We start from the raw sequence: 144,179 nt of genomic DNA, 5'->3' as shown, positions 1-144,179 counted from the left end.
CTCCTCTGTCCATGGAATTTCCTAGGCAAGAATACTGGAGTGGGTTGCCATTTTCTTCTCCAGAGGATTTTCTTGGCCCAGCAATCAACCCCACATCTCATGCATTGAAAGGTGGGTTCCTAACCACTGAGCAACCAGGGAAGCCCAGTGAAAATTAGAACCTCATATTAAAATATAAATGTAATACAACTTATCAAGTAAGTGTATTAAACTATATAAAGGTAAAGTTGTAACAATAATAATATTCAGCCAAAGCATACAAATTACCCTTCCAACATTTTGTGGGAAAATGGGAAGAAACCTAAAAGAAATAGTCTATTGAATAGACCTGATTTTGTTAATTATACTTGAGAACAGTTCTTAGTAGATTGAATATTGCACCATAACCATTAAATTTAAGACAATGATGAGGCCATTAAAACAACTGTCAAAAATATAGTAAATTATATCTCTCTATTTTGAGGAAGGTTATTAACAGTATTTCATTCTCTATCTTCCAAACTCCATTTAAAAATCACTGTAGAACATATATGTAAATGAGAATTAAAAATCACAAAAGCTCTGACATCTAAGGATAGAAATAGGAACCATAAGATATATAGATAAATAGAGATCGAAACAGAGATGTGTGCTGAATTAGAGAAGCCCAATTCTTGGATAGTGCTTTCAAAGTGTGCAGATGAACCCCTTTCAGGAGAAGATGGGGAGATAGGAGATTTTAACTGTTCCCTCTACATTGAGCCCTGGGTAGAGGAGGAAAGGCACTGAAATGGGAGTGCCTTTGCCTTCATTAACAACTGTTCCCTTGTTCGCTGTGATCTTGTAGGTTTCATGGACACAAACCTCAGTGAAGGTGGGAGGTGGGAGTTGGGGGTTCCTTCCCAGTTGTATGAGGCTGTACTAGAGGTGGCGTTTATGGCAAGAGTACCTGTTTTTCTTATGAATACCTGGCAATTATTCTTTCCTTTGATTCTTTTTCTTTGCTGTCATGGAGTTTCACTGTACACATGCAGATTGGTATTCAACCTAAGACCCCAAGAGATACTTCTGTAGATTTCCAAGGTTCTTTCTCTATGTAATTCCCTCTTTCTTCCTTTTCCATTTGCTATTGCTGGTTTTGAGGATTTCAGATATTCAATAAACGGCTTTTATTGTCAGTTTCTTGAGAGAGACCACTAGTATACAGTCATGAACCTGCCCTGGCTATGCAATTAGTGATGTAATCTTCCTGATCCAGGTATTCGAAGACGGCACCTATTTATTTAAATATTTTATCAAAGATATAAAGAGTAATAGGACTCAGTAGGAAAATTCAGTGGAGACTGAGTAGCTTGCCCAATAAAACTTCAAGACAAGCAGTAGCAATCTTAGAAGCCCAGGCATAATTAGTAAGCATGGTAGATGGAGACTCAACCAGAGTCGACATGGGGAGACCAGTATTTCGAGAAACTGATCCCAATTCTTTATTTTCCATGGTCTACTTTTATACACTGAGATGTTATGCTCATCAGCAGTCCTGACTTTTATTAAAGTCAGGTGCTTCATACAAATGTATACAGAGGTCTTAGTGTTACATCATGACAATTTACGAGTGACAGCGGTCAGTCAATCAGGGCTGATTATTCTCAAAACAGACGCCACCCAAATAAAGTTACATTCCTACAGGGTGAGGGTGTACTTAGCCTAAGGTCTAACGTGATTAATATCAAAGGTTAATACTTATTTCTTCTATATATTCATTAATGTGTGGAGACTTAGCAACAAACATTGGCTCAACAAATGAAGCCCACTATACTTATAGTTTTCTAACTTCTCTAAAGAACCTGTTTTTAGAGGGTTTAAAGCATCTCGTGCACGGTTGGGAGGCTGTGAGCAATCACATGCGAGCCTGTCAGGCAGGCTAGAGAACCTTCAGAGGAGTTTGAGGGTCAGTCACAGAGTTTTTATTGACTGGAGCTCTAGGTTAACTAAAGAGAGGTAAGAGCACAAAGTAGTAAAGTAGGCAGGCTCTCTCGAGGAGTTCCAGGTCCTGAGGCTCGATCCCGCCTTTGCGTATGTCGAGCCTCCTTCCTCATGACCTTTGTCACGGGCGGAGTACCTCACTCTGGCCCCCAACAGTAATCTCTCCATTAAGCAAGCTCTGCTATCCAAGCAGACAGTATTTAAGAGTCTAGTTATACTCATAAAGAGAAGGTAACATTGTAATCACAGTTAAATTTCTGAAGTATTCTTTTACCTAATTTTGAAAGTCCAAGTTTCATATGATACCTGTATTAGTCCAGGTTTTCCAGAAAAACAAAACCAATGAGATATGTTTAGAGAGAGATAGAGGTTAATTATGGAGAAGGCAATGGCACCCCACTCCAGTACTCTTGCCTGGAAAATCCCATGGACGGCGGAGCCTGGTAGGTTGCAGTCCATGGGGTTTCGAAGAGTCAGATACTACTGAGCGACTTCCCTTTCACTTTTCACTTTCACGCATTGGAGAAGGAAATGGCAACCCACTCCAGTGTTCTTGCCTGGAGAAGAACCCTAACCCAGGGATGAGGCAGCCTGGTGGGCTTCCATCTATGGGGTCGCACAGAGTCGGACACGACTGAAGCGACTTAGCAGCGGCAGCAGCAGCAGCAGCAACGGCAGCAGAGGTTAATTAGCTATAAGGAATTGGCTCACACAATTACAGAGGCTGGTGAGTCAAAATTCTGCAGTGTGGACCAGCAGGTTCAAGACACAGTTAAGCCAGCGGTGTAGGTGAAGTCCAAAGGTGGTCTGCTAAAGCTTCATTCAGGTCTTCAACTAATTTGAGGAGGCCCACTCAGGTTATCAAGGGCTATCTGATTCACCCAAAGTTTGCTAATTTAAATTCTAATTTCATCCAAAACCCTCCAAGTTGACACGTAAAAGCAGCCATCACAATAACATTTAATGTTAATCCCTTAGGCTTATTAAAATACTGAGAAATAGACAACTTACAGTAAAAAACGTTTGATAAGTTAACAAAGACATGCTCATTTTATAGAATGAAATGACAAGAGTTATTGTGAGGAAGAGAAGGTGTGGGTTAAAGAAAATAGAATTGGAAATATTCAAGAGGTTGAGATAAAGGGAAAAATGGCGTATTTGTCGTATTCTGTTGTTGAATCTCGATCGAGTACCTACTGTCTCAAAGCCTTACTTGCCAGTGGCACAGAAGGAGAACTGTGAAGCCTTGTGAGCACTAATGACCGCAGGTACTGAGTCACATGTGAAAACCCTACAGTTACTATGTGATAATTAATTAGCAGTTTAAGTCACACAAGGGCTAAGAGACTTTTTTAGCCTTAGCTTGTAGTGTAAACTTTGCTAAAGAGAAAGCCATATTATACACAGTGAGGATTAAATAATTAAACTTTGTTAAAGGAGTTCTTATTCTGCCTACTGCTTCCCTGCTGGCTTAGATGATAAAAAATCCTCCTGCCAATGCAGGAGACCCAGGTTTGATCCCTGGGTCGGAAACATCCCCTGGAGAAGGCGATGGCAGTCCACTCCAGTATTCGTGCCCAGGAAATCCCATGGACAGAGGATCCTGGTGGGCCACAGTCCGTGGAGTCGCAAAAGAGTTGGACACGGCACGGCGACTAAACAACAACAACAATTCTGCCTCCCAATCCATAGCAATCAGATTAATTTGGTTTTTTTCTTCTTTTTTTTTTTTTTTTAATTTCCCTTATCAGTCTTAAGGCAGGAGCCAAAAAACGAATGTGTTCCTGACTGATTTGTGAGGAAATTTCCCTGGCTACTTTATTTTCTTTTTTCTCCCAGGATACTTGAATATGTAAAATTCTTGTGCTACCTTGGTTCTTATCCTCCACCCTCAAAAACAAGTGCCCTATCTGGTGATTAGGAACATTTTAGTCCAACTCTTCGGAGAAGGCAATGGCACCCCACTCCAGTACTCTTGCTTGGAAAATCCCATGGACAGAGGAGCCTGGTGGGCTGCAGTCCATGGGGTCGATGGGAGTCAGACACGACTGAGCGACTTCACTTTCACTTTTCACTTTCATGCATTGGAGAAGGAAATGGCAACTCACTCCCGTGTTCTTGCCTGGAGAATCCCAGGGACGGGGGAGCCTGGTGGGCTGCTGTCTCTGGGGTCGCACAGATTCGGACACGACTGAAGCAACTTAGTAGCAGCAGCAGTCCAACTCTTCAGTCACACTGTCTGAAATGAGGGATAGAGAACAGGACCTTGTGCCTTTTGTGTCTGCCATACGCCGTACTCTCCAGGAGTCAAGGGTTACTGAGCCACCTCGGTAATCTCATTGTTCTAAACACTCATTCAGACATTTTCTTTAATCTCTGAACATATCATAAAATGGCTGATTCATTTGTCATTTTATTCCTTCATTTTTCAGAATAACATGCAGACTATTCTTACAGCTCTCCTACCACGGTTTTATTTCAATGTTTGGAAACAACACAAAGGCATATGTAAACATTAGAGTGAGTAGATGATGCTACAATAAATATCAACAAGATCTATTTTCATTAATCATCCATTCAAATGTGCACTTTCAGGCTTTCTAGATGAAGCTATCTCCCACAATATGAAAACATTTAGGTAAGTATTGGTGAACGTTATGTGCAGCCGTGTGATAACTCATGAACATTTATATGAATCTTTCATTGCCCATCCAAATAAATGCCACATTGAGCATTCAATATGTTTGAATGTGCAATCTCGCACAAAAGTATCCTCTTTCTTTAAACCATAATGTTACATATTGCCTTACCATCTGGCTTTTAATATCGTATTAGAATGTGATTCTGCACATATCATCTTTGGGATTTTGTGCTATGAGCCATGGGATGCTCCTATACACTGCTGTCTGGATCAGTGGACCTGCGTTCTGTTATCCCAATGCAAACAGAAGGAAGAACAGAGGTGCTTGTCACTTATATCAGGGTCTCTTACTTTGAGTCTTTTAGTTAGTGAATCTCAGTGTCATTAAGGGTGATCTGAAAATTAAACATTACAAAGCATTTCCAAAATCAACAATTGGCTGCTTCACACAGCAATATGAAGAAAATCCACTTCAAACTACAGGTGATTTTTTTTTTTTCCTTCCCTTCTTTTTATTTTCCTTTAAACCTCCAAGAATTAATTAAACAGCCCATTTTTCTAAAGCCTACTAGAGATACTGGGCTTGCTGAAGTTAGCCATTATAAGAAGTGTCAGACATAATCTGCCTTTTTTTACTATAAAATCCTGGGTTTCTTGAAAGGAATATATTGTCTTTCTCAGAAAAATGTAAAGTAACAAAACTCCAACATTCGTAAGTTAAAATAGCTGTCATGTGTGCCAACACTAAAGACAGTACAGAGTAAACCTGATGAAACTTGAATCAACTTCATAACCTCAGAAACTACAGTCAAAAACAGGGAAAAATAAAGGTCCTAAAATTCTTATGAATGCAAAATCAAGGAATGACCAAACAGTGCAATGCCATTTTCAATCACTTTCTATAGTAGATGATACAGTGTGCCGCCCAGACTCCCCCTGCAAGACTCTGCTGGAGAGGGTGTGGAGAAAAGAGCACCCTCTTACACTATTGGTGGGAATGCAAACTAGTACAGCCACTATGGAGAACAGTGTGGAGATTCCTTAAAAAACTGGAAATAGAACTGCCATACGACCCAGCAATCCCACTGCTGGGCATACACACCGAGGAAACCAGAATTGAAAGAGACACGTGTACCCCAGTGTTCATTGCAGCACTGTTTATAATAGCCAGGACATGGAAGCAACCTAGATGTCCATCAGCAGATGAATGGATAAAGAAAGCTGTGGTACATATACACAATGGAGTATCACTCAGCCATTAAAAAGAATACATTTGAATCAGTTCTAATGAGGTGGATGAAACTGGAGCCTATTATATAGAGTGAAGTAAGCCAGAAAGAAAAACACCAATACAGTATACTGGCACCCCACTCCAGTACTCTTGCCTGGAAAATCCCATGGACGGAGGAGCCTGGTAGGCTGCAGTCCATGGGGTCGCTAAGAGTTGGACACAACTGAGCAACTTCACTTTCACTTTTCACTTTCTTGCATTGGAGAAGGAAATGGCAACCCACTCCAGTGTTCTTGCCTGGAGAATCCCAGGGACGGTGGAGCCTGATCGGCTGCCATCTACGGGGTCGCACAGAGTTGGACATGACTGAAGCAACTTAGCAACGCATATATATGGAATTTAGAAAGATGGTAACAATAACCCTGTATGTGAGACAGCACAAGAGACACAGATGTATAGAACAGTATTTTGGACTCTGGGAGAGGGAGAGGGTGGGATGATTTGGGAGAATGGCACTGAAACATGTAAATTGTCATATGTGAAATGAATCGCCAGTCCATGTTCAATGCATGATACAGGATGCTTGGGGTTGGTGCACTGGGATGACCCAGAGGGATAGTATGGGGAGGGAGGTGGGATGCAGGTTCAGCATGGGGAACACATGTACACCCGTGGCAGATTCATGTTGATGTATGGCAAAACCAATAGAATATTGTAAAGTAAAAATACAAATAAATACTGAAAAAAAAAAAAAGACTTGAGACTCTCATTCCCATACCTTTGTGGAACACCAACAGCTGTGTCCCTCTCCAGAAATTTCCTTCAGCTCAAGTAAGCATCTAAACTCAGGTCGGCTCCCATCCCCAAATGGTCTCAAGGAAGGCCACTCTAAAGGACCACCCCAATTCCAGTGCTTCCTATGAAACTATGAGTTTATCTTGGTAACTCACTGAAGTTCAGGTTCTCTCTTTGCCCAGTTCTAGAGTGTTTATATCTAAATATTGGTATTGAGGGCACTGCCCAAGACACCTTGTTTTTTGCTGTTGTTGTTGTCTTTTTTGCCCCAAACACTTTCCACTTGAAAATCTCCCACTCATGGTCTGTTTTCCAGAGTTCTGACTTAAAACAATGTGTCAGCAGTGGTCCAGGTTAATAGTTCTTAATATGAGTTGTTGAAGCTGGATGCTCTGGCAGCAAGCTGGCAAGGAAGACTCCGTCAGTGGTGGTAGGCACAGTCCTACAGTTTTTGCAGTGAATTTATTAAATCCCTCACCTTTGGTGAATTGCTTTGGTATACACTCACAGGTACAGTATCTCCAGCTTTTGCGTGGCTGAGGAAAGTATTAGTTAGAAGGAAATCATGCCAGGTGTCTCTTATTGCATGACTTTGATGCATCCGAGAAAACCAATAAAAGGCTGTGGGGGATTAATCACCAATTGAAGGTGAAGTATAAAATTCAGAGGGCCTCCTTGGCAGCTTATAAAGGGACTCTTATCTCCTGCAGCTAGAGACAGGGAAAAAAACTGAGTATTCCGCCCAGGAATTAATTACAATAATAGCAGAGAGCCTTCCAGAGAAGATTGAATTGTCAGTCTTTCTGCAAAGGTTGTGCCAGTGATAGATCCCTGGTTGGAAAGACTGAGATCCTGAGGCTCGAGTTGGGGACATTTGGGTTGATGAACTCTTTATATTAACTCCAGATCCCTTAAATCATCTTGACTTGAAGAAGAGGCCTGCTCCTTCCTAATAAGGGCCTGCACTCCTCCACTGCTTGAAAATTACTGAGTGATCACTGCTTCACAAGGAAACATGAATACCCCTCAGCACCTGGCTGTTAGCTCCCCTTTAGATTCCAAGCTGGGGAAGTGCTGGGCAGGTGAAAGGAGGCAAGGAATTATGACCCCCAGGGCACCTCCCAGCAGACTCCTCGTGGGTCCGCAGGACTTAGTCATATACATGGAAAGGAGCTGGGAGGATCTTACTGAGACTGCATCCTGATGGTCCTGTATCAAAAATAGAACATAAGATTGGATAACAGTTCCTTGATTTATTAAGAAGGGGAGAACTGTCTTGCGATAAAGGGTTTGGCAGCTTGACAAGATCTCAAAGGACATGTCAAATCAATGTTAAGATAGATCTTGGAAGCTTGGAGATAGTGAAAGCCCATAATAAGTAGAGTAGAAAAGTCAAAACAGCCATGGCTGACGTGGGCAAAAGGGAATTTTAAAAATTAATAAAAATGGCCAAGCTACTGGATTATATACGGCCTGAAAACCCACCGGTTAATCATGTCCTGAGGGAGAGCCTGGGATACTCCTCAGTTCCAAAAGCAACAGTGAAACTCTGGTGCAGGAACATCATTGTCCTTGAGAAGCTCAAGGACAGCTATTGTCTGTTGGCAGGACTCAGGGCAATAAAATACTGTCATAGAGCCGTGTTCTCGGCAGATAAGAAGGACGATGGAATCTTGAAAATACAGAGGTCAAAGGTAGCACCTGACCATCAGAAGCAGCGTGGGTGCAGCTGCCGTGATGAGTAGTGACACAGGTATGGCTGCCACAGGCGTTGCCTCTCAAAGAGTTTCCCTTCAGACAGCGTGAAATAATGTTAATACTACTGGTATGAGCCTCCCCCAACACATGCTAAGACTGAGACTTGGGACTGGCTCCGTCACTACCCAGCAAGCAGAGGAAATGCAATCCTGAACAGAAGGTGGGACATTGACCTGAGACACGGCCCGACCCCTCATATTCACACAGGTAGTGATCTGTGAAAACAGCCTTGGGGAAGAGAACACCTTTGCAGATGTGATGGGGGCAGAGAGGTGTCAACATGGAATTCAAGTCACCCACTTGGATGCTCCTGTTGCAACTTTCCTCTGAAATAATTGTGAAGAGACACAAGCAGGAAACTTGTCCTGGGGAGATGATGATCACCAAGAGGTTAGAACCATCATGAATGGAGGTCCGAATGAAACCACTAGATAAGCCACCGAGACTTTCAAAGGTGCCTGCCTAGGGTGAAACGGGGAGGCAACAGTGAGTACAGGGTATGGCCCCATGACCAACAGCAATAACAGATGCTATTTGTTCAACCAACCACTGCCACAGTTCCCTTGCCACAGTCCTGCCAGGACCCCACTTCCTATGAGCTGATCCCAGCCAATGAATGATTATGACAGAAACATCAGTGCCTTCCAATGGGCTACTTTGCCTTCAGGATTCTCCATAGGCATGACTGAAACTCTCATAGACTTGTACTGAAGGCTGACATTTATTTTCCTACCCAGCCCCTCTTCCTCCCCTCTTTCTTCAAAGGGTAAGCCTTGCATAACAATCTGATGGAGCCCCCTGCCTCCTGATATTCCTCACAGTCCAGTCCTCCAGTACATCTTTTGCATGTCTAATCCTGTCTTAGCTTCTGCTTCTCAGAGGAAATGGGCTAACACATCTGTGATCCCTAAGAGAAGGGAAATGCTTGAGGTGAGCCTCATGTTCCCACTAGTTGCTGAGTGCATGCCACTTTCTGAATTAAAGTGTAAGGAATTAGAAGCCAAACAGAACACAGTTTGCTGTAACACAAAGTTGAAAAATCTCAAGACCAAGCTAGGAAAGAATATTACTGCATAAGTCCATCCCTAGGGAGCTCAAGCACAAGATAAACAAATGTATAGCAAGATAAATAACAAAGATTCACTGCATATGGTAGATGGAGATTGACTGGAAAGGGGAACAAAGGGCATTTCCAGGATGATGGAAATGTTCTATGCTCTGATCAGAGTGCCAGTTATTGCTTATAGACTTTACCAAATTCATCAAATTGTACCCTTCATAATAGTACATTTCACCAAATGTCAAGTATTTTGATATATTTATTAATTTATTGGTAATGAAATAAAAATGACCCTTGCCAAAGTGCACAATGGACCATGAGAGTGAATAGCCAACTCATTGTTACACTTTTATGAATACCTCAATTCTCATATCTAATTGCTCCTTTAAGTAAGTCTTTCTACCCTGATCAGACAATTATTTAGGGTTGTTGGTTTGATGTTCAAGAGTTTTGAAGTCTATCTTCAAAAGATATAAACATATTAATTTATTATATTTGAAGTGAAGTGAAAGTCTCTCAATTGTGTCTGACTGTTTAGGACCTGATGGAATTCTCCATGGAATTCTCCAGGCCAGAATACTGGAGTGGGTAGCCATTCCATTCTCCAGGGGATCTTCCCAACCCAGGGATTGAACCCAGGTCTCCTGCATTGCATGCAGATTCTTTACCAGCTGGGCCACAAGGGAAGCCCATTACTATATATACATGTTATTAATTTAATGAGGCAATATAGTTAGGGGAAAACTCTCCAAGTTTAAGATTCAGGAAGTGTATATTATGTGAATTTTCTAGAATTACAGGATAGCTACATAGTTGTGAATTCATAAATGTAACTTAAATGGGATAAGTCTGCTAAATAAGAAACATGCCAATCAGAAAGGGTCAAGATTAAACCAGAAATACTACATGCTGCTGCTGCTAAGTCGCTTCAGTCATGTCTGACTCTGTGCAACCCCATAGACGGCAGCCCACCAGGCTCCCCCATCCCTGGGATTCTCAAGGCAAGAACACTGGAATGGGTTGCCATTTCCTTCTCCAATCCATAAAAGTGAAGTCACTCAGTCATGTCTGACTCTTAGAAACTCTTGAAGATAAAAGTTTTATCAGCCAAGGAATAGACTTACGGAAAGAGAGTTTTGGCCATCAGCCTTCAAATACATTAGCCCACATCCCTATGCTGAAACAACAACAAAAAAAGCTTTGCTGTTTGACACATAGAGCTTTTGTGTAGTGATGACAAAATTAATATGTCAGAGTCACTAAATTTGGTGGCTAGACATTGGATCATGAATAATTTACTGTGGAAGAGTTGCCACTTTGTGAAGGATTTAAGGTATGGACTAACAAACCTTTCTTTTCTAACAGTATTATTCCCATTGCTTCACCTGTTTTTATTTTCTGTGATTTTTATAGAAAAAAATATTGCTAACATTTATTCTGTCTTTAAATCTTGTATCCCTTCAGACTCTACAGACTTTGTCAGCTTGGATCTTTATCCATGATAGATGCAACACTACCTGCCCAGTATGGATTTATCTCCTGAGTATTCATCTCTTAATGATTTATTATTAAATCTTATCTTTTGAGTAAGCTATTAGATCTACCAGTGGTAGGTCTTATTTTTCTGCTAAATTTTTACTTTCTTCCTAGTAAGGGATTTACCCATCCTCATTATGGACACATAGCATGCAAGTAGGTCCCTACAGTACTAACTCATTGATTTGGGTCTTGGCTACACTGCAAGCTGTAGCTAAAGTAATGTGAAAGAACAAAGCATACAGAAATATCTGAGGGGAAGCTTAGGAGACATCAAGAGTTCCTGCCAGCTGCCTTTCTGAATGTCCCAAATAAGGACAGCTCCCTGAGGCTGGAATCTAGAAGGAGAAAACTTGTGGATCAGAACCACAGAACTTGAGCCAGGCCAATGACATCTACCATGAGCAAGACCTAAATATATGTTGTTGTGAGCCACTGTGATTTGGGTGGGGTCGCTTGTTATTAACAAAGCTTACTAATAAAATTCATACGCTGAATTAGGAAATAATCAAAATGAACACTTGTGTCAGAAAATTTGAACCCATTTTAGCTGATATATCACATAAGAATGAAGAATAGGACTTCCCAGGTGCCTCCGTTGGTAAAGAATCCTCCTGCAATGTGGGAAACCTGGGTTCAACCCCTGTGTTGGGAAGATCCCCTGGAGAAGGTAATGGCAAACCACTCCAGTATTCTTGCCTGGAAAATTCCATGGACAGGGGAGCCTGGGGCCTGACAGGCTACAGTCCATGGGTTGCAAAGAGTTGGACACAACTGAGCAACTAACACACACACAAACAAAAATAATTAAGCAATTTAAAATTTACATTAATACAAATAAGAAAAATCTTAAATATGGCAGCAACTACAGTCCAAGATTGCTAAAAAATGATTTTTTTGTCTTTTGGTTATAATTATTTAAGATTAAGTAACTAGTGTTCTCATCGCTTAATGAACACCTGCATTTGAAGAGAGATCCCTTTTTCTCCAACAAGTCCTCACAAATGAAAGCTGTTCTTCCTTGACGTGTCGTATAAATCATGGACAGTAATAGAAGAAATATCCTTTTTGGTTCCCCATTACATATGCAAAACATCTCTTCATATCCTCTGATGCTTATGCCATCAGTAGTATCCTTCTCTACCACCTCTGAGGCTGTCATTTACAGAACACGGACTCAATGGACACGAGTCTGAGTAAACTCCAGGAATTGGTGATGGATAGGAAGGCCTGGTGTGCTGCAGTTCATGGGGTCGCAAAGAATCCAACACGACTGAGCTACTGAACTGACTGAACTGAACAGAACACCTACTCACTAACCATAATTAAAGGCCTGCTCAACTCACTCAGTCCGTACTGACTCCTCTTGTCCTCCTTGGTGACTTCAAATAATCATCTAAATGATCCATCTGAAACCCTAGTCTTTGCGTTTTGTCTCATCTCTAGCAAAATTTGGTTTCACCTCAATTTAGTCTTCCATTCCCATAGATATTCTGTATCTTACACTGCCATTAGCTTATTTTCCCCTGAAGTCCACACTGTTAGTATCTCACTCTTTGAGTACTGACTCTACCTTTTGAACTTTGTCCTGTAGCTCTTTAAAATTATTTCAGTTCAGTTCAGTCGCTCAGTCATGTCCGACTCTTTGTGACCCCATGAATCACAGCACGCCAGGCCTCCCTGTCCATCACCAACTCCTGGAGTTTACCCAAACTCATGTCCATTGAGTTGGTGATGCCATCCAACCATCTCATCTTCTGTTGTTCCCTTCTCTTCCTGCCCTCAATCTTTCCCAGGTTCAGGGTTTTTTCCAATGAGTCAGCTCTTTGCATCAGGTGGCTAAAGTATTGGAGTTTCAGCTTTAGCATCAGTCCTTACAATGAACACCCAGGACTGATCTCCTTTAGGATGGACTGGTTGGATCTCCTTGCCGTCCAAGGGACTCTCAAGAGTCTTCTCCAACACCACAGTTCAAAAGCATCCATTTTTTGGCACTCAGCTTTGTTTATAGTCCAACTCTCACATCCATACATGACCACTGGAAAAACCATAGCCTTGACTAGACAGACCACTATCTTAAAATTTCATCCTCTTGAGTTATAGACTTTACACATCTGTACCCCTTTTTAAAAAATGTTTGGAAGTATAGTTGATTGACAGTATTGTGTGGGACCATTCTGCTTTGATTCGCCTTTTTCCCATATTAGGTTTGGTGGCCCTTTCAACCCTTGTTAATCACTGTCAACTCTTTCCCTTCGCCATTCTTGTCTGGCAAAACCTCAACCGTGGTTGAACGCAAGTATATATATTCTGTGTTTGAAACCTGTATAACTGAGCTCAACTGGAAGTAGGAAGTAGTCATATAACCATACAGACATGTCTCTCCTTAAATTCATGAGCTAAAGCCTCAAATAGACAAGGATTGCCTAAAAATAATGCTACATGTCCTAAATAAGTTGGCTTTCACAGGCTTTGAGATATATATATATCTCAGAAATTTGTTTTCCTCAAATACCTTCTTATATGATATCTTCTATTTCACTTAATTTATTGTGCACTGTATAATGACTTCTGGCTGGCCTAACTTCCCTTGCCTTTAGGGGCTTCCCTGGTGGCTCAGATTATAAAGAATCTGCCAGCAATGCAGGAGACCCAGGTTTGATCCCTGGGTTGGGACGATCCCCTGGAGAAGAGAATGGCTACCCACTCCAGTATTCTTACCTGGAGGATTCCCTGGACGGAAGCGGACTACAGTCCATGGGGTCGCAAAGAGTCAGACATGATTGAGCAACTTAACACTTTCACTTCTTTTTCATATAATGGCTGCTGTTGTATTCGTTATTTATGTCATATCTGCCTAGCCATTTTCTGCTTCCTGGCCATTGTATTTGCTATTCTCTTAGCCTATAATTCTCGTAATGAGTTCTGTGGATTCCTATATCCCTCTCATTCAGCAAGTTCATTCCAACCATTACATCCTCAGAGAGCCCTTGCCTGACCGTCTTCTTCAAAGAAAAACACCTTTATTACCCTCCGTTCCATTGCCCTGTTGACTGCTTCACACACTAATCACAATATGAAATTATCCAATAAATATTTTGGCTAATGAATAAATGAATGAATGCCATCTGCAAATCACTTGATAATAGTTTAATTCATTTTATAGTCTGTAAAATGAAGATGTAATAGTACATGTAATAGTCATTTTTTAAACTTGTAAAGTGAGGGTGTATTAGTACACATGATAGTGTATGGTTTACAAGGTCTCCTGTAGGATTCTAGCCATTTCTTTAATTAATACCTTAACTGTAAGTTGTGAATAACTATCACAGGATTAAGTGGATAGTTGAATCCTAGTTGTACTGGCAGTTTGACATGTCTTTTTATGCTTGTTCTACCAGGTGTTGTCAGAGAGCTATCTAAGACTAGTTTTAAGGCTTCCTGTAGGTAACTTCATCTTCAAAGGGATCACAACATCCATGGACAAGAATCCACTGCCCAAATATCTCTGCTCACCTTAACAGACCTATGACAGATATCTCTAATACCAAGGACACATGTTCAAAACCTTCATAGGTTCTAGGTTAGTCTCTCCAGGAATTCTATACATCATAAATGTTGTAGTCATAGTCCACTCACATCAGAGAACTCCCTGTAAACACACTACTCTGTCAGAAAGATTGTGAGTGGATAAATCCAATCAGCGTTCTTCTTCCTATCTCTTTCTAAGAATGCAGTCAAAAGGTAAAGAGTTTCACATTTAGGTCACACAGGAGGGATAAAATTGCCAGATATTTTTGATCTTCCCAGTAGAATTCTAAAGCACATTTATTTATTTTTCTGAGGATAGGATCACAATTGTAACTAACAAGCTATCACAATTATATAAGGTGTATATTTGTGAGCATGTGGTTAACCACAATGCCACCATTACTGCTAGTCACTTCAGTTGTGTCCGACTCTGTGCGACCCCATAGACGGCAGCCCACCAGGCTCCCCCGTCCTTGGGATTCTCCAGGCAAAAACACTGGAGTGGGTTGCCATTTCCTTCTCCAGTGCATGAAAGTGAAAAGTGAAAGTGAAGTCTCTCAGTCGTGCCCGACTCTTAGCGACCCCATGGACTACAGCCCATCAGGCTCCTCCGTCCACGGGATTTTCCAGGCAAGAGTACTGGAGTGGGGTGCCATTGCCTTCTCTGATGCCACCATTATCCATAGCTATTTACACAAAGTTTTCTGGTGTAATGTAGGGATATACGATAGTGGTAATGCGGTGTGTGCATGCTCAGTCATGTCTGACTCCTTGTGACCCTATGGACAGTGGTAGCTGGCCAGGCTCCTGTGTCCATGGGATTTTTCAGACAAGAATACTTGGAGTGGGTTGCCATTTCCTCCTCCAGGGAATCGTTCCAACCCAGGGATCAAACTTGTGTCTCCTGTGTCTCCTGCATTGTCAGGCAGATTCTTTACCAATGAGCCACCTGGGAAGCCCCTAGGGGTAATGTAGAAGACAGATCAATTATTTATATTATGAGGCACAGGTCATATGTTAATTAGACTCATTGTTTTTCCTTTATTCCCACAGGTGCCCTCTAGGGAATATCTATTGATTCATTCCCCTAGAGCAACTTTCTCTTCTGACAGACATTTGGAGACTTGGCATTTGAAATTTTGGTTAATAAGAGCTTTATTTTGTTACTTTTAAAAAAGTTGGTATTGTCTAAAGTTCAATACATCAGACAGGTTAATCATGAAGTATATATCTTTTAAAGGAATCATTTACTTGAAGGACTGCAACTCAAATACCTGCAGGGACCAAGAAGTTAAAGTATAAATGAATTTTTAAATCCTGGAATAAACACAAACAAGAGAGAGATGAAACAGCTGCTGCTTAACTTCACCTAATTACTACCATCAGAGTAGATGAATCTGATATTAACAAGTCTTATGATATTTTTGAAAAGAAATTTGAAGTACTGACAACTAATTTTCTGTGTGTGTGTGTGTGTGTCGGTGTATCTTATTTCAGTCATTTCCCCATTTTGTGGGAAAACAAAATGCCTTTTACAGGCTATGTTGGTCACTAGTTTGCCAGTTAATAATTACCTCAATATTATTTTTCTTTAAAATCTTCAAATGACAAATTAAAAATAATTTGAAATGTCTGCTTCACAAAATTAAATTTACATAGAACTGTTCTGTGTTATAATGTGTACATCAAAACAATATTTTCCAGAGATACTCACTAAATACTATTTTAACTATAAAAGCAATTACTTGAATATAGATATCTGGAAAGAGATAGACTTACACAAATGATTTTTTAGCCTTGAACAATTTTTATTACTATTTCTCTTTTGCTTTTATTGTGATGAATGGAAAGTCATATAAAAAGAAGGTGGGTTCCATAAAAGAAGATATTAAGTGAGTGATTAGATTGGGCAATCTTATGAAATATAGATAATAGAAGAAAAGATAAATTGGATGAATCAGATACAAGACAGACTTTTAGAAGGTACAAAAAGATTAAAGAAATCACAATCCCAAACAGTAAATTCCCTAGGTGGTGACACACAAAATTGCCTTTCAAGTGACCACTATTCAATAGCTGAGCAGTTTGAAGTGATATTGAGCCTTATGGTTATTCTTGTCCTGGTAGATAGCTTCTCCCATCACCATTAAGCACAGAAAAACAGCAAACTGAGAACACAAAATGTATTGCTAGGTAATAAGGTAGGGCATCTGGAACTTGCCAAAACATGTACGGGGTGTGTGTCTGTTTATTTTAACATTCCAGAAGTGTGTGCAGTAGGAAATAAAACACCAGGAACTACGTCTAAAAGAACAGTTTATAAACAATTAAAATGTGAACTGTGAGCAAAAGAAGTGCTTATTTCCAATTGAGATATGTTTGACAAACAGAAGTTAAAAGATGTCAGAGAATATTTAAAATGGATATTACAACTTAAAGAATATTTGTCTAATAGTACATAAGAATTGTCTCTTCTAAGGACATTCATGTTTTGAGATTAAGTATTAAAAGCAAAGGATGATGTAAGTGACATGCATCACTTAAATAATGCGTTAAATGATGGGGAAAAATTGAGAATGGCAATGATGGAATTTTTCCTGTTGTTCCAGTTATACTAGATTCATGCTTGTATCTGGTACCTAAAGTCAAAACCACTCTTGTGCTGTAAGCCTAGTAAATTTGGTTACTATGAATGAAAATAGTAACAGACAGTGAATATACATATAAAAAATATGTGAAGATTTTATGAATTTTTACATGGGCAAAACGAATGAATATAGAATGAAATTTAAAGACTAGATATTTTGTCCAGAAACAAAGAGGTTGAGTTGCCTATTGGTGAACAGCTGAATTTTCTTATTAATATGCTTCTTGTTCTTATTGATAATTGATTCATGGGTAAAAGGACTTGTTTGAATAATTCTTACTGTATTGCTAGGTCATAAATAAGACCTTCAAGTAGCTCATCTGTGATGGTTAATTTTATAGTTGATTAGGCCACAACACCCAGATATTTGATCCCAGCACCGGTCTAGATGTTGCTGGGATGTGTCCTTTAGATGAGGTGGTGGTGGTGGTTGTTTAGATGTTTAGTTGTGTCTGACTCTTTGCAACCGCATGGGCTGTAGCCCACCAGGCTCCTCTGTCCGTGGAATTCTCCAGGCAAGAATACAGTGGGTTGCCATCTCCTTCTCCAGGGGATCTTCTGACCCAGGTAGCGAACCCTTGTCTCTTGTGTCTCCTGTTTGGCAGGCAGATTCTTTACCACTGAGCCACCTGGGAAGCCCATCTTTTAGATGAGAGTAACATTTAAATTGGGCATCCCAGGTGGCTCAGTGGTAAAGAATCCACCTGCCAATCCAAGAAGATGCAAGAGTCGGGAAGATCCCCTTGAGAAAGAAATGGTAACCCCCGCCAGTATTCTTGCCTGGTAACTTTCGTGGACAGAGGAACCTGGTGGCTGTGGCCCACCACTGGCACTGCAGTCCATGCGACTGCAAAGAGTCAGACACGCCTTAACCACTAAATAGCAACAACGTTTAAATCGATAAACTATGAGTAAAGCAAATTACCCTCCATAATGTGGACCTTAGCCTGGAAACTGAAGACTTTAAGGAGAAAACAGACCAGGTTCCGCCAGAGGGATACCTGCCCCCAGATGACCTGAGAGTTGAGCAGCAATATCAGTTCTTTCCTCTTTCCTAGTCTCCAACCTGGCAGCTTGTTCTGCAGCATTAGAAACTGCCAGCTTCCACAATCATGCAACGTATTCCTTAAAATAAATCTTTTTATTTCTGTACATACACACTTTCTATTGTTTCTTTTCCTCTGGAGATTCCTGACTACTACAGCAGCATCCTCACTATTAAAATGTCACAGGTACTGGCAAGGAACACTTGGAATTTGAAATGGAAAAAAGAAATATCTATACTAGCATTCAAAGAGATGAAACACTTAAGCATAAATTTAAATATGCACAAAATGTATATGAGGAAAACTACTAAATTCTGATGAAAGGACTCACGAAGGAACTAAATAAAGGAAGAAATGATCCATATTTATGGATAGGAAGACTCAGTATTGCCAAGATGTCAGTTCCTCTCTGCTTTCAACAGAATCAACACAATTCCAATCAAAATCCCAGCAAGGTATTTTGAGGATATTGACAAACCAGTTATAAGTTTACAGTGGAAAGAAAAAACCCAGAATAGCCAACACAATATCGAAGAAGAACAAAGTTGGAGAAGTGAAGCTACCAGACTTCAAGGCTCACTATGAAGCTTTAGTAATCAAGACAATGTGACACTGGAAGAAGAACAGACAAACAGCTCAATGGAGCAGATGAAGGACCCACCCAGTGTATTCAACTGATCTTTGATAAAGGAGTAAAGCAGCAACATTCAGAACAGATTGTCATTTCATAACAAATAATGCTGAAACACTAGACATCAACATGCAAGTACACCTTCTGTATGCTTGTCACAAAATTTAACTTAAAATAGACAGTAGACCTATGTGTAATTTGGGAAACTATAAAACATCTAGAAAGTGACACATGAGAAAATCAACATGAGCTTGGATGTGACAATGACTTTTTAGATACAGCATCAACGACATGATCAACGTAAGAAATAGTCGATAAGCTGGACTTAGTCAAAATTAAAAATTTCTACTCTATGAAAGTCAAGAGAATGTACTGGAAGAAAATATTGCAAAAGACATGTGATGAAGGACTGTTATCTAAAATATACAGGAACTCTTAAGCCCAGCAATTAGAAAATGAACAACCTAATTTTAAAGTGGACCAAAGATCGGAATAGATCTCATCACAGGAGATAAACAGGTGGCAAATAAACATACTGTGTGTTGCTGGAGAAATGAAACTTAAAACAACAGTGAGATACCACTACATACCTAATAAATGGCCAAAACCCAAAACGCCAAATGCTGGTAAGGATGTGGGCAACACAGTCGCATTCTTTGCTGATGAAATGGATAATAATACAGCCACTTGGAAGTCTTTCACTTCAGGTTTCTTACAAATCTAATTATGGTCTTGTTGTTATTCTTTAGTCACGAGGTCATGTCCAACTCTTTTGCAACCCCATGGACTATAGCCCACCAGGCTCCTCTGTCCATAGAATTTTCCAGGCAAGAATACTGGAGTGGGTTGCCATTTCCTTCTCCAGGGCATCTTCCTAACCTAGGGACTGAATCTACATCTCCTGCTTGGCAGGCAGATTCTTTAACCACTGAGCCACCATCAGTCTTACCAGCAACAGCACTCCTTGGTATTTACCCAAATGTTTAAAACATGCCTACACACACAGAAGCCTGTACATGTTTGTAGTAACTTTATGAGTGCCCAAACTTGGAAGCAACCAAATGCTCTTTGTAGGCATTTGGATAAATAAACTGTGGTACATGCAGATAATGGAATGTGTGTGTCTGCTAAGCTGCTTCAGTTGTGTCTGACTCTTTGTGACCTATGGACTGTAGCCCACCAGGCTCCTCTGTCCATGGGATTCTCCAGGCAAGAATACTGGAGTGGATTCCCATGCCCTCCTCCAGGGGATCTTTCCCAACCCAGGGATTGAACCCTCATCTCCTATATCTCCTGCATTAGCAAGTTGGTTTTTTACCACTAGCACGACCGGGGACGCCCAGATAATGAAATATTCAGTGTTAAAAATATGAGCTTTCAAGTCATGAAAAAATATGGCAGAATCTTTAAAGCATATTATTAAGTGAAAGAAGCAAAGGGCTGCATACTTTATCATTCTAACTATATGACTTCTGGGAAAGGCAAACCTATAGATACAATAAAAAGAACAGTTGTTGCCTGGGGAGGGGGCCATGAATAGCCAGAACACAGAGGATTTTTAGAGCAGTGAATCTACCTGTATGACATTACAATCGTAGATATTATCCCATCATTTTATTGGTGGATATCATTGTACATTTGTCAAAGCAATTAGACATATAGACCACAGAATGTACAATTCCAAGAGTCAACTACAGACCATGGGGTGACAATGATGGGAAGGTGTACTTTCATTGACTTTAACAAATGTACTGCTGTGCTGTGGGATGTTGATAGTGAGGCTGTGCATGTTTGGAGGTAAAGGTGTGTGTGGCTGACCCACCTGGACTCCATTGGTCAGCTCCATGTTAGGCCCACAGTCCAAGCCACCCCCGTTTCGTTATGACTGAACATCTGCCTACTCATAAGGAATGCACCTAAGCCCAATGAGTTCCCCATCAGCTTTTACCCTTGCCTTCACCAGATCTGAAAACTGGAAGAATGTCTTTTGCTAATGCAGACGGTTAACAGTCATGAGACCTCCAGGGGGAGGGAAAACCCCTGGTCCCAGTCCCTGTTTATGTGCGTCTCACTGGGTAGTCAGGTTCTGTTTTTTAGGGTTTGTCCCTTTGAATCCCTCAGTACCCCTTTTGTTGAATGGAATGCAGTGGCAAATGTCGCAGGATCCTCTGTATGTGAGTTACTCACAATAAACTGCACTTTCTGGAGTTGCCTGCTTTGTTTTTTGGTCTCCAAAGTTTCTTCTCAGTTTGGAGGATATTCAGTATCTCCACCTCTCAACCGCATATGTGGGCAGTCTATAACTTGCTACTCAATATCTCTGTAAACCTAAAACTGCTCTAAAAAATAGCCTATTAAAAATGTCATGAGCTTTTAAAAAACCCCACTATGACATTCCATGTGTCTATTCATTTCTTTCCAGCTGAAGTTGAGGGCACTGCCAGTAATTAAAACATGATTTACATTAAGTTAAAGGATAAAGTTGCATTTTGAAACCAACTGCCATTACTTGTATTATTTATTCATAGGGTACTGTGTAATTGCAGATTTGTGCTGAATAAAGACAAATGTGTTCTCTTTATTGAAGAACTTACAGTCCAAATATAGAATAGAAATTTAGGAGCAACTTTAATTTTTCAGGATCATCAAAACCAGTATTCTAATAGAGGGCGATAAGTTCAAAAGACACTTGTGTGGATAAGAATTTTTACCCAACATACATATTTACGGCTCTTGTCCCTAATAGCACATTGAAAAGAATCAGACTGTCCTCAATTTGGTCATACTGTTGGTCTCTACGTATTTCTAAACTTGGCAAATGATTGTGGATGCATATTTCATAAATCTAATAAGATGAAATAAATGACGTTAAATTATACTCTCAACACTTAATTGTTCAAATATGGAAAGAAGGACTCTCTTGAATTTCATTGAACCATTATCAATCATTCAGAAGTGTTCACCTCTAAGTAAAAGGTGCTCTGCTTAACAAATTCAGAAACAGCAGCATATACAATTGGAGAGTTCTTTTTTTTTCCTGGACATTTGAATTTGTCTTATGTGTTCCCATAACTAGTTCTTGGTTTGCTTTAGTTTTGCTGTTGATGGATTTGTTTTGTCTTGTTTGGCCATGTGAACATTTTCACCAAACTGGAAGCTTAATTCATGAAATAAACTTACTGTCCTCTTGAAGATTTTCATATTGTAACTTGCTTATTAGAGAAAAGTTTGACATTGTGGAGGTTTAGATTACTATGATCACACTGAGGACTATATCCCACTGTTTTCCTTTTACATTTCTTGTTCCAACAGTACTGATCTATTCCAAAGCTCCAGCAATGTATTCCTCCCTGTGTACACATATCTTTCCTGTGCTTGTTGAACCCTCTGCCTGACTTACCTCTTAGCTGTGCAAACTCCATTTATGTGTGCCCTTTCCTAGAAATCTTACCTTCCTTGCTGCTAAAAACTTAGGTGCTTTATGTGCTTCCATCCAGTAGCCTACCTACATATGAGATATATACTTCAAACCTTACTGTTAATTCATGGTGCCTAAATATAACTTGGGCTTCCCTGGTAGCTCAGCTGGTAAGGAATGTGCCTGCAATGCAGGAGACCCTGGTTTGATTCCTGGATCAGGATTATCCCCTGGAGAAGGGAAAGGCTACCCACTACAGTATTCTTGGGCTTCCCTGGTGGCTCAGCTGGTAAAGAATCTCCCTGTAGTGCGGGAGACCTTGGTTTAATCGCTGGGTTGGGAAGATCCCCTGGAGAAGGGAAACGTTACCCACTCCAGTATTCTGGTCTGGAGAATTCCACAGACCGTATAGTCCATGGAGTTGCAAAGAGTTGGATGCAACTTTCACTTTCACATTGCAACTTATTTTGATTTCTTTTTCTCAATCTGTCCCCTCTGAGTGAGTGGTCTTCCTATCTGCTTAGATGCTAAATTTTATTCACTACTGTATTTCCAGGTACCTACCCATTATAGGGGACTGGAATGCAAAAGTAGGAAGTCAAGAAACACATGGAGTAACAGGCAAATTTGGCCTTGGAATACAGAATGAAGCAGGGCAAAGACTACTAGAGTTTTGCCAAGAAAATGCACTGGTCATAGCAAACACCCTCTTCCAACAACATAAGAGAAGGCTCTACACATGGACATCACCAGATGGTCAATACCGAAATCAGATTGATTATATTCTTTGCAGCCCAAGATGGAGAAGCTCTATACAGTCAGCAAAAACAAGACTGGGAGCTGACTGTGGCTCAGATCATGAACTCCTTATTGCCAAATTCAGACTTAAGTTGAAGAAAGTAGGGAAAACCACTAGACCATTCAGGTATGACCTAAATCAAATCCCTTATGATTATACAGTGGAAGTGAGAAATAGATTTAAGGGCCTAGATCTGATAGATAGAGTGCCTGATGAACTATGGACAGAGGTTTGAGACATTGTACAGGAAACAGGGATCAAGACCATCCCCATGGAAAAGAAATGCAAAGAAGCAAAATAGCTGTCTGAGGAGGCCATACAAATACCTGTGAAAAGAAGAGAAGCAAAAAGCAAAGGAGAAAAGGAAAGATATAAATATCTGAATGCAGAGTTTGAAAGAATAGCAAGGAGAGATAAGAAAGTCTTCCTCAGTGATCAATGCAAGGAAATAGAGGAAAACAACAGAATGGAAAAGACTAGAGATCTCTTCAAGAAAATTAGAGATACCAAGGGAACTATTCATGCAAAGATGGGCTCGATAAAGGACAGAAATGGTATGGACCTATCAGAGGCAGAAGATATTAAGAAGAGGTGGCAAGAATACACAGAAGAACTGTACAAAAAAGATCTTCACAACCCAGATAATCACGATGGTATGATCACTCACCTAGAGCTAGACATCCTGGAATGTGAAGTCAAGTAGGCCTTAGAAAGCATCTCTATGAACAAAGCTAATGGAGGTGATGGAATTCCAGTTGAGCTATTTCAAATCCTGAAAGATGATGCCGTGAAAGTGCTGCACTCAATATGCCAGCATATTTGGAAAACTCAGCAGTGGCCACAGGACTGGAAAAGGTCAGTTTTCATTCCAATCCCAAAGAAAGGCAATGGCAAAGAATGCTCAAACTACCACACAATTGCACTCATCTCACACGCTAGTAAAGTAATGCTCAAAATTCTCCAAGCCAGGCTTCAGCAGTACGTGAACTGTGAACTTCCTGATGTTAAAGCTGGTTTTGGAAAAGGCAGAGGAACCAGAGATCAAATTGCCAATATCCGCTGGATCATCAAAAAAGCAAGAGAGTTCCAGAAAAACATCTATTTCTGCTTTATTGACTATGCAAAAGCCTTTGACTGTGTGGACCACAATAAACTGTGGAAAATTCTGAAAGAAATGGGAATACCAGACCACCTGACCTGCCTCTTGAGAAACCTATATGCAGGTCAAGAAGCAACAGTTAGAACTGGCCATGGAACAACAGACTGGTTCCAAATAGGAAAAGGAGTACGTCAAGGCTGTATATTGTCACCCTGCTTATTTAATTTATATGCAGAGTACATCATGGGAAATGCTGGGCTGGAAGAAGTACAAGCTGGAATCAAGATTGCCAGGAGAAATATCAATAACCTCAGATATGCAGATGACACCACTCTTATGGCAGAAAGTGAAGAGGATCTAAAAAGCCTCTTGATGAAAGTGAAAGAGGAGAGTGAAAAAGTTGGCTTAAAGCTCAACACTCAGAAAATGAAGATCATGGCATCTGGTCCCATCACTTCATGGGAAATAGATGGGGAAACAGTGGAAACAGTGTCAGACTTTATTTTTGGGGACTCCAAAATCACTGCAGATTGTGATTGCAGCCATGAAATTAAAAGATGCTTACTCCTTGGAAGGAAAGTTATGACCAACCTGGATAGCATATTTGAAAGCAGAGAGGTTACTTTACCAACAAAGGTCCGTCTAGTCAAGGCTATAGTTTTTCCAGTGGTCATGTATGGATGTGAGAGTTGGACTGTGAAGAAAGCTGAGCGCCAAAGAATGGATGCTTTTGAACTGTGGTGTTGAAGAAGAGTTTTGAGAGTCCCTTGGACTGCAAGGAGATCCAACCAGTCCATCCTAAAGGAGATCATTCCTGGGTGTTCATTGGAAGGACTGGTGCTGAAACTGAAACTCCAATACTTTGGCCACCTCATGCAAAGTGTTGACTAATTGGAAAAGTCCTTTATGATGGGAGGGATGGGGGTCAACAGGAGGAGGAGGGGACAACAGAGGATGAGATGGCTGGATACCATCACCAACTCAATGGACACGAGTTTGGGTAAACTCTGGGTGTTGGCGATATACAGGGAGGCCTGGTGTGCTGTGATTCATCCAGTCACAATGAGTCGGACACGATTGAGCTACTGAACTGAACTGAACTGAAGGCATTTTCTGGTCAATAGGAATTGCTTAAGAAGGATGAATTTAATTAAATTATACATATTACTCCATCAGCAGCAGCAAATAGTGTTTTATTTGAAATTCAGAATATGTTTGTTTACTGCTTAAACATCAAAAGTTAACTTAGCTAACATCCTAACCATGCATTGCCCACTTCCTCTGCATCCTGGTACCCTTCTCACTTAAATAAGAATCTGTTTATTCTTGCAGTTTCTGCTAGTTGAGCAGGAACTGTGATCAAGCTGCATTAATGCAAGCGGGATTTCCCGAGACATCAATAAACTCGAAAGGCTCCCGGTGGGCCACTTGTAGTGTCAATAAAGGTTCATAATTACTTGCTCCTTTGAGCTTTTTAGACCCAACTTCCTTTCACTCTGCTGTGAATAGGAGGCTGGAGACCTGAGTGGTTCTTAACTTTCTACATCTTAGCTGAAGAATGGCAAACATCGCCAGGGATCCCAAGTTTTTAAGCAAAGGTGTTGGCTGGTATCCTTGTTATTTTACGCTGTCAAGGGACTAGAAACTTTTTGCCAGTATTGCTCCCCTCCAGCAGAGGACTGGCGGTGAACCTCACCATTTCTAAGTTCAGGGAGGTGGAAGGCCTAGGGGCCAAGGGTGGATGACAGTTGGAGCCACTGCTCAATCTGAAGGAACAAGAAACAGAATTGAGAGAGGCTCTGGGGGAAGGACTAAAAGCAGAGAGTCTGGGTCCTGCTCAGATAGATGGGGGAAATTCTGGCTTCCAGACACTGTCTCACTTTAGGACTGACTCCCCCAGGCACCTCCACCACACCCACACCACACAAAAACCAAACCAAGGCAAACTAAGTGGCTGAGGCTAGGGGACCCAAGACTTGGAGAGGGACTATAACTGAAGACTAGAATCTAGGAAGGAAAAGTGCTCCCGCCACACAATAAGGTATAAGTCAAACAAACAAACAAAAAAACAGTAGAGGGAAAGAGAGGGTGAAAATTAGGCTAAATACACTTTACTAACTTTGAGAGAAAAGCTTGCTGTTTTTCCTTTTCCCCCTTCTTCCTCCCTCCCTCCCTTCATTTCTTCTCTCCTCCCTTCTTTCTTCTGGGTGTGTGCATATGTGTATGCGTGTATGGGTCTGTGTGTGTGTGTGTGCGCGCGTAAGTCCACTTGCGTTTTAAAAAGGAGATTCTGCTTTTCTCAGACTCTGATCTCTCCGCAGCAAAGTTAAAGTGGGATTGGAGTTTCCTTGACTTCTGCGTGAGGAGTTTTCAAATGGCAGCGATCGACCCTCCTAAATATCCATCAAGTCCCCGATGACACCTCTGCCATCATTGGTTCCTTGCCAGATTCTGAGCTGGGCTGGTCATCCACCACCCACCCGGAGTGGGAGATCTGCTCTTGCGCGCGTGTGTTTGTCCTTTCGGGATCGAGCGGCGCCCAGCATATCAAATGTCCTCCAACCCCCTCCTCCTCCCGCCCTCCATTCACTCCCCTCTGGAGGCTGTGCGTTTGGCTTGTGTGCGCGCGCGAGGGTGTATATTTAGCAAAGACGCCTGGAAGCGGCTACCCCTCTTGCTAGCCACCCCCAGCTCTCAGATCGCGTCTCCGATCTGTGTCCCCAGCCGCGGGGTCCTCTCCAAGCGGAAGCGGACAAGACTATCTAGGTGCGCCCTGCCTCCCAGATCGAGCTCAAGCTTTGCTGTCCCGAGAGGACGAGCTGACTTTTTCCTCGGGCGCTTCTCTCTTCCCACGGTGTGCGAGCACTGGTGCGTGCGTGTGAGAGAGAGAGAGAGAGAGAGTGTGTGTGTGTGTGTGTGTGTGTGAGCGCGATTGTGTCTGTACACGACTGAGCTCGCGAGCTTCCTCTCTACGCACCGCGCAGGCAATGCCGGCGACGTTACTCTGCAAGCAGCAGCCGGAGACCGAAGGCAACAGCAGCCTCCGCCCCCTCGGCGCCGTGATTGGCTGGCTTTGCTCATCATTTCCATGCTAGCAAAAAGGGAAGGGCCAGTGACGCCCCCGAACCCCGCTGCAGAAGCGGCCGCCACCTCCAATGCACAAGGTGTCTCTCCTGCAAAGGAACCGAAGCCCCAGGGAGGAGGCGCTGGACCGACCCGGGCAGAGCTGGAGGGAACCGCGAGAGAGAGAGCCCGGCGCAGCGCTCGGGTACCAGCCGGAGGTCGGCCGCAGAGGACCCTCGAGACCTGCTGGGGAGATCCCGGCTCCACGGTCTCCTCGGCTTTTACAGATCTTGCCCCCCCGCCCCGCGACTACCTCTCCCTCTAAAGGAATCTTTCTATGAAGAGGAGGTGAGGGAGCTGGGGCCACCAGGAGTTTCCCGGGCACCCAAGATGCGCTCCATCAGGAAGAGGTGGACGATCTGCACGATCAGTCTGCTCCTGATCTTTTATAAGACAAAAGAGATGGCACGGACCGAGGAGCACCAGGAGACGCAACTCATCGGGTAAATGCAAAGCTTCATTCTAGGATCTGACAAAAAGTCCAGCCGTGAATGAGATGTGAATTGAAGCGATCGAGTGAGGGTTGGGGTTGTGTTGGCGGTGGGGTCCGCCTGTGAGCGCTTAGTCTGGTGAAGTAAATAACAAAGGATGTTGTTGAGGTGTGTGATTTCTCCACGGCGGGTTCTCAGTAGGAGTTCAACTTGCCCTGCGCGGTGATAGTGACAGTTGCCTTGGTGCCGGGGCTCGCAAGCCAAAGAAGTCCCCGCAGAGTGTCAACAAAGAACGGGCACCCTTGCCCTTTTTAGTCCCAGGGCAGAACTCGGTCCAGATGTCTTTATTGCCCTTCCGTCTTTCTCTGTGCTAGCTCTAAAGGGAGGTACCAGCAGAAGCTGGCTTCCTGAAAGGCTGAAGTTAAAGCCTAGAAAGTAGGAAAAGCGTCTCCTCTTCTTTACAATTGTGTGTGTGTGTGTTTTGGCTTCTAGTTAGATCTGTGTATCATCATTTGAATTAGAAACTCCAGGTCAACCAGTGATACTTCCTTGTTTGCTGTCCATGGGTCAAATGCATGGGCGTCATGGTTACAGTTTTGGAAACTGGGTTCGACTTCACAGAGACTAGATTTCTGCTTTTTCTTTAGTTTGTCTAGATGAGTTCAGAATCTTCCTTCACCCTAGTCAGTTCTCTAAATATCACACTTCCTTCCTCCCTCCCCCCAGCCTCTGTGACTTTGAAGTTTACCCAGGAGGTGGTTGCAACTTTGTGTTGCTTACAGAGCTTGGAAGCGTTCTTTTTTTTTTTTTTCTTTTCTGAGAATGTGACCCCTGGTTGTCAACTCTGCTCGAAGTCCTGTTTCGGAAATCCTGCCTCATCCGGAGGTGTCTGCTGTCGCTATCGGAAACTCCACACTGGCAGAGATGCCAGCCTGGTTTTTCTTTTCCCTAAAGATGAGGACGAAGATAGAACCCTTGCACGTTGGGGTGGGGAGGCGGGGGCACAGGACGGCTAAAACGTGTGTACGCGCGCGCGCGCACACACACACACACTAAACTTAATGCGCTCCATTTCTTAATATTCCTGCTCTTCCCTAAGTAATGAGAATTTAAGTGAACAAAACGCCGGCTTATCTGTACAGAAGACGCTGTTCTTTGATAGAAAATTAACACAGAAGTAGTCGAAGGGGACTGAAGAGAATGAAAAAGCCAAAAAGGCATGTGCGGGATGGTTGTTATGCCTCAATAAATCTCCAAATGGGCTATTCGGGGAGGGGGTCCCCGAACTGTGTGAGGTCCTTCACACTGGGAGGGGTTGGCTTGAACCTTCAGCCTGGCTCGATTGTCAGAGAAGGACTCTGGGGGGGGGGGGGCGGGGGGTGAATGGGTGGGCATTCCCGGGTAGACCTGGGGCTTTGCAGACGGACAAAGGGGTCTTTTGGGAAGTGGTGAACCGGCGCCCAAGGGGGGAGAGGCTGAGGCTGGGCTTGGGGGTGGGGGGTCGAGGCTCTCGGTAATCTTCCGGGTTCGGTGGGCTCCGCAGACGCGCCTTGAGCCCAGACAAAGCGGCCGCGTCCTCGGCCAGGACTCCGAGGGTCGGGGCCTCGGCGGCGGGCCACCCTGCGGGGCGCGAGCGGGAGGAACGGGTTGGGGGTCTCCCCCGGGGGGCCCCCTCCCCAGGCCTCCTTAACCCGCCGGCGGGAAGGCGGGGCTCACCCCGAGTCCTGGGATGCTCCCCCTTTCCTGGGCGACATGCCTCCTGTGGCCTCTGCCAGCCGGTGTGCGCAGCCCAGGGCGCCCGGGAGGAGGAGGAAGGGGAGGGGAGTGAAGGCGGGGGGGCGAGCAGGCGTCGGCCTGGGCCAGAGGGTCGGGTCAGCCCCGCGGGGCTTCTCTCGCACCTTCTCCGGGCCGAGCCCGCCCCTCCGAGGATGCACGGGGCGGGCGCATCCAGCAGGAAGAGGGGTGCGCGCGGAACGGGGGTTCTCCGGGAACCCCTCCCCGAAAGAGCTGCCCGCCCGGGTGGAGGAACCAGCCTCTATTGCAAGAATCAGGCCCCCTTTACAAATAAAATAATAACTTTTACTGCTCCAGTCGGCCCCCGCGCGCCTCCTCCCTAATTAAAACCCGCAATCACAGCCACGCAGGGCGGCGCGCGCCGCGCCTCGCTGAAACCTGGGAGTTGGCGCTGCCTGGGGTTCGGGGTTGGGGGGGCGCACCGGGAGGACAGCTGGTCCCCCCGAGCCCACCCTCGCCCCAGCGCTTTACCCTCGGCTGAAACGTGCCCCTGAAAAGCTGGGGATAGCAGCTGATTATTTCAACTCCCCCGAGTAGTGCTTCTGGTGGCAGGGTTGACTCATCCCAAACAACGGTTCTTCTCATTGACTCTCTTTCTACCCAAGCCACGTGGAGGGGCTGGTTTCTTTGGAGATGAGTAACCCAGCGTGGCGGTTTGGCCGCCTGAACCCAAGCCAGTTCATCGCCCGAGAGGTAAACAGGAGTCTGACCTTTGGGGGCGCCGCTGCGTACCTTGTGAGCGGGCCGTAGATTCGGTGAAGGGCAATTCCGTAGTCCTTAGATCAAACATCCTTCTGGATTCGGATTTAGCGTCCCTGCTTCCATCTGGCAGCAGACAGGTAGTTTCTTTCTTTATTCCACCTGCCTGCCTTTTAACACTGGAGGTCCCACCTAGAGTCTGTGTGACCTGGTTCTTCTTATATCCAGGATAGAGCAGTCATTCCGCACAGAGGGAAAAGCAAGAAACAGCCGCTTAGCTTCCCACACCAAGCATCCACATTCACACATCTCCAGAGGAATTCCAGCATTATGTTTGTCATAAGCAATGATTGAAGAATGGGTCGAGTAATTATTGGATGTTCAGAATTGTTTCTTTCAAAGCTAGCCTATTAATTGCCTGATCTGTTGGCTAGTTAATAAAATTTAACTCAAAGCTCATTTAGGGATATAAAGGGGTCTGTTCTTAGCTGATATTTTTACTTAATGATGGAAAATGGCATTTGCCTCTCAGTTGGCATATTCTTTTACTGACTGTATTCTTTGGATATAATTAGAAATATGCTAATTTAAAGATCCTACAGATAAAATCATGTGGGTGTACTCATTTAATGAAATAATGCATTTGGGAAAGTAACAAACTTTAATACCAAATAGACATTTGCTTTGTTACTCCTTAAAACTTACCACATACTTTTTTAATGGTGGACTTTAAATGGCACTTTAACTTACTTTTCTTATTATCTAGAGATCTCTTTTTTCACTTGACTGTGCACTTTAGGTTGTCTCACTAGGTTATCTCCAGTATTAGTTCTGAAACAGGATTGACAGTGGAGATAAGCATTCATACTTAAGAGTATTTTAGCATTGTCAGCAGTGTTCATTCCAGTTTGTTCTAGAGTAGAACACGCGCTGGTAACTCAGGAAACCAGAATCTGCATGTTACTTCATATGTTATATTTGGAATTCTACTAAAAGCCATATGCTGTAAGTTAAGGTAGCACATCTCATTGTTTTTTAGTTGTTTTACACTTAGGTAATGAAAACACAAAACTGCCTGCTATTTCTGTTGAGGCTTAGTTTGATGCAAGTTCTTTTTGCATAAATAATGTACATTTTCATTTTAAATAGGAAGTTTAACCTAAGAGAGCACATTCCAAAACCAAATCAAGAAGAGTATACAATGAGGTGGAATACAGGGCTTTTGGGTACCTAATTTCATGAAACTGAATTAATCCTCCGTATTAGGCACTGCAGAATTAATAGAATAAATTATAGTGATGCCTGGCAACTCATATTTCAAAGAGAAAAATATTTGTAAAGTCTAGTAGTAACATTACTACTGACTAGCTTCTATCCCTGGTATTACATGGATGGCTATCTAAGTGGGTTTTTTTAGCTGCGTATAAGCAGGAATACTTTATATGTTGCTTTATTTCTTTTATATGGTGTGTAATTATCCCTTTAGAAGTACATGTTGAACCTTCCTGTATATAGCCCATGCAAGAAATGTTTTCAGTGCAGCTGTTTGGATCTGGGATGAGAAGCTAGGAGGGGGTGGCAACATCCTTCATGCCTTGCATTCACAGGAAGGAAAAGGCTTGTCCAAGACCAAGTACTACCAAGGTCACAAGTGAAGAACCCCCTGGGACTCATTTAACTTTATACAAAGAAGTTTGCTCCAGAGCCTCAGATTGCTGGAAGCCTGGCCTTCTCACACATGAGTTCCACTGACTTCCAGGAGAAGTGTGACTAGTTGTAGATACTTTCATTCAAAATACTTTCCAGTAATAAAAGTCTGAAGTTTGGCTGATCACCAGTTTAGTGAAAACAAAACAATTCAAAGGGCAGAGTAATGTGGCAGCATTTCGTTAATATATTAATAAAACTGATTTAAACTTTTAAAGCACTTCTTTAAATCTTTGCAGTTCTGAAAAGGCTGCATACCATATCATAGCAATCATTCTGCTCTTCTATAAAAGTTTATTGGTGGCAAAAATAGTTATTTTAATTGTAATGTTAGGTAGTTAGAATAGGGAAAAGGAGTCCAAAATGGCGGTGGCTAAAAGACAAGGAAGGGAAAAGCCCGCAAAAATAGAACAGAGGAAGGTTAAAGGAAGATCCGAGGACCGGAGTAAGGACTTAGGTAGAACAGCATTCCTGACTAAGCAAATTTGCCTAGGGCAGCCCCAGGGGGAAGGGAAAAAAACACATAAAAAGAGGAGCCAAAGGGCTGTCTCTCTCTCTTTCCTGCCCCTGCACGTGTTGGGGCCCTCTTCTCTTCGCGTCTTTGGATCTAAGTGCCCTCAAGCCTCGAAGATGGATTTTCCTGCTATCTTCTAAATAAAACAGAGCTGTAACACTGAACTGTAACACTGATTTGTCTAAGAGCTATAACATGGTCCGTTCACGACCTGAGAGCTATAACGGTCTGTCCAAGACCCCAGAGCTGTGACACGCCGAGAAGGCTTTAATGTCCGTCACTCCAAATCTTTGTTGTGACAAGACAAAAACTGAGGAGCATACAGTCACCTAACAGTAGCAATCTGTGTTTAGAAAAAGATGAATTGACAGGCCAATTATTGACAAGATGAAGATTGGGAAGATACTAACCCCTAGAAATGTTTGTGTCCATACCCTTGAAAGTACATCTCCAAAAGTATGAAGGTTAACTCTGTACATCCACATTTTCATTCATATATAGTCATCATGATTAGACATGTAATATAAAAATTGACTCTGGGCCACTGAGTAGTAATTGCACCCTGTTTCCTTACATCCTAAATGACCTCTATAAAATGACTATTATTAGCCATGCCTAGGCATGCGAGTGTATCGTTTTCATCAGTAGAACAGTTTAAAATATTAATTTTTATAGACTTCTAAATTTTACAGGGAGTAGTTGCATTTGATGCTTTGAGTTGCTTCAAATTGGAACTACATGTTTCAAAAAGAATGCAAACCAAAATACCAAACTATAAGCCTCCAATTACAGAATTCATCTAGCAGCTGTTGCACAGGCAGTGTTTCCATTGATAGTAGGGGAGGATTGCCTACATAATAAACACAGATTTAGACTTTGTGACTGAGCAAATAGCCATGCTGCTTTTTAACTATGTTCTTGAGATTCTAAAAAAAAAAAAAATTAAGAAGTGACATGTAAAGAAATACAGATTTGAAAGGGCTAGGCCATAGACAGGAGGCTTTTTTAAAATTCTCTGAGTCTGGATTTACATCAATAAAATGCCAAGAAATAGTCTACTGAACATTGAACAGTTTCAACTATAAAGGCCCTAAGGGCCTAAATGCCGTCATAGGTATCTGTCACTTACAGTCAGTACCCCTGCTGTTAGTATGCCTCATGATATACTTGCCCTATGCTGCTGATTGGTGGGGGTAGCACAGTTGATTTTTTGGTATAACTGAAAATACCAGTAATAATGGCTACTGAATGAGTATTCCCCCAATTGCAATCTCTTATCTCCCCACCCCAAACAACTATCAGAAAAGCACCTCATTGTTGAGATTTTTTTTGAGACCAATGTAATTTCAGAATTAGCACTTCAGTTGTTTTATAAATTACTTTCACGTGCAGAGTCCCATTTAATACTCACAAAGTCAAAGCATATTAGTTAATATTTTTGCAATTTTCAAGGTAAGGCTCAAGCCACCTCATCACAGAGGATGAGATGGCTGGATGGCATCACCGACTGGATGGACATGAGTTTGAGTGAACTCCGGGAGTTGGTGATGGACAGGGAGGCCTGGCGTGCTGCGATTCATGGGGTCGCAAAGAGTCGGACACCACTGAGCGACTGAACAACTGAACTGAACTGAAAGCCACGGTGGCTTGGAAAGAAAGGATTTAGGCGCTAGGGAGCAAGAGAGTCACAAACATGCCTAGATCACTTGATAGCCAGCGTCTTACTCCAAAACAAAAGCTCTTTCCGTTATGTCTCATGTCTCCTGTGAAAATAAAATTACTATCTTAGGAGTCATAGTTACGCAGATGGAGGAGAACTGGCCAAACATCCTGTCTCTATTGTTACACACAGCAGGGAGGGAGGGATTAAAGGGGAGCAGAACTTTGATGAGAATTTTTTCCTTTAAGTACCACAAAGGTCTTTTCTTTACACGAAACAAGTCTTTTCTTTACACGAAACCAGTTTTATTTAAAAAGAGTATTTTGCCTATGTTCTCCTCTAGGAGTTTTATAGTTTCTGGTCTTACGTTTAGATCTTTAATCCATTTTGAGTTTATTTTTGTGTATGGTGTTAGAAAGTGTTCTAGTTTCATTCTTTTACAAGTGGTTGACCAGATTTCCCAGCACCACTTGTTAAAGAGATTGTCTTTAATCCATTGTATATTCTTGCCTCCTTTGTCAAAGATAAGGTGTCCATATGTGCGTGGATGGCAAAACTAATACAATTTGTAAAGTTTAAAAATAAAATAAAATTTAAAAAAATAATAAAAAGTGAAATAATAAGTGTAAATGATTGCCTGATAAAGACATATTCACCTAATCTTTGTAATAATACCTTTCATCATGCTTATACTTCTTCTTCTAACATATAGAAAATGTTGTATCTGTAAGCTGTCAACCAGTAATCTAAATCGGGTATTATGATATTATACAAAGTGTTTCTTATTTTTACAAAGCTTTTATTGTGTTCTGTTCCAGAGATGGTGAGCTGTGTTTGAGTCGATCCCTTGTCAATAGTTCAGATAAAATCATTCGGAAGGCTGGTTCTTCAATCTTCCAGCATTCTGTAGAAGGTTGGAAAATCAATTCCTCTTTGGTCCTAGAAATAAGGTGAGTTTCTTTAATAAGGCATAATGAATTTCACATCATGTTCGAGAATACACTGGATTTGGCAAATGTACATTGAATGCTTGATTTATAGTTTAAGTGTGAATACTTCAGTAAGAGTGGACCAGTGTTTAATGTTGCTCACTGAAAGATGTGAAGTCATAAGACTGAAATCACTATACAGTCAGAAGTATAAGGATGAATATATGAGTTTTTAACATACTGTCTTTATGCTAATGAAATAAAACATTCAGCAGAACCCTAATATTTAACATACTTTTGTCTGGATGGACATATATTTTGAGAATTATCTTTAACTTCTCTAAAGTCTTTAATAATCTTGTGTTTTCTCATACTGGATACAAGTAGAGCCTATTCAACTGCTATTTTTGCCAACAGTTATAAATAAATTTTACTTATTCTATGAGTACTTATTCAATAATTATATCCTAAACAGGTAAAAATTAGCAAATAAGGTTTCTAGAATAGAGGTTTATTCTTTGTAAGATTCTGTTATTTTCACTTAGATAAGCTCTTGAAATCAAATACAGCGCCTATCTATATTCATTATATCTTGTTTTCTTCAGTTATAACTCTGTAACTAAGAAGAAAGTTAGGGCCTTCCTAATTATAGAGGAAAGAAGATCATTTTCACTATAGTTACTTTGCTGTGTTGGTTGGTATGTTTAAATAAGAGCATTTCAGTAAATCAGAACTCTTTAAAAGTTCAAGAGAACAACCATCCTTTACATAATAAAACATTGCATTTTTCTAGCATTGGTAAAATGCTAATTACTCAATGACTGAATATTAACATATAGACTTTGTAAGAGTGGTTTAGTGGTTAAGAGAGTAAGCTGGCTGATCTCTTTGGGCTTCTACCTCCTCACTTCTTGCCTCACATCTATATGTAATGTAGAATAAGCCACTTGAAGGAAGGGTCCACTACCCTCATCTGCAGTGTATGCATAGCAATTCATAGAATGCATCCCATCAAAGGCACTCACTACATGTTAAAATATAATTGAAAGAGTGGCTGGAAATTAAAAAAGAGATGGGTGCCATGGAAAAGCAGGAATTGGTAGACCTCTTTGTTTTAAAACTTTCAGTCTGACTGGAGTGGAAACAGGAATCAAGCCATGCAATGTCAAGTGGTGTCTGTTTGGTTGTTTTTAGCTGAGGGTGAACTTTGTATATTTGAAGGCAGAGTACAAGAACAAGGAGATGAGTAGCATCTGACTGATGTAGTACAACTCTGACAGTTTATAAATCGATGTCTTCTGGGTAGAATGTGTGCAGCAATCAATATTTATTTCCAGTGGATAAAAAGAAACTTCAAACAGTTCTAATAAATTAGCAAATTCCTTATAAAAGTACAGATTTTCATATTCTCTTGAGAGATTGAAAAATGTGTGACTCTGGGCCTGTACTCCTCCTAAGACTTCCTTGGCTGAAACCAACACTAATCATGATATCTCCAGTTGGACAGTTTTACACCTTGGCTCCGATTTCTCATGATACCTACCTAGTGTCATCCTTACTATCTCATACTCCTATGCCCACATTGGCATTTAGAAACCCTGTAAGAGATGAGATAATTATGAAGGAAAAGCCACAGCATGTGGAACTAGAAGGGGCCATGAGTCCAGTGTGTTTGAGTTTAGAATAGAGTAAGGATTTAATATTTCTTAGAAGTAGATCAGAGAGAGAGAGAGATGGGTTATTAAAAAGAAAATATATGATCTACAAGAATGGCTAGAAAGAAAACTTTTAAGTGTGGATGATTTGACGAGAAAGGTGTCAGTTAGGTAAGGTTCTATAGATCAAGTAAAGTACTGAAAGAAAGTAAAATCAGAAATTGAAATACTTAATATAATTATTATATCTAATAATTAATGTAATGAACATATATAGCCATGCTGAATAATAAATCAGGTAAAGTCTAATAAATAAAAATACATAATTAACAATAGTTTAATCAATAAATCTGGCCATGCCTTCTTAGTATCTGTGAAAAAATGAATACTACATAGGGGCATGAGGCTCCATCTATTGCTGTTTTTAAAATATTCAAGCTAAAAGCATTTAACATAGTTGACCCAAGCAATTTATTATTACAACTTTACAAATTAATGAGAGTTGCATTCATATCTTTAAGGGTGATTTATCTTCAATTATAATAGCTCATAATGTGAATGAAATGTAAACACTCTTTTCATATGGTTCTCCTTAGTAGGTAAAGAAGTAAACAATTAAACAGTGAGCAAATATTGAATAAGACATACAAAGTTGTCACTTCAAGGAAATAATAATTTATAAAACCATTACTGCTTAATATACAGTTTATAAAAATTATATAATTGCCGATCACAGTAGTGACTAGTAAGTATCAATTTGACACCTAATATTAAAAAGTGTAGAATATAAAAAATTAGTTAGTGGCTTAACTTTCTTTTTAACTCCAACCTAAAACTAATCTTAAAGTATTTTGGTTATTTTCCTTTGTTTTTCCCCACACCTATAGCATTTACGAAGAACCATATTAAATTTGTGTCAGTGAGTGGGTGTGGGCCTATTTTACAAGTGTTTTCAAAATTCGACTTTGAAGTTTTTGATTAAGACATTAAAACTAGTCAATTTTGATCTTACATGATTGAACAGTGCTTACAAATCTTTCTCATTTTTGAAATCTCATTAAACTTATAATGCTCTTGTGACATTCCTAATAAATTATTTATCTGTTTGCATTAAAATGTGAAACAGTCACTGAAGATAAATTGTTTTCCTGTACTTTTGTAGACATGCTTTTCTTTCTTATTACTAATTCTTCCATCCCTATATACATTCTGCTGCTTGCATATGCACATCAAGAAAGGATTCATATATATTCATCAAACAACTGTACCTCTGAGGAGTTATCTGAGAGAGATGATTTCATATATTAGTTCATTGTACTTTGAAAACTCATCGAGATTTAGGGAGGTTTATGCATCCCACAGCTAACTTCACAATTAAACTAATTAGCTTGGTTAAAGGCTTGATTTTATTGTTAGTAGCTTGTTCTTTATACTGTAAGCTAAGAAATGACACGTTTAAGATGCATCAGATGTCAGTATATCCGTGAACTATGTACTGAGAAATTGTACTAGTCATGTCCAACATTTGTGACTTGACTTTTTTTTTCATCTTTGGGTTGTTTCTTTTTGTTCCCTCATTTTTCATGTGTTGAATAGATAAAGAATTACAATACCAGATATAAATGTACAGAAATGTATGAGCTCAGCTGCTGCTGCTGCTGCTGCTGCTGCTGCTAAGTCGCTTCAGTCATGTCTGACTCTGTGCGACCCCGTAGACGGCAGCCCACCAGGCTCCCCCATCCCTGGGATTCTCCAGGCAAGAACACTGGAGTGGGTTGCTCATCAGAACCAGAATAAGCACATCATGATTAGTCAGCAAATAGATCTTCAACTCTTAGTGTCATTATATAACAAAGTTCTTTACTGGATAAAGTTGGTAGGTTGACTAACCATAACAGCAAATTTGTATGTGCTCCGGCTGTCAACAATAATTTGCTGTTGCATGCGCTGATTTACTTTAGAAGAAGGTCCACATACAGTTCCACTCGTTCAGTAAGTGACCATCGTGGCTCTCACAGCGTGTTAGTTCCCCGGTCACTCTTCAAAGCCAGGCCTCTCTGACTGTGCAACCAGAGCCTCTTATTATGAGATAAATATTTTGGAAGGCTCACGTTTAATACTAAAAGTGCATACTATTAAAACACATCTTTATGTAAAGTTCACAAGGTGGAGTTTTTTGCTCTAACATAATAAAATATAACAGTATTCATCCAGTATTGCCAAATGCTGAACCACATATCAAATGGCTGCCTGACGTGTAAATTAAACTAAAACAGGCTTTTCCTCAAGCTTTTTTGAGACAGTTTTGCCTTTTCATTTGGTTGTGTTCAGAATTTCTTTATTTTAACACTAACTAGAATATCTTTCCTATAACAGCTAGAACCCTAAGCTCAGAAGCTCTAATAAGCTATAGGTTATGTTTCTGTTTTTTTTTTTTTTTTTTCAGAACTTTAAGGCACGTTACCTTGCAGAATTAATCTTTTGAGACAAAAAATTGTCTGCTTTTTCTAGGTTTAATGAAACACTTGGCATTTCTTAAACTTTTTTTTTTTTTCAGTGAAAACAATTGAGTTGATTCAGTAATTTTTGTCTAGAGTCAAAAGTTTGCAAAAACTGATTCCTAATACATGTGTATCACTACCTAATTCGTTTCTCAACGTATGATGCCTTCCAGCTGTAAGATTCGCCTCACAATACTTACTGATGAAGTCAACAATGTCATTTAGATTAAATTTTAGCTGCCACAGCACGTGTGCTTGCTGTTGACAGGAAACCTACAGAGAAGAAAGAGTGGCACCTGGTGATAGGTTAGCTATATTTAACATTTCACAAGTGAAAACAATGTTTAGTAAATTAATTCCCCAGGACTCTGCAGCTGCTATTTCAAGTGGTGGGTGACGTTGAAAGGGAAGTTGTCATTGAAAATTCAGTTGAAAAGTTTCTGTATAGCATCTATTCCTGTCAGTTTCACAGTCTAAACCAGTCTTTCGGTTTAAGCCAAAGTTGCCTAACAAAACATTATCTTTATGACTAACTTTTTAGTCTTACCAAAAGTGAAAAATATTTTCTGATTCTGTCAGTTTATCTTTACCGTTAAGACAGTTGCTGAATTTAGGTGTTTGCTTTTCGAATAGGGTTTCAGAAGTCACATTATGCTTACAAAATAACAGTTAGAGACCTGTAAGGAATCCTTCAGGGCTTCCCTGGTGGCTCAGATGAAATCCTGCCATTGTGTTGCTCTTTGAAGCCACACACAGAAAACACAATTCTTTGCTTTAAAAAGCTGGTAATAACTTGACCACATATTAGGAAAGCTTACACTGGTACAGCCTGCATATTCAATATCAGCTTCTGTTGATTCATGCTTCCAAGTCCAGAAATTGGAGTTTTCTATCTCTTTCCAAAGTATCTTTTTTTTTTTTTTTTTTAAATGAGCTGTTTTCATTCATGTCAGTTTTATCTTGTGAGCAAAGCATGTATGTTCCCCTTGGTAATACTTAACATGTTTCAGTTCAACGTAAGTACACAAGCTTTTCAGGCTTCCAATGACGTTCAGTTAATTATATTTAAGCACTAGTTTTCTTCTTTCTGGGGCTTCCCCAGTGGCTCAGCAGTAAACAGTCTCCCTGAAATGCAGGAGACCTGGGTGCCATCCCTGGGTTGGGAAGATCCCCTGGAAGAGGAAATGGCAACCAGCTCCAGTATTCTTACCTGGAAAATCCCACGGACAGAGGAGGTTCATGGGCTACAGTCCTTGGGGTCACAAAGACTTGGACACGACTAAGCACCCACTCACTTTCTTTTTTTGTTTTTTTCTTCAATAGATTTATAGTCTGAACAACAATTAGACTTAGCAAATCCATATAATTTTTATATTACATTAAATCTATAATCTAAAAAATACAGCCTACTGGGGAGGAAAAAAAAAAAACAACTAAATTTTCTTTACTGTTTCCAAACAAATATCAAGCATTTTCATCAATATTTTCACTCATTGTAATTATTTTCAGTCTTTATTGTACCCTAGACTAAGAATTTTAGTTCAGATAATATTCAAAGCATAGGTTTAAGCCCAAAGAAATGAAAAGTTTGGTTGAATGTAGGAAAAAGAATAAGCTGGAGGCATTCAAGGTCCACCTCCCCTGTTCAGCTTAAGAAAGCAAATTCTATGGCAACAATTGTTCTGAGTTTTATCTAAGAAGCTTACATTTTTATATTTCAATTAGTCTGTGTGAATTGCTGTTTTGTATTCTGTTTTGTAAAGTACTTTATTTTTACTGCTTCCATTAAAAAAAAAAAAAAAAAAAAACTGTTGAGCCTGTAAGACAGCATTGGAATAATACATACAATAATATCATCTGTACTTAATACTTATTTATCACATTAAGCATTATTTTTTCCTGAACTCTTAGAGTCCACTTTTTAAATATCAATTTTCCCTAAGAATGAATGAATTGAAGTGTTCTCTTACCTAAACTCAGAGATTTAGAAACCTGTGTTGGAAAATATTTTTACTGCTAACTTTTTATGACACAGCAAAGCTACTGAGATTGGAAAGTCCCTCTTGCCATCAGTTGACAAGCATTTAAGTGTTAACGTTATGAGTAAGGGGATTTTCCCTTTTGGTTTTCCAAGCTAAAGAGTCCTTTTTCAAAGCCGGACCTGTAATCTGTTCACCTTAGGCTTGCAAACATACCACAACTCCTGAGTTACATCTTCAAATACCTACAGTAACTCCTTTAAATTTTGTTCAAAGGAAAATGATAAACATCTTCTAGTTTGTCAATTCGACCACATCCGTGCAGTCTTTAAAGTCAAGCTTGTCATTGTCACAGGAAATGAAAAAACAATTGTTAAAATACAGGTATCAGGCATTACTTAATTTTTTCACCAAAGAAGTAAGTGGGAGTTAATATGTACAAAAGTTGATTGCTGCTCTTGGTGCTAGTTAACTTTTATGAAGAATCACATGTGCTTAACATAATGAAAGGCTTCTGAATCTTCTGCAATTCATATGCTCCATAGTTGCTGATTTCAACAGTGATTCTCTTCTGATGTAGTCTGTACTTTGTTAAGATGACTATTATGATGCCTTATAAGGTTTGTTAATTTTAAATGTTCATTTGTAGGACATTTATATACATTTTCCTGTATAAATTTTACCCCTTATGAACCTGATAATCCAAATATTTGATAAAAATTTAAAAAATGTCCTTTTTTTTCCAGAGCTAATGGGCATATTCCTTGTGCATCAAATCTGGACAAATAAAATATTCAGTGATCTGGTTTCCTAATTAGATCACACATTAAAGTGGGTGTGTTTAAGGCAAACCAAAGTAAAACCAAAGGATTATGGTTTTCTTAGGGTGTATGCCCAGTAGTGGGACTGCTGAGTCATATTATAATTTTATTTTAGTTTTTTAAGGAACCTCCAGAGTGGTTGCATCAATTTACATTCTCACCAATAGTGCAAGGGGGTTTCCTTTTCTCCACACCCTCTCCAGCATTTATTGTTTTTGATGGTTTTTTGATGATTACCATTCTGACCAGCATGAGGGCCATTTGTAGTGATATGGATGATACAGATTGAAGTAAGCCAGAAAGAGAAAAAACAAGTACCACATATTAACACATGCGTATGGACTCTAGAAGAACGGTACTGATGCACCTATTTGCAGGGCAGGAATCAAGAGGCAGACGTGGAGGACATTCTTGTAGAGACGGTGGGGGAAGGAGAGAGTGGGACGAATTGAGAGGGTAGCACTGACATTTGTAATGTCAGTTACACCTTGACTACCATGTGTAAAAGAGATAGCTGGTGGGAAGCTGCTCTGTTGTACAAGGAGGTCAGCTTGTCGCTCTGTGATGATCTAGGCAGGTGGGATGGGGGAGGTTGGAGGATGGCTCAAGAGGGAAGGAATATATGTATACATGTAACTGATTCGTCTTGTAGAGCAGACACTAAAAAATTTGCAAAGCAATTATATTCCAATTAAGAAATAAATAAAAAGTAAAGGAAAGATTCTTGTTGTTCAGTAGCTGTTATGTCCGATTCTTTGTGACCCCATGCAACTGTAGCATACTAGTCTCCTCTGTCCTCCACTAACTCTCAGAGTTTGCTCAAATTCATAACCATTGAGTCAGGGATACCATCTAACCATCCTCTGCTGCCCTCTTCTCCTTCTGCCTTCAATCTTTCTGAGCTTGAGGGTATTTTCAAATGAGCCAGCTCTTCGCATCAGGTGGCCAGAGTGTTGGAGCTTCAGCTTCACGAACAGTCCTTCCAATGTATATTCAGGGTTGGTTTCTTTTAGGATTGACAGCTTTGATCTCCTTGCTGACTCGGGACTCTCAGGAGTCTTCTTTAGCACTGCAGTTCGAAAGTGTCAAATTCTTCAGCACTCAGCCTTCTTTTTGGTCCAACTCTAACATCTGTACATGATTACTGGAAAAGGCGTAGTTTCCACTCTCTAGATTTGTCATAGCTTTCCTTCCAAGGAGCAAGTGTCTTTTAATGTCATGGCTGCAGTCACCATCCTCAGTGATTTTGGAGCCCAAGAAAATAAAATCTGTCACTGTTTCCACTTTTCCCCTTTCTATTTGCCAAGAAGTGAAGAGACTAGATGCTATGATCTTAGTGTTTTGAATGTTCACTTTTAAGCCAGCCTTTTCACTCTCCTCTTTCACCTTCATCAAGAGGCTCTTTAGTTCCTCTTTACTTTCTGTCTTTAGAATGGTGTTAAGCAAAGATACGAGTTGTTTTTACATCCCTCATTGCTAGTCATGCTTCTGCCTCATCGGGGAATTTCCCTCTTGTTGGAGTGTTAGGAAGAGATCATATTTTTTGCTCATTAATAAAATTTACAAATAGTGATGAAGCTTAAACAGTAATATCATTAGAGGAAAATGTATCTATAATATCATGAATATTATAATAATGACTTTGTTTTGTGCTTTCTGAAAATTCTTGGAGTTAAAGCACTTCAGTAAATAATATCCAACGTCCAACTCAGAAGACTGCTTTCTCAGATTGCTTCTAGTGGGTCTCTGTTTGGTAACTTGAGAATCAAGCAGTCTTAGACTTTTGTAAGCTAGGTTAATAGATATTTCTTTGTTAATATATAGTGAAAGTCACTCAGTCGTGTCTGACTCTTTGTGACCTCATGAACTGGGGCCTGCCAGGCTCCTCTGTCCATGAGTTACTGGAGACATTTGGGAGGTCCCAAATACTGAACTTTCAACACAGTTTAAATTGTAAGCCATTGCTAGAGTTACTTCCTTCTATCTCAGCTTGCAACTTGGCTGTTTCATGTCTGGCTTAACCTCTTTTGGTGCCTTGCTGAAAGGGGTAACCAACATAGCTATCCAAGAGCAACAAGCTATTATATGTAGAATATGACTCTCAGGTTATTACAGACCACAGTTTTAGCAGGTGCTATCCTGTATCATGCCAGGAGTCACCAGCTTTCCAGGCAGCTGTATCTATTTTCTCATTTTCCATCATCTAACTTAGCATAAATGCATATATTTTTATGTAGCTTCACACATCTGTTAACCAATTTCTTTAGTAATTAGGGGATAGGCTAAGCTTCCTCAGAAAGGAGACTTTAAAATACAGTGGGTCACAGGGAGCTCGGCTTGGTGCTGTGATGACCTAGCGGTGTGGAACGGGTGGGCGGGTGTAAGGGAGGTTCAAGAGGGAGGAGATACGTGTGTACTTAGAGCTGATTCACATTGTTGCATAGCAGAAGCTACCGCAACATTGTAAAGCAAGAATCCTCCGATTAAAACTTTAAAAAAATTCAGTGGGCCAGTCAAACAAGTTGGAAGTTTCTTTCTTTCTCCTATAGGAATATACTTGATCCACTCATATCCTGTTTAAGAAAACTAACTCAGATGACCAAATCCAGCTATACTTGGGTTTGGAAACTTGGACATGTTCTAGCTGAGCATCCATGTCCCCAAGTAAAACTTAGAAGATTTGATTAGAAAAAGAGAGAAGGGAAGAAAGAACACAGAAACAGTGAGTTGTCTTTGCCATACAAGGTCCAGTATTCTATCTGTCCATGTTTTCTTCTAATATAGCCATCCAATTTCCAGGATTCTTGAGCTTGGAGGAAAACTTTCATAAGTACATACATATTGCTATAGTTTTAACATTACTTTAATTACAATATACACATGGTTTGGTAAATGTCAATAATTTTATTGGAACAATCAGTCCTTTAATAGAATTAACTAAAGTATAATTCCAAACAATTTCAAGTTTCTTCTACACACCGTAACTAGACAATATTGAACAAAATAGATGATTATGGATAATTAATAAAGGTTTGCAGAATACTATCAGGCTCAGGTAAGTCAAGTCATGGCAATAATATTTCATTTAATAAACTAATTTTCTGTTTCATAGATAGGGGGCCTTTTTCACTCCACATATAGGTGTGTATAGTGTATATCTATTTACAGAATCATTGAAAAACTATGTGAAAATGACTTTTTAAAAATATATTTTATTTCCTATAGTATCAACTTAATTGGTGGGTTTAATTACCAAATGCGTTTCTTTATAAATGATATTACCTCATTATTGACCAGAGACGCGTTAATTAATTTTTTGTTACCTGAACATTATTGACCAGAGATGTTTCAGTTTCACTTACATAACAAATTGCTTGCCACCGGCATTAATTTCTACAAAAATCCCCCAGTCAATAACGTGTCACCAGTCCTTGGATGCGTTGTCATTAATGGGGAACTTTGCTTGTATCTCAAATGCAGGAAGAACATTCTTCGTTTCCTAGATGCCGAGCGAGATGTCTCCGTGGTCAAGAGCAGTTTTAAGCCTGGTGACGTCATACACTATGTGCTGGATAGACGTCGGACACTAAACATTTCTCAGGATCTGCACAGCCTCCTACCTGAAGTTTCACCAATGAAAAACCGTAGATTTAAGACCTGTGCCGTTGTTGGGAACTCTGGCATTCTCCTAGATAGTGAGTGTGGAAAAGAGATCGACAGTCACAATTTTGTAATAAGGTGAGTTTTCTTCTGTTGCTAAAATGTGTAACTTCTTCAAAGACCTTTTACTTAGGACTAGAATGCTGGCAGAAATATGTAAATCTAATATTAATAAAGAATTACTGAAAGCTAAATCTAGCGTTTATCGACAATATCTTTATGTGTGTAGTATCCAAATTTACTCACCTTGAAATGTCAAATTAAAATTATTATATCCTTGAAAGAAAAGTTGATCTTGTAGCAATAATTCACACCAGCTTGTTTTTTTATTTTTTTTTGCCAAATGATAATTTTATTACATATAATACATAGAAAAACTATTTGCTAATAGATGTAATTACTTATTATAATTTAATTTATTTAATTGTTTATTTCTATTACTGAATAGTTCTTCTGTGTATAATTTATAATATATTTATAATTATTCTTTTCTATTAGTGAATGAATTAATTCACTTAATTGCATTTATAAGCCATTTATATTCAATAAATTATTTTACTTATTCACAAAATTATGAACATTACTCTGCAATGATATAACAGATGTAACTTAATTTTACTGTTTTAATAATGATTATTTAGCATATTCTAGGAATATACTGTAGCAAATTTATATTTGATACCTTGGGCCAAATTGATTTCATCACTCTTTATATGTGGTATTTGTGAATGTTAGTATATTTTGATTTTTCAGTTTTCTCATGGAATTAAACATAGCTGTTTGTTTTTCATTGATGTTCAACAGATATTTGATGAATCATGTGTTTGGTTAGCTTTTGATTAACTGAAAGAAAGACAACCATAGACTTAGGATTGTAATGATGACATAGATATTATCATTTTTTAATTCTCAGTTATTATTTTTAAATAGATTTGTTGGTTTTTTATTTCTTCAGAAATACTTGCTAAATAAATGAAACATGTATATTGAAATATGAAATACTACAATATAAAGATAAATAGGAAAATATGCTGATTTGCCATGTTGACAAATAGCTTGAAGTCTTGAAGCTATGTGGGAATCCTGCTTGTGGTAGTATCTTGAAAAAAAATTTTTTTGAACTATGGTATTAAATATAATAAATATTAATCATAAATAGGCCACAGTTGTTTTTTTTTTTTTATAAAGCAATAATAGCCATGAAAAATCATAAGAGAACACTCAGGGAATATAATGCATAACAATGAATATTGCTATGAACATTTTGTATAACTATCTTACTTTGCTCAGTCACATGCAGGGTTAGTGATTGATTTGACATCAGTTGACCCTTTAAAACCCTGAGGTTTTAAATCGATTGAACTGAGAGAAAAACCCTGTGAAAATGTAGGTATACAAACAAAATTGTGTCCAAGGAGGAAACAGATTGTTTGATGAAGTAATGATGGTGGAAATGGAAACAATGAGCTTAAGACATTGACGTCTGTATGAAGTATGGTTGGAAAGAAAAAGTAAGGCTTCTAGAATTTCTGAAGAGATTAAAATCAGAGCTCAGATAAGATGAGGAAGAAAAGATTTTAGAGTATAGTAGAAATTTCAGAAAGTAGATAATTTGTAAAGATGATTAATACTGGAGGGATACAGGATTCAAATGTATCCTGTATCCCTATTAATAAGGACTGACTCCTTATTCCTACATCTCTTCAGACCTCAGCATTGAGATCTACATAATGCACTGGGTTCAACCTCACCTCTAACTCTGAAATTAAGATTGTAATGTCAGCTAACACCTCAACCAGAGCACATAATTATCTCTTCTTTTTTGTGGTGAGAATAATTACGATCTTGTATTTTTGCAACTTTGAAGTGGGTAATGCAGTATTGTGACTATAGTCACTAGGTTGAATTAGATCTCTTGAACTTACGTGTTTGTTGCAGGTCACTCACTAATGTTTCAGGGCTCCCCAGGGGGCACTGATGGTAAAGAACCCGCCTGCCAATGCAGGAGACATGAGACGTGGGCTCAATCCCTGGGTCGGAAAGATCCCCCAGGGGTAAAAATGGCAACCCACTCCATTCTTCTTGCCTGGAGAGTCCCATGGACAGAGAAGCCTGGTGGGCTACAGTCCATGGGGTCGCAAAGAGTTGGACGTGACTGAGCGACTTAACACATGCTGATGTTTGAGCATTTACAAATGTAAAGTCTTTTTAGGAACTGAACTTCAGAAGTTCTTTATACTTTCCTCAGCTATGATTATTTTAAAAGCTTATTAACAAGAACACCATAGTGGTCAATCCTTAGTGTCCTAAGTGTGTTATGGTCTTACCAAGAAGTATAAAACACTGAGGATAAGCATTTCAATGAAGGCATAAGATTATTGCCATAATTACTTTTTTTTTCTTTTGCTCCTATTTTTACTAGTTTCTGAAACTAGAAGCTGGAATGTTCTACGTTAAAATATGTACTAGGAAAGTGTAGCCTACGGATGGGTTTCTGATTTTCCAAGAAAAATTTCAGCAAGAATACATTTAACGGTAGAAACAGGTAATCCCTGCAGCGAAACCTGTTTTTTTGGTCATAATATCTAGTCTGGAAACCCATTCCTTTGAGTCTCTTGGACACAAGAGACTTCAGTGACACATCATTATGCCAGACCTCCACCCTTCCTAGAACTCGAATCTTCCCCTGGCGTGTGGCACATCATCCGTGTGCATCTGTTCTTCCCCGGGTGTATGTGGCCTTTTGTTAGTGTCTGTTCTACTCTGCTGCTGCTGCTAAGTCACTTCAGTCATGTCCGACTCTGTGCGACCCCAGAGCCGGCAGCCCACCAAGCTCCCCCGTCCCTGGGATTCTCCATGCAAGAACACTGGAGTGGGTTGCATTTCCTTCTCCAGTGCATGAAAGTGAAAAGTGAAAGTGACTTCGCTCAGTCATGTCCGACTCCTAGCGACCCCATGGACTGCAGCCTACCAGGCTCCTCGGTCCATGGGATTTTCCAGGCAAGAGTACTGGAGCGGGGTGCCATTGCCTTCTCCAGTTCTACTCTACACCAGCAGAAAGAATTTTTGCTTTAAAACTCCATTCCTTGAAACAGTAATAATTTCCCATCCAGGTCAAAGTGGTTAAAGTCACAAATTGTAGTAACGATTTTTAAAAATCTTTCAAACTTCCCGTCTTCTCAGAGCTGTATGGTGTGCACGTGCATTTGCTTAGGTACCTAGTTTTAACTGGTTGTTTGCCTGTATCACCTATTGCTCCCAGGTTGTTTGTTTCGCTTTTCTTCTTGTTAGATAATAAGTTTGTTATGGGAGAGAGAACTTATGTCTGATCTCTTGCCGAGGACACTGTTGGTTCAGTGACCCCTCAAGGATCAGATGCACCCAGGTATTATGTTCAATTTGACCTCTGACATGAAGCAAAGCATTCTTTTTAGATAAAATATTCATTCAACATTAGATTTCAAACTTTGTATTTTTTCTGAAGGTGCTTTAGAGGAATGCGAGGCTGTCTTCTTTGTTTAATGATGCACAGAATGTACTATCACGTGCAAACAGCAATCTCTTGCTCCAAACAGTTGTCCTATTGAAAAGGAGAGCAAGGTGCATGGAATAATTGTCCTGTGAAATGTATCGGTATTTTGGGAGAATGTTATTTTTAATGTCCCACAATATTTTTAAATAAGCTGCTTAAAACTGCTCACGTTATGTGTCTGCACACGTAGTGATAGCTATACACAAGAATTGACACACACACACACACATCATCATGCATTTCTTCTCTTAGAAGAGATACTCCCTCAGGGGCTCTTTGTATTAGAAGTTAATCAATTAAATTAAATGCTGGGTTTGCAGGGATATTACACAAAATGGGAGTTCGATCAATATCAGGATGCTTAAAGGGGAAAAAAGGAGGGTCAGAAAAATCAAAACCTTACTCTGATTCTCTAATTACTAAATATTGAACTGATTTGTAAAATCTAGGTTTCACATGTACCTAAAAAACAGAAAAATGGGCATAAAAGAAATATTTTTATTTCTTAATAAAAATGCCTGAAGTCATAATTCAAATATTAGCATTATGTTCACATGTGCTACACTTAAGACCTCTAATCTGTAATTCTTCAATCGGTGAGTACCACGCTGCAAGGAGGAGGCCAGGACAGAGTACAGGTGGTCAGTCACTCACTCAAATTGAAAATATCTCGCTTTTCTGGACCTGAAATCCTGTCTGAGAAAGTTCATTAAGGATGATAAAGTTCTTGTGCTGTTAAAGATCTTGTCATATAGCTCCAGATAAGCAAAAATTCAATTTAATCTGGCACCAGTGTGTCAGATATAAACCTTCTCTCACCTCGTAAGCATTAGAAACATTGTCCCATCGGTGTTAAATTCTATATTTTATATCTGGATGGCCTGACATGCTAAATATTGGAAAGAGAGAGAGAGAGAGAGAAAATCAATGAAGCAAAGGAAGACTATTGTCCAACATAGAGTCCAGGATTTCAAGCAGAATTCATTGTCTGTGATAGTGGATGAAGTTGTATACCTTTCTATACTTTCGTTTTCTAATTTAGAAACTGATATTATTGTGTGAACTATTTCTCTATTCCTGGAGTGTTACAATTTACCTGCTCACAGAACCTAGAGCGGTACAATTGTCTCTGGACAATGTCAGTGTTAAATTTACCCTGTATACTCATCTAAAGGTATGCTGTAAAATTTCAAGAATTTAGAGTTTGGAAGACATTTATGCATCATTTATGTATCAGTATAAGTAAAAGAAAACAGAGTTAGAAAGCTCCCTTCATGCAATCTGTTTAAAAGTATCTTTAAATCCTTTCTTGGGTCTTTTTTTTTTTTTTCCTTTGCTTTGTGTTAGGTATAGGTATAAAGTTATTTCAACAGTTCACATCTTAGACTAAAGAATATATCTCTTTAGTGGTCAAAGTTGGATTTTGCAAAATGATATTTAAGGTGCTTTTCAATTGTCCTGCAGTTTTGGGATGCTTTCTCATTTTTTGGATGCTTTAGTCTCATGTGTATTTACAAAAAAAGTACATTATAATATTTGTATTGTCTATACTCAAGAATTTCATAGAATTAACAAAAGCGGTTTTCTTCGTTGTTTTTTTTTTTTCCTGCCACTTTATTCTTTTAACTGAAGGATAATTGCTTTACAGAATTGTGTGGTTTTCTGTCATACATCAGCAAGAATCAGCCACAGGTAGACCCATATCCCCTCCCTCCTGAACCTTCCTCCCATCTCTCTCCCCATCCCACCAACAAGAGTGGTTTTTCTAATGAGAACCAGAAAAGTAAGGTATTTCCTAAAACTAAGGCTGAAAGGTGCTGAAAGACCATCTTCCCTGGTTCTTCTCTTCCCCCCCATCGTGGTGTGGAAGCGACCATGCATTCTTTCCATTTTCTGGGCTTGTGTGGATGGTAGGAAATGTCAAGCATCTGCCAGTGCTGGTTTTTCATAGAAGGAGGACAGCGTCCAGCCTCATCGAAAGTAAACTGAGCCCTGCAGTATACTGTCTTTGATGCCATATGGGGGACACTGAAGTGAAGTCAAGTGAGAGTTTCTCAGTCGTGTCTGACTTTTGCGACCCCATGGACTATACAGTCCATGGAATTCTCCAGGCCAGGATACTGGAGTGGGTAGCCTTCCAGGGGATCTTCCCAACCCAGGGATCGAACCCAGGTCTCCCGCATTGTGGGCGGATTCTTTACCCACTGAGCCACGAGGGAAGCCCGGAGGACACTGAGGGAGGAGTTAATAACAGTTATAGTTCACAGCTGACACATTCTGACCATCAGCTGCCACTCCTCTGTCTCCATGCTGTGCTTAAACAGAGATGCTAGAAGCAATGAGTAAGACTTAAGTGATTCAGACACGGTTAACCAAGAGCTGCAAAACACTTTGTGTTGTTCTGGCTGCTTGAGATTTCAGTTAATTTTGTTTATTGATTGCTCTCTTTCCACCTTTCATTTATCCATTCTGTCTTGTCCCTGTCTTCCTCTTGGATAGACGACTTTGCTCATTTTTCCTTTGTTAATCATTATTCTCAACTCCTGCCATGTTTGATTAAATCCTTTCTAATTTCCTTTTCATTAGTGTTTTTTCCCTAAAAACACAGGAACAGCAAGGATAGATCACTTAAAATATCCCTTTAAATGTATACATATTTATATAAATAAATCTTTGTCATTTAGATTGAGATTCTGAACTAGCAGCATTGACATCACTTGGAAGCTTGTTGGAAATACAGAATGTCAAAACTTGCAAAAGACCTGCTAAGTCAGAATGTGCATGTGATCACGGTGCCTTGGTGCTTCTTTTGTGCATTAAGGTTTGCCATGCACTAGAATTCCCAATATGGCTAAACAGCATGCTCTAGAGAAGCTGGGACTACCCAGTATGTCTGCTTTATGTAGCCTGTATCTTCAAGAATCTAGCACCAAATTTGATACATTGAGACATGTGCTGTTTATTGAATGAAAGAATTAATGTAGGATTTGAGAAATTTTTGGTTTGTATTCATGTTTTATTGTATTAAATTTATACACTACTGAATTTCAAAATTAATATGTAAGAAGAGTCATGTATAAGGTTATTTATGGTCATTTAAACCTTTACAGCAGAAGGCAATGGCACCCCACTCCAGTAACTCTTGCCTGGAAAATCCCATGGACAGAGGAGCCTGGTGGGCTGCAGTCCATGGGGTTACGAAGAGTCGGACATGACTGAGCGACTTCACTTTCCCTTTTCACTTTCATGCATTGGAGAAGGAAATGGCAACCCACTCCAGTGTTCTTGCCTGGAGAATCCTAGGGACAGGGAAAGCCTGGTGGGCTGCCGTCTATGGGGTCGCACAGAGTCGGACACGACTGAAGCGACTTAGCAGCAGCAGCAGCAGCAGCAAACCTTTACAATTAAAAAAAAATATAGAAATATGAGTAGTATAATGAAATGTACTAGATGTTGGGAATCAGAAAATCTGGGCTTCTGACAATTACTAGATTCATTATGTTGTACACCTGAAACTAATATAATATTATATATCAACTATAATTTAATAAAAATAAAATGGAAAAAATAAAGCCATAAAATGTAATAGTGCACAAATATCTTAATTTCTAAACATTATTATTTCCAGTGTCCAGTGATGATGATAATAATAGATGTATAATTTCAAAGTGATTTTCCAAGTATCATATGGGAAATATAATAAAGAAATGTATAAACTGTAAATCTAAACTAATGGTGAATGATATTAAAGCATACCTTGCTTGAGTTAAATGTCATAGTTGAAAGTTAAATTTGTTACTGCATTTTCTAATAGCCATGGCCATTGGCTGGAAATGCAAATTCTCTCTGTCATACATAAACAAGAAGTCAGACCTTCCCCAAATTTGTCAACTTTATCAAACATGTCTATAGTTGATACTGAATAACATATTAGATAATATGAAGACACAAGAACACTACTCAAGAGTGTCTATAAAACCTGAGTGTATACAATTAGAAATAATTGTAGTGAAGAGATATATTTCTTCAGGAAACCAAAGTATAAGATAAAAATGTTTTACTTTATGATGATCTAGCTTCCTAAGAGAAGGGATGAGATGTTTCACAAAATGAAAAGATGGAAGAACTGACTTACATTGACTGATCCCAGTGTATTTTTATAACTCAATCAGTGTTTCATTCTCCACTGGTAGATAATTTATGGGAAACTTTAAATCATTCTCTTTGACCTTCTATAAATGCTAACTCTTTTATAGCAAAATAGAATCTTTTCTGGGAGAAAAAATTATGCTTGCTTTTCCGTGTGTTCACAAAAATGGCCTTATTTTTTTTCCCTTCCACTCTCACTGAGGATGTTCGTCATTAACTCAAGTGTTTTAACTGCAAACAACTAATTTCTGGTAGTGAATCTGGTACAGGCATTAGAAAGATTTTTTCTTAATTCTTATTGATTAAGATAACCACATTATATTTTAGAAATAGCAACATTGATTATTCAGTATGTTATTCATATTTTTGATCTATGAAATTTTATAGTTTTTAAGAAACTATCATTGTTATTTCTATTGATTTAACCATAAAATTCATATTCTAGGTAGAAATCAGAATTTCTATTTATTTCTAATTAGTTATGGTTTTTAAAATTAACTTAGAACTAAATATGGAATTTTTGTTGATTGTGATGTGAGTTGGGCTTCACTGGTGGCTCAGTTGGTAAAGAATCCGTCTGCAATGCAGGAAATCTGGATTCGATCCCTGGGTTGGGAAGATCCCCTGGAGGAGGGCATTGCAACCCACTCCAGTATTCTTGCCTGGAGAGTCCCCAAGGACAGAGGAACCTGGTGGGCTATAGTCCATGGGATCGCAAAGAGTCAGACATGACTAAGTGATTAATAAGCACATGTGATGTGAGATAAGACTCTAACTTTTTTCCTTATAATCATGTGACTGCTTGGATGAAAAGATTTAATCCAGAAGAATAAAAAAATTTAAATGGAAGTAACAATGAACTGACAAGCTATTTTAAGTTTTAAAATGCTTATCTCATTTTCTAAAAATGCAGTATTAAATACAGTTTCTTGTCTATCAATCCAACAAGGATATTTAAAATCTGTAATATTCAGCATAAAGTTATGTTGATATTGGCACTCGTATTGAATGCTTTTAAAAATGAAAACTGATACAACTTTTCCAAAACTCAGGTTGACAGTGTCCTCCAAGCCTTAAAAATAGTAGATTGCTTTATTTACCATTTCCAATTCTAGGAATCTACCCAAATGTGAACACCTATTTAAGTATAAATGCATTTTATAACACAGAGCAAGAAAAGGATGAGTAAATCATTGTACACGTGAATGATACGTCATTCAGCACATGAAAAAGAGGAATCTCAGGCAGAGATGAGTAAGCACAAAGACAACTGCTTTCAAAGGTCTTCAGAGAAGGCAGTGTTTGGGGCTCCTCTGCTATTAGGTTCTTAATGAGACAGGCTGTGGAAGGGGAAATGGCAAGGTACGCTGGCCTTAAATCATGAAGGATTGTTTCACATGACGGTTTCACATGATATCCTATAGTCCAAAAGACAGCCTTGCAGTTTGTTGGTTTATTTATTTGTTCTTGTTGGGGTTTTGTTCTTCCTATTGTAAGCAGGAGAGGAATATAAAGGTAAAGAAGCATGAGCATATTTGCAAATGAAAAGACCATGATAATGAATAAATCAAAGACAAGAAAGACAGAGCACTCAATAAGATACTAGAGGAGGCAGATGTGATGAATTACAAATCACAGGACAGAGTAAGATGATAGACTTTGATGGGAGGAGTCATACTAATGTAAAATATGGTGGAGATCATCCTTCCCTGACACCAGAGAAGCATTAGCAAATGGGCAGTTCACCATTTCATAGATTTTCAAAATATAGCTTCAGTTTGGGGGTTAAAGCATTTGCTACCTGCCTACCAATGTTCCAAAAACTGAGATCATGGCATGCGGTCCCATCACTTCATGGCAAATAGAGGGAGGAAAAAGTAGAAGCAGTGACAGATTTTATTTCTTGGACTCCAAAATCACTGCAGATGGTGACTGCAGCCATGAAATTAAAAGATGTTTGCCCCTTGGAAGAAAAACTATGTTCAACCTGACAGCATATTAAAAAGCAAAGACATCACTTTGCCAACAAACGTCCACATAGTCCAAGCTATAGTTTTTCCACTAGTCATGTACAGATGTGAGAGTTGAACCATAAAGAAGGGCTAAGCGCCAAAGAACTGTGGTGTGTGTGCTTTGAACTGTGGTGTTGGAGAAGACTGAGAGTCCCTTGAACTGCAAGGAGATCAAACCAGTTAATCCTAAAGGAAATCAACCCTGAATATTCATTGGAAGGACTGATGTTTAGCTGAAGCTCTAAACTTTGGCCACCTGATGCGAAGAACTGACTCATTCGAAAAGACCCTGATGCTGGGAAAGATTGAGGGCAGGAGAAGATGGCAACAGAGGATGAGAAAATACTGAAAATAGTCTAAATATGGAGATAATGAGGGGCAAAGTAGGACAGTGACAGTGGGGATACATGGTGGAAGGCAGTTTAAGAAAATCAAAGAAAATATGACTTGTATAATTTATGGCTCAATGGACATGAATTTGAGCAAAGTCCAGGAGACAGTCAAGGACAGAGGAGCCTGGCCTGTTGCAGTCCATGGGGTCACAAAGAGTCCAATATGACTTAGAGAATCAATAACAACAAATAATTCATGGAAAGGGCAAGTAATAGTGAGCATGAATATGCCATGTTTTAAAACATAACATATTTTTGGATGGCAGAAAATGGATCTTGAATAATCCAAATTGGTTTCCATTGGTTCCTCTGAGAAAGTTAGGCTTAGATTCAGTTCAGTTCTCTCACTCAGTCGTGTCCGACTTTTTACGGCCCCATGGACCACAGCACACCAGGCTTCCCTGTCCATCACCAACTCCCGGAGCTTGCTCAAACTCATGTCCATGGAGTTGGTGATGCCATCCAACCATCTCATCCTCTGTCGTCCCCTTCTCCTTCTGCCCTCAGTCCTTCCCATCAGGGTCTTTTCTAATGAGACTTAGGTTAACATACCACATTTTGTCATAGATCAGAGAGTCTAAATGACTTTCCTGAGTGTACACAGTAAGTTGAAGAAGGAAACAGTAGAACTGTTTCCTCTCTTACTCAGAGTCTAATACTTTGTTTTTAAATGAAGATTGGAAATGCTTGTCTTTTTAAATATTTGTTTATTGCTGGCTACACAAGCCTTAGTTGTGGCATGGGGGTCTTCAGTCTTCGATGCAGCCTGCAGGTCTTTAAATTACAGCATGCAGACCCTTAGCTGTGGCATGTGGGACCCAGTTTGCCGACTAAGGTTTGACCCCAGACCCCCCTGCACTGGGAGCACAGTCTTAGCCACTGGACCACCTGTAAGTCCCTGCAAACATTTATCTTTTTATAGAAATAATAGTATTGCACTAGAGTGTGAAGTTTTTTGGTTGCATGTTTATTCTGAAATGTGGAGACCGTGAGAAATTATCTTAATTAGGATATATTTAAAATTTTGATGACAACATGAAAAGCAGAAGAGGGAAGGCCATTTGTAATGTCTGACATTTCCACGAGGTACCAGCAATTCTTCAAAGGCTGGGTTAACAAAGCAAATTGAACAGCAAATAAAATCACACACACAAAAGCTGTGTGGATGGTAACTATATATGGCAATCCTTTTGAAATATGTACAAGTATAAAATAACCCTGTGTACCTTAAACATATACAATTTTGTATGTCAATTATGTCTCACTAATGCTACAAAAAAAAAAAAAAAGCTTAAATAAACACCAAACCAACCTTATAATGTTTAGCATTTTCTCCAGTTGTGGTCTGTGGATCATCCAACGAGAATTCTTTTCTTTTACTAAGCACTTGCTGTGTGCCAAAAATATGTCAAAATATTCTAGAGACAGATAATAGAGCAGGAGACTCATGACCTTTTCTCTCAGATAATCAAATGTAATAAACCCTTAAATAAGATAAATCTGGTTTCAAGTTCCATCTTTTCCATCCAATTTATTTTTGGTCTTAAATGATTTATTTACTTCTCTAAACCCCAGTTTCTTTATATGTAATATAAAGAAACTTTATATGATGAAAATAATCTTTCTTCCCTTTTTCTGTGGGTATAGATAATATGTGTGAAATTGACTGGAATAAATCCAAAGACACATCAGCTATTCAGTAAATGTAGATCTTCCTTCTTTTTGATGGTATTAGCATTAGCACATTGGTGGTATACTCATGGTGGTAAAATTATATCTGTGACCCAGGTACACAGAAGATGTAAATATTTGTGCTTAAATGGTCGTTGTTGCTCAGTAGTACGTATTCTCTCATGAAGTGCAGTTAAAATAATACTTGTCAGAGAGTTCAGAAACTTGGATCCCCTGGCTGGCATTGCCTCTAAATATAGCTGTGTGGCTTTGAACAAATACTGTAAACCATTTGGGGCTTCAGTTTCCTAATATGCCAAATCTAGCCGTTGAGCTAGATGGACTCATAAATTCCTTTCTGGCTCTAAAAGTCTATGACTATCTTCTTATGATTCAATAGACAACTTTGGAATAGAGCCTGTCAACTTGCATTGTGGTTTGAATTTTTTCCCTTCTGGTTGTCATGTTCTATGAATAAATTTCCTTCTCATCAATCAACTTGTATAAATAGCATTCTCTGCTTAATACTGTGTATCCTCTAATCTGGTTTTCTGTTTCCTCTGGTCCAGGAGTATTTCCTTGTCTCCTGATGTATGCAAGCCAATGTTAAGACCTAAAATCATGGGAAGGGTTTTACTTCTCAGCCAAAGAAAAACAAGACTAAATTTTTGTTTGTTTCTTTTTAATTTTGATTGAAATATAGTTGATTTACAGTGCTGTGTTAATTTCAGGTGTATAGCGAAGTGGTTCAACTTTACATACATAAACCGTTCCCCTTTGAGAACTACGTGCTGTGCTTCGTCGTAGTCGTGTCTGACTCTTTGCTATTCCATGGACTGTAGCCCTACATAAGTTTGTTATTTATAGATCAAGACTAAGTTTTAGTGATTTATACAGATTATTCTAAGTGTGATGAGGTCAGGGCCTTGGGAAGTCACCATATGTACAAAATACATGAGGAACTGGTGAATAAAAGTACTATCAAAAGAGAGAGAAATTGTTTCACAGCAGTATCATTTAGGATAGTTTTGGGAAAGGACCCTGACATTTTTCTGGGAAATAAGACCTCCCATAGCTTTGATTAGATGGACCTTTGTTGGCAAAGTAATGTCTCTTCTTTTTAATATGCTGCCCAGGTTGGTCATAACTTTTCTTCCAAGGATCAAGCGTCTTTTAATTTCATGTCTGCAATCACCATCTGCAGTGATTTTGGAGCCCAGAAAAATAAAGTCAGCCACTATTTCCACTGTTTCCCCATCTATTTGCCATGAAGGGATGGGACCAGATGCCATGATCTTAGTTTTCTGAATGTTGAGTTTTAAGCCATTTTTTTCACTTTCCTCTTTCACTTTCATCAAGAGGCTCTTTAGTTCTTCACTTTCTGTCATAAGGGTGGTATCATCTGCATATCTGAGATTATTGATATTTCTCCCAGCAATCTTGATTCCAGCTTGTGCTTCCTCCAGCCCAGCGTTTCTCATGATGTACTCTGCATATGAGTTAAATAAGCAGGGTGACAATATACAGCCTTGACGTCCTCCTTTTCCTATTTGGAACCAGTCTGTTGTTCCATGTCCAGTTCTATGTGTTGTTTCTTGACCTGCATGCAGATTTCTCAGGAGGCAGGTCAGGTGGTGTGGTATTCCCATCTCATTCAGAATTTCCCATCTATTTCACTGGCATCCACCAAGATTCTTGGAACTACAGCTTGATTTATGCCATTAATGGAATCTTTTTCCAGAATATTAGAATTCAATTTGGTACCAAATGTTTGTAGTGATTGTCTTTTGGGGGAGACTTGCAAGTGCCCTATATTTGAAAAGTAATTAGGCTCCTGTTCTTGTTAGTGTTGTGTGTTTGCATGTTTTTCCATGTAGTGAATACCAACACTGTTCTTAAATTGGAAATGAGAACAATTTTAACTTTGAAAATTATCTTAAAGGCCTGAGGTATAGATAAGACGAATGATAAACAGGGACTTAGGAAATTTAGGGTCATGTTACAGCTCTATCACTACCTGAGTAATCTGGAAATATTTTTTTAAACAAACACATAAAACTGCAACTTACAGATTTTGTAGTCTGTTGCTTTTAATATTCTGTCTTTAGTGCCAAGTGTAGTGTGTGGGGGCGGGGAGAAAATGAATATGTGTTTTAGACAATGAAAATCATTTGGATGCAGTATTGTGCAGTAAATTTTGGATTCATAATGTTTTAGATACAAAGTTGGATTTAAATCCCAACTCTGAAGGTTCGTAAACTGAAACTTTTTTCTTCATTTGTAGGATATGATTACTTACTTATACTTAATTATTTGGATGTGCTGTAAGTTTGAATAACAGATATGTATAGTATCTGGCATAAGGTAGTATATGATAGGTCTTATTATGTTTAGTGAATTATATAAATGATCAGACTAAACAATGTCAAGAGCATGGTGATCCTATAAAGAATTGAGAGGGACTTTTCTATTGTGATTAATAATTGTTTAGAAAAGAAGTCCAGAGTTAGGGTCCACAATTACTTTGTAAGTACGGAAATCACATTTGGCACAAATATATGTCTCCTAAATAACAGATAAGAAGCATTTACTTGAAGTTTTAAATGGAAGCAGTGACTCCATTAATCTGTAGTCAAATCAGCAAGTATTTCTTCATTCAACTAATAATTATCAAGCAGCCACTAGATGACAAGATCTGAGGGATTTCAGTCGGTATTCGGGATATAGGGATAAATTACATGGTGTATTCTGTTTGAAGTTCACAGTCTGATGGAGGAGACAGTCTGATGGAGAGAGGAATAACAAAACAGGACAGTAACAGTAATAATAACAGTAAAAATGGAACTAAGAACATAGCATTGCTGCCAGGTAGACACAAGAAATTAATTATAAAAGTGAGTGAAACTGAGTTTTAAAGCTGTTCAACTTGGGACAGGAAAATAGCCCCCTTTCCAGGAATGTTGTGTTTGTATGGATATGCTTGCCCCTGCTCTTGGCATACACCATCTTATCGAAGGATTGCAGGGATATGCTTTTCATGCTTTTTAACATCAGTGATTGAGATCGTTAATAATAATCCTACTTACCTTTTAAACATACATACACATGCCTTGTCCCTCAGTTTATGTTTTCAACTTTTCTAGGCATGATCTTCTGTATGTAACTTAAGAAAGCTATTAACATTTGGAATGTATTGTTTGATTCCTTTAATACAAAGATGTTTCTGATCCATTCTTTAATTATCTGCTGAGATTTCAGAGTCTTGGGTAATTTTAATGTATAATAGACTTTTAGACATATCTCAACATTTTATGTGATGTTTAACAAAGAAACAGAACGCTGTCTTGGTCCACGGACTGAAACTGTGAGACTTTAATAAAAAGGAGAAGGGGACCCCACCGGTCGGTGAATGCTAAGCAGCATAGTTTCTTTTCTCCACCTGTCACCCCTGTATGTTCTCTTATGGGTACATTTTGACTTGTGAGTGTTTTTAAAAATCAGACTGAAAAATTATTATCGGCCCTTAGAACTCCTCTAGGCTTTCCTTGCTTGTTTTGAATGATGATGGCTTTGCACACAGAAAACACAGGTCACCTAGAATAGGCGCGTCAATGAAACAGATCGCATTTCTTACTGTAACGTAAGTAATTCCAACTAAAAAGGACGGTTGTGTTTCCATTTTTGTGTATTTCAGTTAGCACACCTTCTGAGGGTTAAACATTTTATCAGCTTCAGAGTTTTCAGCTTAACACCTGTTTATTAGTATGTTTGGTGATCCTTAATTCACTTCCCCAAACACACGCTGTATCAGCTTTCTAATGAAACGCCTTTAATGTATTTAACAGAACAAACACGTTAAAAGTGAAAATTGAAGTGGTTGTACAGAGAATCAGAAGATTTAGTGCAGAGCTCACGAACTGACGCCCTTGGGGCACAAACCAAGTGGTAGTTTTGTTTTCTTTGGCATTTATCATCATTAGCCCACGAGAGCCTGTCCCCTTTAAATGGGGAAATAGCCCAGCAAAATTGCCCATTTTTCAGAGTTATGTTAACCTGTGACCCAGAGGCCTGTGAATTTTCAGGACTTGGTTAAGAGCTTCAGCAGCACTCCTAGAAGACTAAGAGATCAAGTAACCCCTGTAAATTAAACAGATTCTCAATTCACGTACACAGAATAACCAATGTTATTATTATAGTTAGCTTAACTAATTGCATGAAAGAGATAGCAACCCTATACAAGCAACTAAAAGTAATGGAGTTCCATATGTGATAGAATAAAGATAAGGTAAATATTTTAGATCAGTGCTACAGAAGCAGTCGATTCTGCCAAAGAAAACATATAAAGCATTGCAAAGGATATTAACCTTTGAGTTTTAGGAAAAGATAGGACATTTTGAGGTTGGAGGCTAGAGTGTCTTAGAGAGGGAGTAATTTCACTCAGAGATGTTCATCATAAATAAAGAGACACAGGCAGAGAACTACATGGAGTAGTCTGATGCCATTGGGATGCAAGACAGGCAAACATGTAGAGAGAAAATTCTGGAAAGAAAGGGTATGGGCAAGTTATGAAAACCCTTGGACTGGTGTCACTGAAGGTTTTGGTTGGGATAGTATTGTGATCAAATATGCTTATTAATTGGAGAAGGCGATGGCACCCCACTGCAGTACTCTTGCCTAGAAAATCCCATGGATGGAGGAGCCTGGTGGGCTGCAGTCCATGGGGTCGTGAAGAGTCGGACGCGACTGAGCGACTTCAGTTTCACTTTTCACTTTCATGCATTGGAGAAGGAAATGGCAACCCACTCCAGTGTTCTTGCCTGGAGAATCCCAGGGATGGGTAATCCTGGTGGGCTGCTGTCTATGGGGTCACATAGAGCCGGACACGACTGAAGTGACTTAGCAGCAGCAGCAGCAGCAACATGCTTATTAATAAGATGATACCATCCTTGAAACAGACAGATCAAGTTGGAGTCCGGGTTTTATAGAACTGGTTAGAGCAGTGTTTTTCAGTACTGCTTAGTAAACATTACAGCAAGAAATACAACTTATATCATGATATCCTCCTCCTGTTGCTTCTCCAGCTATGGTCATTAATGCTACACACATGTAAACCTGAAATAAATTTCCATAACGTGATGTGCATGGAACACTGTCATGTTCTGTTATAATCCATTTTATTCTCCTTCATTATTTAAAAATTGCAGATCAATTCATGATTCATCAGTTGTTATAGCTAAGTAGTAATCAATTCGGAAATTATTCCAGTGATAGTTCAAACGCACATGGCAGTGCCTAAGCTTTGAAAACACCGATAAGAATGAAGAAGAGAGAACATACTCAGGAGAGATTTTCTGAGATGGATTTTTAGGGCTTTGTGATGAACCAGATACGGAAGATAAAAGAATTGTGGAGATCAAGTCCTTCTGGTCAGTCAGAATGTGACTTTCTGCAAAATGGAGATAGAGAAAGACCCACTTAGAATAAATATGATGTAATTAATGTGAGATGGCCTCGGCCTGCCTTGTGATATTAGGAAATGAAACATTCATTTTTATCCACACGTGGTATGATACTTTTATACTTTTCTGAATGCTTGGTGAGCATCAGAATACCTGACTCTTCTGAACATTATATCAACTGTCTTTCCAGGAGCATGTGTCAAATAGATTATATATACTAAGTAAGAAATCATCTTTTAATCTTGGATTGTACTTTCAAAAGAAATGAAAAGTGCATTTGTAGTTTAGAATGACAAGTTTTTGTCTTCTTAGACAAGAAAGTTGTGTCAGCGTGATATTACTGTGACGAGTTTGCTGGTATCATCACTAAATGTTAGAAAATTCGGGTGTGTTTCCCACCACCACCATAACGGTCACATGGTACTTAGTTTATTAACACTATGAATTGCAAAGAGAAAATGTTATAGTTTTTCTGCCTTGGTTTTCTGGCGTGGGTGATTAAAGTATCAGCTATAATATTTCACGAATGCTGTTTCTTTCCTTTTAATGTACAACATAATTTTTAAGGACATAAATTCCATACTAAATCAGTTTTTCCCTCTGTAGAAAAAATAGTAACTGCTCAGCAACCACTGATAAATGGAGTAGTTCAGTTCCCTGACTAGGACAAGAGGGCTGAAAAATACATCCTAAGAATCTTGCTTGGTTTTCCTTGTCTTAAATATTTCCAGTAATGAATTTTTACCAGAAAAAAGGAATTCCTCAACAGGAATTTTTTGCCAGAATTTTTTCTTTATACCTCTTTCAGAAAAGTTAAAATGATCCTTCATTTTAATTACAAAGGAAGTATTTATAGTATATGCTTAATATTCATTTCATATGCATTTTCAAGAAACTTACATGTATAATTCAAATAAATATTAGTCTTGCAACTATATATATTCACTTTGTGAAAAAGAAAACAATCACATGCATGGAAATTCATTTGATTTAAGCATAGTATGTTCATTCTTTGGCATTCCTTTCCTTCTCCCCCCTAGAAAAAAACTTAAGTTTTATTGAATAATATCTGTGCAGTTGTAGCAAATTTGCCAAATGGGTGATGCTATTTTGATTTTGACTGAAGTATGGGAATGACATAATCTAAGATATTTCTCCGTTACATGGATCATTGTCTTCTAGAATGAGTTTGATTTTTTTTTTTGATTCTGTGATTTCCCTAGAAATAATATGACACTGTTTTCCCACCCCTGCCAGTAATATAACAAATCTGGGCTTGTGAAAAGAAACCTCTTTTCTACTTAGTCACTTAGTCATTTTCATGATATGTGTCATTTGCATTTATTTCTGTCAACTTGAGGAGTTTATTCATTGTTATCAGCAAGCATAACGCATAATGTGTGTTTCTGTGTTTTTGTGTTCATCTACCATACTGAAAATTCAAATCTTCAACATGATGCTTCATTTCCAACTCTTACACTTTGTCTACTATGTAATATTATACCACATATAAGTCATCTGTTAACCCTAGGCTTCCTATTTCAAAAAGTGACATCAGCTAGCTATTTAATCATTTTACTAGCATTTTTAAAAATCCTTTCTTTCAAGAGACCTGAAGTGTAACTATTGTTTTGCTGTGTTAGATATTTAAAACCCCTTTGTTCAATAATTGCTCAATGTTTGGGGAATGTTGTGACTGACTGGCCTTGTAGACTATGCTTAAGACCAAATGATAAGGCATTCTGTTCCTTACAGGAGGGTTGGGTGAAAGATGAACATATAGAGATTTTCACTGATTCTGAAAGAAATCAGTGTGTAAATAGTGTCAATTAAAACACCTGTCCTGGAGTAATTTTTAAATAGTTATCTTTTATTTTCTATACACTATGTCCTTAAACTTGTTTCTTAACCTCACCCCTAAGTGAAGATAATACCACTCCTGACCTCAAAGTATTGCAAAAAGTATTGGCTTCAGTTCTACTGCCTTCACCTCAGGAAAAGCCAGAGAGGCTGAGAGGTTGCGTGTTTCGGCTTCCCCTAGCAGAGTTGAGAGGGTAACCACAAAGCCTAGAATAAAACCAGGTATTAGAGAGGCAATGTTCTCTTGACTCTTCAAGCTCAAAAACAGGATGGGAGCAGCTAGGAACCATGTGCTTCCTCTCAGGGCAGAAAAGAAAAGAGGTCATCTCCCATTTCATTGTCAGTTGACAAATGTGGTTCCCAGCTTATGATGGGATTTCAGTGTTAGTACAGCAAACAGTGAGACTGGCTAACAGAAAAAAGGGTGTGTTTGTAAAATTATGTGATTGGAACTTGTCTGAACATTAATGTGAGAAAGAATGAAGATAAGGCTGTAATCCACTTAGTTGTTATTGACATCCTCCTGTATCACAGTGCATGCTGTTTCACCTCAGTGTCTCCAATGACTAGTTCTGTAGGTAGCACAAAGGTATGTAACACACACTGTGGGATATGTAAACATGTGGCTACTTGAGCATTTTCTTATTGCTATTACTAGTAATAAATGTCAGGATCATACTTTGGCCAGATTACATCATTGCCAACTAGCACAAAGAGTAAGATAGCCAGAAAAAAAAAAAATTCTGAGCAATGTATTGTATTTGCACAATGAACTCTTAAGGCATATCTGTTGAACTTTTGAAAGAGGGAACTCCTAGTTGCTTAGACTGTTCAGCCATAACTTAAGGGAAATGCAGAGAATATTGCCAAGTCTAAAAGATATGTCTTGCTGGAGAATGAGGTGGTCTTGAGCGATTATTGTGAAATAAGCACAGCTTTCCTAAAAAATTAAATTAAAATACATTAAAGAATATTTTATATGGCCATGAGATAAATGAAAGTGCCTTCAATTCTACATAAAAGGACTGTTGAAAAGGCATCACATCTAGCTTGAGATCACAGAAGAAATTTCAGAGGTCTAGGGTGGAAATGGAGCTGGCTGCATTCCCAAAGGTTTTAATCAATCTTGAAAAATAAACACAAACAAATAGAAAATTGGGCAGCTTTGAATAAGCAGTGAGTTTGTCCACCATACCTAATTCTTAGATATGGTTTCATGTTTTTGATATGTCAAAATAGTTGGTCAGTATAAAATTTTGGGGCTTCCCTGGTAGCTCAGATGATAGAGAATTTGCCTGCAATGCATGAGATCAGGGTTCCATCCCTCGGTTGGAAAGATCCTCTGGAAAAGTGAATGGCAACCCACTCCAGTACTCTTGCCTGGGAAGTCCCATGGACAGAGGAGCCTGGTGGGCTACAGTCTATGGGGTCGAAAAAGAGTTGGACACAACTGAGCAACTAACACACACACACAAATTTAATTTGGCTAAAGAAGTGGAACTTGAGTGCATTAAATATTCTTGTATACTCAGTAGTTTTGACTCACAGAAATCCACCATTTAAAAATCGAGCCCTCTTCAATTTTACAAGATTAAGAATAATGTGAAATAATGCTTCATAAATGCTTGCTACCCATTCTGGCTACTTTTGATTATTGTAATCCCTGAGAAGAGTTATTAAAAAGGAAGATAAAGAATGTGTGATTGCAAACCTATTTATAATCTTGCTCAATCAGCACCATTGCTACTAGTAATGCTGTGAAGTTCACAACGAGTCTACTGAATTGCTGGAGTACAACACAGCTGGTTGGTTATTTTGGCCTCCTTAATGCTTGCCCTGATTATATGATTCAGCTAATTATATGACTACATATCTAATCCAACCGCAGCAAAGTTAATTTTCTGGCCACATGTGGACGTGATATTAATCTTTCCTTCCAGTAAAAACTTAGGCATAGGCACTCCAAACAAAAAGAACAAGCAGGCATGCCGAGCCAGCATAGTCGACATGTTACGGTATGTCCTCTGTCGCCCTATTTTCAGTACTCCCATTTCCATCCTTTGCAAAGCCTGATGGGGCTGTGCTTGGGTCATAGAAACTTTACAGTGAAGCTCAGGTGAACTGATGAATCTTTGATCGCCTGATGCCCTTTCGGTTTGCATCACAGCCACTTAGCGTTTTTTACCTCCTCAGATACGTTAGTTCCCTCTTGATCACCCCTGTTCTCCAGAAATCGTGTTATTCTGTTAATTTCCTTTTGTTTCCAAGGTGGAAAGTCCCTGTCTTTCAGCACCCAGCTTTATTGATGACTGCCTTATTAACTCTTCAATAACACCTGGCCAGACAGTCCTGTTTCAGAAACTGAGCTGAGGCTAAAAGAGTGGGTGTTTGCAAACATGAGATGTGGAGGGGCTTTTAAACATGTGATAAAAAGGAATGAAAAGCATAAACTAAGTCATTTTTTTTTTTCCTGAAAAGATAATTCATTGGGATGTTATCTTGGCTGTCTTTAACAGGGATGGCTCTGATTACTTATACAATTATAGAGAAAATGACATTTATAGATATTGTTTTTCCTCTGGTAGAACCCTCTGAAAAGGATGGCTGAGGTATCATTACAGCAGAACGATCTGTCTGAAGCTATCTCCCCAGACAGGACACGTTAACTGCCGTGTTAGCAAGTGCTGTCTATTTTTTTACCTAAGGAAGGGGAAGTTCTGCACCCATGTTGTTCAGAATGAATTTCCACACTTTCCAAATCCATCTTATAATCAGCTTGGTTAGAATTTTAGACTATTTTTGAAGCTGATGTGGAGTGAATTTTCAGACTTTAAAAATAACCATATCCTTAGTCTTCTGTGAGTTACACTGTAAGATGCTCAGTTTGTTCTGTTCGCATGTAGCTGTTCTTTCCCAGGGCAGTCCCATCGCTAGTATCCTTACTGTGAGAGGAATGAGGAATAACTAATCTTCAACAGGGCATGGATCATGGATGGAGACAGATAAGTACTCTATCACATAATCTAGTGGGTATACTTAAAGTTACATGACTTGAGATTATTTCTAAATAATATGATGTGTTAACTTTGTTTTCTCTCGGTAGCTCAGCCTAGATAACAGAGACTCTGCTTAATTGTGTGAGATGAAAGATATTTGTTGTGTTAGATAAGTGTTGTCAGAGATCTAGGAAGTAGTCAGATATATTAATTAAGAGAGATAAGGAGCGATATATAAGCCAATAATTTTAATAGAAGAACACACACTTTACTTTCTAATTCAATTTAACTGGTTTGAGATTTAATTAATGTGGAGAAATGCAGCAGGTAGAGAAATGTGAGAAACTTTCATAATGCAGTCAAACCTGCAAAAATGCAGCAAGAGGAAATTAGTTTATCTTCCCTTCACTTGAAAGGTTGATGTAAACAACCAAAAAGAAAAGAAAACAAAAAAAATCTGTGAGTGTGTTTTCATGAATGTATAGATTCAAATTATTTTTTTTTCCAAATAGCAAACTCTTGTTTGTTAAAAATCTAATTTTTCACTGATCAGCTAATTAAAATGTGCCCTTTTTTTTCAGCAAGTTAAACTATTGTAAAATTTAAAAGCTGTTTTTCAAGTTTAATCAAATCCAGACCTCTTTGTGACAGAATCAAAGTATCACAAGTGGAAGACAAATTCCAGGTGCTTTCCAAAGCTTTCTTAAAATGCAAAAATCAGGTTACAAGAATAGAATCAGAATCAGGTACTTTGTGAGGCTCAGGAGCTCGGGTGTTGAGAACAGGGGTCCTCCTCCACAAAGGGCTCATGTCTGATTAGTAGGGAAGGCAGGCATTTTGAGGATGTCCTCAAAAGGGACAGAAAGATATCTGATCCCTTGGTAGAGGATTTTTCTCTGGTAACATCACAAAGAGGTATATTAAATGCAGTAACTCCATTTTCTTACTTTTCCTCCCCGTTTAGGCCTAGGGAAAGCAATTACAAATAGGTTTGTGGAAAATGTTGCAAGGAGTTATATTTTTCCCTTAACCTCAGGGTACAGAAAAGCCATCTCTACTTACATATGTTTAGAAACTTGTTGAAATGACTTAAGCTTGACAAGTGGTGCAGGTTAGACTATCAGGTCAAGTGTGTTTTACTTCTAGAACAGCATGTGGCTTAGACTGCCTACTTCATGGCAGAGCTCTTATGAATTTACCATCATAAATTCCCCTATTAGAAATTCATATCATGTGGTTTTATGAAGATAATAGCAATAAGTATTCTTCAACAACAGGTTGTATTAGTATAAATGACAATTTGAGCCCCATTATAACCCTTATTGAAGACAGTACTGTATTCCTGAAAGTGTGATGACTTGCTGAGAATGTAATTTTACCAGGCAGATTATGTTTTTTTTCCCTACCTAGTTAAAAAAACTGAAAAACGAAAAACATGCTCACTCCGCTTTTTCTTTTCATGAATGCCGTTTTATAAGTGAATGCTTCGTACTTACTTTTCATTTGTCCATTAATTTTTTCCCTCTTCAGGTGTAATCTAGCCCCTGTGGTGGAGTTTGCTGCAGATGTGGGAACTAAATCAGATTTTATTACCATGAATCCATCAGTTGTACAAAGAGCGTTTGGAGGCTTTCGGAATGAGAGTGACAGAGAAAAATTTGTTCATAGACTTTCCATGCTGAATGACAGTGTCCTTTGGATCCCTGCTTTCATGGTCAAAGGAGGAGAGAAGCACGTGGAGTGGGTTAATGCGTTAATCCTTAAGAATAAACTCAAAGTGCGGACTGCATATCCATCACTGAGACTTATTCATGCTGTCAGAGGGTAAGTGTCTGCAAAGGACCAGTCTGTCCTTGGCACAGTGGTGCATATACCTACACAGTTTCCCTAGACCAGAAGGAACTTCAGTAATTTTTATATATATATATATAGTTTGTATTGTTTTCTAATGGCTACTCTGCTTACCAACTTGAATTTTGTTTACCTACTATTTTATTTTAGCGCTTCTCTTCTTTGAAAAGGCAAACATATGATCTTGGCGCTTACTTTTATCTGCTTATAAACAAACTACTGATTTTTATATGTTGCTGCATTAAAGAATAATAAGAATTCATAGTATAATTTGATGAATTTGGGGTAAAAACTATGAACAGAAGTGCTAGATAGCTAGTGGGCAATGTTGTGGAAGCCTAAATGTTAAATGTCTGTAAGAAGCAATTAAGTCCCATCTGTAGTTAAGAGGCCAAGCAGTGATAAAGCTGGCTGAGATAATATGCCTTAATGCTTCCCCACTAAAGTCACAGATGCCACTTTTATGGGTTATGCCAATATTTTCCTGTTATTAATACAAGCTCAACAGAAAGACCTCAGGAGTAGACTCTTGTCTCAAAGTGGCAAACAACCAAAAGGCTAACTTCAGTCGTGCATACATATGTGTGTAACATGCATAACACAAAGATAAGCAATACTGTATATTTATTAAATATCAACTGAATGTCAGATACTGTAGATTCAAAATTGAAGAGCTGATCACTGCTTTAGAGGAATGCATAGGCTTTCTGGTAGAAATAGAGGCCTGTACAGTGAGCTAAGGCATAAACAATGATAAGGGGGAATATTGTCTGAAGTGTAGAATCTGTTCCTCATGTCAACAAAGAAGTCCTAAAAATCTAACATCTGAACTGGACTTTGAATGCAAGAAGTAATTTTTAAGAACTTTAAAGTGATTGTCAGGGGAAAAAAGAAGAAACCAGAAGGAAATGTTATTGCATCATTAGAGCAAACTGAGGCAGGAAAATAATTTAATGCGTTGTAAATTTGTGTAATGGAGTCCATTTTGGTGCAATAGGATACAAGATAACTTTTGTGATCTGGTTCGGAAGATAATCAATTTTATCCTTCGTGAAGCATCATTAGATATGTGAATTTAGGAGATTAAATCTTGTAACTGCAGACTGTATTGACAAGGAGAAGTGCTAGAGATACAAAGACCATATAGGCTTTTGTTCAATTTACTCATAAAATGATAAAAATGTGGAGCAAAGTCAGTGGACATGAAAACGATGGGCAAGTTCAGGGTAATTAAATACAACGGACAGAAGTCCCAAAAGAAAAATCTTTCCAAACTCAGAGTTAAAAATAGCTTACTTTATACACTGTCATTTGGACAGGGCTAAGGTGTTTTCTGTTTTGTTTTGTTATTGAGATAATTTCCTTCAGGAATTTGTCATTTCTTTGTTTAATTCTTGAGACAGTTTTTTTTTTTTTAATCGTTATTCTGCACACAATTAAATTGCATTCTTGCAATTAGATCCTGGTTATTCAACTTTCATTCTCTTGACATTTGGCATAAAGTTTTAACAAAGATAAAATACATGCATTCAGAAGATAAGTAATTTTTTTTAAGTTACTGATTCCTGTAATTACAGATTGAGTCTGAAAAAAAAAAAAAAAGATGTGTTCTTAATAGAGAGAAACTTCGTAATGTGTTGTGCTAGGAACATATCTTTTTAATTTCTTTATTAATCATGTGTATTGCAAATATTTTTTCCAGTCTGTGGTTTGCTTTTCACTCTCTAAATGTTACCCTTTGATGTACGGGAATTTAATTTTAACAAAATCTAATTTGGGCTTCCCTGGTGGCTTGGAGGTTAAAGCGTCTGCCTCCAATGTGGGAGACCCGGGTTTGATCCCTGGGTCGGGAAGATCCCCTGGAGAAGGAAATGGCAACCCACTCCAGTATTCTTGCCTGGAGAATCCCATGGACGGAGAAGCCTGGTAGGCTACAGTTCACAGGGTCGCAAAGAGTCGGACATGACTGAGTGACTTCACTCACTTCACTTAATTTAGTCTATATTTTTTCCTTCATTTAAAAATTGTGATAAAGCACACATTCCAGAAAATCTACCATCTCGACCATTTTAAGTGTACAGTTTAGTGGAATGAAGTGCATTCGTTTTGTTGTACAACCATCACTACTATCTGCATGCAGAACTCTCTTCCTCTTGCAAACTGAAACTCTTTATCTTACAACACTTGCTCCCCATTCCCTTCTCCCCCCACTCGCTGGCAGTCACCATGCTACTATCTGTTTTTATGATTTGGACAACTTTAACTACTTTATTGGAGAAGGCAATGGCACCCCACTCCAGTACTCTTGCCTGGAAAATCCCATGGACGGAGGAGCCTGGTAGGCTGCAGTCCATGAGGTCGCTAAGAGTCAGACATGACTGAGCGACTTCACTTTCACTTTTCACTTTCATGCATTGGAGAAGGAAATGGCAACCCACTCCAGTGTTCTTGCCTGGAGAATCCCAGGGATGGGGGAGCCTAGTGGGCTGCCGTCTATGGGGTCACACAGGGTCGGACATGACCGAAGCGACTTAGCAGCAGTAGCAGCAGCAACTACCTTATATGAGTGGAATAATACAGTATTTGTCTTTTTATGACTGGCTTATTTCACTTTGTGTAATGTCCTTCATTGTTTCTTATAATTTTCTTAAGTTAAAATTTGTTTTGTCTGACATTGGTATAGTCACTCCTGTTCTTGTATTACTGTCTTTTGTTTTTTAGTATTTTGTGTGTCTATGTGTGTAGTGAAACATTTGAATTTCTTTCTCATTTCTTTTGTGTGTATTCTGGAGCTATTTTCTTTGTGGTTACCATGGGGATTTCATTTGAAATCTTAAAGTTATAACACTTTTATTTGAATTTATACCAGCTGAACTTCAGTGACACGCAAAAAGTTTTGTCCCCACTACTTCCCATTGTTGGTGTCACAAAATTATATTTTTATACATGGTGTGTCCCAAAACATAAACTAATATTTTTAATGCGTTAGTATCCTAAATTATGTAGAAAACAAGATTTAGATATAAACCAAAATTACAGTAATCCTAGATTTCACACTAACAATTTTTAATGTATTAATCTCTTAAGCATGTAGAAACAGATGACAGTAGTTACAAACCATTGTTAGAATAATACTAACTTTTATAATTGCCCATGAATTTACCTTTAGTGAAATCTTTATTTCTCCACACATCTTCTTTTTTGATGTGTTAAAGTTGAGTATCACTGATTCATAGAAAAGCAAAGAAGTCACTCTGTCCTGTCTTACACACACACACACACACACACACACACACACATATACTCTAACACATTCATATACATATATGCTTGCATGTACACATCCATATACATGTATGCATACATATACATATACACACTCGGGTTTCCCAGGTGGCCGTAGTGGTAGAGAACCTGGCTGCCTGCCAGGAGACATAACAAACGCGGATTCGATCCTTGGGTCGGGTTGGGAAGATCCCCTGGAGGAGGGCATGGCAACCCACTCCAGTATTCTTGCCTGGAGAATCCCATGGACAGAGGAGCCTGGTGGGCTATAGTCCAAAGGGTCTCAAAGAGTTGCACATGACTGAAGTGACTTAGCATGCACACATACACATACACCAGTGATATCTTAGGATTAAATACAAATATTTTTAAGTACTCCTTGATTATAGGAAACTAATAAGAAAATTCAAGGTTACTGTGAATGAGTACTTTCCCAATAGACTATTTTTCATGCCGTTTTATGTTCACAGAAAAATTGAGAAGATGGTGCAGAAATGTTCCATATACTCCCTGCCCCCACACATGCATGGTCTCTGTGGTCAAAATCTTCTACCAGAGACCTACATTTGTTACAATTAGTGGACCTGAATTTATAGATCATCACCCGAAGTCCATACTTTATACCAGAGTTTACCCTTAATTGTACATTCCATGGTTTTTGACAGATGTTATATGACATGTATCCACCATTATAGTATGATATAATGTTTCCTTGTCCTAAAAATCATATGTGCTCAGACCGTCATCCCGTTCTCCCATGAACCCATAGCAAGCATTGATGTGTTTACTTTCTCCATAGTTTTTTGCCTTTTCCCAAATGTCGTATTGTTAGAACCATACAGTATGTCACCTTTTCATATTGGTGTCTTTCACTTAGTAGTATGCATTTAAGTTTCTTTTCATATCTTTTTACCGCTTGATATCTCATTCCTTTTTTAGGGCTAAATAATGCTTCATTGTTTTGATGTACCAGTTTATTCTTTCATCTATTTCTTCTAAGTTTTAGCAATTATGAATGAAGTAATAAAAACATCTGAGTGCAGGTTTTGGAGTGGACATAGTTTTCAACTCATTTGATTGCTGAGTCTTATGCCTGGAATCCCATGGATGGAGGAGCCTGGTGGGCTACAGTCCATGGGGTCGTGAAGAGTTGGACAACTGAGTGACTTTACTTTCACTTTTCACTTTCATGCATTGGAGAAGGAAATGGCAACCCACTCCAGTATTCTTGACTGGAGAATACCAGGGGCAGAGGAGCCTGGTGGGCTGCCGTCTATGGGGTCGCACAGAGTCGGACACTACTGATGCGACAGCAGCAGCAGCATGATAAGAGTATGTTTGGTGTTGTAAGAAATTGATAAATTGTCTTCCAAAGTGACTGTATCATTTTACACTCAAACTAATAATGATCGAGAATTGCTGTTGTTCCACATCCTTCTCTGCATTTGGTGTTTTCAGTTTATATTTGGGTGATTTTGGTCATCCTAATAGGTATATAGTGATACCTTCCCTGTTAGCTCAGCTGGTAAAGAATCCACCTGCAATTCAGGAGACCCTGGTTCGATTCCTGGGTCAGGAAGATCTGCTGGAGAAGGGATAAGCTACCCACTCCAGTATTCTTGAGCTTCCCTTGTGGTTCAGCTAGTAAAGAATCCACCTGCAATGCCGGAGACCTGGGTTCGATCCCTGAGTTGGGAAGATCCCCTGGAGAAGGGAAAGGCTACTCACTCCAATATTCTGGCCTGGATAATTCCATGGACTGTACATGGGGTCTCAAAGAGTCACACGTGACTGAGTGACTTTAACTTTCACTTGTTGTTTTAATTTACATTTCTTTTATAACATATGATGTGAAGTGTCTTAGAATATGCTTATTTTCCACCTACATCTCTTCTTTAATGAGATATCTGTTGAAGTCTTTGGCCCATTTTTTTAATTGGAGAGTTTCTTTGTGTATTTTGGATAACTATCCTTTATCAGATATGTCTTTTGAAAATATTTTCTCCAAGACAGTGACTTGTCTTTTCATTCTGTTCCCATTGTCTTAATGAAGTCCAGTTTATCAATTATTTTTTCATTGATTGTGCTTTATGTGTTGTATCTAAGAAGTCATCACCAGTCCAAAGTTATCTAGATTGTCTTATGAGTCATCATCTAAGAGCTTTATAGTTTTTCATTCTACATTTAGATCTATCATCCACTTTTAGTTAATTTTTGTGAAGGGTCTCGAGTTCTTTATCAGGAGTCATTTTTTAATGAGGATGGCCAATAGTTCCAGCACCATTTCTTAAAAAGACTGTCTTTGCCTTTTTGTATTACTTTTGCTTCTTTTTCAAACATTACTTGACTAAATTCAGGGGGGGGGTCTATTTCTGGGCTCTTTAACCGTTTCATTTGATCTATTTCATCTGTTCTTGCCAACATCATATTGTCCTGAATACTGAAGCTTTATGGTAAGTTTGTTTTTTTTTTTCCGCTCAGTTTTATTTATTTTACTTTACAATATTGTATTGCCTTGCAGTCAGGTAGTGTCAATCCTCTGACCTTATTCCTCCATCAATATTGTGTTGACTATTCTGGGTGTTTGCATCTCTGCATGAACTTTGGATTTGTTACTTTATTCCCTAGGTTCTGGTTTTTCTTTCTCCATTTACTGACAACAGCAAAACACTTAATCAGAGGAATGATTGAAATAGGGCATTTTCAATAAGTTAGAATCTAGATAGAATTACATATCTTTAACAACAGTAAATTCACATAGCCCCTTTGCATGTATTTTAAACATAGAAAGTGCAAAACTTTTTACTAATTAGTTCATCAGTCCTCTCCTTTTATGTTTGTCTTATTCACTTTTCTTCCATAAACTTTATACATATAAAATATCTCACCATTTTCTAAACATTTTATTCCAAAGAACAACAAAGTCAAGCTTCTGACTACTAGTGAAGTCCGTGATATGCTTTCTTTTAATTACTGTACTTTAGGTATTTTTGACAAGACTTATTTTGTATTCTCCAGAAAGAACTTAACTTGCTACTTTCATGCTTACACAGCAGCGTCTTTCCCCTCAAGGTCAAGTTCTCAACTGTGGCCTAAGGTATAAAAGGTAGCCCTAAATGTACCTTTCACCTTTCAAGTCACATTGGAAATTTGTACACATGATGTTTGTGAAAGGTTGTTTCATTTATGGAACTAATGGAATTAACACATTGATTCATGCAAATGTAGCATTTCAGCATAATATTTGTACTCTACAAATTTACTGAGACTCAAAGAAAATAAGGAAGTGGGGATAGTGATGAAACAGAGAAGATTCACATGATATGAAACCATGAGCAAACTCCCCAAAGATATATTCTTTACGTATTTTTTCACATGTCTCTGAAACCCTGTGGTTAATACAATTCAGGAAAATAGTTTAGAGAATTTTGTGTCCGCTATGGATTATTAGCGTTGTGTCTCATGAGAGGTCTTTCTTGCAGTCCATGGATTTTATGATGCACGTCATCACAGTATTAAAATGGAAAGCCTCTTCCAGGTACTACAGTTACAAATAGAAATTTTAAATGATTTGGAAACCAAAAAAGTCCTTGAACACCCAAGAGAATCATTTAGTTTCCATATTGTCAAGCTTCATGATTTAAATTTTTTCCTTTCTGAAAATTATGATGGCTTACCAACTTTAAGCATCAAATTAATTGTACATGTTTTAAAGCTCTGAAAATATAACCATCAATCACAAATTTGATATGGTTTTTAATGTATAGCCATTCTTCCCAAGCCATGTTAAGTGAAACAGGAGGGGAAAATATCTCTATTTTCTAATTTTGAAACAGTCTTACAAAATAATGAAAGAGTAGTCTAATGGGGAAAATTGTAAAAATAAACTATAATTACAAATTAAAGTGAATACATCAATGTTACACTGGTTTGGGATTGCAAGCTGTTCATTTGTATTTATTCTGAGGCTTCACATGTCTAATACTCTTATTACTATGTTGTAATTTCCCTTGTGAAGAATGAACAATTTTCCTAAGACTTTAGGAGTGAAGAGGGAATTTTTAAACTTTAAAATGACTTGTTGAAATTTTAAAAATGTGATTACAAAATATAAAAATCAAGGTTTCTTCTTTATATATTGAAAGCAAAATTATCAATGTATAACCTGAAATCTGAAAAGAATTTAACCCAATAATATGATTTAATATGCAATTCAATTATTCTGTAAGATATATTAAATATATTTTTGCAAAATATATATTAGGCAAAAAATTCTATTTTTATAATTACCAACATGATTTTTAAGGAAATGATAAATTCAATTCATACATATTCTTTACTATTTTATGTGAATCCTCTTTATGACTTTCTTCCTTAACTTTTAGCTGAGAATATGTTATCTACCCTTGTATTTGAGAAATATTCCAAATGATTTTTTTCTTTGAAGGATAATTTTGCAACTACAAAAGAAATGTGCATATGTGAGATAAGTTGACTATATGACTGCTTTAAATTTGCTTGGAATTAAGAATTTCTATTTGAAATGCTTGGGATAACCCTCATGACCTACAGCAATATCATTCAAATTGGAGTTCACAGATGTATTTCTCAGGTTCTGAGAAAAAGTACTTATTCTCTTTAAAACATGTTTTTATATTGATCCAAATTGAGAGCACTGGCTTACAGAATTTTTAAAAATTACTTAGGAGTTTGACCTCCAAAGACAGTCAAAACAAACCCTTCTTATTCTGACCATAGACAAGACTGTTTACAATCTGGAGACTCAGATTTATATTCTATAAAATGTGGATATTGACATAAATAATCATCGAGATCCTTTGGGCTTTGAGTTTCACTGGTTCTGTTCTTTAGTTTTCTTACTCACATGAATATTAAAAATGCCACAAACATTTGTACTGAATTTTCATAAATATCCTCAGGAATATCCTCTCTATAACCTTAAGGGAGGCATCATTTAACTTTTGATTTTCACAATAACTGAGGTAGCTTTCTAAAATACTCCTGCTTTAAAGTCATTTGTCTAGGAATTTAAATATTCTTCAGGTTTTTCAAGACCAGAATTAATTAAGAGCCTCATCGGAATGTTACACACGCACAAACACATTCATATACACACATAAATATGTATGTGCCTATATGAAGATATAAAAGAGATAATTATATATATTTGTTATGGGGCCATTTATCTATTGAATTATTCTTTCTTTGATTTCTGCAGTTATTGTTAAAAAGCATAGATCTTTCTATAAATGCAAATTATGGAAAATTATTTCTGGAGAAGTGTTTATTTCTTGCATACTTGAAAAATAAAAGTAGTGTTCATATATGCTGTATATACACACTCACAAAATACATTCTTATATAATACAATATATAATACATTAAAATATATTAATATATTATTAATACCTTACATATATTTACTGACTAAATAATGTGTAATACACTGTTTTATATATACGTATATAAAGTACAGTATACTAATAATACATATGTAACAACTTATTCCATGCAGGTTGCTTTGCTAGACCTTGTGTGTGTCAAACAATACTCAAAAATACATTGTCTTACATTGCTTAATATACAGCAGACTCCCATTCTGTATTTATATTGTTGGCATTTATTTTGCCATCTTGAATTATTATTTCTAGTAATTTCTTCTTGTGTTGGAGGACTAAGTTTCCTTCTATATTGTTCTGAGTTCAGTTCAGCTCAGTTCATCAGTTGTGTCTGACTCTTTGCGACCCCATGGACTGTAGCACACCAGGTCTCCCTGTCCATCACCAACTCCCGGAGGTTACTCAAACTCATGTCCATTGAGTCGGTGATGCCATCCAACCATCTCATCCTCTGTCATCCCCTTCTCCTCCCGCCTTCAATCTTTCCCAGCATCAGGGTCTTTTCCAGTGAGTCAGTTCTTCATATCAGGTGGCCATAGTACTGGAGCTTCAGCATCAATCCTTCCAATGAATATTCAGAACTGATTTCCTTTAGAATGGACTGGTTAGATCTCCTTGCAGTCCAAGGGACTCTCAAGGATTTTCTCCAATACCACAGTTCAAAAGCGTTAATTCTTCGGCACTCAGCTTTCTTTATAGTCCAACTCTCACATCCATACATGACTACTGGAAAAACCATAACCTTGACTAGATGGACCTTTGTTAGCAAAGTAATGTGTCTGCTTTTTAATATGTTGTCTAGGTTGGTCATAACTTTTCTTCCAAGGAGCAAGCATCTTTTAATTTCATGGCTGCAGTCACAATCTTCAGTGTTTTTGGAGCCCAAAAAAATAGTCTGTCAGTTTCCACTGTTTCCCCATCTATTTGCCATGAAGTGATGGGACCAGATGCCATGATCTTAGTTTTCTGAATGTTGAGCTTTAAGCCAACTTTTTCACTCTCCTTTTTCATGTTCATCAAGAGGTTCTTCAGTTCTTCTTTGCTTTCTGACATAAGGGTGGTGTCATCTGCATATCTGAGGTGATTGATATTTCTCCCAGCAATCTTGATACCAGCTTGTGCTTCCTCCAGCCCAGCGTTTCTCATGATGTACTCTGCATAGAAGTTAAATAAGCAGGGTGACAATATGGAGCCTTGACATACTCCTTTCCCTATTTGGAGCCAGTCTTTCATTCCATGTCCAGTTCTAATTGTTGCTTTCTGACCTGCATACAAATTTCTCAAGAGGCAGGTCAGGTGGTCTGGTATTCCCATATCTTTAAGAGTTTTCCACAGTTTGTTGTGATCCACACAAAGGCTTTGACATAGTCAATAAAGCAGAAATAGATGTTCTTCTGCAGCTCTCTTACTTTTTTGACAATCCAATGGATGATGGTAATTTGATCTCTGGTTCCTCTGCCTTTTCTAAATCCAGCTTGAACATCTGGAAGTTCACGGTTCTTGTACTGTTGAAGCCTGTCTTGGAGAATTTTGAGCATTAATTTGCTAGCATGTGAGATGAATGCAATTCTGCAGTAATTTGAGCATTCTTTGGCATTACCTTTCTTTGGGATTGGAATGAAAACTGACCTTTTCCAGGCCTGTGGCCACTGCTGTGTTTTCCAAATTTATTGGTATATTGAGTGCAGCACTTTCACAGCATCATCTTTCAGGATTTGAAATAGCTCAACTGGAATTCCATCACTTCCACTAGCTTTGTTTGTTGTGATGCTTCCTATGGCCCACTTGACTTCGCATTCCAGGATATCTGGTTGCAGGTGAGTAATCATACCACTGTGGTTATCTGGGTTGTGAAGATCTTTTTTGTACAATTTTTCTGTGTATTCTTGCCACTTCATCTTAATATCTTCTGCATCTGTTAGGTCCATACCATTTCTGTCCTTTATCAAGCCCATCTTTGCATGAAATGTTCCCTTGGTATTTCTAATTTTCTTGAAGAGATCTCTAGTCTTTCTCATTCTATTGTTTTCCTCTATTTCTTTGCATTATTTCCATTATATTATTACTGAAATGTTTAAATAACTTGAATTTTTCTTCTTATTCAGAATATAAGATATATTCTAGTTTATCTATATATTTCATGATCAGTAAACTTATTTCTTGATTTTTTATTAAATAATATTATGTTGAACAATGGGATATCACTTAATATAACCTCCCAAATTTCTCAGAGTTTTGCTGAATCATTAATGTTTTCTTTTAGCATGCAGCCTGTAAACTATTATAGCTGAGTATTTAATTCCCAATGCAGTAAGCAAAGTCGTAATTCCTAGTTTGTGGATTTCAATGTAGGAAGGAACAACACGCCTTACAGAAATGATATCAAATGACATCTCTAGCTTACCCCTTATCTGTGTAGCTCTCTCTCTGTTATAAACTATTTCATTGGTTAAGTATACTTTTCTATTAAAAGAAGCATGTATTAGTTCCTTTGTTACAATGTATGACTTTCAATATGGTTCTTACAGATAAACACGTTGTATTTTCATACATGTTTCAGCATCAATGTCTATTCCAGTAAGACTAACACAAAAATACAGTATCAAAGACTTTATTTTCTGAACTTATCTTTTAGGTGTTAAAACCTGTCACTTTTAAATGAGTGTAAAGATAAAAGGCTATATAAAATTAGATTGATCCTCTGCAGGCTGAATTCATGTGAATGACATGTACTTGCAGAAGAAGTTGAATCAGACCAGGAATTCCAATAGAATCATCGGTAAAAATATACACTGACATAGACCAATACTAGACTTCAGGAAACTTGAGTTTACCTCTGTTATACAAGTGGATTATTTTAGAGTATTGAATCAACTCAAAATTGTATAAGGAAAAGCAATTTTAAAAGACAGCTTTGAAAATGGAGACATTCACTCGGAACGCTTTCTGAAAATGGCTTACTTGTTTTAAATTTAGTTTTATGCCAAAAACACTTCCATATGGTTTCCATTTTGACTAATGAGCAACACAGCTGTAATACTTCTTTGTAAAACATGTATCCTTCTTTAATGCTTTTGAGCAGCTAGAAACTGCTTAATCGGTATTTTAAACGTCATGATATTTCCATGATGGAATATTTCTTCCCTTCCTGGCAACTCTGATATCCACCCTTCCACATTGCAGGGTTTCTTGATATCTTAATCTAGTTGGCCTTGAGCTGTGGTACTGTTTTCTGGCAGCTTCCATTATTCATATTTTATTGTGGAATGTGACAGTATAAATAGCTTATATCTGAGAGGTCATTCATAGGTGTATGGCTCCACAGGACCCTGTGGGATTGCCAGCATGCCCTCAGCCAGCCTGTTTTCCAGTTCTTGATTCTTCTCATTGAGACTAAAAGCTTTTGCAGGGTATCTAGAGGACTTTTAGGGGAGTAGAGAATCCTTCATGGCACTCACTGATATTGACGTATTCTGGAGCTTCTCCTTGATAGGCATTTTTTTTTTCTTTTCTCTACCTAGATCATTCTGCTTCTTCACTTTAAAGGTAAGAGCCAGTTGGACACAATTCCTCACTCTTGTCCCTTTCTCTCAAATTAACCTGGATGTCTTTTCTCTTCAGAAGGGATGTATATTTCAAATAGAACAACCATCAGAATGTATGATTATTTTTTATATTGTTCTCTGTCTTTTTATATTGTATATTTCATGAGAGAAAAGGTTGATTTATTCATCCCTTTGTATACCTAAGAAAATGTATGAAATCCCTGTGTTCATTATATTGGGGCCTGGGGCCTGGGGCCTGGGGCCTGGGTGCAAGGGGAAGGAGAATGGAGTCACTAAAAAGAGCCAAGTTGTGCTGAAAAAAGACTTTGAAGTTTTGTTTAAGGGTTCATTATTTAGAGCAAAGAAGCAAAGCAGCAAGCAGAAGGAGGAAATGACTTTTTATAATATGAATCTGGATACCACTGGGAATCACATTAACTATTCAGCTTATTTTGAAATAGAAGGAAATCATGGAAATAAGGAAGGCTTGAAACTCAAATAATGAGGTTAAAACTAGAATAACTTGTCTTTCCCACAATTTATTAATTAATCAACTGGTACACATCAAGAACCATCCTGTGCTCAGTATTCATAAAATTGTGAAAGCAATGCTTACTAAACTTTACCGGCCTAAGTTGTTGTTAGAATGAAAATATAAGAATAAGTTCTAACTAAAAAGTAAATAGATCATAATAACGAAGTGTGACACTGGAACATTCAGACTGCAAATTCATCCTGGCCACCTGAGGAATATTGTCTTTGTTCCATAATTTAGCAATTTAATGTTTTCTCTTGATTATTGTTTTTCAAAATCTCTCTCTCTCTGTATATATATATCTTTATATATATATATATATATATATATATCTGTATATATATATGTATCTATTATTGTTTGATTATGATGCTTTCTAAAAGAAAATTGTTATTTAAAACATGTTAATGAAGGAAATAAATTTATTTTCATCATTTTAAAAAATTCCTATACTGACAGTATTCAGAACAAAGGTTTTCTCTGCTATTTTAAGAGCTACACAAAATATTCATGAATTTATTTCATGGATTGTATTCATTACTTGCTTTTGGTTCTTTTATTTCCTTTCTACTCTGAAGACCCGATCTTGTAATGAGTGGTAGAAAATACAAAAATAACATTAGAAATTCCCTTGTTTCTCTGACCTTTAAAGAAAAAAGAACACGGATCACTATGCAAAATATGTCTTGAATTAATCTGCATAAAGCTATTCTAATTTAAGTTCAAGTGATCTAGCAGTGACTACATTCAGAGACTTCTTATATACATTAAAAAATTAGTTGTGAATTTTAAATAATAGGCAAATATATAATAAATTTTTAAGTAGTATGACTATATATTGTCTAAGTTTGCTGAGGAATGTAACTGAATCAAAGGTCCCATAAATCTTTTAAAAAATGTACTGTTTCTTGAAAGTGGTTAAGTGTTAGCTGCTCACTTGTGTCTCACTTTTTGCGACCCCATGGATTGTAGCCAACCAGGCTCCTCTGTCCATGGAATTCTCAGGCCAAGAATACTGGAGTGGGTCGCCATTTCCTTCTCCAGGGGATTTTCCCAAACCAAGGATCGAACTGGGTCTCCTGCATTGCAGGCATATTCTTTACCATCTGAGCAGTCATTTCCTCCAATTAGTATTGTACTGGGACTCTCACTTCATGGGCCTAAGTGAAGGTAAAATCCTAAGGTATTTTCTCCATTCTTACAAACAGATAATTTTTATCATATCCTAAGAATTTTAGCCTTCTAATATGCTATTATTATCCTCATCCATAAATTAAAATTCTGTCTGTTTGGTAGAATTTTTATATATGCCATGAGGATTCCTCATCCCTCAAAAGATTTTACTTCTGTGCAATTTGAACAGATTTTTGTCTCAAGGAAAAATAACTACCTAAATTTAAGATATTCAGGAGAGAGCAGCTTAGATAAGCAGTAAGGTATACATAACTGATAAGTAATTTTTACTTAATGGCAAATTATTTGTTAGAATTAAAGGAACCAGTGAAATTGCTCAGTCGTGTCCAACTCTGTGACCCCATGCCTACCAGGCTCCTCCATCCATGGAATTCTCCAGGCAAAAATACTGGGGTGGGTTGCCATTCCCTTCTCCAGGGGATCTTCCCGACCCAGAGTCAAACCCAGGTCTCCCGCATAACAGGCAGACGCTTTGCTGTCTGAGCCACCAGGGAGGCCCTAGGAGTAAAGGAAAGTAAACATAAAGGCCCAGTGAATATACATTGGGAGCAGCAGTACTGATATTTCTGTGCTACTGTTGCTCATACCCTGTCTGTGTGTCCTTATCCAACTGGATCATGAAGTTAGATCTCAGGTAAGGTTACTACAAAAAACTGTTGGTGAAAAGTCACTGCTCTGTATTGGATATATACCTGCTGCATTCTTGCTTTTATGTGAGTTTTCAGCTCAGGACCTTGTTACCACAGCAATGGTATTATTTAGCTATATTCCCTGATTAAATGTTCCTGGAGAGATATCAGTCAAATACTAGTGTATTAAGAACTCACAGTCATTCAGTTCCGCCGTGCTTTAACTTTTAACCTCCAAACCATCATCCAACGACCATGTTGGTGGTCAAATGAAACGTGTTACAGAGATTAGGCTGGCAGTTGCTATCTTATCATTAATTCCTTACTAAACATGTAACAGGTTTTATTTCAGGCAGTATACATTTCCACTGTCAACATCAAATTGTTTCACCATAATGGAAGTATGTCCATTGTTTAATTGCTTGCTTGTCCTATTCTTTAATTACTCATTTAAAGCAGGCTTTTTGAAGAAATATCACCCTTTGATGTCCTTCTAAAGACAGTAAAGTCAGTGGGAGAATTCACTTCTCCTTCTTTAAAAGATAAGTAAAATGGTAAAGCTGAAGCTCCAGTACTTTGGCCACCTCATGTGAAGAGTTGACTCATTGGAAAAGACTCTGATGCTGGGAGGGATTAGGGGCAGGAGGAGAAGGGGACGACAGAGGATGAGATGGCTGGATGGCATCAGGCATCAGTGACTCGATGGACGTGAGTCTGAGTGAACTCCGGGAGTTGCTGATGGACAGGGAGGCCTGGCGTGCTGCGATTCATGGGGTCGCAAAGAGACATGACTGAGCGACTGAACTGAATTGAACTGACTGAATCAGGGAATAGTGCAATAAAGTAACTAGGAATTCTTGGATACTTAGCTTGTATAGGTTCCATTGAATGACTTACATGTACTGACTTTCCTGGCCTTTGTCATAAAATCAGAGAAATTGGCCAAAATTAATAAAGCTGTAGCACCGGCAACTGAGTTCAGATTTAGAGTTTCTTTATTTCAGGTACCCCATGATATCTTTTCAGTTCACAATTGGATGAAATTAAATAGCTACAATAATCATGTGACATTTGGATATTCTTCCATAACTTAAAATGCAAGGGATTCTATATTAATATGTTTTAATGATTTAGTCTAATAGAATCTAACTTTAGTTTTTCCTTTGCTTCAGTGAATCTTACTTAAAGCAAAATTATTACAGCTAAAGTCATGATTTTGCATTTTATTGCATTAAATCATCTTACTCATCTCAACAGAATTTTGTAAACTTTGTAACAGAAATTACTTTATAGCTATATATAAAATTTTCACAATATGACAGCCTGATCTTATATTAAAGTATCTATTTTTCAGTAGAGTTTGGGAAAATTGTACAGTCATTATAAATACTTGGCAGTGTATATTTTAAAATAATAAAAAATTAAAGAAACAGTTGGAGTGGAAAATTGGAAGTTTCCCAAAACTCTCATCTTTGTTTTTGCTTCATGGTAGTCACCATTTAAAAAAACAACAACAAAAAAGAAATTGACACTGTAGAATTCATAGAGTTGTAGTCATATAACCCATGAGCAGGTCTCTGTTATTAAAAGTCACTAATAGGCAAAGTCAGCACATTTTGTAGTTTATTTAGCTGGAAAATATTTTCTTCTTTTTTCCCTAGAACAGATGCCTACAACAGTATTAACTGTCAGTTTCAAAATTAGTAAGCTGATTATTTTATGGAAAATAACACAAAATATGTTTCAGACAAATATTTTAGTAGTGTAAAAAGCATGGCATTCCTATCAGACTGGAAAAGAAATGAAATACAAAATTTTTCATTAAAAAGTTTAGATTAAAGTGGCAAAATACTTTAAATCACATAATTCCACATTTGGAAGATATGAACAAATGTTTTGGTGTGTTTACCCATTCACCGATTATAGATGCAACCTATGCCAGGAGCTGGGCGGGGTCTGAAACTGAAAAGAAAGCAAAAGAAGTGTGGGTTTCCTCTAGTGATGGATTCCCCTCCTGCTTTATCCAGAGATTCATATAAGGAAGAGACATGGTAAGTTGCAAACTCCAGCCCAAGGAATTTGGCAAATGCCTGGAACCCCCAGTGGGATATATGAGCTGAATGGACTCACTGAGCAGAGATGCACAAAACAGTTTCCAAGCATGATCAAAGGTTAACTAGAAGAGAATAGACCAAGAATTCACAGGAGTGCCTATTTGCAAATTGTCTAATAGCTAAATATTGCATAATAGTCCTCTTTTGAGAGAAATAAATAGAAAGATTTCAATAAGTTATGGCTTGACTATTAATGAAAGACTATTCATTAGAATCCCAGTTTTCACAAAGCTACGAGATCCAAACAGTGATTTCACACACTAAATATTTTTCTAGAAAGGGATGGAAGGTGATAAAAGGAAACACGTATGCAACCTGGTAGCTCAGAAGGTAAAGAATCTGCCTGTAATGCAGGATATGAACAGAAAACACATCTGTTCATATCTTCCAAATGTGGAATTATGTGATTTAAAGTATTTTGCCACTTTAATGTAAACTTTGTAATGAAAAATTTTGTGTTTCATTTTTTGTCCAGTCTGATAGGAATGTCATGCTTTCTGCATTACTAAATGCAAAATCAAACCCAGACCCAGGGTTTGATTCCTGGGTCAGGAAGATCCCCTGGAGAAGTGAACGGCTACCCACTCCAGTATTCTTGCCTGGAGAATCCCATGGAGAGAGGAGCCTGGTGGGCTACAGTCCTTGGGGTCGCAAAGACTCGGACACCACTGAGCGACTAAGCATGCATACAGCTACTAAAAAGAATAACTTGTTTAGAATTAATTCAAGGTGACAGAACAAAATTATATTCAAATAGATTTATGCATCTCTCTTCTGTCTCTGCCATGATATATGGTGAGCTTGACGTGTCCCTTGCTCTCGTTTTCTCATTTCACTTGGTGTGCACAGGACCTAATCCCTTGGACTTTTCACAGCATGCCAGGCACTAAATATGATGAGGAGGCATACTGGGACTGCAAACATATTACATGGAGGGCAGAGATTTACTGGGAAACAGAAGAGGAAGAAACAATTACAAAAAAAAAATGTGACACACTGCTATTTTCATTCACTTTATTCTTTTGGATCTAAATAATAGGAAATCTTTGTAGATTGGTTTTCTTGTATCGTGAAGAAACTTGGTGATAGGGAACTCACAAAAACAAACATAGCCTGTCTGGGAAGGAGACTGAAAGCAGACTGAACTATTCAAAAGCGATGCTGTCCCAGCGGGCCAGGAGATGATGGAGCCCTGCGGTTTCCTCGCCAGCAGTTAGTGTACTAGGAAATGACTCTGCATTGCCCAAGCCTGTGACTCACGATGAAGTGAACTGTTTGGGGAATTTGGCATCCTCACTCAGGGTTCTGGACCTTTTAACACTTAGGTTTGACTGGGGACTTTCTCAACAAACTGATGGTGGATGATTTTAGGGAACACTGTCATAACTTGTTCTTTATTATGTTAGAGTAATATATTGAAAACTAGTTTTGTAGTTTCTTTGAAAATCCCCCATATTTTACCCTAAGTTCAGTTCAGTCACTCAGTCGTGTCCGACTCTTTGTGAGCCTATGAACTGCAGCACGCCAGGCTTCCTTGTCCATCACCAACTCCCAGAGTTTACTCAAACTCATGTGCATTGAGTCAGTGATGCAACCCAACCATCTCATCCTCTGCCATCCCCTTCTCCTCCCACCTTCAATCTTTCCCAGCATCAGGGTCTTTTCCAATGAGTCAGCTCTTCGCATCAGGTGGCCAAAGTATTGGAGTTTCAGCTTCAGCATCAGTCCTTCCAATGAATATTCAGGACTGATCTCCTTTAGGATGGACTGGTTGGATCTCCTTGCAATCCAAGGGATTCTTAAGAGTATAAAGGAATCTCTGAAATTGCCATGTATTTATACACATACATTAAAGCAACTATATCCTCTGATTTGGATTTCTTTAAAAATGTCACTATAATCTTCCTTAAAATAAGTAGAAAATGTTTTAAAATATTAAAGAAGGTGTGAGGAAATGCATAACTGCTGAGAAAACTTTAACTTACTTGAAAAGCATTTCAGATTGTCATTGCATGCATCAGAAAATTTTGTTGAGTCTCATTGATAAAACCACACATAATAATAATAAAAGTTCAGGGTCAGAAGTAGTTTAAAAAGATTTGAGGTGTGGTAAAAATATTTGAAGGATATAATTTTAAATATAGAGATACTTTCAGTTCATTTCAGTTCAGTCACTCAGTCGTGTCTGACTCTTTGCAACCCCATGAATCACAGCACCCCAGGCATCCCTGTCCATCACCAGCTCCCGGAGTTCACTCAGACTCACGTCCATCGAGTCAGTGATGCCATCCAGCCATCTCATCCTCTGTTGTCCCTTTCTCCTCCTGCCACCAGTCCCTCCCAGCATCAGAGTCTTTTCCAATGAGTCAACTCTTCACATGAGGTGGCCAAAGTATTGGAGTTTCAGCTTTAACATCATTCCTTCCAAAGAAATCCCAGGGCTGATATCCTTCAGAATGAACTGGTTGGATCTCCTTGCAGTCCAAGGGACTCTCAAGAGTCTTCTCCAACACCACAGTTCAAAAGCATCAATTCTTTGGTGCTCAGCTTTCTTCACAGTCCAACTCTCACATCCATACATGACCACAGGAAAAACCATAGCCTTGACTAGACGAACCTTTGTTGGCAAAGTAATATTTCTGCTTTTGAATATGCTATCTAGGTTGGTCATAACTTTCCTTCCAAGGAGTAAGTGTCTTTTAATTTCCTGGCTGCAGTCACCATCTGTAGTGATTTTGGAGCCCAAAAAAATAAAGTCTGACACCGTTTCCATGGTTTCGCCATCTATCTGCCATGAAGTAATGGGACCGGATGCCATGATCTTAGTTTTCTGAATGTTGAGCTTTAAGCCAACTTTTTCACTCTCCTCTTTCACTTTCATCAAGAGACTTTTTAGTTCTTTTTCACTTTCTGCCATAATACACAGGTAATTAGTATATATCGAAGAGGCTGATCCTTAGACACAATTGAGTTATAAACCCCTCATTTTACAGAGCAGACTATTGAGACCCAGTCTGATCCAAGACTACTTGTAGATATTCAATTAGTGGCAGAGCCCGTATTGCTGATTTCAGCAGCTCACTTTCTAGCAATATCTCTATAGAAGAATGTAGCTTTATATTAGCATGACAATATTTGTGCCATTTTATCATTCCTTTTGAATGTATGATTTTTGACTATAATAAAACAATTTATGTAGCTTTGTACTCTTTGCCAAAATGATATTCAAAAAGTGAATGCATTCCTATTTATATCTTATCACAGATCTTGAACTGTTTCTGACTTGTGTTTCCTGGCCAGAGATAAAAGAATGTTATTTTTCATAGACAAAAAGAGGAAGCAACTGCGGAAACTCTGTTTAGCTAGGGACTTATACCACAAACTTCAGACACAAGTTCCTAAGTAATCCTAAAATTGAATTCCATTTTGTTTCCAACTCTTAAGGAAATAACACAGATCCTATAGCTGGGTTCTGAAGCATTTCATTAAATTGAACTTCATGTATCTACCCAGGCTTTCAGCTGACTTCTGCAGAGCAAAACCAAGATCTCTTCTAGAAAACTGAATGATTTTGTGCATATTATTTGTAAACCTCAAACCATCTATATTTGAAATATTTTAACCAAAATTTGAAACCCGTTAAGGACCTTTAGGAGAAGGAAATGGCAACCCACTCTAGTTTTCTTGCCTGGAGAATCCCATAGACAAAGAAGCCTGGTAGGCTGCAGTCCATGGGGTCGCACGGAGCCGGACATGACTGAAGCGACTTGGCGAGGACCTTTAAAATTATTTGCCCGGAGAATCAGTGAAATTTGCATCATAACTGAACAACAAATCTTTTTTTTTAAACTTAAATTTATTTTAATTAAGGCTAATTACTTTACAATATTGTATTGAAGTAAACCAGAAAGAAAAACACCAATACAGTATCAGTTCACTTCAGTCGCTCAGTCGTGTCCGACTTTGTGACCCCATGAATCACAGCACACCAGGCCTCCCTGTCCATCACCAACTCCAGGAGTTCACTCAGACTCACGTCCAGCGAGTCGGTGATGCCATCCAGCCATCTCATCCTCTGTCGTCCCCTTCTCCTCCTGCCCCCAATCCCTCCCAGCATCAGGGTCTTTTCCAATGAGTCAACTCTTCGCATGAGGTGGCCAAAGTACTGGAGTTTCAGCTTTAGCATCATTCCTTCCAAAGAAATCCCAGGGCTGATCTCCTTCAGAATGCACTGGTTGGATCTCCTTGCAGTCCAAGGGACTCTCAAGGGTCTTCTCCATATTTGGCAAAACTAATACAATTTGTAAAGTTTAAAAATAAAACAAAATTTAAAACAAAAAAACTAAAAAAAAAAAATAGTCTTCTCCAACACCACAGTTCAAAAGCATCAATTCTTCGGCGCTCAGCCTTCTTCACAGTCCAACTCTCACATCCATACATGACCACAGAAAAAACCATAGCCTTGACTAGACGAACCTTTGTTGGCAAAGTAATGTCTCTGCTTTTGAATATGCTATCTAGGTTGGTAATGCATATATATGGAATTTAGAAAGATAGTAACGATAACCCTGTATGTGAGACAGCAAAAGAGACACAGATGTATGAATAACAAATCTTACATATTCTAAGTTGCTGAAAGGCTAGGAACAAAAAATAATCTGTTTTTTTTTTTTTTAACTAGCTTTGTTCACGTGGTTTAAACAATTTCCTGGGAAGCTTATTGTGCATGACATTGTTTGACAACTGACTGAAAATACCTAGTGAGAACTGTTTCCTATTCTATACATTTATTATTCCATGCAAAACAATCATTCATGAAGATATACCTGGGACAACTGTCAGAGAATAGATTCTAAGTAGCTGCAATGTTGATGACTTAGACCTGAGTCTCTGGACTCAAGTTTGTATTTATTTGAAATTCAGATTAAACTAACTGCATTCTTATAGATAAATAAGCAAATGGCTAGTTACACTGAGACTTCTACTTTAGTGTATAATTTGGCAGGTTTTTTCTCTAGTGCTCCCAACATAATTTGTTGTTAATGTTTGGACTGGAATGAGAAAAATATAGTTTATATATTATTTCTGGTCAAAACAGATTTTTTTATGTATTGTTACGGTGTGTATTTGGCACTCCTGGTGTCTATTTGGTACTCATCTCTTTGCTAGTAGTATAAGTAATATAATGTTGGGCTTCCCTGGTGGTGCGGATGCTAAAGAATCCGCTTGCAATGTGGGAGACCTGGGTTTGACACCTGGGTTGGGAATCCCCTGGAGAAGGGAAGGGATAACTCCAGTATTCTGACCTGGAGAATTCCGGGGACAGAAGAGCCTGGTAAGCTACAGTCCATGGGGTCGCAAAGAGATGGACACGGCTGAGGGACTTTCATACTTCATACTTCACTAAAATACCTGCTTTCTTTCATTTTTCTTATACAAACACCCTATCACTGTTTCTGTTCCTCTTCTTGATTACGGAGTAGGGACATCAAACTGATAACTAACAATTCATTTCCAGCCTACTGATCTGTTTAACAACACAGATATTTTCAAATGAAATTTGTTGCCAATATTTAAGATCCTTGAACTATCAAATAAAAATTTTAATCTTTGTTGATTCTTTAGAAGATCTGGCAGTGATTGGTCCTTCATTTCTTCAAAATGCCTGTGAGCCAGAACTGAACTGTTGTCTCCTGTGTCTAGCTGTTGTTATCCTGTTCTTCATCATTCACACAGCCCTTTATCTCTTCCATCCTGACAGTCAGCCTGATTCACTTATCATAGTTTTCCGCTGTATCCAGCTCTTAACCATTTGTTTCACTGTTCTACTTTTGGGGAGGAGAGTGAGGTATAAACATATTTGGCAATGATTCAGACAATCTTAGAAATGGAGAAAACTTTTCATACCATCTAACCAAAATTCTCATTAGAAGTAATGACATTTATGCATGTTTGGACAGGTTAGGTGACTTACTAAGATTTGCGTATAAACAGTAGTTTAGTCTCAAATATCCATCTATTGATACTAAATGTCATGCTCTTTTCACCATCTTAAGAAACTTGTTGTGAAATAGTTGCAGAAAATTACTCAACGTTTCACCAGTAGAATTTCTTTGCAGGCAGTGTGTGCGAATAAATGTTTAATATCAACTCCCTGGGAAAACAAACCTAGATTACGCATTTGCTGATAGTGTAAATACTCCCACCTTGTTCAAATCGAAGCTACCAATGAGACATCAACCAGCTCATAAAAGTCAAGAAAATTTAGCAATAGCTATTGTCAATCATTGAGCCACATCTAGCCCTCCAGAATACATGTATGATTCAAGGATCTTGCGTATATTAGAGAATTTCAGGTGACTAACATACATGCTTATTAAACAAAATCATTCCTATTACACTGGCAACCCTTATCAAAAATGTCTATCTCACTTATGAGAATATTTTCCTTTTATTTTATCTGTTATCATGGCTTAGATCAGCTAATGGAAATTCAGTGACAATACTGATACATATAAAAGCAAAATCAATCACTCTTATATAATGCATCTCTTTGGTTTATTATTCTGACCAAATATAAGCATGCATAATGGCTCATTTATATGATAATTTCTAAAGTGGAGTCTTTGAATGTTACTGACTAAGGAAAAAGTACTTGAGTTCTTTATCTGCTATTGAGTTTGGCCTGGCTAAGCACTTTGAATGGCATTCAATTTTATTTTGTGTGTCAGAAATAGATATGTACTATAAGCTTTTTATTATCTAAATATTGTTCTTTTTTCTAAAATGTAAGAGCTCCTAATCTTATTAATGATAGCTATGATATGGCAAAATTCTTATGTTCTAATTTCTCAATTGTAAATGCTTGAAAGTATTTTGACAAGAGTCAAAATTTTCCATTTTATCCTGCTTTTTGACATTGATTCTCACAGGTAAGAGAGTTGTTTACCTACATAATTTGAAGTTTCTCATTTATTAATGACATAACATAAAAACCAGAGAAGGCAATGGCACCCCACTCCAGTACTCTTGCCTGGAAAATCCCATGGATGGAAGAGCCTGGTAGGCTGTAGTCCATGGAGTCTCTAAGAGTCGGACATGACTGAGCGACTTCCTTTTCACTTTTCACTTTCATGCATTAGAGAAGGAAATGGCAACCCACTCCAGTGTTCTTGCCTGGAGAATCCTAGGGGCGGGGGAGCCTGGTGGGCTTCCGTCTATGGGGTCGCACAGAGTTGGACACAACTGAAGTGACTTAGCAGCAGCAGCAACATAAAAACAAAGATAATATGTAAAAATGGTAACGATCTATCTGAGCAAGTAAAATTGTATTGTCATTTACTTTAGTCATAACTGAAAAATATAAGAAGATAGTTTTGGGTAAAAATATTATAAAGAAAGCAGAAGTATGCCGTTCCACTGTAACCATTGCATCTCCAACATTTTGCTCCTACTTCCTGGAGATGGCTTGTTCAATGCCATAGAACCAGTAAATGCTATAGACATCAAATGTGTTCCATTTGTTCCATTAATTGTTTTTACCCAGATGAAGAAGCAGTTAAGAAGCAACAGACATAGTATTTGATTTAGGGAAAGCAAGAAACAGAGTATTTGGAGATGAACAAGTAAATCCTAGTGAAAGGTTCCTGCTGCTTACAGGACCTGTGGACACCATTTATTTTATGTTTTCTGTGGCGAACACTGGCAAAATGGAAGAACGTGTGTGTGCGGGTGTTTGTGTGTGTGTGCACGCACTGCGGTGTATGTTGTGCTGTGCTGGAAGAATCACTTGGCACAGTTGGTGACCTCTACCTTCTTCTGTTATTTATAGTTCTTCACTTATCACATAAAGTAAAGAATTTCTTTTGCTCAACACACATGTACACACACACATTGGAGAGGGTTAGTATTTTGAGTTTGGGGTGAACAATATATGAAAGGAAAATCCATAAAAGAAAAGTAAAATTTCCCGTGCTTTAATATTTTAGAATTATCCTCAAGACAGAATTTGGATACAAAAGACTAAGATACAAATTGGCTTATGACTGTCTTATGTGTTCTCCCCAAATTTGAAGAAAATATTGAAAATAAAGCTGCAGGACTCTACCTATTTATCATCTACCTATTAAACTGTCTGTCTGTCTATCTATCTTATACCTGCCCTCTTTTTTTATTTTGCAAACCAATTCAGCCTTGACTCCTGAAGTGCCTCTAACATGATGACTTGGATTTTATAAGTGAAAGCAGAGCTAATAATCAGAATGACTTCTTATTTCCCTCAGGTATAATGGGTGTGTTTATGTGTACAGGTGTGTATTTTAGCACTAATGACAAAATTCCCTAAACTTCCATTAGAGCTCCTGTGAGTAAAGTCAATAGTGATAATAACTGACATGGGCGTGTTTCTGCCTGGAAATTGGAGAGTACTCCATTTCAATGTCAGCACAGAACAGTGGCAGTTTTCTCTGATGGATTTTATTCTTTTCCAACTATCAATGTTATTGCTGCCAAATTTAAGTAAAAATAAAATCCAGAGATGATAAAATACTTCCTAGAAATTTTTTTCTAATTATGCATAATTCAAGTTTATTGTTTATTTTTATTCCTAAAATTATTTGTTCCCTTCAGAGATATAGAATGATAACTTTGACAAGTATGAAGTAACTTGGAATTTAACACTTGCCATAGAAAAGTGAAAGTTTTTAAATTCTAGGTTACACTTAATAAGAGTGCCATATATTTAACCAAGAAAAGCTCATTGACCTATTCTTCTGTGTTAGATTTTAGAAGTATTCCTACTTCTTTGCATTTTATAAGTTAATATAACATACCTACTAACTAATCTCAGAATAATACTCACAAAAGTTCTAACATGGAGTGAGTATAGGACTCTCAGACACATTTTACTTTTTAGTAATTTTCTAGTTTCCAGTTGAATTGATGTAATGCCAGTTAAAAATGGCTTGGCCAAGTTAATACCTTTACTAAGATTCAGCTCAACCTAGTTTCTAGGGCACAAACTCTGAAGAGAGATTGTTATTTCCCAGTGCGCAGTACCTGCTCACTCTTTGGGCCTATTCCTCCTGCTCGTCTATGCTTCAGGTTTCAGAGCTGTAAAATGGGGTTATTAAAAATATCTACTTCATAATATTGCTGAGAGGACCATTTGAGTTATATATAAAGCACAGAGATTAGTGCCTGACACATTGTCAGTACTAAACAAGGCTTGGCTCTAATTAACAGATCCCTGAAAAACAGGTTCAATAAATTACCCTTTGGGTAATTAAGAAAAGTTTATTTTTTATTAAAGTATAGTTGATTTACAATGTGCTGTTAATTTCTGCTGTACAGGAAAGTGATTCCATTTTATATACATATAAATATTACATATATTTTTATATAAATATTATATAAATTCAATTATGTATATTTTATATATAAATATATGTATATTATGTACATGTGTGTGTGTGTGTACACATTGTTTTTTCTATTCTTTCCCATTGTGGTTTATCAGAGGACGCTGATGTATCCTCTGTGCCATCCAGTGAGCCCCCGTTGTTTAGTCACTCTGTCAGTAATAGTTACCTCTGCTGACCCCAGTCCCCCTCTCGGTCCCTCCCCCACCGTCTTCCCCTGGGCAACCACAAGTCTGTTGTGTATTTCCATGAGTCTATTTCTGTTTTGTAAGTGGGCTCATTTGTGTCATAGTTTAGGTTCCACATATAAGCAACATCACAGGGTGTTTGCCTTCCTCATTCTGACTCACTTCACTTAGTATGATAATGGCGAGTTGCACCCACGCTGCTACAAGTGGCATTAGTTTGCGATTTTCATGGCCGAGTAGTATTCCATCGTATGTGTGCCCCGCATCTTTATTCATTCATCTGTCGATGGACATCTAGATTGTCTCCATGTCTTAGCTATTACAGATAGTGCTGCTTTGAACATAAGGGTGCATGCATCTTTTTGGATTAGTTTTGTCTGGATACATGCCCAAGAAAGGGATTGCTGGATCATATGGCAATTCTGTTAGTTTTTTGAGGAACCCCCCATACTGTTCTCCATAATGGCTGTAACCAATTTGCATTCCCACCAACAGTGTGGAAGGGTACCTTTTTCCGTATATCTTTCCAGCATTTCTTATCTGTAAAGTTTTTAATGATAGTTATCTGACTGGCATGAGGTGCTACTTCATTGTACTTTTGATTTGCATTTCTCTAATAATTAGTGATGTTGAGCATCTTTTATGTGTCTATTTTCTGTGTGTGTTTCTTTGGAGATATGTCTATTTAGATCTTTCTGCCTACTTTTCAATTGGATTGTTCTTTGTTCTTGAGTTGTATGAGCTGTTTGTATACAGATTTTGGAAAATAAGCCCTTGTTGGTTGCATCTTTTGAGAATATTTTCTCCAATTCTGTAAGTTCTCATTTCATTTTGTTTATGGCTTCCTTTGCTGTAAAGAAAAGTTTATTTCTCTCTTTAGATATCCCTCTCTTTGCTGCCAACCTCTTCTTTGGCTGATTTATTTAAATTAATACCAGGTAGTTCTAATAAAACATATTGAACATTTAGCTAAACTAATAGGAGACCCTGCAATTATTAATACTTCTTATGCCTTACCCTGATATCAGAATGTACTCTACTCCAGATGTCTGTGTTTATATTCCTCTTCACTTCTATAACTCCCTCAATTTGGTTTGAAGTTAACTGATGTTTATCTTTCCATTCTGGTGAATATTAATAATGGATGAATATGTCTACTGCATACTAAGAGGGGAAATATGTCTATTCTAAACTTGGCAGGTGAAACAGATCTGCATTTGTTGTTGGGAAATCTCTCTCATCTTTTCTATGTTATTTCTGAAATACTGTTTGGCAACCACAGCATCCATAATGTCTTTTTCCATTTTAAACGTCATCTTAGACCTTTCACGTGAGTGACAAATACAACTTCTGATGCAACATTTAGTAAGAACAAATACGAAGTGTACTTCAGCTACTAGTAATTTCCATACTGCATGAAGCACATTGTCCAGACTTTGCCTTCTCTAACATCATACATGTTCCGATTTCAGCTGGCCCCATAGGTTGTGACTGAAAAACATTTTTTTTTTCAAAGTTAATGATTTTCCCATGTATTTTTATATTTCTTCACTCACATAATCAGATTATGTTTGGGGAATATGGCAACATCATTCTCAATAAATAGAGAATCAGGCTTGGCTGTCAGAATATCTAACATTTCTGTAAACAATTGACTAACTCCCCACACAGTAAGCTCTGGAGTGTTTTCTGATACCAAATGACCAGTTGTCTAATTCCTTGAACAAGTATATGTCCAAGAATTGAATCCACTTTTGATAAAATCTATGCAGAGTTATCATAGTATGCAAAATTGCTATAGCTATACGTGAAGGAATATAAATTGAAAATATATATAAAATTCTTTCTATTTTTCTTTGTTTTATGCCTTTAAAAAACTAATTTAAGAAGGATAGGTCAGTTTCATCAAAAGTCATCACTTGAGAATGAGAAAAAAAAATTGAAGCATTCAGAAATTCAAAGCCATCAAATTAAAGTAAGTCACAATAGTTCCTTCCAGCAAATATGTTTTGATGCCCCCATTCAGTTCAGTTCAGTCACTGAGTCGTGTCCAGTTCTTTACAACCCCAGGGACTACAGCACACCAGGCCTCCCTGTTCATCAGCAACTACCAGGAGCTTGCTCAAACTCATGTCCATGGAGTCAGTGATGCCATCTAACCATCTCATCCTCTGTCGTCCCTTTCTCCTCCCGCCTTCAACTTTTCCTAGCATCAGGGTCTTTTCCAATAAGTCAGTTGTTCACATCAGGTGGCCAAAGTATTGGAGTTTCAGCTTCAGCATCAGTCCTTCCAGTGAATATTCAGAATTGATTTCCTTTAGGATGGACTGGTTGGATCTCCTTTCAGCCCAAGGGACTCTCAAGAATCTTCTCCAACATCACAGTCCAAAAGCATCAATTCTTCAGTGCTCAGCTTTCTTTATGGTCCACCTCTCACATCCATACATGACTACTGGAAAAAGCATAGCTTTGACTAGATGACCTTTGTCAGTAAAGTAATGTCTCTGCTTTTCAATATGCTGTTGAGGTTGTTCATAACTTTCCTTCCAAGGAGCAAGCATCGTTTAATTTCATGGCTGCGGTCACCATCTGCAGTGATTTTGGAGCCCAAGAAATTAAAGTCTGTCACTGTTTCCATTGTTTCCCCATCTATTTGTCATGAAGTGATGGGGCCAGGTGTCATGATCTTAGTTTTTTGAATGTTGAGTTTTAAGCCTGCTTTTTCACTCTCCTCTTTCACTTTCAAGAGGCTCTTTAGTTCCTCTTTGCTTTCTGCCGTAAGGGTGGTGTCATCTGCATATCTGAAGTTATTGATCTTTCTCCTGGCAATCTTGATTGCAGCTTGTGCTTCATCCAGCCCAGCATTTCTCGTGATGTATTCTGCATATAAGTTAAATAAGCAGGGTGACAGTATACAACCTTGACGTATTCCTTTCCCAATTTTGAACCAGAATCCATGTCCAGTTCTAACAGTTGCTTCTTGACCTGCATCCAGATTTCTCAGGAGGCAGGTAAGGTGATGTGCTATTCCCTTCACTTTAAGAATTTTCTACAGTTTGTTGTGAAATGTCCCCATTAGATACCAAATTACAGGCATTCTCAAGTTTAAGCACATTTCTCTTTTATGTGAGATAGACAACCATGAGGTTGCTTTGTTTAATATCCAAGTAAAGTTTTAAGAAATGCTGAATCCTAAGCTATTCTATTCTCTCTGCATGTGTTGCTAGCTTCCTTCAGTTGTGTCCAACTATTTGCAACCCTTGGAGTGTAGCCCAGCAGGCTTCCCTGTCCATTGGGTTCTTCAGGCGAGAATACTGGAGTAGGTTGCCATGCCCTCCTTCAGGGGATCTTCCTGACCCAGGGATCGAACCCAAGTCTCCTGCAGCTGCTGCATTGCAGGCAGGTTCTTTACAAACTGAGTCATCAGGGAAGTCCCACTACTCCTTCTATGCCCCCCAAATTAACAATTGCTCCTTTGTCACTGTAGGCTTTCATGCTTCATTTCTATTTATTATTTCCTTTTTTGACTCTTGTAATTCTGTTAAAAGTAGACATCAATATTATATTCACCTGCACATTTTGTACATGTCCATATGTTTAGATTGCATCTTATATATATTAGTATTCACTAAGATGATTTCCTAAACTTTAACTTTCTTTTCTACTTTCACCTATTCGTTCACTTTTTTTATTGAACATATGCTATATGCCAGGTACTTTGCTTGGTCTAGGGTTCAAACTTGGGCTAAAGAAATACAGTTTCTCCTCTTCATGATTGTATTAGTACCAGGTGGTACTAGGGCAGTGTAACAAGAGCTATGACAAGGGGAGGTAAGGGCACTGTGGGAGGATCACTTCTAAAAGAAATGAGAACGGGGGCTTGATGACAAGAGAAAGACCTGCTGGAGAAGTTGGTGCTTCATTTATTTATTAGTGAATTAATGATTTATTTCTTTTTGCCATGCCGGGTTTTCACTGCTGTGCGGGCTTTTCTCTAGCTGTGAGAAGCAGAGGCTACTCTAGTTGTGGGGCACAGGTTCTCATTGCAGTGGCTTCTCTTGTCGAGTTGCAAGGGCCCTAGGGCACAGGGGCTTCAGCAGCTGTGGCTCATGGACTCAGTAGTTGCCACTTCCGGACTCTAGAACACAAGCTCGATAGTTGTGGCACGAGGTCTTAACTGCTCCTCAGCATGTGGGATCTTCCCAGATCAGGGATCCAGCTTGTGTCTCCTGCATTTGCAGGCTGATTCTTGACCACTGAGCCTCCAGGGAAGCCCTGAGATTGGTGGGTTAATGCAAGGAATGGGGAAGGAAGTGTTTCAGGCAGAGAAAATGACAGATTTAAAGACAGATGCCTTGTTGCAATTATTTCACTGTATAATATTACAACACTCATGTAACACTATGTACCAGTCACTATTACAAGTGATTTTTACACTATGTAAACAATCCACTAAGCTAATTCTGTTGTTTCTTTCATTTTCCAAATAAGGAAACAGAGAAAGTAAGAAGTTAGCTCAAGTTTACGCAACTACTCAAAGGCAGAGCCAGAATGCAAGTTGTGCAGCTTGTTCTGATAAGCTGTACTCTTCAGTGCCCGTTACACTGGAAAGGCATTAAAATTCAATTTTAATTTATTCACTTTGAAGTCTAATAAAAACAGTATGATTATTTTAGAGACCAATTCACCATAGCTAAAATAATATGAATCACCAAAAAGTCTGTGTGTCATTTATCATGAATCAGAAGTCCATAACAGAACAAGAACTCACTCTACTTCCACAAAGATCTGCTGTCTTCCTCTCCATGCAGTGTTCTCTGCCAGGACCCAGGGACAGCAAGTTCATTTAATCTTTGCTCTCCAGGGATTCTCAGTTCTGCCCAGGAAAGTGAGATGTTAACCAAAAACAGTACCTCAAACTTACAACAAATGCAACCAAAGAGATGCCTGTGTGATATGAGGGCAGAGAATTTGTCATATTCACCTTTGAATTCACCACACAGTGCCTAGCATCTGATTAAACACAGAATGATTGAATGATTATAACAATGTGTTATGAGGGGAAGAATTACTTTCATCGGTGTAAATCATGAACTACTTAATTAAAAGGGAACATTTTGAGCTCTAAAGTATGGATTAGATTTCCCTAATCTAAGACGGTTAGATCAACCTCTAAAAAATGTAAAAAAAAAAAATAAAAACTTGCTTGATGCAGGAGATGAACAAAATCATTAAAGAATAACTAAGAACAGTGAGGGAATAATTAAGACAGTGAGACAATGCACAAAAGAGTTTGACTAGAGTAAATGTCTAGAAAGCTTCAAATCCTGTAACAAAGAACTTTATTCTTTTGAAAGTAGAGAATCAGCAGAGGTTTGTGAGCAAGAACTGATCAGACCAGAGCAGTATTTTCATAAAATTAGTCTTGTTTTGGGTAACCAGAGCTATAAGAATATTATAAAGGCTAATTTGTTAAACTGTGTGCACATTTCTGATAGTCTAAAGAAGGCCAATAAATATGAGAAGGAAACAGATGTGAAACTTAGCTAAGGGTGTATTGAAGTTTTAGAACACTGTGATACGTTTCAATGCATTAACCTATATTATCTGAAAGAGAGTGAGTCACCCTAAAAATAAGAACAATTTCCTTCACTTCATTGATGAGAAGAACAAATCTTTCCTCTTATTATTATAGTTACTGTGGTCCAAAGCATGTTTGAACATGAAACATCTGTGATACGGAAATATCTTCAATATTTTTTAAGAATTGGGCAGGCTTCCCTCAGGCATATGTCCCAGATATACAGTAGCACATTTGAGGTCTAATTGCCAAACTGTGGTGGGCCCACAGAGCCTCAAAGGAAAAACTAGTCCACGTGGAATTAACTGGAAAAAAAAAAAAAAGCTGAAATCCAAAGTGTGGACTGATTTCTATCAGAGCTCTTGTTTGAAGTGTGAATGAACACAGCACATTTAACTTATCTAGATATGAAGTCTCCACTCTTGATAACTGGTATCTGTGTAGACCATTATGAAGTGTTGTTTTTTAAGCAAAATTAGTTGCTGTTTAGAGCTCAAGGATAAATTCTGAGTGTTTGGAGGAATCAACATTTTACACAGAATTTTGGCTCTGGCCCCTGAGAGTGTACTCAAATACTCAAATATTGCTCGTTTGCATATATAGTTTCCTCCTATGTCTCAACTCCTGCGTCACCCAGCTACCCCCTCAAAAAAGTGTAGACAATTTACATTGAGTCAGATGAGCATTTTTTAAGTAAAATGATTTTTTTGGGTCATCCCCTCAGAAATGGTCACATCTGACCCATCTCAGAGCACACTCAGTTCAGTTTAGTTCAGTCGCTCAGTCCTGTCTGACTCTGCGACCCCATGGACTGCAGCACGCCAGGCCTCCCTGTCCATCACCAACTCCCGGAGTTTACTCAAATTCATGTCCATTGAGTCGGTGATTCCATCCAGCCATCTCATCCTCTGTCATCCCCTTCTCCTCTTGCCCTCAATCTTTCCCAGCATCAGGGTCTTTTCCAATGAGTCAGCTGTTTGCATGAGGTGGCCAAAGCATTGGAGTTTCAGCTTCAACATCATTCCTTCCAAAGAACACCCAGGACTGATCTCCTTTAGGATGGACTGGTTGGATCTCCTTGCAGTCTACCTAGCTAATGACTAGACTCCACCTCCAGTGGAAGGTTAGGTAACAGAGTAGCAGAGAAGGAAGGAAAAATGGATACGATGAACCAGGTTGGAGATGGGAAACGATGCTGGAGAAGAGCTGTGTGTCTCTGTGTGGGAAGAAGGACAACAGTCATGAGAACTGTTTATTGAACATTTATTTTCTCATTTAATCCTCATAATAGGATAATATATGGATTTATAAGTCTCCTTTTAGGATAAGAGCACGCCTTGTTCTGTACTCGCTCCCCAGGAGAGTACCTGGAAGATAGTAGACCATCAAAGCTAAGTAGTCACTTAAGGACTGGAGCATAAATGCAAAAAAAGAGAAATATTTCCAAAAGTAATTTATAGTGTTAAATTTAAAATATAATTATAATGATGCACTGGTAAAATCAGCAACTTCAATTTCAGTTTATATTATTAAAGGGAATTGTCAATGTACACTCAAAGTCAGTCCTATCTGTATTTACAGTAAGATTTATTTTGAGAAACAGTGGGTCTAAATTTTAAGAACTAATGTTATTAATGACCTTACTATATTTTAGCATTTTGTTCTTGAAATACTACTTATATAGTTACAACCTAAGCAAATGTAATAAAGAATAATACTTAGATTTGAGGTCATATGCAGGTATGGTTATATAAATACATATGACTGTGTACTTAATCCTTGGTAGAAATCATTTGTCTGTATCTCTTTTAAAAATTAATTTTAAATAATCAAAAATTAATTTTAATTTACATTTGTGTCTATATTTGTCCTCAATAGTACATACAACATAATAAATAGATAATATAAATCTTTATCTTTTCAAATTGCACTTTAGAAAGATTCGTTTTGCCTAAAAGAGAATATGTTGCTAGATAGAAACATTGTGGTAATTCTGAAAGGTATGCTCAAGCATTTTAGAGGTCAAGAGCATAAGTGATTTATTATGTCCATTTTCTGTTTAACTTATGACTTTCCTTTCCCTATTATAGATCTATCCCTGTCCATAGCTTTTACTTTTCAACCTTTTCTTTATTACTCTAAAATAGAATTAAGGCAAGGAAAAGCTTCAAGTAAATGAAAAGATTTATCAAAGCATTTAGGCAGTAGCTGGGAGGAGTTAAAAAAAAATGGATAAAACAGGATATATGTGCTTGTTTGAAAAAAGACTAAGGTTTAATTTATAATCCAGGAGAGGGGGAAAAAAAGACAGGAGAGGGCATCAAGCCTGAAGATAATGGCTTTGAAGGGGGAAAAGAGACAGTGCTGGGCAAGAACTCTTGGTTCATAAGCTCTCATCTTTTGCTCAGTTAGGGAGTGGTGTGAACTGAAAGGGGCTTCCCTGGTGGCTCAGACGGTAATGAATTTGCCTGCAGTGCAGGAGACCCAGGTTCATTTCTTGGATCGGGAAGATCTCTTGGAGAAGGAAATGGCAACCCACTCCAGTATTCTTGCCTGGAGAATTCCATGGACAGAGGAACCTGGCAGGATGCAGTCCATGGGATTGCAAAGAACTCAACACAAATCAGCGACTTTTACTTTTTCACGTGAACTGAAGCCCTTTACCTCTGCTGACTTGAATTGACACCTCTGGACTAAGCATCTTTCACACCCCATACAAATTGCTCATCCTCTCTATTAGACTATATTGGAGCCATCTACGTAGAGCTGCCACAGGCAAACTGCACGTTTAATCATGAAACACGGCCTTAGATGTCTCTGGAGTCCCTCACGTGAGAAAAACTAGGACCCAGGCTAGACTTTTGACCCAAAAAGAGTTTTGTTGCAAAGATGTGCTTCAAAATCTGAAATTCAACCTATGTCCTCCTCTAACATAGAATTTGTTTTTTCCTTACAAGCCTCTTTCAGAAAGGTTTTCAAAGAGGTAGCTGCTTTTCAGGCACAAAGTGGGGATGGAAAAGCTGAGAGTAATGCTTCTTTCTTCCGTGTGTTTTAAATATATCGGCGCATTAGTGTCTTGCATTGTGGTTAGTTTATACAGTCCCCATTTGGTAAGGAACTCAAGCAGTGAAGGAAGCAATGACTCACAGAGTTCTTTCCTGTGATTAGGGGGGACTCATGTTTTGTTATTACAATCACAGATTTGCTCTGGTTGGCAAGGTGTCTCAGAACTAAATTAAGATGCTTTGTTTTTTTTTCACTTCATACCTCTATATAGACTGAAATAAATGGATGTGAGGCACAGACTTCAGTTTGAACTCGAATCACTTAACCAGTGTCTCCCAATAGTGTGCATGTGGTATCAGGAAAAAGCGCTACAGTGAGACACAGGAAATCCGTGATGATAGAAGGCTTAGCAGGCTCTCAGAGCCGCAGGATGTCCCTGCTGCCGTGAATGTCCCTGCTATTTAGGGAATGGAAAAGGGACATCTTGAACTTCTCAGAGTGGCCTGTAGCCACACGTGCAACTTTGTCATAGAAGCTGGGGAGGGCTTGGTTAAAGCCAGGGCCGACCCACTGCGAGAAAACTCTCTGGTATCCCAGCTGCCATTCAGAATGTGAAATCCAGGATATGACCTGTCAAGATGAGCCACTTCAGCATATTGTGGCAATGCAGCTGTCACAGAGATACGTAAGTCTCCAGAGAAAAGCATTCGAACCGTTTCCATGGTGGAATGAATACAAATGCAGGGCTCCGTCACATTTGAATGTGATTTTTTTTATTTTTTCCTAACAGGATGGTCTGCACTAAATATACAGATGGGTGCAAGTGACTGGGGGTCATCTTTGATTGCTGAGTGTTTTCTGGAGGCAGACTTGTTCAGTATTTCTCTCCATCTGTATTTGAGAAGGTTAGGCAGTATTTGGAAACCAGACAGATTTAAAATACACATTGTACCATTTCCAGTTAAAAATAAAATAAAATTAAATTAAAAAAAAATAAAATAAAATACACATTAATGTCCTTCTGTTTCTTCAATGAAGACAAAATTGCTAGATTCCCCCAAGGTGTTTTAAAGAAATGTTTGCAGAACAGATGATTCCATAACCCAGATTTTAAAGAATTATTTCATATTTATTCCTTGCTATGGAACTTATTCTAGTCAATGTTTTTACCAGCTTATAGCACTAAAACCAAAACTTATAATAGGGTTTGAAAACTTCTCACTTGTACCATTAATGTCAAGAGAAGTTCAGTGAGTAAGATGAGTGATTATATAAGCATTTTATTAATAGGGAATTAACGTACATGGTCCCTCAAGTGTGTCCAAATAGATGACAGTAAATCAATTTTAGACCAAATTTCTTTTCTTTTAATTTCATTTTTAAAGCTTCTAAAAAGTAGGAAATAGGGTCATTTTCTTGACAAAACTGGCTAAAATGAGTCTCATAACAAAAATGCCAGAGTTTTATCAGGAATTATGCAGATCTACATTGTCAACTAACAAACTTCATTCTAATAGCAAAAAGGAAATGAGAGAAACATTTGATGCAACTAATACTGAAGTTCAAAAAACTTGCTGTCTCAAACTATTTTTGATTTTAAGGCAATATTGTCATCTAGATATTCTGATATTTAATGTACCTGTGAGATATCTGTGGGCTTCCTAAGTGGCACTGTCTGGCAGGGCAGGAGACATAAGAGATGTGAGTTCGATCCCTGGGTTGGGAAGATCCCCTGGAGGAGGGCATGGCAACCCACTCCAGTATTCTTGCCTGAAAAATCCTGTGGACAGAGGAGCCTGGCGGGCTATGGTCCATAGGGTAACAAAGAATCGGGCATGACTGAAGTGATTTAGCATGCACACATGTGAGATATTTGTATGTATACATCTTTGCATAGCAAACTAGTGATGCATATTACACATATTCATATGTGTATTTACATGTGCATTCCTATGTATTAATGTATAATTATACTGTAAGTGTAATATGCACCATATTACAATATTACCAATAGCTGCCGCTGCTGCTAAGTCTCTTCATTCATGTCCAACTCTGTGCGACCCCATAGACGGCAGCCCACCAGGCTTCCCCGTTCCTGGGATTCTCCAGGCAAGAACACTGGAGTGGGTTGCCAATTCCTTCTCCAATGCATGAAAGTGAAAAGTGAAAGTGAAGTTGTTCAGTCATGTCCGACTCTTCACGACCCCATGGATTGTACCCTACCAGGCTCCTCTGTCCATGGGATTTTCCAGGCAAGAGTACTGGAGTGGGGTGCCATTGCCTTCTCCGATGCACCATATAACTATATATATATATATATATATATATAAAATGGCCATACTTAATAGTATACTTGTAAGGAGATTCACATTATTAATTATAGCAAAATGTCCTATTTCCCAATCATAACCTATATTAATTTGTTCCAATCATTTATTTCTTGCTTCCAACAGCTCATTTTATTTAACAAACATGTCCCTGCTTACTGTGTAAAACTGTTAAATAGATGAACATTTTGTGGTTTGTGTGTATATAAATTCAGAACTTGTCTATTCCAAAATACCTGAACGCCATCGCTGAACTATGAGGTAACCTTAAGACCTCCACACATGTCATTTCTTCATTGTGCTGTGACAGATTCCCCCCCCCCACCAAGTACCCATCATATTCCCCAGATGGCTTAGCCATCATCATTGGCAGATTATGAATAATGTTTTAGGTTGAACAGATGTAAGCAATTTATAATTTTTCCCCTTTCTGAACCAGCTTTGTTTGGATAAGTCAACTGGAAATTAAAATTTAAAGTAGAACTTCATTTTTTAAAAGGAATAGTGTTTTCCCACATTAGACTATGTAGTCAGCTCCTAAATATGGACAAGAGACAGTCAACAGGGAAACTGGTCAGAGTGTGTGACTAAAATCTGGAAGATCACCACTTAGCATTGCATCGCAGTTCCAGTTTCTTTCGTCTATAGAACCACATGTAAAAAATCGTTTTAGGTCATTCCAAACTAACCACACTTCTATTATATCTTGAAAAGACGGTTTTTAGCTAGTGTAAAAATTGCCTGTTTTTCTCTTTGGTGAAAATACTCTTCAAAGAACTAGAGTTCTGGACATGCAGAAAGTGCTGATGAAATGTTAAGAGAAAAGGAAGTGAACTATCCTTCTGGCAAGGATTTGATTTATTGTGCCAAATTATATTTTAAGTAAACTATACAAATTAAAATTATATTTTGACCTTAATATAGTCAACTTAAATTGAGACTTACTGGCAATCCAGTTTCAGGAAAAGCTATTCACAAACTATAAATCAAATATACTTTTGTAAAAAAAATAATTTAAAAAATCTACCTATTAAGACAGGTCTTAATTCTATAGCTATAAAATACATATGTATCTATACATTGATCATCCATTTGCAAAAAATATAATGTCTTTTTCTTACCATAGTCAGTTGCTGGGCCTAAAAAGCCCTTTTAATGTCTAGAATTCAGTCACTGTCCTGTTCTTCCAGAGCCTGTCTCTGACCTGGTAGTTCTTGCCATAAGAAGAAAAATTATAATGAATGTTTTAAATTTCTTTAAGGTTTTTGAGACTAAATTAATTAGAAATTGGTCTAGATTAGAGAATTAAGAATACTTAAATGCTTAAGAACTTGGGAGCTCCAATTATCAAAGACAGTTATCATACACATTTTGTGTCTTTGCTTATTACTACATTTCAAAATCATCTAGGAAGCTTAATGTTAATATAGTAAAATATTTTAGGTAGACTGTATAGACAATCCTCAAAGCATTTTTAAACTTTGTCCCCTTTTAAAACCCACAAAAATCTCATACCCTTTAATTATATTTGCAATTTCAAAATAAATGGTATGACTTAAACCATTCGTCAAAACAACTATAATGTTTATTAATCTCCTTCTATTTCCACTTCACTCCAAAAATCTACCTGTTTCCCCTTCTTCAGTGAATAATCACTGGTTCTAATGAAGCTGGTTAAAGATCTTATTTACTGAGTCTCTCATGTAAGCAGGCATTTTTAAGAACTTATTAGGAATATTTTCTTACTTAATTGAGGGACTCTCCAGAATGCCCTACGTTGGCTGCTTTTGTTCTCTTGGAGCCTACAATTTAGTGTTCTTCAGATGTATTGCTCAGTCCCTGAGTTCCTGAGTTTGCTTTCATTTACCGTTGTTAGACCAAAGATGAAAAGGCTTGTGCTCATGCTTGTACAAAATGAAGGATCCTCTGGACAGCTCTCACAACAAAGTCTCCGTGAATTTTAATTATTTGCAGCCTTTCTGGGATTGTGTTTCATTTATCTTCCATATTTGAAAGGATGAATAGTAAGATAGCAACTGAGACATTTTCGGAATGTTTTATTTGTTAAGCAAAACCATAGAGATTCAGTGTGAGATTTCTCAATATTTTCAGCCTGATCACTTTTATTCCAGAATGTAAATGTAATTTATTCTCCAGAAGTACCTACTCCCTTTCTGAACCTGTATATTCCCCAGATTCATCTCTTGCTTTCTGTACTCTACGTGTGTTTCATGCATTAATGAAGTTTATAAATGCAACTTAGGTCAGCCTACAAAACAATATTACATGAATGTGTTAACACAAAGAGAAGCAGATGGTCAGGAATACTGTATACATGCTTTGTAAGCCAACTCCCACAAATTGCTTATCTTGAGACTTTTTTTCCCCCCAAGTAGAATCAATCATCAGAGAAGTGATTTGAGATTCTTTATTATGGAAATATTCCTCTTGAACAACAACAACAACAAAAAGGCATTTCAATTACATTTTCATTTTAAAGAGAGTTATGTTTCACCCTCTTGATAAGTTTATTGTTATGAAGTCTGAGGTAATTATCTCCATCAACTTATATTCTTGTTTAAAATGTGAAAAGAAAGTTTTGTGACTCTCATTTCTGAATTTCTATTATATTGGTATGGCTAAAAGAAAACAAATCTTGGAAAATAAATGTTTGTCTTAGGCAGTGCCTCTAAATTTATGTGAATTTCATGATTGCTATATTCAGTTGAATTGTATAGCTCATATTCTGGATGGAAACCTAATGATTACTTCTTCCTGCCTCTTAAAATTTAACAAGTTTAAAGGAAGTAACTATTGGGTTTTTTGTTTGTTTTATTTTGTTTTGCTAGATGCTTTTTGAGCCCTAGTTGTATAATGCAAGCAATAATTCAACAAGTTCTTTAAACAAAGTAAACTAAACTAAACTCAAATTGAGTGTTACTTAGGTGTGTGCACAGGTGATGTCACTGATCTTACCTAATACAATCACATCAATAGAATAAGATTTCCCGGGTAGATGCGAGGTAAAGAAACTGCCTGTCAATGCAGGAGATGTAAGTTCAATCCCTGGGTGGGGAAGACTCCCTGGAGGAGGAAATGGCAACCCACTCCAATACTCTTGCCTGAAAAATTCCACGGAGAGAGGAGCCTGGTGGGCTACAGTCCATAGGGTTGCAAAGAGTTGGACACAGCTGAGCACAAATGCAACATCCTAAAATTTATTTGTATATGAATTCACAGTGGACACTTATTTGTATCATATTCAATTTCTCCAATATTCCCAGAAGGTAAGGTGTTCTAGTTCAAATTTATAGAACAGGAAACAGAAACAGACATGACAAGGAGCAGCTGAATCTCACAAAGCAGATTCCAATTTGAGCAGAGCACACTCTGATAGCTGACTCTATTTTAAGTCCTAGGATTTTCCATAGTACCAAAGCGGTATAGTTGTACAACACAATAAGATCAGTTTCATAGTTGCTTCTGAACTTTTTTTTCCATTTCTTGTTTTGAGATAGATGATGTGCTTACGTGCTCAGTCATTATGGCTCTTTGCAACCCTATGGATTATAGCCTACCAGGCTCCTCTGTTCATGGGATTCTCCAGGCAAAAATATTTGAATGGGTTGCTATTTTCTCCTCCAAGGGACCTTCCCAACCCAGGGATCAAACCAGCATCTCCTGTGTCTCCTGCATTGACAGGAGGGTTTTTTGTTTGTTTGTTTGTTTTTACTACTTACACCACCTAGGAAGCCCTAATAGAGGATAGATATTGTAATTTTAAATTATTTGTTATTTAGGTCCTGTAGGCTTATAGTTCTCTACCCTTTAATTTTTTGAGTTGTGAATTTATATTAATAACATTAAAGGAAAATAATTTTGACTTAGGACCTTATCTCCTTCCCAATATGAGATATAGATGTTCTATTACATTTTTTTAAAATATAACAGCTGTATTGCTACATAATTCACATACAAGATAATTCAGTCTTTAAATTATATAATTAAATCACTATAACGACAGATTTGGGCAACTATTATCACAATCAATTTGGGGACATTTTCTTCACTCCAAAACAGTCAATACTTATTCCCCCCTAAACCCCCAACAACAGCTCTTGGCAATCACTCGTCACATCCATGTAGCAGGTTTCAGTATTTCATTTTGTTTGTCATGTAATATTCCATTGTATAGATAGATCCACATTTTACTTATCTGTTAATCAGTTGATGAAAATGTGGCTTGTTTTCACTTTTTGTCCATAATGAATAATACTACTATAAATATCTGTCTGCAAGTTTTTATATGATCAAATGTTTTCTGTTCTCTTGATAATTATGAAAGAGAAACTGAGCCAGACAGACTCTGGCTAAAATGATAACAGATTTTATTCAGAAACTATTGCCATAAGAAAAAGATACTTCAGAATCAAACTGAGGTTAGTTCTGAATACAGCAAAAAAAAAAAAAGGTAGAAATGTACGGCCATTGTGCAGAGTATGGGTTGGAAAATTCTAAGAGAAGACAGGGGATTCAGGGAGGTAATTTTTACTTAATAGGCTTAATGAGACTCTTCTAAAGTTAGGCCAAGAACTTGAACATCAAAGTTAGGGTATGAGAAATTTGATCAGATTTCAGTGGTGGAGAGATTCTCACTAAACTAACTTGGCAGGATTTTTGCAAAAACTGACCTCAGCAAAGATGGCTGCTGCTGCTGCTGCTGCTAAGTCACTTCAGTCGTGTCCGACTCTGTGCGACCCCATAGACGGCAGCCCACCAGGGCTCCCTCGTCCCTGGGATTCTCCAGGCAAGAACACTACAGAAGGCCAAAAAGTAGAGGCCTAGTTGAGAGAAGGGCAATCGCTGCATGATAAGATAACTCCATGTTAACCTTTTGAGGAGCTTGCAGACAGTTTCCAAAGAGGCTGTCTCATTTTCCTCGAAGACACACTCACTAGCACTCTATGATGGTTCCAGTTGTTCACATCTTCAACAATCATCATCATCATTTGTCTTTTTATTGTAACCATCTAGTAGCTGCAAAATTCTCTCACATTTCCCTGGTGGATGGTGATATATATTGCCTTTTCATGCGAAGGTTGACTATTTGTATGTCTTCTTTGGAAAAACGGCTATCCCTTTACGTACTTTAAAACAGAGTTTTTTGCCTTTTTATGATTGAGTTGTAGAAGTTATTTATGTGTTTTAGATACAAGCCTCTCCGCAGATATATGGTTTGCAAATATTTTCTTCCATTCTGTGGGTTTTTTTTCTAACTTTCATGGCCACATTTGAGGCATAATTTTTTTTTTTAATTTTGATGAAGTTCAGTCTGTTTTATCTTTTGTAGCTTGAGCATTTTGTATTGTACCTAAGAAGGGTTTGCCTAAGGTCATGGCATTTTCCTTCTGTATTTCTTCTAAGAGTTTTAGAAATTTGGGTCTATGACCCATTTTGAGTTATTTCCTGCATGTAATATGATGGCGGGGTCCAGCTTCGTTTTTTCAGCATTGTACTTTAACTGAATGTTAGGACAAGCATTAGAATAGGGGGAAGTCCTAGGCAAGGTATACTTTGTTACACAGTAGCCTGATTTTGTAATACTGTTTTCACTTTTGTACTTTTCCATTGCAAAGAATAGTATTTACATAATGTAATTGTGTTTACAGCTGAGTTTCTGATTATTTTATTTTCTCAGAAGAACATTATCTTTTTGATATCTACTAATGGTCTTCTATTCAGCAACTATTTAATAGTGATTTATAAATTTAGTGATTCTGCCTATAAATATGTTGAAGGAATCAGGATTAAGTGAGACTAAAAAAGAAAAGATAGGAAAATTAGCATTGATTTCATTAGATTGGACTTTCATCAACTGCACATTGATGTCTGGAGGGAGTAAAATTCCCAAATATTTATTATATTTGACATAATGAAAAATATTATTTATCACCCTATTGCCTTCAAAATTTTTTTTAATTTTTTTTCCAACTACAATTTTATTTTTAAACTTTACAAAATTGTATTAGTTTTGCCAAATACCAAAATGAATCTGCCACAGGTATATATGTGTTATCCCATAATTAAACTTGTGGAACAGAATTACACCAATAGTATTTCTAGTGACAGGTAGCTTTAGCATATTGGGCTTCCATGGGTGACTCAATGGTAAAAAAATTCACCTCAGTAATAAAGAATCTTCCAAGTAAAGAATCGAACTTGCGTTTGGTTCCCTGGGTTGGAAAGATCCCCTGGAGAAGGGAATGGCTATCCACTCCAGTATTCCTGCCTGAAAAATCCCATGGAGAGAGGAGTCTTGCAGGCTATAGTCCATGGGGGTCGCAAGAGTCGGACATCGACATGACTTAGCAACTAAACCACTACCACCACCACAGATCCTAAACCCTGCTTTGCTGGCATTGTCTCAGCAATATTCCTTCATGGGACTCTTCTCTCAGCCAGAAACCCCTTTCGCAACTTACATGCTCGTAGAAAGTTCTTTATTGAGTGATAATTCCATGCCAAGGACAAGGTTGTTTTCTAAATGGTCCATCTCTTCAGCGTCACACACTTTATGACAGGAATGAAAATAGAGAATACTGATCTATATTTGACTACCCTGCCCAAATGTTATTGTTTTTATACTTGCTGAGAAAGCTTGAAAGAAGTACTTTGAACTTGCTTATGACTGTCTTGATTCTGATTCTCACTGGGTTTTCAGAAGAACTCTGATCTTTGGCTGATGTTTAGTTTGTACACTTTGGTAGTAAGCATTTTTCATTATTTAGTGGACTATAGATCACATTATTATTGAATGGATTATAGATTGCATTTGCTGCTCCTTACTCCTCTTAAAATAGATTTGAGTGCCAGACCTATCTGGAAGGTTACTGTAACCTGACTTATTGATGTAAACTGGGCATATCCATTTGTAAATAGTCTGAATGAAGATAAAATAAGATCACCAGGCCATTAGAAGAGTTGTTTACATTTTGTTACTAAAGTAAAATGAACTTCTATTGAGAAACTGTGCTTATGTTGGCTGGGGAATGTGGAAGTATAATCTCCAAGTGCCTCCTTAGAATAAATGTTTATGTAAAAAGGGGAAAATCTCATGGATAAATCACTGCTATCATTTTCACCTGCCAGTATCTAAGCCATTTTTGATAAGTGTTAGGATTACCTACTCTACTTACTCTTAATTCCTCTTTCTTTTCTTGTAAGACTCCCTGTCTTATGATAAATGACTTCACTGCTTCCTTTTAATTTTAGGAGGAGAAATGTAAAGTTTCTGTAATTTTTCATTTTCAAAATGTCGCCTGATCCCTCATGAAAAGGACCATTCACAAAGCGCTTTAGCATTAACCTCATTTAATTCCTTCATCATACTTCAAAAGACTGTCCCCCTTCTACCTTGCCAATATTTCACCTTTTGAGCATCACCACTTCCTCATTCTGGCAATTTAGATTATACATTCAGTTGTTTTTCAGAATTCAGTTGGGTTATAACAGAAACTAATTAAAGCCTGTAGCATTATGTTCATGTTATTATTATTATTTTTATTTTTTTACCATAGGCTCCATGTGCCAGTTCAGGATTTTAAGCATTAATGCTTAAAATTATGATGGATGATTTTATAATTTTTAGATAACAAGTATCACTTTACTGTGATTTGGAGAGTAAATAAAATCATTTGCTCTCCCATTACAACTATTACAGGAAACTAGAATTGTTTTTTCAGCAAGGACGACTTTTACAAAAGAGCTATGTAACGTTGTTGAAGGAAGAGGACGCATGTCTGTCACATGACATGTTATCAAAGTTGGAATAATTTATAGTTAATAGCAAGACAGAAAGACTGGACCACTGCTCAGTTCAATTCAGTTGCTCAGTCGTGTCCGACTATTTGAATCACCCATGAATCACAGCATGCCAGGCCTCCCTGTCCATCACCATGTCCCAGAGTTCACCCAAACTCATGTGCATAGAGTCGGTGATGCCATCCAACCATCTCATCCTCTGTCGTCCCCTTCTCCTCTTGACCCCAATCCCTCCTAGCATCAGAGTCTTTTCCAATGAGTCAACTTTTTGCATCAGGTAGCCAAAGTACTGGAGTTTCAGCTTTAGCATCATTCCTTCCAAAGAAATCCCAGGGCTGATCTCCTTTAGAATAGACTGGTTGGATCTGCTTGAAGTCCAAGGGACTCTCAAGAGTCTTCTCCAACACCACTGTTCAAAGCATCAATTCTTCAGTGCTCAGCTTTCTTCACAGTCCAACTCTCACATCCATACATGACCACTGGAAAAACCATAGCCTTGACTTGACGGACCTTTGTTGGCAAAGTAATGTCTCTGCTTTTGAATATGCTATCTAGGTTGGTCATAACTTTCCTTCCAAGGAGTAAGTGTCTTTTAATTTCATGGCTGCAGTCACCATCTGCAGTGATTTTGGAGCCCCAAAAATAAAGTCTGGCACTGTTTCCACTGTTTCCCCCTCTATTTCCCATGGACTGCTGCTACTAGTGGATAAACACTCACATTCCTCAGGCAGAATTCAGGTATTATTTGTGAGCTTTTATAAATGAGAGCTTTAAGTGTAGGAGAAGCCATATGTCGAATCTCATTTTACTGGTAAGTAAGCCAAGGCTGAATAAGTTTAAGTAGTTTGCCCATGACCACATAGATTGCTGAAGACAAAACAAAGCCAAGACGCCAACATTTGCTGCACTTTCCCACTGTTGACTGTTGTCACTTGGAGACGGCCAAGGCATGCGTATGCTCCATCTCATTAACACTACAGATCTGTAAGGTGCCAGAAATAATACATTAAGCAAGCACTTACTAAGTACTCAGTGTGTATCCAGCACTGAGTTAAATATAATGTGATAAAAATAGAAAGAGAGCACTGTGCTTTATGTAATAAAGTTAAGCTTCCCTCTTAGGATATAGTGAAGTTATCTTTACAAAGGTACACATTATACCTCCACCTTCTCTCTTTAATCCCTACCTGGGAATCTTTCTAAGGGAAGGTTCTTTAGTGTTAAATTTTATTGTGCAAATGGAATGAGATTGTAGGTCAAGAGGACTATTTTCCATCTCTTTTCTACTGCCAGTAGTGTAGTGAAGCTGGCTTGTACTACCTTTCGAGAGCTGATTTTGCCATCCCTCCTCCAGCTCAGTGCTCACTGATGTCAGCTTCAGTTCAGTTCAGCCACTCAGTCGTGTCTGACTCTTTGTGACCCCACGGACGGCAGCATGCCAGGCCTCCCTGTCTATCACAATTCTCGGAGTTTACCCAAACTCTTGTCCATTGAGTTGGTGATGCAACCCAACCATCTCATCCTCTGTCATCCCCTTCTCCTCCCACCTTCAATCTTTCCCAGCATCAAGGTCTTTTCGAAGGAGTCAGTTCTTTGCATCAGGTGGCCAAAGTATTGGAGCTTCAGCTTCAGCATCAGTCCTTCTAATGAATATTCAGGACTGATTTCCTTTAGGATGGACTGGTTGAATCTCCTTGCAGCCCAAGGGACTCTCAAGAGTCTTCTCCAACACCACAGTTCAAAAGCATTAATTCTTCATCACTCAGCTTTCTTTATTGTCCAGCTCTCTCATCCATACATGACCACTGGAAAAACCATAGCTTTGACTAGACGCACCCTACAGTATGATGTCAGCTTAGTTGGTTGCAATTGGCCCTGATGGGAATATTTACACCACAGAAATTGACAGGTGCTACAGAAATGCGACTCTCTCTCTCCCCTAGCCAGTGTCTGCTTTAAAACATTTACCCGCAGGTCAGTGTACAACACCAGCATTCATTGGGCAGAACTGGACAAGTTATTTTTTTACTTCTTGAGCTATTAACTGCACCTTATGTGAAATAGGGATAGCAATATATCCTATAGCATATATCACAGGATTTTAAGAGGAACATGTGAGAGTACTTTGAAAATGTATGAAGTGAAATTAGTAATATCACAATAATGGGAGTTATATATTCAGTGATAAAACATGAGACTCTTGGCAAAGCCAATATAGTGTAAGTGGATCTAGACTTTCTTACCCCTATATCTACGCTCAGCCTGACAGTGTACCTGGTCAGATGAAAAGAAGAGTGAATTCAGAGTCAAAGAATCAGGCAAAAGACTCATTTCTATAGTATACATCAAGTAACAGATAGGAACCAAATACAATGTAGATGATTAGCCCAAAATAGTAACCCTATTCCTTTTCACAAGCCCTGAGCTCTCTATGCCTCTGATGAATTAGGCTTATGAAGGTGGATAAAATATTTTCTGTATGTATACTATGAAGGGCCTCAGCAGAAAGAATTTTCTGTCTTCTTTTTATCACCTATTCAGTACAGAGCTCTGCATATAAAGGACACACAGAAAAAAATTACTGATAAATTTGACCTCTTGAGGTTGCAAATTCCTGCTTTCATTTTAATGACACTTCAAAATACTTTTAGAAGCCTTATTCAAATCTGCATGAAAATCCCTACCCTTTGATTCAGTGTCACTGCCTTTGGCATTTTCAATGTGGTTAAATAAGTTACATATTGAAACTACGAAATCATCTTCTGACTTCAAACACTTTTGAGAGTGCTTATGTGGAAAAGTGGGTACTTTATACTGGTCAGCTCTTATTTACCTTTGAAAAAAAAAAAAAAGAAAGCCAAGACAGTTCCCTCCATAAAACACATCACTATTGATACTAGACTGTCAATCACCAAAACACCCTACAGTTGTTTATTTTTCCTGATGTGAACTCTGTGTTGCAGATTGTCCTAAGGACTTGCTGTTCCAAGATGAAGGCTTTGTAGAAGCTAAGGAATCCTATTCTTTTTTAGCTGAAATTGAAATCATCATAGCCAGATAGATGTGGGCTTGTCATTCTCAAATTCCATGACCTTAATATGGTTATTTAACCTTCCCAAGCCTTGGTGTCCTCATCTGTTAAATACATTTACAGGTTTGTGGTAAGGGTCAAAGGAAGAAGGCTACATATATGGAACTCTTAACACTGTCTCTGGCACATTATAAATAATATATTATTATTACTGTTACTACCTTTTAATAAATCGCCTACTCCTGGGTTTACTCCTATCTTGCCAAATCACATTAAATATGCTACTCTGTCCTTTTGTTTCCTCACATAAGAATTTGGTATAAGATCTATCACGTTTTGCTTCTCTGGAATAATAGAATTAATTCATGGTGGACTAAATTATTCTCAATGAGTACAGTGAGAACTCAGTGAAGTTCTTTAAAAAAAAAAAAAAAATCACCAACCCTAGTTTTGTGACAAGCCAAGCTATCTCAACAATTCTAAAAGATATCATGAAGGTTACCACAAGAGTTTTATGAAAAAAATAAGTTTTATGCACTTTTAAAATCAAATCATGTTATGTAGTATGCTGCAGACTGGGAATACAATGAAAGGACAATTTGAATAGTTGAAAATAAAACAGCAGTGATATTCTATTTCAGAATGCCCAGGGATGATTGCTTTGAAGTCTTAAACTTTATAATCTGAACACACATACTCCTCTTAACAATGAACTTAAATAATGACAAGCGTGGAAGACACAGTTCCAGAATACAATATTCAGATATTATAAAAGAATTAGTTTAGGGGAGTGGAGTGTAGAATTGGAAAGATGCAAACATCTTCTGCAAAGATGATGAAAACGAATTCTTTTATAATGTCTGAGATTTCTGCAGACATTGTACACCCAGAAGCCACACTGTGTACCTTTAACAGAATCTTCCTCTGGAGCCAAGCTCAAAGCTCGGTTGGGGGAGGGTAAGTATGAGTGGAGAAATACAGAAGATTCATTGGAACTCAGAATGCACAGGCACACTGGGCTGTGTACTCCACCTCCCATCCCAGAGAAAATAATTTCTGGACTCTTGAATGGATATTTTGCTTATAGTATAATATTAAAACTGTTGGCACAGTGGGAATTCATTCTCTCTATTCAAATTCTTCTAGAAATTTCCTTGGTTGATTTCAGGAAGAATAATATTTTAAGAGGAAAAAATATATTACTTCTAAGCTTTTTGACTTCTTTGTTTAAATATAAATACAAATTAATATTCCTTATTTGCCAGTGTGTTGAGTATGAGCTATCATCAGTATGTTAAATACTACTTTGAATTTAACATTTTTTGCTTTAATTTCAAAAACATGTGTTTCTGAAAACAATCATGCATGTTGGCTCCTGAGGTGATTATTATCTAATTGATTATGAGAGAAAATGTAACCTGTTGCAGGCTTTAAAATCAAGAAGCATCTATTAAGTATGTTGGGCAGAATTTTAGAAACGGAGACCTAATTGAAATAAAAAGGTGTTTATTTGGAGTTTGTTAGGAGACATATATTTGCCCAGGAGATATATATTCAAGAAACACTTGAATTGTGTACCACAGAACTATACAATGAAGGAGGCTTATAAAGGAAAACAATCTCAAGGTTGCAGTTAGTTACATGAGTGGTGGTGGTTTAGTCACTAAGTCGTGTCTGACTCTTGTGACTCCGTGGACTGTAGCCCACCAGGCTCCTCTGTCCATGGGATTCTCCAGGCAAGAATACTGGAGTGGGTTGCCATTCCCTTCTCCAGGGGGTCTTCCTGACTCAGGGATTGAACCTGGATTTCCTGCATTGCAGGCAGATTCTTTACCAACTGAGCTACGAGGGAAGCCCCTAGTTACATGAGTTGTGTATCAATCATTATAATTGGACCTGGCAAAAAGTAAGGGTGCTTGTTAAGTAAAGCTTGGTTGGAATCCGAAATGGTTGCATAGTCACAGGGAAAGACCTTGAGAGCTGGAGGCTGCAGCTGCCAGGTGCTGTTGGGAACACAGCTGGTGGTGAGCTTGGGCCTGGTACAGTTCAAAGACAGTTAACGTTTTCAGTGGTGCAGAGATGTGTCTGAGACCAGATCCTCAGTGACCTCTCAACTCCTTATTTTAAGCTTGTGATTACCCATTATAATATCGATTGGTCATCAAATGCATTTGCTGTGAATGTATTAAATACTAAAGAAGGTAAAGGGAACAGAATGGGAGGAGGAAGCTAGAGCTGGAACAAGAGTTTCACGCGGCTTCAGGGAGCATGCAGTTTCACGGAGATTTGAAACAGTAATCGAATCTTGTAAACAGAGGAAACCCTAAAGCCATACGGTCAGATGGTTTTGTTTCTCAGCTAAGGAAACACACCACTGAGATGAAATGACACATCCAACCCATTTGTAGTTTCAGATGTTTCCGAGAGAAAGTAGGCTGTGGGCGCGGGATTGAAGAATAGGTTTTGTGGGCTACATGGAAGTTCAACTACTGTTACTCACTGTGTGTCAATTCCTGGGTCGGAAAGATCCCCTGGAGGAGCGAATGGCAACCCACTCCAGTATTCTTGCCTGGAGAATCCCATCGACAGTGGAGCCTGGCAGGCTACAGTCCACAGGATCGCAAGAGTAGGACATGACTTAGTGACTAAATCACTGCCACCACTGCGTGTCAAGCTTTATGCTATGTTCCTATGTCCTTACTACCTCTTTTACTTTATCCTAACAATGTTGTGTTTTTCACTGAGTCCTGTCCGACTCTCTGCAACCCCACGGACAGTAGCCCACCAGGCTCCTCTGTCTGTGGAATTCTCCAGTCTAGAGTACTGGAGTGGGTAGACCTTCCCTTCAGGAGAAGGCAATGGCAACCCACTCCAGTATTCTCGCCTGGAAAATCCCATGGTCGGGGGAACCTGGTAGGCTGCAGTCCATGGGGTCGCTAAGAATCTGACACCACTGAGCGACTTCACTTTCACTTTTCACTTTCATGCATCGGAGGAGGAAATGGCAACCGACTCCAGTGTTCTTGCCTGAAGGATCCCAGGGATGGGGGAGCCTGGTGGGCTGCTGTCTATGGGGTCTCACAGGGTCGGACAAGGCTGAAGTGACTTAGCAGCAGAAGCAGCAGCAGACCTTCCCTTCTCCAGGGGACCTTCCTGGTCCAAGGATCGAACCCAGATCCGCTGCATTGCAGTTATTACCATATGAGCTATAACAATGTTATATGTTAAATATTATTAACCAAAGTCTGAAGAAGTAAAGTAGTTTTCCCAAGGACTCATAGGCATTATATTACGGATTCACACCCATAACTTCTGACAATAAATTTGGCCTTCTATAGCACACCAATGTGGTGAGTAAAAGCATTTCAAGTTGCGTTCGTTTGAAATAAGAAATGGGACTGATATGTTGGAGGAAGAGAAGATAAAATACCTTGCTGGGAAGCAGAAATAACTGTGGAAAGTTTTACATCTATAGAAAGTTACACGGCAAATCCAGGGTGAGCTTGTTTCATACAAGACAGAGTATTAGAAAATTAAAGTAGAAAGGAAGGGAGGGAAAGGGGGATTAATAGTCTTTGAAATAAAACTGAGCCTAGCTGATAGAAAATATCCTATGTATGTCTATGAATGGTTCTAATATATATTGATTCAAAACAGCTAGAGAAACAAAAGGATTCAGCACCTTGTAGCAGTAATTATCAATTTGTGTTTGGATTATAGGTAATACTTTTCTTCTGCATTCATTTCAAAGAAATAGATATGTGGAAACTAGATTATTTGCTGAATTGAAAACACTGCTGAATTTTAAACCATAATAGATAAGAATTTGAAATAAAAATTAGAACAGCTTGTACTGAATTGGAGTATGAATAGTTCATTATTTTATCAGTTAATTGCCTTCCATCTTTTTTCCTAATTAGAGTTAAAAACTTAACAGTCTATTTCAATGAACTGTTCACAAGAAACTTGTAGTTTTTAAATACCAGCTTGTATATAAGTAGATACTCACAGATTCTTTAAAATTGTACTGTGTTCCTGGACAAATACTGAATCTTGATAGTTTAGGTTGGCCTAAACGATTTCAAACATAACTTTAGAGCTATCGGAGAAGGCAATGGCAGCCCACTCCAGTACTCTTGCCTGGAAAATCCCATGGACAGAGGAGCCTGGTAGGCAGCAATCCCTGGGATCTCGAAGAGTCAGACACTACTGAGCGACTTCACTTTCACTTTTCACTTTCATGCATTGGAGAAGGAAATGGCAAGCCCCTCCAGTGTTCTTGCCTAGAGAATCCCAGGGACGGGGGAGCCTGGTGGGAGGCTGTCTATGGGTTCACACAGAGTCGGACACGACTGAGTGACTTCAGTTTTCACTTTAGAGCTATATTAAACACTCAGTAAACTTTTACTGATTGTATTTGGTTTGGCTCCTTATTTTTTTTTTAATTTCACAGAATGTTACAGCAATAATTATGACTTTAGTTCTTGACCTGCTTTAGATGATTTTGTTTAAATTTATCTGTTACATATTGATGCCATTTATTAAGGCCTTTTCTCCTGTGATTTCTTTCTAGAAACAAATAAGATGTTATTTATTTTCATTATTTCTCAAAAAGTGTCAGTTTTTTTTTTAATTTTTCAAATTGTTGTATGGCAAACATCACAAAAGTTATTTATAACATGATCTTGTAATTACACACAATGTGACTTTGATGTCCCATACAAATGCTATAGTGTTACATTTTTCTGCTCCTATCTATTTTTCTCCCACTTTAGAAATAAGATAATTCAGCATGACCAATATCCTGCCAAGTGTTAGTCACTTAGTCATGTCTGACTCTGTGACCCCTTGGACTGTAGTCTGCCAGGCTCCTCTGTCCATGGAATTCTCCAGGCAAGAATACTGGAGTGGATTGCTGTTCCGTTTTCCAAGGGGATTTTCCTGACCCAGGGATTGAACCTGGGTCTCCTGAATCGCAGGCAGATTTTTTGTGGTCTGAGCCACCAGGGAAGCCCATATATTGCCAGACTATTTCCAGTAATTGACATTCCCTGATGGAAATAATCTTTTTTTTTTTTTTTTTACTAAGCTTACTTCATTCACTTTAAAAATTTATAAATGCACTTTTTAAACTAACCAACTGCCTCAGCTGACATTTGTAACCACACACAAATCATGCTTACAAAACTTTCCTGTAATAACCATTTCATCTTAAGAACACCTGCTTTCTCAGAGCAGAGAGAGCTGCTGGCTGTATCAAAGTTTCTTCAAAGCCTCCAGGCTGTAGTTTATGCTCCTTGCACAAAATCCGTCTGTGGTTTCTTCATGATGTTAACAGTATATGTGCTACGGGTTTTGCTCCTGCCTTTGGGTTTTGAGAAAATTCTTAGATGTTCTTCTCTAAAAATTCCTTAATAACCTTCTTTACTGAGAATATGCTTTCTCAAAACACTTGCGTTAACAGAAAGTTCATAACACGTTTCACGTTGCTCACAATATTCAGCACATGCCCTTTACCCAACAAGAAAAATAAAAAGTGTGAAAGGTCAATACTGGTTCAAAGAAAAGGCAGGAAAGAAGAAAAAAAAGGAAAACAGGAATAACAACGGCTAAGTATATTTCCCCTGTTTTGGATGTAGTGAGGTCTGAAAGTCCAATATTTCTTTAACCAAATTAAATAAAACAAAATTTGGGTTTTTGTACTCATTAGTGTAGATGTATTTGATCCAGCCAGGAAAACTTCATAAATTACTTTTTAGAAAAGAAAAAGGAAAACAATATTATGTAAAATCTAAGGAAAGGATTTAAATATAGCAATGACCAGAATCAAACAATCTTACCCTCATATTTGGATAGCCAGTTATATATTTCCTTGAATAGGAAATGATAATAAAAACCAAAATAAAAAAAAAAACAAATTTTATTAAATTCATTTGTAACTAGACCACTTTTGATCTTGTGAGTTTCTACCTTGTTCCTTCATTTGCACTATATTTGTGTCTTGTCTTTTTCCCGCCCCCGCCCTCCCAACTTGCTCCATTTGACGTCTCCTTTTCCCAGGCTCTAGGGTTGTATTCCTTCTTCCTTTTGATTTCTGCCCTCAGTTGGTCCAGTGGGTTGTGTTGGTTTAGTGTTGGGGGTTACTTGTGCCTGCATTCTAGTGGGAGGAGGTGAGTTTATCTTTTTCCCCTGCAATGGACAGGACTATGTGAGGTGGTATGATTTGGGATGTCTGTGGGAATCCCGTCTGCTGATGACTGGTTTTGTGTTTTTTTCTTGCTTGTTGTTTGGGAGAGGCGTCCTGCACTGGGTACCATTGGCAGCTGGGTGCTGCTGAGCTTTGTATGCAGGTATAGTCCTTCCTGGAAGTTCTCACTGATTAATAGTCCCTGGGATTAGGAGTTTTCTGGCAGTGTAGACAACTTTTTATATCAAAGAAAATCCACACTCTTCCTTAACTTTAGCTGACCCCATATAAGATCATGACTGTGGCGAGAAGGCTGGGACGCCTCCTTTCCTGTTTGAGGTGGTGATTAACTTGTGAGTGTGCATGCTATTCAGGTGAACAAAGCTTGGCAACAAAGGTGGATCAAACATTTTGGAGTATTTTATTGCCTTTTTAAAAGAATAGTATAAAATACTTACCAGCATTGAAAAATATTTTTCTATCAAATCACAGCATAAGCAGTGAACGATTTACAAATATTTGTTACTTGTGCTATGTTTTTGTTCTTCTGTGGGTTGAGGCAGTATTCTTAATTAGCTTTAGTAAAATGTGACCTAGAAATTGGAGTTGAATAAGTCAGTATAGTACAGTGTTGCGGGCCAGTGTGAGGCACTGCTCCCATGGCAAAGGTCATGAGGAAGGAGGCTCAACATACGCAAAGGCGGGATCGAACCTCAGGAGTCCCCCTGGAAATCCTCGAGCATCTACCCCCATAACCAGAGCCTGCCTACTTTACTACTTTGTGCTCTCACCTACACCTCTGACTTTACAGGAGCCTGTCCCCCACCACCTCTTTCAGAGAAGGAGTTAACTTAGAGCTCCAGTTAATAAAAACTCCTGGGCGTGACAAGAGTGTTTCAACCTACAAACTCCTCTGAAGGTTCTCTAGCCTGCCTGACAGGCTTGTCCGGCCACATGTGATTGCTCACAGCCTCCCAACCGTGAGAGGCACGAGATGCTTTAAACCTTCTAAAAACAGGTTCCTTAGAAAAGTTAGAAAACTATTAGTATAAGTATAATGGGCTGATTAGAAACTGTATTGGTGAAGGGTTTTTCATTTGTTGAGCCAATGTTTGTTGCTAAGTCTCCACATCCCCTGCCCTTACACACATTAATGAATATATAGAAGAAATAAGTATTAACCTTTGATATTAATCACATTAGACCTTAGGCTAAGTAAATTCTTTCCTTAACTAAAACCCACTACACCCTCACCCTATAGGAATGTAACTTTATTTGGGTGGCGTCTGTTTTAAGAATAATCACCCCTGGAAAAATAAGTGTCCTGGTTGACTGACCGCTGTCACAAGGAGAGGGTCATAAATTGTCAGCAGGCCCCCTGGCCAGAAGATGATGTAATACCCCTCAGACCTCTGTGCACATTTGTATGAAACACCTGACTTTAATAAAAGTCAGGACTGCTGTCCCCGCGTGACTTTTGTATAACATCTCAGTGTATAAAAACAGACTCTGGAAAATAAAGAATTGGCATCAGTTTCTCGAAAGACTGGTCTCCCCATGTCATCTCTCTCTCAAACTCTGGCTGAGTCTCCATCTGGAGCGCAGAACCCACCATGCTTACTAATTATGCCTGGGCTTCTAAGATCCGACCGGGGAGGCCTCAGTGTCTCCTCTCCTTCGGGAGAATGGAAGGACGCCTGCGGCCTACGTAAGTGGTGCAAGCTTCTTGTCTTAAAGTTTTATTGGTCTCCCGTGTAAACCAAGCTACTCAGCCTCTTTTCTCCACTGAATTTTCCTGCTGAGCTATCCTCATTCTATTACTCTTTACATCTCTAATTAATATCTAATTGAAGCTATTGTATCCTGATCCTCACCGACGCCGTCCCTGCTTTGAACTCCCTGGATCAGCCGGGGCTGGACCCCGGCAGTACAGGCAAAGCATTTATGTTTGGATTTTTAATTGAAATGTGAAAGATTTTGGAAACTTGTAGGCATAGTTTCAAGTCCTCTTTTTCTGAGAAAATTGCTTAATCACTGCCCAATTACTGTGCCTTTTGCAGTTATATTTAGCCCTTTCTGAAAAGATTCTACTCTGCAGGTTCTATAAATGTTTTCTTCTAGTTCTTTTTAATATAAGATTCCACAGTAATATTTACTCACCTTCTTGGTCTCTTGGCTATTCATGTGACCTCAAAATAAGCAAGAAAATAAAGGATAAGAAAGATAAAATAAATGCATTCAATTTTCTAAATGCATGAGCAATATATTATTCCTTCAGCAATTTTTTAATGTCACTTATACAGTTACTTTTCACATTTCATTTACTTTATACATAGTATGCTTGCTATAGGTTATATTGAATGCTTCTCTAAATTCTTCTCTTGTGTGTATGTTTTTTCTTCCCAGTTACTGGCTGACAAACAAAGTTCCCATCAAAAGACCCAGCACAGGTCTACTCATGTATACACTTGCCACGAGATTCTGTGATGAGATTCACCTGTATGGATTCTGGCCATTCCCTAAGGATTTGAATGGGAAAGCTGTCAAATATCATTACTATGATGACTTAAAATATAGGTACTTTTCCAATGCAAGTCCTCATAGGATGCCGTTAGAATTCAAAACATTAAATGTGCTACATAATAGAGGAGCTCTGAAATTGACAACAGGAAAGTGCATAAAGCAATAAAGCACACCTGAAACATACAAGCAGACTGAATATGCACTTCTTTTCTGAAGATGCTTCCTAAGATTTGAAAAACAGGATCCAATACAAGACTGGGTTGCAGCATCCACCACTTACCTGAAAGGTGATTAAAGGACATTCATGAGAAATCTACCAGCTGATGAAATACCTGCAAAGTGCTCTAAAAATTAAGTATTTTGACTTCAAGGGTCCTAGTAAGTGCCACTTCCACTCAGAACACAGTTTGAATGTATAATCAGTAGTGTTTACAAGATCCAACAATGCACTCGTCATTAGTTAACGAAGCAAAAATGTTCATCACTGTTGGGTTGCCACTGCAACGCCAAGCACATGAGAAGAGGAACCCAGGAACACAACTCAGCCCTTGGGGAAACTGAACTGTCCTGTCAGCAGAAATCAAGATGGAAACAGTTTGAGCAGTGAAATCTGTAAGGTTAAACAACTCAAGTAAATGCCTTCAGTCAGGACTCTGAGTCTGATCATGATAAACTTTATGTTTTGTTTCTGTTCTTGTTTGCCTTCTGGAGTCTCTTTTTTTTTGGGTATCGGGGTGCTTTGAAATCCTTTCTGAGATAAATATGAATGAGATAATTGACCTTTAAGTGATCGTTTTTAAAGTTCTTGTATTTTTTAAGCAGTTATCACACAATAACTTTGTAAAAAAAGTTTTATTTTGCACAACTGTAAACCTCCCAATTTTTTCCCAGTGGTGTAGAAGGTACCAGCTAAACTGTTTCACTCAGTAATCTCGAGCCACTCTAAAGGAAAGACAAACTCTGTGTCATCTGAGATGGTAAAATTAGCAGGAAAAAAAAAATTACTTTTGGTACCAAAGATTATACTGATGTGTCTACACGAGAAACCAGTCTCCTTTCATGAAAATAACATATTAGTATATTACGAGGCTACTAATGTGAAAATTGTCTCTAGGTATTTTAAATTTTCCAAACTCAACCTTCATTTTTGTTTGAAGGAAGATTCCACAGCTTTTACATTTCATAATGATTTTCTGGAAGCATTTGCCCGTTAGAGTAAATGTTTGACTGGTAGGGCTGAAATGTGACTTCCAGTTCTTTGATATCCCGCTTGTTAATTCAGATAGAAACACTGACTTGCTCTGTAGATGACTGTTAAAATTTCTTAGTGCAGAAGTAATATGATTAATAGAGTGCTGTTTTCATCACAGAGATAATTTTAAGAGGTTTAACAATGAGACTGTATGTCAGTATTTTGAACTTCAGATTAATTAAATTGACCAATATTTTTTCTATAGTTAAATTTATTCACATTATCACATTAATGTGTTTCCAGAGAAGCACATGAAATTATTAATAAAGTGATTTTTGAAAATTTTAACATATAACAGAATTGACCAACAGGCCAATTTCTGGTAATTACTACGCTGGTAGGTGATTCTGACGGTAAACTGTTTCTTTAGAAAGCAGAAGTGCTTCGTTCCCACTTCTACTCTTGGCCTGAAACAACATAGATTACTTCTTGTTTCTTAGGGAAGGCAATCTGCGAAAAGAAGAAATAGCATGAGGAATATATATGTTTTGTTTCTTGGCGAAGAAGGCCTGAAAAAGAATAAATAGCATAAAGAATATACATATATATATATATATATGTTATCAAGAAAAAGGATATTCATAGTAATACAGTTCTCAATATATTAATAATATGTGGTTTTCTTTTTAGAAATACGATAGAACCTTGGGGTATAGAAGATTATATTTTCTGAAAACTTATGTGTCTCAAATAAAACAAAATAGAATCCAGAAAAGAGATACATAGCCAAAAATGGATAGAATATGATGTACTTTTATCACTGAACCTCTTATTATTGGGAAGTTTTTAAAGGATTAGGTCTATATTTTGAATGTAAACTTTAAAAGTCTGATTTACCCAACCAATCAAAAGTAGGCGATTACTTAATTTGGACTTGCAGACAAGCTGTTTGAGTAGTCTTTAATTTAAATTCAATAAGCATTTTGAAATCACAAGTCAATTCTTATAGATAAGATACATCTCAGAACTCATTGAAGGTAAAAAGCAGCATCAAGGTACCTTGCTATTTTGTCTGCGCTTTCAACAAATGTGTTTAGACAATTTTAAGGCCACAGCAAAAGCATCCCAGACATTCGCTGTTCTGTGCATTGATGTTCATCTCATAAATGCATTGAGTAGTGCCTTTTTAGCTTCACATTGCTTTGTTACCCTACGCTTTATGTTCTCTAAATATGTTGCCCAGTTCTGAAAATTCTCAGCATCTAAAAAGGGCTTCAGTATCGACTGAGACTACTTTTGTTCATCTCAGGGAACTTTCAATACTCAAGAATGAATTTAATTAAAGGCGTTTAGTGTTCAAAGAAGACAAACTGTACAAGACCGATCCATTCCCTATTGTAGCGCTTTCCATCTCCCCTCCCCCTTCACCATCCACTATGGCCTTCTTACAGGGGTGGGGCAGGCAGATTACTGAAGGCTGACAGCAAGAATAAGAAAAAGAATTCAGATCTAACCAATCAGGGGGCAAAAGCGATCACAATGAAATCAAATTATAAGTACATACTTGAAATATTTGCGTTTGTTTTTTTTTCTTCTGAGACTATGTTCACAGCTTTAATATTTTATTTCCTTTTCATGATTTAAACCTGTACCTGGCAATACTCAGGCAGCTGAGTGTGAAACACTCCTGTCCCTTCGAGAACATGGTTGTTACTGTGCTGTTGACATGAAGAGGCCATGGAAACATTTTCATCATTATTACCCAGCCTGTTCTATACTTAATATTAAGTTGCTGGAATAAAAAATAATAAATCAGTAACAGATTTTTCTGGGCAGATCTGATGATTGAGCCCACAGGACTGATGAAATGAGACTGAAAGTTTTTCTGTCTGAAAGAAGGTGCTGGGCATTCAAATGTGTTTATGTATTGTATATCATATGAAATGTATATCAGTTGCTAATGGGAATTTCTACATATATGCTTACAGAAGCAATTTATTTAAATAATGCTGTAGGTAGTGTACATACCAACTAGTTGTTAAGCTACTACGCAGGAAGAGGGTGAACAAAGTAATTTATTTCTGATTGAGCCCGTTAGTCATAATACACACAGTGGGGTGTTTGGTTCATAAAAGAGTTGTTTTATGTGGTTATTGTTGGGAGTATCCATAATTGTGGAAGGGGTATAGGAAGAGTTATGTGTAGTTAGTTGTGACCTCTACCAGTTTGAGAGTTTCCCCATCAGACATGATCAATATACCAATGTTTGACAAGTTGAGTGAGAGAGGGTTATCGTTCCTATCTGATGAAAGAAAATCCAAATAAAGCCCACCTAGAAATAGATATTTTATTATATATGTGCTATAGATATATCTACATAGTACAAATAGACATGTGTGATACATATATACAATGTTATATATGTGTGTCTGTGTGTATACACACTGAGTCTGTAATATACACACACTAGATTTGTGTTACGCTCATGTCTTCAGGGTTTATGCTGTGAAGCACTCTGGAGATAAGACCTCTTTAGAATAAAGAAGTTCTTTTGAAACTTCAGTTGCTAACCTGCTTTAAAGGGATCTACTTTGTAACTAAATTATATGTTGTTCATACCTAGAGTTACAATGAGGGTCTAATATATCCAAATCTTTAAAAAAAATAAAAAAAAAAAAGTCTTCAAGCTGGCAATGTATTTGAATTGCAGTTTTCAGATTGTGGCTCCAGAACCATTGTCTCTGCATTTAAGTAGCACCTTTTAATAATTACTGTTTCTTTGTGTATGCAAAAGCACAAGAGTTACAAATGTATATAGCAGGGGAAAAAAAAAGAGTTTACAGAGGTAGTATTGCTGCATAGAATAATTGCTACTGAGTGTTTCTTATATCATCTGTGGAATTGAAAGATGAGGTTTATTCTGTCCAGTTCATTCTGTTCAACACTGTTTCCCTTTTGTTTATGTATAGCAATCAGGTGTTATTGTTTTATCATTTGTAAAACTGTAAAATAAATTAAACCCCATTTTTTTCATGTTTCTCTTATCTCTTATATCTACAAGGTCTGTTCCGCTTTGCACATCAACATAAGGTGGGTGATACCAGCTTTAACAAGCTCTACGTAGGGTTCCTGTTTTCCCTCCACATTAGCCCCAGCTATTTGCAATTTAGCCAGTCATTTCTTTAAAGTGTATACAGAACAATATGGACAATATCAACACTCTCATGGACATCCGGGAATCCTGAACAGGTTTTGTGTGTGTGTGGTGCATTGTGTTTGTAGTTGAGGGAATAGAGTGTTACATAAGCTACAGTCGTTTATATCCAATTTGTATTCCCAGTGACTACTGTCAGTGAGTCACTCCAGCTTCATGGCTGAAGAAGCCAGTGGCTCCTTACGCATTCTTATGGCTGCCCTGTGACTTGTGATTGCAAACACTATTACACCCACTTGCTCTTGTTTGCATCTCAACTTCCAAAGGATGATCCTAAAAACCACATTTTTAAAGCTTTCATGGCTTTCTATAACTGACTAGTCTGTTTTCTGACTGCATTATTTTCTCCCAAAATTATTAACTTTAGTTTCATGAGGTCACTTTTTACCTTCCATAATTTTAAAATATTTGCTGGAGACCAACAGTGAACCATGAACAAGGGTTGGTGAATATCAATCTTGTTTGTATTTGTGTAATTTTTTTCTTTCAAAGATCCATATACAGTGGGCAATCCCTGTTTATTCTTTGGATATAATCAGACCTCAACATGTGCCCATGAGATGTGAGCTGCAATATCCCATTTTTATAGATGTGAGATTATGTGATTCGCTAAAGGTCACGAAGCCCAGAAATGAGAAAACAAGGATTTGAATTCAAGTGGTCTGTCTGACTTCAGTGTACACTTTCTTAACCATCAGGTTTTGATGCCAATACTGATGGCAATACTTGCCAATAACTGGCAAGAAGTTCCCTTGGAAACTTAGTTTGCAAGTTAAGTCGTTACTTAGTGAGCATAGATTAAAAGCTGAGATACGTCTGTCAGTTCAGTTCAGTCACTCAGTCACGTCCGACTCTTCGTGGACTGTAGGCAGGGTCATACAGGCAGCGTCATAATTTAGACTTGGGAGCAGTCTAAGAAGTGAAAAAGGAATGATCATCTCTAATGACAGAGCTGCACCTTCCAGGGCAGTGTCTCCTGCATGGTTCTCCATAAATACTGTTAATTCTTGCTTCCTATATTTTTTCATGGAAGCTGGATTAGTCTTATGTTAGAATCTGCCTTTATGTATCACAAAATATATGGCACTGCATTTAAAGTCTAATTATGAGATTTCTATACAAACATTTTGATTGAATGAGTATTTCCTCTCCATTAACAGTTTGGCACTAAATATTTACATAAATATCTTGAGGTTGAAATTCTGTGAATGACTAGGTTCATCCATTTTATATTGATTTTTTTTATTAGTTTCCTTCTTTTCCTGAGAATGGAAGTAACCTAGTCTCCAAATTAAGGAGCAGTTTAATGATTTCCCCTATATACTGGCTTCATCATGCACGAGCCCATAAAAGCAAAAAATAAAAATATCTCAGATGGAAGAATATCAGCATTGTTCAGCCTGTTCCTAAAAGATAGACTTCAGTCGTGTGGGTGCTGAATTTCTGAAATCTCAATCAACAAATTATGAAATGCTAACATAAATGTCTGTTAAAAATATTTTTGCTTCCAGATTTCTGATTTCTGATTCCAACGTGGAATTTCTCAAGTAAACAGAAGCAAACTCTGGTCCAGGACTTGCACGACAAAAATTTGCTCTGTGGATGACAACTCTGTATGTCTCTTCCTTGCAGATTCAGAAAATATATTAACATAGGAAAAGATCGGCGAAATCTTGCAATAAAGGAAGAAATTTCTGTTGTTTAAAAGTCATACATAATTTGTATAAAAATCCTATTAAATTATGAAATTATGTTCTTCAGAACACCATTTTGGTTAACACTTCTGAATATAAATACCAGTACAGAGAGAACAGATAAGAGCTTCGGTTAGAAAGGTTGATGTTTCCTTTATTCAGTGTTTTTTTCTTTTCCCATAGGGTAAAGTAGTTTTGAAGAATATTTTCAAATAGGAAAATATTTTAAACATATATTTATTCTCTACACTCTTTATATTAAATTTTACTAACAGCTTTTCTCTTTTTATAACAGTAATCATACCATGACTACATTCCGAAGAGCAGTCCCAAACCTAAACTTTATGACTCATTCCAGACAACACACAAATAAGTTAGCTTTAAAACATTAATAGCACAGGAAGAGAAAAAGCCTATAAATGAGGTGCTAATTTGCGTTTTCTAGAACCACTCAGCGTGTTTCAGTAAGCGGTCTCTCTGCTATCTGTCCTGCTCAGCTTCCGTCGCTCCAGCCTCCATCCGCGCACAGATGGGCTGCCTGAGAGTCCATCTGCCGGGGCTGCCAAAATGTAAACACTCCGCTGGCAGCAGATGTTTCCAGGAAAGAGCACTTCCACCAGAGCTGTTCCGCTTCGGCTTCCACGTGCGTTGATCTCCACGATTGGGCATAAGGTCATTGTGTCCAAATAGATCATTTGTCTCTCAGGTACAGAAGAATCACAGGGGAGGTGCAGGATTCAGTGTGTGATATTTACCATGTGCATATATGAAGAAACGTTTCTGAAGACTCTCCTAATAAGTCAGGAATTTTCTTTTTTAAAATACGGGCTTTTAGAAAGACCCTATTTGCTGAGCTCTCAAAGGTCAAATGTAGGCTTAGCAAAAGAAAAGTAGGTATACTTTCTGCTTTTCTATGGACATCCTTATAATTGTTAGTGTTCTTGTGAGTTGTTAGAATAATCATCTGTATTCCTGGTTCTCAGTCCTACTTTTCTTTATCAATACATAGGCATATAATTTATGGGGTAATTCTATTTAATTCTACAGACCCTGATGGCATATTTTCTTATGTGAGTTTATAAACTCTGTTAATATGTCTGTCTTTGTAAGTATTATATAAAATATGCAAGTATTATCTAAAAAGAATTTATCTTATAAAATAGTTACATTTATTCAACATTTATAAAGTAATACTCCCTACTAGGCACTCCATGAAACATGAGGAATACCTTTCCTCGTGGTTATCAAAATTTAAATAAAAGAAACAAACATGAAAATAAATAATCATATCCTTTAGTAGCAAGGATTCTATTCCTAGAGTGCCCAGAGAGTTAGGGGAACATAGCGGGGGCCAGGAGAGGACACAGGCGACTTTGAGTGTGATTTGTAATCAGGTGGTCAAATCAAGACAAGCTATAGCCATTAACACAGATGATCCAAAGAACAGAATCTAGCTGTGGATTTTGTTTGTTTTTGTAATCTAGCCAGTTTGAGAAACTATTACCCTAATAAACTGCAACAGTCAACAGTCCCTGCTCATGGAAATTACATAGTTTCCACCTCAGCTCCTGACCATATTTCCCCAGAATCATTGTTGAATTACAAGTTTAAATAAAGCTTATCAGATCAAATCAGATCAGTCACTCAGTCGTGTCCGACTCTTTGCGACCCAATGAATCGCAGCACGCTAGGCCTCCCTGTCCATCACCAACTCCCAGAGTTCACTCAGACTCACATCCATCGAGTCAGTGATGCCATCGAGCCATCTCATCCTCTGTCGTCCCCTTCTCCTCCTGCCCCCAATCCCTCCCAGCATCAGAGTCTTTTCCAATGAGTCAACTCTTCGAATGAGGTGGCCAAAGTACTGGAGTTTCAGCTTTAGCATCATTCCTTCCAAAGAAATGGCATCACTGACTCGATGGACATGAGTCTGAGTGAACTCCGGGAGTTGGTGATGGACAAGGAGGCCTGGCGTGCTGTGATTCATGGGGTCGAAAAGAGTTGGACATGACTGAGTGACTGAACTGAACTAAACTTCCAAAGAAATCCCTGGGCTGATCTCCTTCAGAATGGACTGGTTGGATTTCCTTGCAGTCCAAGGGATTCTCAAGAGTCTTCTCCAACACCACAGTTCAAAAGCATCAATTCTTCGGCGCTCAGCTTTCTTCACAGTCCAACTCTCACATCCGTTCAATGCCACAGGAAAAACCATAGCCTTGACTAGATGAACCGAAATAAAGCTTAAATTCATCTTAAAACAAGCACTTACTACCAAGACCAAGTAGCCACAGACCTTTTGAAATTATCCACCACACAAAAGCCTCCACTTCCAAATGTCTCTGTTTCAATATTTACTTTGTTTCCAGCTTGAAAGAATGGCACATGAAAGAAAGCATCTTGTACTTACTTCCAAGTAATAAATTTTTATAGTGATTTATTCCTCTCACTTCAGTACATGTTTCTAAATTATCATGAATTTTAAGAGTGATTTTGGGGTAATTCCAGAATTTCAAAATCCCATGTGCCTAGTCTTTCCAAGATGCGGAATGTGAGCCTTCTAGTATTACCTCTCAGCAAATGACCATGCCTTCTCTCTTTGTGGGCTTCCTCTTTTATGTCCTTATCTAAAATGTGTTTCAGTAGGATTTTTCTTGTCTTCTTTAATCTCCACCCGTTTAGTGAAGTCACTCAGTTGTGTCCGACTCTTTGAGATCCCATGGACTGTAGCCTACCAGGCTCCATCCATAGGATTTTCCAGGCAAGAATACTGTAGTGGGTTGCCATTTCCTTCTCCAGGGGATCTTCCCAACCCAGGGATCAAACCCTGATCTCCCGCATTGCAGGCAGACGTTTTACCATCTGAGCCACCTTTAAAGATCTTATCTATTCTGATGCTTTGTAAAACAGATATATGGACACGTGGAGAAAATAAAATTAAGGACTGTATTCATAGAAAACTGTGCACATGTATGTCATATTCACAATACAGAAAGAAAGAAAGTGACTCTTTGTGACCCCATGGACTGTAGCCTACCACACTCTTCCATCCATGGGATTTTCCAGGCAATAGTACTGGAGTGGGTTGCCATTTCCTCCTCCAGGGGATCTTCCCAAGCCAGGGATGGAACCTGGGGCTCCTGCATTGTAGGCAGATGTTTACCGTCTCAGCCTAGATTCTTTTAAAAACATAGCTCAAAGGGATTTTAGTACAAATAGTCAAATGGACAAATGCTCCCAAGAAGCAGAAGTGTGGAACCAGGGTACCATAGACTCAGTATTTGTATCCCTCCATAATTCCTATGTTGAAACTCAGTTCCCAGTGTCACAGTATTTGGAGGATCTCTGGGAGGTGATTAGGTCAGGAGGGTGGCTTACTCATGAAAGAGATTAGTGCCCTGATAGAGGGAACACTGGGGAGCTCTCCACCTCAGCTTCATATGAGGACACAGCAAGGAGATGTCTGTCTTTGAACCAGGAAGCAGGCCCTTACCGAAACACCAGTCTGCTAGTGATTTGAATCTAGTCTTCCCAGTCTCTAGAACCATGAGAAACAAATGCTTGTTGTTTATTATATTTGGTTTCTATTCTATTATAGCCACCTAGTTTATTATATTTGGTTTCCTAGTGGCTCAGATGATAAAGAATCTGCCTACAATTCAGGAGACTCAGGTTCTATCCCTGGGTCAGGAAGATGCTCCTGGAGAAGGGAATAGCCACCCACACCAGTATTCTTGCCTGGAGAATCCCATGGACAGAGGACCCTGGTGGGCTGCCATCTATGGAGTCGCACAGAGTCGGACACGACTGAAGCGACTTAGCAGCAGCAGCAGCAGCATATTGAATGGGCTAAGAAGTGGGGAAAGTGTAACAATAAAGGAGAAAATAAAAGCCTATATAAAAGATATGTTTTCAAATTGACTCCTGTGAATACTGAGTATGTAATCCCACTTGGACTATCTGGGGAAATTTATGGTAAGGATCTCAGGATTCAAGGAATGTAAAGAAGAAGCAATTACCCATCAGATCCTGTCTCCCATTGAGTGTTCCTTTATGAGTCATAAATTCCCTGAACTTCTGAGTTGCACACATGAATTCTCAGCTAGCTCCCACAGGTGAAACATATGCTAGAAAAGCCCCCAAGTGGCATGCAGTTCTCCAAACTGCCAGCTGGCTGTAAGCTTTACAGAAGAGTTTGTATGGGGAGATGTTTTGCAGCTGTAGTTCTATCATGTGTAAACAGTTCCAAGTCATAACTGGTATTCATCAGCTCCTTCCTTAGAGCTCCTTCATGCAGCTCGTGTAGGTTTCTTGCCCAAAGAGGTGACCCAGCCTTCAAGGAGTCTGGCACTTGGCTGACTTGTCTGTGGCAGACCTGTGTTCTGTGCTAAGTCACTTCAGTTGTGTCCGACAATGTGTGGCGGACCTAAATGGCTGCAATTATCCAGTTCAGTTCAGTTCAGTCACTCAGTCGTGTCCAACTCTTTTCGACCCCATGAACCACAGCACGCCAGGCCTCCCTGTCCATCACCAACTCCCAGAGTCCACCCAAACCTATGTCCACTGTGTCGGTGATGCCATCCAGCCATCTCATCCTCTGTTGTCCCCTTCTCCTCCTTCTTTCCCAGCATCAGGGTCTTTTCCAATGAGTCAACTCTTCGCATCAGGTGGCCAAAGTATTGGAGTTCAGCTTCAGCATCAGTCTTTCCAATGAACACCCAGGACTGGTCTCCTTTAGAATGGACTGGTTGGATCTCCTTGCAGTCCAAGGGACTCTCAAGAGTCTTCTCCAACACCACAGTTCAAAGCATCAATTCTTCTGTGCTCAGCTTTCTTTATAGTCCAACTCTCATATCCCTCTCAGGTTTATTTCTGGGCCTTGAAACACCAAGATATGCCCAGGGAATCTTCCTGGTCCCAGACATGCCCTTGTCCTTCCCCATCAAACAGCATGCACTCTGACTCTCTGTCATGATCAGTGTAGATACCCTGCCAGCATCAGCACCTCTGGCTCATTAGCATGAACAGCCCAATTTCATAAGGTGTTAATTTTAGCTTCCGATTCACTGAGATCTTTACTGTGTTCCCCGAAAGAAACATTTCCCCAATAAAAATCAAAATTTATAAAAGAGTCTGAATTGTGAATACATGAAACACAGTTTCCCAAGTGGATTCACAAGGGTAATGGGAAGAGAGCCAATGGTACCTTTATATTGCTTATGGAACTGATATTATAGACATGATGGACCCAGCACTTTATATAGGCAATTAGTTTAACAGATAAGGCGCATTGCAAAGGACAGTAGACAAAACATGCATGGTATTGAGGCTCTGAGCTTTCATTTCACTTAACAGTTAAGAGGTAGTCCCCTCGTCATATTAGTTTGACCCTTTGTGGTGATAAGGTGTATAATAAGACAAGTAGATTTGCCATAAAATTGTCTTGTTCACAGGAGGAAATTTGTATGATCTCATTCTGATGAATTTGGTATTTTGTAAGAGCCTGGATGGTAAGGTTGGCCAAGTACTGCATGTGGGAAAGCAAATCCACATCCAAAATTATGTCAGTGCTAGTAAGATTAAATCACTGCCTCCTCCGAGGTTGAAAGGGTCTAATGTCAACGTGCCTCCAAGTTGTTCAAATTGAGGGTCAGATTGTTCAAACCAAGGGCTCTGGTTGTGGCCATTGACAGTCTATCCATTCAGTGTGGTCACAATAGCTAACAGCCAGAGTGAGAGGGAACTCACACTGCTGGGTTCATGCATAGCTCCCTCTCAGCCCTAATGGACAATCTATCCATCAGCCCACAAACATTGTGCTGGCTGAGAAATAAGCTGACTGGCAGGCCATCTTGTCCACTTTCCTGCTGAAATTCTCTTCTGTCACAGAGGCTTTATGTCTATCAGACATTAATGTGAGACATACAATAATCCACAGGCCTTGTACCTTATCCCAAATCCTTCAGCATATAATACTCCAGTCTTCCTTCCTTCTGTCTTCCAATGGTCTAGGTCCCAATTCAGCAAAATGAATGACCAGTGATACTACCCCCAACGCTGCTCACTGGGAGGGTCTTCTCTCACCACTGACCTGTAGAACTGTACCTAGACTGGGTGGACGTGCAGCAGGTATCTGTTTTCAGCTTACATCAAACTGGTAAGCTGACCCATCTGAGAACCAGACCAGAATTTTCCCTTTGCTGTTTGGTCATAGGGAACTCCTTAGGAGGCCATAGATGTGAGCTAAGGGATAAACAACACTTCATTAGAAGTAATTGATATGGAACTTCCCTGATGGTCCACTGGTTACTACTCTGCCCTCCCACTTTAGGGGGTGTGAGATTGATCCCTGATTGGAGAACTAAAATCCTGTATGTCTCGTGGCATGGCCAAAAAATAAAAATAAATAAAAATTTTAAAAAAGAAGTACCTGGGGTCTTCACTGGTGGTTCAGTGTCTAAGAAGACAACTCCTTCCCAATGCCAGGGGCCTGGGTTCAATCCTGGTCAGAAAACTAGATCCCACATGCTGCAACTAAGATCCCACATGCCGCAACTAAGGCCCAGCACAGCTCAATAGATAAATACGTATTTTTTAAGAAGATGAAGTAGCTGATGTGGACCTCCTGGCTACCTGGAGAATGCAGATAACATACTAACTCCAGTAAGAGGTACAGGGGAAATGGTCGGTTAAATGACACTGGGACTGAATGTCTAATTGACAGGCCATTGAAAAGTATTATGAATGATAAAGAAAAGGACTCCCTGGGAGCTTAGACAGATGCATTCTTTTGAAGTCAGAGAAAGCTGAGGACCTAGCCCAAAACAATCATCTGAAGAACCCAGATGCAAAGAAGGTAGAACTCTTCACCAAGAAAACTTGTTTTATCAAAATCAGGTCCCTAGGTGGCAAAACATCTATTTCTGCTTTATTGACTATGCCAAAGCCTTTTCTGTGTGGATCACAATAAACTGTGGAAAATTCTGAAAGTGATGGGAATACCAGACCACCTGACCTGCCTCTTGAGAAACCTGTATACAGGTCAGGAAGCAACAGTTAGAACTGGACATGGAACAACAGACTGGTTCCAAATAGGAAAAGGAGTACGTCAAGGCTGTATATTCTCACCCTGCTTATTTAACTTCTATCCAGAGTACTTCATGAGAAATGCTGGGCTGGAGGAAGCAAAAGCTGAAATCAAGATTGCCGGGAGAAATATCAATAACCTCAGATATGCAGATGACACCACCCTTATGGCAGAAAGTGAAGAGGAACTCAAAAGCCTCTTGATGAAAGTGAAAGTGGAGAGTGAAAAAGTTGGCTTAAAGCTCAACATTCAGAAAACGAAGATCATGGCATCCAGTCACATCACTTCATGGGAAATAGATGGGGAAACTGTGGAAACAATGGCTGACTTAATTTTGGGGGCTCCAAAATCACTGCAGATGGTGATTGCAGCCATGAAATTAAAAGATGCTTACTCCTTGGAAAGAAAGTTATGACCAACCTAGATAGCATATTCAAAAGCAGAGACATTACTTTGTTAACAAAGGTCTGTCTAGTCAAAGCTATGGTTTTCCCAGTAGTCATGTATAGATGTGAGAGTTGGACTGTGAAGAAAGATGAGCACAGAAAAATTGATGCTTTTGAACTGTGGTGTTGGAGAAGACTCTTGAGAGTCCCTTGGACTGCAAGGAGATCCAACCAGTCCATTCTGAAGGAGATCAGCCCTGGGATTTCTTTGGAAGTTCAGTTCAGTTCAGTTACTCAGTCGTGTCCGACTCTTTGCGACCCCATGAATCACAGCACGCCAGGCGTCCCTGTCCATCACCAACTCCCGGAGTTCACTCAAACTCACGTCCATCGAGTCAATGATGCCATCCAGCCATCTCATCCTCTGTCGTCCCCTTCTCCTCCTGCCCCCAATCCCTCCCAGCATCAGAGTCTTTTCCCATGAGTCAACTCTTCAAACGAGGTGGCCAGAGTACTGGAGTTTCAGCTTCAGTATCATTCCTTCCAAAGAAATCCCAGGGCTGATCTCCTTCAGAATGGACTGGTTGGATCTCCTTGCAGTCCAAGGGACTCTCAAGAGTCTTCTCCAACACCACAGTTCAAAAGCATCAATTCTTCAGCACTCAGCCTTCTTCACAGTCCAACTCTCACATCCATACATGACCACAGGTAAAACCATAGTCTTGACTAGACGAACCTTTGTTGGCAAAGTAATGTCTCTGCTTTTGAATATGCTATCTAGGTTGGTCATAACTTTTCTTCCAAGGAGTAAGCGTCTTTTAATTTCATGGCTGCAATCACCATCTGCAGTGATTTTGGAGCCCCCAAATATAAATTCTGACATTGTTTCCACTGTTTCCCCATCTATTTCCCATGAAGTTATGGGACCGGATGCCATGATCTTCGTTTTCTGAATGTTGAGCTTTAAGCCAACTTTTTCACTCTCCACTTTCACTTTCATCAAGAGGCTTTTGAGTTCCTCTTCACTTTCTGCCATAAGGGTGGTGTCATCTGCATATCTGAGGTTACTGATATTTCTCCTGGCAATCTTGATTCCAGCTTGTGTTTCTTCCAGTTCAGCGTTTCTCATGATGTACTCTGCGTAGAAGTTAAATAAGCAGGGTGACAATATACAGCCTTGATGTGCTCCTTTTCCTATTTGGAACCTTCTTTGGAAGGAATGATGCTAAAGCTGAAACTCCAGTACTTTGGCCACCTCGTTCGAAGAGTTGACTCACTGGAAAAAAACTCTGATGCTGGGAGGGATTGGGGGCAGGAGGAGAAGGGGACGACAGAGGATGAGATGGCTGGATGGCATCACTGACTCGATGGACGTGAGTCTGGGTGAACTCCGGGAGTTGGTGATGGACAGGGAGGCCTGGCATGCTGCAATTCATGGGGTCAAAAAGAGTCGGACATGACTGAGCGACTGAACTGAACTATACTGAAACTAATAATGTGAAAATGAATTCACTGTTAACCATCAATTAGTGCTGATCAGATCCTTTCTGTCACTTTGTATTCTCAAGAGAAGATGCTTAACTATTTCTTTTTTGCAGCATTATCTTGTTCTCATTCCACCAATTGCTGCAATTCAAAATTTTATCAGCTCAAGATCTCAAAATTTCTTATTGAGAAGCATTAGGTATTAATATCACTAGGTTATCCACAAAATTTTTGCAACTTTAAAGAGGAATATAAGTTAGCTCTGGTCAGGCAAGAAGCACATTCTTCAGAGAACTTAGCCCTAAAAATGTATAGTGTCCTTCCATATAGAAAAATAAATAGAAACACTGTGTGTGTGTGTGTTAGTTGCTTAGTCATGCCCAACTCTTTGCAATCCATTATCAAATGCTTTAAAAATAATTGTGTTCCTATGAGGCTAGTTCTTCACTAATCTAACATTGGCCACAACTCTCAGGCCATAAACACTTGTCTGGACCAAAAAAGTTTCACCATGTGTTTAAAACTAAACTCTTTATTTTCCATTTTGAATAAGAAAAATGCTAGAAACCATTTGCAGATGATCCAGAATGCAAGTCATTTCATACGAAGGGAAGGGTTTGTGGACTCCTTTGAGGCATAAACTGTTTGTCCACATTGACTCTGTAACTGTGCCAGGACATGGGGTCCCTGGCAGTGCCTTTTTGTAAATTCCAGGGCTCCAGGCCTCAGTGGGAGGCGACACCAATCTCCCTGTTCTGCGCCTTTACTGCCAAGCATGCACTCTGTCCCCTTGGTCTCCAGACTTTCCTGAAAAGTCAGGTACCAGGTGGTGGTCAGCTCTGATCCTGGCACTAGGAATACGGCCTGGACACATGAAAACAGGCTCCTGCCCACTTCTTTATCTAATCTCCTGCATGAAGGAGCCTTTCTTGGATGATCAGCAGTAAGAGAAAGGTCATCTGGGTCCAGTTTAGACCTAAAATACAATCCTTGAATCCCAGTGAAAGTGAAAGTCATTTGGTCATGTCCGACTCGTTGCGACCCCATGGACTATGGGGTCCATGGAATTCTCCAGGCCAGAATACTGGAGTGGGTAGCCTATCCCTTCTCCAGGGGATCTTCCTGACCCAGGGATCAAACCCAGGTCTCCCACATTGTGGGCAGATTCTTTACTAGCTGAGCCACCAGGCAATCCCAGTGCCCTACATCGAATGTTCATGCTCCTATTAGTTTTGACAATATAGACAATTATGTCAAAAAACATAGTAAAACCCTCCTTCCTAACTCAGGGGGAAAGCTGAAGTTGTGGGGATTAGTCTTGTTTTGAACTCAGGCTCCAAAAAAGTAACTTTCAAATGATATGTGTATATCCTAAATATACACATTTATAGTATATCCAAGTAGTGGAAATTTTAAAGTGAAAGTACCAATCTTCTCATCTCACTCAGATGCCAAGTCAGGCCTAACAGTGGCCTTGCACTATCTGCAGGAATGAACCTCTCACATGCGTGTATATGTGGTCAGTCACTTAGTGGTGTCTTACACTTTGTAATCACATGGCCTGTAGCCCGCCAGGCTCCCCTGTGCAGGGGATTCTCCAGGCCAGAATACTGGAGTGGGTTGCCATTTCCTTCTCCAGGGGACCCAGGGATGGAACCTGGTCTCCTGCACTGACAGGCAGATGCTTTACCACCGAGCCACCTGGGAAGCCCGACCTCTCGTACTATTCCCGTCCCTCACTCCATGCAGTCACACTGGCCTGCTAACATCTCCTGCATGTTTCTGCCTCAGAGCCTTTGTACTCATTACTGTACCTTCTCCCTCGGGTTCCCTCAACCCCTGGATTTCTCTTTGGCTCATTTCCTCTACGTCTTCAGCTCTTTTCCCAAACGTCACAGTCTCAATGGGCATTTCCTAATTACAATATGTTAATTCATATCCATCTCCCTTTCCTCTTTGGGTTTTCCCCCACCACTCATCACTATCTGATACCTACATGTTACTTTCTACTTATCACCTACTTCCCTTTACTAGAATGTTAGCTTTGAGACTTACATCTTGCTTCTATTATTCACTTCTCAATTCATACCCTTTAGAGCTTCCCAGATGGCACCAGTGGCCAAGAATCCACCTGCCAATGCAGGAGACACAGGAGACTGAGTTCAATCCCTCGGTCAGGGAGATCTTCTGGAGGAGGAAATGCCAGCCCACTCCAGTATTCTTGCCTGGAAAAGCCCATGGACAGAGGGGACTGGCAGGCTACACTCCATGGGGTCACAAGAGTTGGACACGGCTTAGTGACTCAGCACACCATCACAGAGTAAGCACCCAAAACACATTTTTGAGAAAAAGAAATATTTTACAAATATTTGAAGACTCATGGTTGCCATGAAGGTTACCATATTTAGGTTGGTAATTCTAATTCCTGAAAAGATTAAAGCAGGAAAACCTCCTAGGTCTAATTCCATAAACCCATTATTTATGAGTAAAACATAATTGTTTCCATGAACGCCAGTGTAACACTGAGCATTGATTTTTTAAAGTACCTCAAGCAATAAATTTTATAATGTGGTGCTCACCCTTCACATTTTAATAATTTCTCATGTCATAATCACACAGTAAATTCAAGGAAGATTTTATTCACCTGTTCAGCCTTTTCAGTTCAGTCACTCAGTCGTGTCCCACTCTTTGCGATCCCATGGACTGCAGCACACCAGGCTTCCCTTTCCATCACCAACTCCTGGGGTTTACCCAAATTCATGTCCATTGT

General features: G+C 38.6%; 1 protein-coding gene across 1 annotated transcript; it reads left to right on the top strand.

Moving 5' to 3' along the window:
• Positions 1-27,462: 27,462 nt before the first annotated feature.
• ST8SIA4 (ST8 alpha-N-acetyl-neuraminide alpha-2,8-sialyltransferase 4) lies at positions 27,463-130,577 on the top strand. The gene is made up of 5 exons (XM_061424470.1): positions 27,463-27,720; positions 34,901-35,032; positions 45,448-45,705; positions 69,229-69,522; positions 126,238-130,577. Exons 1-5 carry the CDS (start codon positions 27,608-27,610, stop codon positions 126,518-126,520), a joined length of 1,080 nt encoding a protein of 359 aa, XP_061280454.1. The 5' UTR covers positions 27,463-27,607; the 3' UTR covers positions 126,521-130,577.
• The last annotated feature ends 13,602 nt before the right edge of the window (positions 130,578-144,179 follow it).

Source organism: Bos javanicus, chromosome 7, assembly GCF_032452875.1.
Source record: "Bos javanicus breed banteng chromosome 7, ARS-OSU_banteng_1.0, whole genome shotgun sequence".
Lineage (NCBI taxonomy): Eukaryota > Metazoa > Chordata > Mammalia > Artiodactyla > Bovidae > Bos > Bos javanicus.
This window is presented reverse-complemented; position numbering and strand designations above follow the sequence as displayed.

What these genes read in the sequence shown, in the direction of transcription:
- ST8SIA4 (XM_061424470.1), top strand. Translation starts at nt 27,608, where the DNA reads ATGCGCTCCATCAGGAAGAGGTGGACGATCTGCACGATCAGTCTGCTC. An exon ending in CAGGAGACGCAACTCATCGG is followed by an intron (nt 27,721 to 34,900) that starts GTAAATGCAAAG and finishes GTTCTGTTCCAG; the next exon opens with AGATGGTGAGCTGTGTTTGA. An exon ending in CTTATTCATGCTGTCAGAGG is followed by an intron (nt 69,523 to 126,237) that starts GTAAGTGTCTGC and finishes TTTTCTTCCCAG; the next exon opens with TTACTGGCTGACAAACAAAG.